Consider the following 113,153-nt stretch of genomic DNA (forward strand, 5'->3'; position numbering starts at 1 on the left):
CCCATCAAACACCCAACCGTGCTACTTCCTGCCCAATATTCTCCCCTCCTTCTCTCTCTCTCTCTCTTTTACTGCGTGTCCCAGCTGGCTGGTGTTTCTTTTTAGATAGGCAGAGTCTCTGTGTGTGTGTGTGTGTGTGTGTGTGTGTGTGTGTGTGTGTGTGTGTGTGTCTGTCTGTCTGTCTGTCTGTCTGTGTGATTTGTATGGAAGAGTGGATGCTTGTGTGTTTGGAGAAAATGAGCATGTGTTTATCAAGGAGCATGATAGAGAGCAAGAAAGGAAGAGTGTGTGTGTGTGTGTGTGTGTGTGTGTGTGTATATGTTTTGGTGTGTCCATAGTGTGTCTGATTGGTGTTCAAGGAAGGTGCTATTCATTCTCTTGAGGTCTGCATGGTGAATCCTTATGTTTCTATAATCTTAGAAAAGATGTCCTTGCCGAAGGCTGAACGGCACAATGGTCTGCTTACTATCAGCAGTCAAAACTCTACAGGGGACAACAAAGTGCCTTCGTATCCTGTTCTGGAAAAAACAACAACAACAACAACAACTATTTCCATAATTTTTTTAGAAAGATAAACTAACTTATGACTGACTGCCTTAAAGGGATAGTTTACTCAAAAATGAAAACCATAATTTACTAACCATTGTGTCACTTCAAAACTGTATGACTTTCTTCTGCAGAACACAAAAGATAATTTGAATAATTTGTATTGTCCATTCAATTAAAGTCAGTGGGGTCACGCCATAAGTAAATTATGACAATTTTCATTTTTGTGTGAACTCTTTAAGAGTAAAACCTTAAACAAAGGGAATTATATTGTGTCCTAGAGCAAAATTTGATTTACAATAAATTTTGAGTTGTCATTTGATAATCTTTCACCTTTTACTTCTTTTAGTTATTTTTGAAGATAAATTTAGGCTAATTCTGTGTTAGGCTTCAAATCTATTAAAAAGTAAAAGCAAAATACTAATTGATAGCAAAGCTTTATCACATCAGAGTGAAACTACAGCCCTCATGGCAGTATTTTCACAAAACATACTACAACATCATAGTATCTCTTTTCCACTGGCCCAAAAAGCCATTAAGAAAGCTGTCAGAAAAGTAGACTTACTGCCCCCTAAAGGAAGGAGTTTGAATTGTTGCAGCATTCAGGTTATTGAAACTTCAATTATAAGGAAAGATCACTCAAAGTAAAACTGGGATCTCTTAGGAATAAATAAACTCTTCTATCTCAAAAAAAACAAAAAACTGTTTATAAACGCTCCATACTGTATACATATGAAAACTACAGAGAAACAATAGGAGGTCCTCTTGAATCTGTGAGTGTATGCGAAGAGAGCTGCAAACTGAATTTCCTCACAAAAGCATTAGCATAATACTCATCAGAAAAGGGCAAAGTAGAAACAACTAAGCGAAAAAGAGAGTAAATGAGAAACTCAGTGACCCAAACATGACTGAGCTTAGACTGTCAGCATGTGTCATCTGTGCCGGGCTCATTCTGTGTGACGGCTACAACATAACTGGGGAGTAGATGTAAACAAAGGTGCTCATCAGCAGTAACCACTTAGCATGTATTCCACCATTATCATTATTCATCTCTGAGGCATAACGTTCATGTGTGGGAGATTTCAGAAGTGATTATCGAGACCGAGTTTGTGCAGTCATTGGTAGACTATTAGTCTTAAGCTCAAGCCGTATCCAGCGCTGGTTTGGCATCAGATCTGCAATAGCTTTTGCTGCCAGCATGTTTTTCTTCAACGTGGGAATCGTCAGACCATAGAGAGTCTGCCTTTGGGTTTATAAGGTTCTTTCATTCAAGCGGCTTGCGCGCAATGCTCATTCCTCTTTTCCCACAGTTGGCCCATCTCTATCTCTAGCTATCTCTTCTAGCGCCGCTGCATCCCTCGTTCCCTCCTCTCCCTCTCAGCCTGTTTTTGCGCGCTCTGTTCGTTATCTAACCAAACCCAACGGATTCTTCTCAGTACTGCTAAGAGAAAATCAGTTTGCTTTTTTCCTTCTCCTCTTTTTCTTGTCTAGGTCCCCACTGCCTCGCTCCGCTGCTCACCAGTTCTCCACCCTCCCTTCCTCCCTCCCCCTCTCCCTGCTTTTGCTGGCTCTGCTTTCATTCTAACCTCCCCCTCCTCTTCCCTCAAGGGAATAAAGGTCATTGCGCAAATGATTACTCAGACCTCGGTAGCCATGGAAACGCGGTCATGTGACAGGGACAGGCATGCATCGAGCACAACAAAGGAGCCGATTAGTAAGCCAGCGATGGAAAGCTAGCGCCTGCCTTTGTGTGCCTGCGTTCTCAGTATTTCGCTCTATCTCTCCCTTTCTCTTCCTACGTGTTCGACTTGCTGGGGGAGGGAGGGAGGGAAGGAGCGGGCAAAAGAAAGCCTAGCATGCTGCTTCTACAAGCGCTTTGTTTAAACTAGCGGTTTGTCTTTGGGTTGTTCATTAGAGATTAACGCTGACATTTCAGTGTGTTTGCACATGTTTAATGCATCCGTTAGACAAAAGAAGTGTGTCCTAAATTTTAGACCTCAATTGAGAAAGCTGCTTCATTGTGAATTAGGTTAATTCATTGTAGAAGGTGACATTATTGATACACTGATGATCATATAACTAGTTTTAATCAAAGTTCCTTTCAAGGAAGGTCAGTTGACTCGGAGGCCATATTTGAAGTGCCGATAAGTGAACAGCTATTTTGGGTACGCAAGACCAACTGCAATCTATTTGAAAGGGGAAATAACTGTTGCCAAACTCACATTTAAATATTGATTAAATATTGATTGACTCTTTTATTTAGAAAATATTACAAGAGCTGCCCTGAGGTTGCCATATTGCGGGTTGTGGTTTCTCCCATTCGTAGCAATTCAAGATCACTGTCTGGGTACCAGCTAAAAGTTTTCGTTATTTCCTCCCTAGTTATAAATTCTGCTAATATGTAGCGATAGAAATAATAAAATAAAAATAGCATAAAAGAAATTAGTTTAAAGACACGTTTGTTTTACATTAGGTAAAATTGTCAAATTTAGCCAAAGCCATACTTCAGTTGCTTGAAGTGAATTCTGTTAACAAAATGTTATTCAGTCCCAATGAGGTAGTAAGTGAAATTACTGCCCCCTAGGTGCAGTTTTTCTTTGTAAGTGGCTCTATAGTAAATTGACAATTAAAAAATTGTCATGTTTACTCATAATGTAAAATGCACAGAAAGTTAATGTACTTCTCTCAGCACACTAACATACAAAAAACTGTTTTAGGGAAAGACAGCAGGGTGCCTTCCCTCAGAGGGGAACGTCAGACTTTTGGTATCATTTCTCATTGTCAGTGGTGGCTTTATTTAAATGAAACTGTCAAGGCTTTGAAACTCACACCAGCTTATCTAATATGAGTTACCTGCAGTTAATGAACTCGAGCCAACGGAAACCAATTAAACATTGAAAATTATTGTGAGCTTCTGGAAGTCCTGTAAGCCTGTAAAAGGCATAAATCAACCCTTTAAAATGCACTTACAATTCACTCTACAAAGTAATCTCACCAATTTCATTCCATTTTCTTCTAATTTAAAAAAAGTCACAAGCACATAACATAGCCTAAAATCTATGTCTCTAAATTTGATGTTTTTATTAGCTTGATGCAAAGTTAGATTTTTCTTATGCTAGCTTTGTATGTGTCTTGTTCCAGTTTCAACACAGGTTCATTTCTGCAAAATATTTTGTTGCTTGTTGCATGTTTTGCAACAAGTGTTTTTAATGTTTTTTTGCTGAAGCAACCATGCTATTTCAGCTTGCTTTCTACAAGTCTTTGAGCTCTTTTACTGTGACTCATGTTTCATGGGACTCGTATCCAAGCGCTCCTCATCGCAAGTGCAGTGCTGTACCAGGTGATCTACTGACCAAGTTTACTTCGTCAGAAAAATCATACATATGGAATTGATTTTGTGATGCTAAATGTCCAACTGTATTAGTTTACAAATCATGCACTATGTGTTTTGAGGTCATATATTGTACAAGGAACTGCTTGAAAATAAGTCTTCATTAATTGATAATCTGTGTGAAAAGTAATAAAAGTGGTTCTTGTTACCACAGTGTTTATTTCAGCTGTAAACTGCACTGAATTGTATGTATAAGTACATGTTTGCAGTCAAAAATGTAGGTAAAGGCACATTTTTACAATGTTCTCCAGTTTGTTATGCACTTTAAACTTTTAATAATTCTAGAATAAAGTGAATTTCTCTTAATTATGTGATTTTAGATTTTGGCAAGATAGAAGAGTGGTATCCTGAACATTTCATCTTAGCACTGTTTGTGCACACTGAATATATATGTGGGCAAGCATGTGCGTGTGACTGTGTCTGCTTGTTTCAGGGGATGGTGTATCAGATTGCCTTTGAAGCAACAAAAAACATGAGTTGAGTCTGGGCACACACTCTGTTATGACTGCACAGCTGTTTCCAAAGCTCAGCAGCAGACAGAGAGGCCTGTGGGTTAGTCCAGGGGGCTGTGGGAGGGGGCTGGTGGGTACGGCTGCAGCCAATGGGCCTGCATGTTTGGCCTTCTCGGTTATTAAGGGCTTCAGCTGGAACCAGACTGTCCAAGGCTGAAGGACTTGATGGACAATCAATGTGGTGTGTTTGAATTTGTCCATAAAAAAAGTATGATAGCTGCAGGTGAACCGTTTGATTGAAAGAGATATTCTAACATGGTACTTGTCAACAAAGAGACCGTGTGTGTGTGTGTGTGTGTGTGTGTGTGTGTGTGTGTGTGTGTGTGTGTGTGTGTGTGTGTGTGTGAGAGAGAGAGAGAGATTCAAATAATTTGCAACAACAACTTGCAAGTAATGTGTCATGTTATGAAAGAATAGTTTGAGCACAACTTTAGTAATCATAGGGAAGACCCTATGACCCTGTTATATAATAATAGCAATGTTGAAAGCTTAATAATAGCACCAGTAATTCTGTGTATTGTGTAAACTACAGTTACTAAACAAAAAATTTGTAAAAAACTAAAAATAGTCAACTAAAATTTGATTGGATGAGCTACTTCTAAGGCCAATGAAAGATTTAACTCCCAGTGACTTCAATCTTACTTGTAATTGCAACTTAATAAATGCTACAATGAAAAGGAGGCTGTAAATAGGCTGTTTAAGAGATGTTTGTGTATTTTTCTGGTACTTGTAGATTTTAGTTTTGATATCTGAACATATTGACAGCGTCTAAAGTGTAAGAGTATTTACACACACACACACACACACACACACACACACACACACACACACACACACACACACACACACATATATATATATATAGTTTATACACTACTGTTCAGAAGTTTGCAGTCGGTGAGATTCTAAAAAAATGACCAAGGTTGCATTTATGTGATTTAAAAATACAGTAATATTGTGAAATATTATTGCAATTTAAAATAACTATTTTCTATTTTAACATATTTTAAAACGTAATGTATTCCTGTGATGGCATCGCTGAGTTTTCAGCATCATTACTCCAGTCTTCGTTGTCACATGATCCTTCAGTGCTCAAGAAACATTTCTTCTTATTATCAATGTTGAAAACCATTGTGCTGTTAGCCAGACGGGATTTTAACTTTATCGGCTGAAGACCCAAGTTTGGTTTGAAGACAAAAAACGTACCAAGCACAATGTTCTCTCACCATTTGTGATTTCTAACACGTAGTCACAGCCACGTTCGGCGTGGTCTTGCAGAGCAGAAACAAAAGCTGCTGCTCCCCGTATGTTTTTCCATCATCTCTGGTCGCGTTCATATGTAAATTGTGTGAGCTTATTTTGTTCATTAGATCAAAAGATATGAAAAAGCCTAACTGATTTGGCAAAATGCAGGACACTGTAGTGGTCTCTTTGAGTCAAAACACAGTGAAATGCTGAAGCCCTTCTGTGTGTCTGTTTGTGCCATGAGGCAAAAAGAACAAACAAAACAAAGACAGACAGACAGAAAGAGGCGATTTGGTGTCCCTGGTGGGTTCTCTGATTGACTGAGTGCTGTAGTGACCAGTCTGAGGCTGGGTCCTTTAGGGAGATGGGCAGGGGGATGCTCAGCTGGGATACACTACATGCAAAAGCCAATTTACAAATGAAGTGACTCTAATGGGGGACAACAGTGAGGGCCGGCTCAATTTTGGCTGCTGAGTTTTGGACCCCTGTTCCTTGGTTTGAGATGGGAGTGGTAGGATATCAGAATGAGCCGGCAGTGAAAGGGTAATCTAAGTATGATGGGTAATTGACATTGAGGGCAGGGGTGGGGCCAGATGAGGCTTGGTCTCCTGTCACCTCTGGCTTAGCTGCTGGTTGGTGGGACGCTTGGAGAGGTCATGATACACTCACTTCCATATTCATATGTACAACTTCAACTCTTAGTGGCTTTTTATGACAATTCATATAATAATATTAAAAAAACAGCAATAGTTGTGTATCTTGTGCAGTATGACACAATCATAAAGAATTTAATAAAAAACAGATGCAACATTAACATAATACATTTTTATAATGTTAGAGAATATTAATTGCAGAAATTAACGCGTTATTTTTGACACCCCTAACACGTATAAGTGTTTGTTTGTTTGTGTGTGTGTGCACGTGTGTGTGCGCGTGTGTGTATGTGTTATATGTATATATGATCTTTCTTATAATCTCTTGGAAAAAGTTAAGAAACAAAGTCTGATAAGCATGCGTGTGTGTGTGTGTGTGTGTGTGTGTGTCTCATATTTGGTGTGTGTATGAAGGTAGAGTGCGTGAGTTGTGCTTGTATGATGCCTGACCAAAGTGGTCAATCAGCGCTGAGAGGTGTGTGTACGAGTGCAGTAGGCCATGGAATGTGGGCTTATTTTGCGAGTGGTTCAGAAGGTGATAGGGGCAAAGGGTTCAGTTCAGTCGGCAAAAATGTTCCATTATGTTCCAATTACCGTTGCAGCCAGCGAGTGTGGTAGCCTCAGACTCCGTTCAGGCGATGGAGAGAAAACGGGGGTGGGCTGGGGCAAGGAGAAAGTATTCATCCACTCTCGTGTCTCATGGGAGCTCTGTCTCTGAGCAGGGACACATAGGGGTCGTCTTGTCCCACAGAAGCGGCTGCAGCGCTCAGCATCAGTCTGTGTGGGGACAGATAAATAAAAAAAGAGAAGAAGTGGTAGTCAAAGTCACTTATTGTCCCAGAAAGAATGAACAACACGCATTTCCAACCTCAAGTTTGCATTTCATGTCCAGTGGATGTTATCAAGGACAGTTTGAGTCACTAGAAGGTTTTGGGATACTCTGTCTTTTAAAGTAAATAAGGGTGTGTTTGTGTCACGCACAGTCAGAGTTAATGCAAGTGTGAGCGAGTGAGGGATTGTGGAAGAATCTGATGAGGAGTGAGGGAACACTTGAGTCAGTGGACGAGTCGTGGATGATGGGCTTGTCATTTCTGCCAGTTTGCGTCACATGACTAGACTGCTCATTAAGACCTGAAATAGATGGATTTGGTCCCGTGGGCTATATTTAGCCCAGTTTAACTGCTGACAAGCTATGGCAGGCCCTGCATTTGACTTTTGGACCTTTCTGTCTCTCCATAAAATCTGCCAAAGTCTATGGGTCGTACACACAGAACGCGTTTTTTTCCATTCCAAAGCACTACTTTTCTACTCTTTTTTTTCTATCTAAACACGGTAGACGGACGTGTTTGACTGTTGCGCTCGCACCTCACGTCTTTTGCAGCATCTCACGTCTTTTGTAGCATCTCGCGAATGACGCAGTGTTCTAAAACCACGGTTAAAAGTTCAAATAAGTTCAACTTTTTTCCGCTCCATTTCCTCTCATCTCGCGTTTTTGACCACACACACACACACAAAAAAAATTCTGTGTGAGTGGCCCTTTAGACAATATTAAATGTGGATGGAAAAATGGAAGTTTAGTCCAGGTTTAAAACATTCGCTTAAGTTCATGTTGTAACTCATTTTAAAAGGTCAATAAAACTAGCTAAGAAAATATCACAGAGTGGGATTTTATAGCATTGACCAGTTAAGGCAGTGGAAAGATCAAAGAGTGTGAGCAATGGAGGGGAATAGAGTGAGAGAGAAAGATTAAAACAAAAGAGAAAAAAAAGAGAAAAGGAAGGGAGTGAAAAAGAGGAAAAATATTGGGTCCTGAAAAGTCCACCCACAGCTGCCTCTTTAAAAAAAAGGAAAAAGAAAAAACTTCATTCTGCTTTTTGACCTGTGTGTGTGTGCGCGAGCATGTATGTGTGTGTGTAAGAGAGAGAGTTTGTGTGTGTGTGTGTGTGTGTGTGTGTGTGTGAGAGAGAGAGAGAGAGAGAGAGTGTGTGTGTGTGTGTGTGTGTGTGTGTGTGTGTGTGTGTGTGTGCGCGCGCATGTATGTGTGTGTGAGTGTGTGTGTGTAAGAGAGAGTGTGTGTGTGTGTGTGTGTGTGTGTGTGTGTGTGTGTGTGTGGCTCTGTCGGCTTTGTCCCTCAAAGAGCTTTTTTTTCTTCCTTTGCTTTTTTTCCCCCTCTCTCTTTTTTTTTTTCCTGGAGAGAGAGGCTGGCGCCAGCAGTCTGGAACAGGGCTGACAGGATTTGAATTATAGAAGCTGAACGGGGAGGGGGGTGGATGGAAGAGAGAGAACGAGCAAGAAATAGGGAGAGAGGGAGAGCAGGCAAGCTGGGGAAAGAGAGAGATTCGGTGGTGTGTGTGTATGTGTGTGGGTGATTGAGTGTAGCAGAAAAAGGGTTGTTATTTCAAAAGCGACAGGCGAAGCGGGCGGAGGTGTTGGGTGTATGCTAAGCTAGTATCTCGCTTTGTGGCCGGCATTAAAAATTAATAAATAAGTAAACGAAGCAGGCGATTGTAGTTTTGATCGCTGATGAAGCTGACACAATTGCACTATGCTTAACGTCATTGAGAATTTAGCTTACCCAGTTTAATTTCAGTTTTACTTTAGATGGAGCTGCTTTTTTTTATAAAGCTTTATGCCCACTACTCTGCACACACAGATTTTATCTAGTTACTTTTAAAGGGGCAGTTCACCTAAAAATGAAAATACTTTCATCATTTACTCACTCTTATGTTGCTTAAAACCCGTATGCCTATTTATTCTGTGGAACACAAAAGAAGATATTTTGAAGAATTTTTACTGGTCATTTTTTTTTTCATGCAATTACAGTTAATGTGGGCTGTGTAAACATTGTGTAAACATTCTAATCTGTTTTGAATTCATTCAAATGTAAATGTAAAAAGGAATGACTGAATCATTTAAAAGATGTGTTCAGCCCAAAACGATTTGTTCACAAATTGGGCATTGCTACTTCTCTCATGAAGGTTTCAAGCGGAGCAAGAGCAAGATTTTTATTGAATAATGTCTTGTATTTCTGTCAGCTATCGAATGGCTTTAGAGACTTGTAGAGCACAGACTTGTATGAATAACTTTCATGGTTCTTTTGCAGGGTTTTTTAAGCTTGAAAGCTCCAGTCCCCATTCATTGTAATTGCACTTAAATCGCACTGCATGTGTGCGGACTGAATTCCCATTTTAGGTGAATTATTCTTTTAATATTAATATAAGTAATCATTTTAATTTAAATAAGACAGTGTTGTTATTGTTAACTAAAACTATTAAAACCATTTTTGACAATAAAATAAAAATATTGATAAATATTGAAGCATATGCCAAGACAACATGTAATTTGGGTATTAAATAGCTAAATTTATATAGCTAAAATTAAAACAAAAATAATTTAAAGATATATATATATATATATATATATATATATATATATATATATATATATATATATATATGTATATATGTATATGTATGTATGTATATATATATATATATATATATATATGAACAAAATCTAATAAAAATGACAAAAGCACATAACTATTTAAATGAAAATGTAAATTCAAAATGTAAAAATAAAATCTAATTTAAAAAAAATAATATAAAAAAAAATACTGTAAATGAATACTAAAATAACACTTGAGCAAAGCATCTATGTTTAATCTTGCAACACAAACATATAGGCTTTACTGAACGTATACATCGAGCATATATCACGCATTCCTCCTCGTTCGCCCTCTCAGGCCGTTCGTTCCTCTCCACCCTAAAATTGTTTCAGGCTGCGGAAGACATTCCAGACCCAAGCATCTGCTTTCCCCCCTGTTCATTTCATCACCCACAGTGTGCCGAGGCCTGATGGAGCAAACATGAACAGAGTGAACCCTCACTGCACAGCAGAGTCACATCGCTGTAAACCTCCTGCTTCTCACTTCTCTGTACTGACTGCACTAGAAACAAACATGCAATCTAGTTTAGTGAGGCTGTTGTGTGGGCAACATAAACAGAGCGCTGTGTGCTTGTGTGGATGTGAGAGACAGAGAGTAGCGAGGGAGGGAAATGGAGTGAGAGAGAACAGCCTGTTCTGGTGAGAAAAGGAGTGTTTCAGAGTGAAACGCCCCGGACCAGAAGTGGTTCCAAATGTTGGGCTCAGACTGAATTCAACCAAAGGAAAACAGAAAAACAGCAAAGCGAAAAGTCCCACACACACATACAAACACACACACACAGAAATTGACATAATAAAAGTGGAATGATACACAAAAACACACACTTTTCTATTTGATATTTTTCTTGTTTATTTTATTTTATGTGCAATAAATACATGTATTTGAATCCCATATAGTTCTTCTCTCTTCATTGCCACACGCGTGGTGCGGTGACTGTGTGACAGATATATTGAAATAGAGAGGAATAGACTGAGGAAAAGAGAAGTAAATGGCCTCCTGGATAAAAAAAGGAAAAAGGAAAATAAAGAAAGGGAGAGAAGAGGAAAGAAAGAGAGAAAATAGATAAAGAATTGAAGAAAGCATGACGAGAGGAAGTATAATAGAACACTGGTGTGTCTCGTCTAATGAGACAATAAGTGGTCACCTGAGAGACTGCTGTCCAGACTGGGTTAAGATCAAAGCATCACCATTATTGGTGTGAAACAGGGTCAATTCTGGATTCTCACAGATTCACTTCTGTTCGGTTCAGTTTTCTCTTTTTTTGAGATTCAGGTGCTTAATAGCTGCTATTAAGTTTTGTCATGTAGCTAATTGGGTCGATCTTAACCTGGCCATTATATATTAAGGAGAGCAAGCTGCAGCTGAAGCAGTTGAAGTTCACATAAAGAGCCGATTTCTTGGATAAGCAAAAAGACCTATAACTGATTTGACTAAAATGATTTGCCAAAACTAAATCTGATTTAAATCCGCCAGGCACACCAACACTCCATCCCAACCATTAGAGACAAATGCCGAGAAACTGCTTTCACTCCACTCTGGGTTTTCCATCCCCAACGCACTTGTAGATTCTGAGTCATTTGAAATATGTAAATGAATGACTGACCAGTCATTTTTGATAGAAGACCATAATTAAGGTTATGTCCACACTAGTGCGTTTTCGTTTTAAAACGGCGGTTTAAAATGAAAACGCTCCTCGTCCATACTGGCGATTCCACTTTATTTCAGAAAAGATCTCTGTCGAGACACTACAAGACCTAAAACACATGTCACATGACCATTCATGCACTGGGCATGCGCGAAGTGTAAACCGTTGCCGATTGCTCTAATAATAGCTTGTAGCCATGTAGGCAGCTGCAGTATTATACAATGCAGAGTTGAACTGCACAATAGCTGCTAAAAAGGACAACAAATTCAGAAAAGCTTGCAGTTCCTTGTCCAAGTTATTGTTTATACAGTTGTCGAGGCTGGCCTGTTATTGTCGTGTTCCAGAAGCATAATGGTCATATGATAGGAGCTTGACAAATCAGGGAAGGATTGATCCAGAAGACCCAGTCAGGGAGCGAATGATGCCTTTTTTTCCAAAAGTCTCCGTTTTGGTCTGTCTACACTGAAACACAACCCTGGAGTTTCCGAACTAAAACAAAGTCTGTAGCGTTTCCAAAAGTCTCCGTTTTCCAGGGTCGAAAATTCAAAAAGTTATGCGTTTTAAAACAAAAAAACAATAGTGTAAACAGGGCTTTAGAAAATGCCTGTCCACATTGTTCATTTTGACATGCTTATATATTTTAGTTCAACATTTTATTATAGTTTCAATAGATAATACTATCTTGATTGATGATAATTTTTTCTTTTCTGCCAATTTAAATGATGAAAATACAAGGGATAAAAATACTGGCCTTTTTCTATGAGAAACAGTACAATAGCCCATGTAGTGAAAGGTTAGATTAGATCATCTCTTAAATCTTAGGAGGTGCTTCATGTAATTCATTTCAGTCAGAGTGATATCAGCTGAAAAAACATCTTGGGAATCCCTCCTCTGTACTGCATTACATTTATATGCATTTATTATTTTCTGTTATTTTATACTTGTACTGTTTGTTGTCTTTCGTTGTATTGCAGAATGTCTGAGTCTGCTGTCATTTTTAGTTAAAAAAATGTTAGTCATCTCCCTTGTGACATATCACACTGTGCTTCTATTTGATCTTGTTTTATACTTACTATAATGAGAAGACAAACCTGACTCACATGACAAACAAAGTTCAAATCTATGATAATTCTATTTCAGCTAAACCGCATCAATTCAAGAAAGAAAAAAAAATAGATGGCTGTTCAAAATTTGGGCTAGGTAAATTAGGGCTTTTTATGTTTTTAAAGAAGTCTCTTATGCTCATCAATGCTACGTTTATTTGATGAAAAATACAGTAAAAACACATATATTGTGAAATACATTTCATTACATATTAATATATTAAAGGGATACTTCACTTTAAAATGAAAATTCTGTCATCATTTACTCACCCTCAAGTTGTTTCAAACCTGTATGAATTTCTTTCTTCTGCTGAACACAAAGGAACATATTTTGAAGAATGTCAGTAACCAAACAGTTGACTGGAACCATTGACTTCCATAGTAGGAAAAAAAAGTACTATGGAAGTCAATGGTTCCAGTCAACTGTTTGGTTACTGACATTCTTCAAAATATCTTCTTTTGTGTTCAGCAGAAGAAAGAAATTCATACAGGTTTGAAACAACTTGAGGGTGAGTAAATGATGACAGAATTTTCATTTTAAAGTGAAGTATCCCTTTCATTTTAATATATTTTAAAATCTAATTTATTTCTGTTGATGGAAAAGCTGAATATTCAGCAGACATGATATTATTATATTACTTCAGAAATTATTATAATATGCTGATTTGGTGGTCAAACCACATTTCTATTATCACAGTTGAAAATCTGTTGTCCAACTTAATATTTTTGTTGAAACCTTGATAAAAAATTTTCAGGTTTCTTTTTTAACTACAATGACAATTCTGACAAAATAACTACAGAGGAAAGATTTACATTTCCAATATGTCCTGATGTTCTGTTGATTATCATTAAAGACATGACTGGTAGGATGAAAGCTATATTTCCCGTCTCTATATTCTCTGCTGTCTGTGGGGTTAAAAATTCCTCATATTGGTGGATCTGAATCAAAAGGGTACCCATAACCCCTGCTGCCACTAACAGTCCCCCACATGCACACAGTTGGAATGTGAGGATAAAAAAAACATAGGAGTAAAACACGCATATATACACTGTGGAGATCCAGATACTCTAATCTGCAACCACAATCCTTTTTGTAATGCCATAATCCAAAACCTGCTGTTTAAAAAAAAAAAAAAAAAAGTCTGTTTATCTGGAATGTTGCTAGATCAACAACAAACCATTTAAACAAATCACACTGTCCAAGGGCACACCAACATCTTGTAAAGGTTATGAACCAACAGCCATTAAAAACAGACACACATAAATGACAAATTAGCAATTAAGCTGAATACATGGAGTATCTTTGATGCATTTTGATTGTGGCAATACTACCGGTCAAAACTTTGTGGTCAGTAATTATTATTATTTTTGTAAGATTTTTTTTTTTAGCTGTGATGCATTGAATTAATCAAAAGTTGCAGTAAAGACGTTTATAATGTTGCCATTTTGATTTCAAATAAATGCTGTTCATTTAAACTTTCTATTCCTCAAATAATTCTGAAAAAAATGTATCAGTTGCACAAAAAGCACAACTGTTTTCAACACTGATAATAAGAATAAATGTTTCTTGAGCACCAAATCAGCATATTAGACTGATTTCTGAAGGATCATGTGACACTGAAGACTGGAGTAATGATGCTGGAAATTCAGAAAATATTTTTAAAATATATTAAAATAGAAAAAAGTTATTTTAAATTGTAAATAATATTTATCAACTGTTTTTAATGTATTTTTGATCAAATAAATGCAGTCTTGGTGAGCAGAGGCATCTCTCAAAAACATACAAAAACGTACCAACCCCAAACTTTTATACAATAATGTACATCACACAACAGCTACACTCAGTGTGCAAACAAGATGCAATGGCTATTATTCTCCATCACATCGGAGAAAAATATGTGGGGCAGGTGTTAGACCTTTTCCTTTTTGGACACCACTGGGTCCATCATTGATCGTCTTTAATGACCGCCTGTGCCGGCCTCCGGGCCCGTGTCTTTAATTGCTGCCGGTGCATCAGAATGGGTTTTGAAGAAGAAAAGGCAGGTCAAACAAAGTACCTTGACTGCACGCAGAAAAACGGTCTCACCAAGGGCACAGCCATCATCCCCTAATGATTGTGTTGAATGAAAAGATGCTTGAAGGACAGTGTGCAGAGTCAGCGACACTACAGACATTGATAGGACTATTAGACATGTTTGGATTCCACCACATCTTGTATATCCATTCAATTTATTTATTTATTTAATTTTTATTATATGTTTACTCTTTTAATAAAAGATTTGTATCGAATAAATGAATAGCTTGAAAATAATCTGTAGAGTAAAGTGTTAGGGTATGGGCAAAATAATTTATCCAAATCTATCCAAAAATATACTTGAGTTTCTTTTTTTAAGTACTAGGAGATATTCTTGCTCAAGACTTTTGCACCAGGCTTACTAAAAAATACTGTTGGTTGTATTAGCTTAAAGGGTTAGTTCACCCAAAAATGAAAATTCTGTCGGTAATTACTCGCCCTCATGTTGTTCCAACCCCGTAAGACTTTCGTTTATCTTCGGATCACAAATTAAGATATTTTTGATGAAATCTGAGAGCTGGCTCACTCCTTCATAGGCTGCTAGGTAATTGATATCTGCCAACCCAGAAAAGTTAGTAAAGACATCGTTATAATAGTCCAAGTGACTACAGGGGTTGGAATAACATGAGGGTGAGTAATTACTGACAGAATTTTCATTTTTGGGTGAACTAACCCTTTAAATCGGCAGCATACTTTAGTTTATTCTGTCCAAGAACTGTCCATTCAGATATGAAGGTGTGTCTAACTGTCATGTTAAAGCACCAGTCACATTTCATCTGGTTTTATGTGACATTTCGTGGTGACCAACATAAACACATCATATGTGGTAGTTTGGCAAAAACACAAAATAAATTCTTAAATAACACAAATTATTATTGACTATTATTATAAAATTATTGTTGATTTAACTTAAAGTAAGTAAGTAACCTGGTTGCCATTTGAAAAAATGTGTTCATACAAAAAAGGAGATTGAAACTCAAAATATTATGTTATCTGAACCATATTAATTATCTAAGTTGATTTGACCAAAGAAAAAAAGTTGTATTTTTACAGTTTAATTTTATTTGTTTACAGTGTAGCCTACTCAAACTCAATCTACTGTAGCAATATAGTTTGTGCATAAGTTCATTTGTGCTTTCAATATTTGTATGTGTGTCTTTCCCGTTTTCATCACTGTGTATGTGTGTGTGCTTGTTTTTCTATCCCGGTCGGGACTTCAACTTGAATGCACACTCACTCATGGGGACTCATGTCACCGTGGGGACCTAAATTGAGGTCCTCATGAGGAAACAAGCTTATAAATAGTTTTTTTTTGTTGTTGAAAAATGTTAGGGGTAGAGTTAGTGTAAGGGGACTGAATATACAGTTTGTACAGTATAAAAACCATTACGTCTATGGAAAGTCCCTATAAAACATGGAAACCCAATGTGTGTGTGTTTGCTCGCGTGCTCTCTGTGCTGTCCTGTGTGGAGTGGAGGGCAGAGGCTCTGGGAAAAGGAGGAAGTCATACAGAGAGCAGAAGGAGAGAGCATTCTTTCCCGCTGAAGTCACCCTGTCTAAGGCGATGGGAGAGCAATGCTGTCCACACGCACACACAGCCGCCTCTGTGTGTCAGTGTCGGTGCGAGTGGGTGGGAGTACACCACTGCAGGGGTTTTGGGTTGAGATAGAACGAAAGAGAGAGAGTGGAAAGAGAGAAGGATGGGTAGAGAGAGACACACAAATAAGAGAGAAATGAGAGATTGTGGTAGAGAGAGAGAGGGTAAAACAAGTGCAGGTGAGAAGACTGAAAATAGAGGTGGACGAGAAAGGGAGCTACAGTAAGGCCAGACAGAAAGTGGAAGAAAGAGAGAGTTTTTTACAACCAGAGAGAACTGTGGGTAAGGCAGACTACATAAATGAGGGTGATAAATAGTATGGAGGTATGTTTGATATACTGTCTATGACATATTTCTTTCATTACTGACACAAGGATATTTTGTATGTTTAAAGACCAAGACAGATCATTTTTGTACAGAACCAATTCTTATTTTTAAAGAATAGTTTTATTTTTTACCCAAGAATGAAAATTCTGTTATCATTTACTCACCCTCGTTTGTTTCAAGCCTGACTTTCTTCTGTGGAATACGAAGATATTTTGAAGAATGTCTCAGTGTCTTTTGAACATAATGAAAGTCCAAAGCAACTAGACCAAACAACATCAGACTTTCATCATAGGGACAAACGCTGATCACAAACATCTTTCAAAATATTTTCTTGTATGTTCCCCAGAAGATTTAATATCATAGGTTTGGAATGACATAAGAGTGATGAATTTTCATTTAGGGTGAACTGTACATTTAACAGTTCTGGTTTACATTCATCCACAAATGCAGAACACTAATATAATAAAAATATAAGCATCAAACCCATTTTCATGGCTATCAGCACAGTTGCTACAATAAATGGGAACTGTTTTTCTCCTAGAAAATGTTATACAATTTAGTTCTGATTTGTTAATGTTCTGTTTAAATCTGAAATTATCTCATAAATTCACAGCAGGCTTATTATGCAGTTAGAATTGTTTTCCAAATATTGTCTGTTCTTTCTTTCACAAAAGTACTCATACAATCATTAACAGAACTATCAAGGAACAAAAATGTTAATTGGAAGCAGAATTGTTACATTCCTTTAATTCCCATCTGAGGAATGATATATCTTTATGTTGGTGCTGAGCTCTCAATCTCACAAAATCATCCGAAAACCTGAAAACATTGGGTGAAAACTTAGACTTGATGCAGGCTGTATAGCCATGGTTGATCACTTGGGCATTCTCAGTGATATTTTTTAGTATGAAAATTTGCTCAATTTTGACTTTATAAGAGCAAAAATATAATTTTGCTCTGTCAATCTAGGAAGAGATACACATTAACCTTGAGAAATGTATAAATTGAGTGATCTTCAAATTTTCTTTTGTATCTGTAATTAAGAGGTGATCTTTCTGAAGCTCCATAATGCATACAAATCGTAGATGCCCCATAATGAGATGCTCATGATTAAATATTTATGTTACTTTTCTCAATCTCACAGCTTCATATTTAGATTCAAAAGCCCTCCTCCATCTCTGTACTGCAGGGAATTTCCAATTCCATCATGTGAAACTTCTCTTTTCAGCCTCTAGCACAAACCTGAAGATGTAGGCCCGGCCAAGGAGAGCCGGTTCAGTGAAGCCTTTATATCTTTCACCTCTTCATCCTCATTTCTCCCGGACTCCATAAGAGTGTCCTGATTTTCCAAGTAGAAGATGAGCATTAAGAGGTGAGATGAACAATAAGAGGTGTTCTTCCAACCATTTAAGCAAATGAAATGTTTGGATGGTAAGGCCTTCCAGTAAACCTCCTCCCTCCCCTCTTCTTACTGTCCGCTGCCAGGACAGTCCCAGGGCCCTCAAACATCAGGCCGCGGCAAGGCGCTCAAGCGCTGTCTGTAATTGCTTCGGTCTAGACACTGTCTGGTATGGGAAACAGACACGCACAATGAGCATAAGAGGAGGGGGAGGGGGATAGAGAGAGAATGCAATGGGATTAAAACGAGTTACAAACGGCCTGGATCCCTCCGGTGAAATAAAGGATGTCAGAGCCTGATTGCAGTGGGTGGATGATTTACAGTATGAGAGCTGCATTCGATGGACGTGTTTCGTTCAGCTTCAGTTCTCATACGGTCTATGGAGGTGATCAAATGAGTTCTCCTGGCTTGGTGACCTCAAACCAGATTTGTTTTCACTCTGATAAAGTTGGTGTCTTAGAACAATGGTCCATGATTAGTCTACACATCTACAGCATTATTTTGTGTAGCTCTGTGCTGCGTCTTTGCATTTGTCATGGAAACCCTCATCAATTAGAATATGACCCTCTTTTGAGTTCCAATTGTTACATTTTATGTATGAATACCTTACAAAACAAACAAAAACAAAACAAACCAAAGACAATCAAGATACTTCATTTTGTTAATGAAAACGCTATTATTCATGTCTCGATTTCATTTACTCTTAACATGACTTAACATTGTTTTCAAGCTTTTACTTTGTGTTTTCTGTACCAGAAATGGTGGTTTTACACTGATGAGCCAAAACATTATGACCAGTCACAGGTGAAGTGATATCGTTGATCATCTCCTAACAAGGCCATGTATTAAGGTGTGGGTAAGATTAGATGGTCAGCAAACAATCAGATCTCATAATCAGCATGTTGGATGCAGAAGTAATGGGCAGGAATAAAGATGTGAGCTACTTTGATGTGACTGGGTCAGAGTATCTCTGAAACGGCAAGGCTTGTGTGTGGCTCCTGGTCAGCAGTGGTGAGAATTTACCAACAGTGGTCTGAGGAGGGGACAAACCACAAACCGGCGACAGGGATTTGGGTGCCCAAAGCTCATCGATTCACAAGGGCAATGAAGACTATCTCGTCTGGTCTAAGCCAGCAGAAGGTCTACTGTGGCACAAGTCACACAAAATTGTAATGATTATTACATTATGAGAGGAATGTGCCACAACACACAGTGTGTGTGGCCACGGACCAATCAGAGTGCCTATGATGACCTTGTCCACCGTCAAAAGTGCCTACAATGGACACACAAGCGTTAGGCTTGCTGCGGTAGTCAGTGTTACACGGGGTTTCGGCCATACACCGATTGCATTACTTGCCCACTGTCGTTTTGCTGTTTTATCAAAATAAAAACCATTTAGTTCAGCTTGACATTGGATAATAATTTTAAAATGAAAGCCTCTGCTCTGCTTCATACAGCATGAGCAGTCGCAGCAGGAGTAAGATTTCACTTATCATGTGACGAGAGTTAGGAGAGATGACTGGCAAGACGACGGCGGAGGCACCTGATCCTGAGCGTCATCGACAGATACCTTATCTTGTAAAATGTGAGGTCAGTACCGTCGCTCCATATACACAGAGTATGATCGCAAATTCGCAGGTGAAAGTGAAAAGCTTGCGTCCATAAAGCGATTTCAATACCCCACGTACCCTCACATGATGTGATTATATACAATATCCCCCTACCCCCTGGAGTTATCAGTAATACCGGTGTTGTTGCAAGTTTATTTACTGGTGTGAAAATGTTCTCACTGTGGCACCTCTAAGGAGCATGGAGCATTGGAAAAAGGTCACCTGGGGAAGTGATATCACCAGGATGCACTGTGGGATGATGACAAGCCAGTGGAGGGAGTGTGATGCTCTGGGCAATGTTCTTCTGGGAAACCCTGGGTCCTGTCATTCATGTGGATGTAAATTTGACGCATGCCACCTACCTAAACTGTTTTGCAGACTAGGTACAACCCTTGACATAACAATGGTGTTCCCTAGGGCGGTGGCCTCTTTCAGAAGGATAATGCACACCGCACACATTGTTCAGGGATGGTTTGAGGAAAATGATGGGCTCACTCAAAAGTTTGGGCTCAGTTTAAAGAAAAAAAAATAAAGAAAAATAAAAGTATATATATATGGTTTCTGTGTATATGGAGCGACGGTACTGACCTATATATATATATATATATAATTTTAAAAAAAGAGTAAATATAATTAAAATAATTAATTCAGCAAGGACTTATTAAAATGATCAAAAGTGAGTAAAGGCATTTATACTGTTACAAAAGATTTCTATTTCAAATAAATGCCATTCTTTTAAACTTTCCATCAATCAAAAAATCCCCCCAAAAAAGAATCACTGTTTCCACAATAATTTTAAGCAGCACAAATGTTTTCATCATTGATAATAATAGGAAATGTTTCTTGAGCAGCGAAACAGCATATTAGAATGATTTCTGAAAGATCTTGTTCTGCTGACGACTGGAGTAATGATGCTGGAAATTCAGACAATAACTTTAAAAGTTCAGATTCATGCAAAAGCTGTATAAGTTATGTCTATGGAAAGTCCCCATAAACCGTGTGTGTGTGTGTGTGTGTGTGTGTGTGTGTGAGAGAGAGAGTGTTTGTGTGAAAGAATGAGTAAGGGACACAGAGAAAATGAAGTTTACTGGGGGAAAAGATTGTATGAGAGTGTACAGGAGTCTTGTGGACGATGCATGCCTTGCCTGTGCTGTGCTAAACTGTAGTAACCTCTCAGTGTGTGGCTGCAGTACTAGAGCTCAAACAGACATGAAAAGGATTTGGGGGACAATAATTTAGCTTTTCCTCTGCTTCTCGTTCAAACTCTTTCCATCTCTCTTTATAGGGATTTTAAAACCTGGGCAGAAAGGCAGAATGGAGTATTGTTCAAATAGACTATCCATTCAATTTTAAATTTAAATTGTTTGCACTGACACTTCAGGCCCCCATGAGTATACCGTTTATTTTTGGTTGTGCAAGTCGTTTGCAGGTTTGCCAGTCCTGCTAGAATTTAGCAGTGTTTTTGCGCTTGAAATACTGAGTGAGTAGGAGTGGGAAGGGTGTGGTGGAGTCCATTCCTAGCAGTGTGCAGTATGCCTGGCTTTCTAAATGTCATCACTACCATCATTAGTGCTGGTCTATTTTGTCACAGATGCCGATTACGTAAAAGAAGGACATGCACATATCAGAGCATATCCACAAATAAGTATCATTCTAGCCAAGAAAGCCTCTAATGTAGAGGGTAAGTCAAGTCTCAAGTCTTTTGTCATGATGATTTGAGTCAAGTCTCAAATCCTTTTGGAAATTCCTTTTCTATAAATACTCGTTCAATACGAATTTCTCGTTTTAATCTCAGATTCAAGTTTCTATATGTGGGCTGAGAACCACATACATAGGCAATTTTTTCATACTTAGACAGCCTGAACAACATGTAAAGCGACAAATCACAATTTAGTTTCTTTTTATGTGCCCCTTAGGGGCATATCATATTCATCATAAAATAGTTATTTCTAAATTATAGACCAGCACAGGACAAAAATAATTCAAAATATGTTGTGGCAGTCTGCAAAAAAAAAAAGAGAAAAAAAGGAGTTAGCAGAAATATGTGTAGACTTCAGATTGGAATTTCTGTCCATTCAAAAATTTTGAATAAAAATAACATATTTTCATACAATAAAAAAGAAAATTGATTCCAAACAACATTGGACCCCATTTGCTTTCATTGTATTTAAAATATATATATATATACTCTTGTCTTCCACAACAGGAAAAAAAAACTGGAGGTTTGGTGAGTAAATTATTACATTTTTGAGGTATACATTTTTAGGCCTGTTTGCAACAACAAGAATTTTCGCCACGAAAAATGGCCAGATTTTCGCATGCTGTTCAGACCAATGCAGAAAAAGAAAAAAACTGCCAATGCAAATTCTCTCTCTGACTGTTGGTGGAAATTCTGAAAAGTCTATTGCACAACTTTCCGTTTTTGTCACTGCGAAGAAAGGAAGTCAAACAGTATTTAAATGTTCTCAAACAGCCAGGTTTTTGTAATCTCAGTAGTGTTTATCAAATAACACTGAATACACAGACTGATCTCATGAAATGGCGTATGTATGACACGCCAATTCGTATTTCCATTTTTGGCGTGTTATCAACACGCATAATCGATTTTCAGCGTGTTTATCAACGCCGGTGACTTAACGTTACATTACTGTATATATAAATATATATGACCTACCCCAACAGCGTCCCTAAACCTACCCGTCACTGGGGTTAATACCATTTATGAGTGTTCCCCTACCATCCTAGGAAAAAAAATATTGCTCCACAGATGTAGATATACATTTTGCTCAGTTTCGCTCGGACATTTAACGGCGTACACATACACGCGGAATCACTCTGACGTTTAACGGCGTAGACATACACGCGGAAGATGACGGTTCGTTTCGGCGTGGACATACACGCGGATAGCTCAAAATGCGTATAAATAACACGCCACTTGACTTGAAAGTGGCGTGTATGTTTACGCAAAGTCATGATGTCATGTTGGAATACAAGAGTACAGAGACAACATAGATGTTCCGGATTCTTCCTCTGCTATTCACTATCGCTTCGCAAAATAGTCTGTTTGTGAGTGCCACCATGCCATAGTTTTATGTAACAGCAGCAGCTCTGGTCATGTGACCAAAAGCGCAAATCTCATTGGGTTGGTCAGTTTTCTTCGCAGTGTGATGGTACCGAGATTTGAAAACCTTTCCTTTAAAAAATGCTGTCTGACAGACGCATTAACAGCTGTTCATTCAAATTAAAATGTTTATCACACCAAACATTTGTCTTGGTGTGAACGGGCCTCTATGCCTAACTGAGGCGTTTAACTCACTAAATGACTTTACAGCAACCACTTCCTATCTCCATCGGTTTCTCTCTGTCTTTCTATGAAGATAATGACAAGGATGTTTGTTTCCATTATGTATCTACAACACATAAACCAATACAACTACAGCTCCATTCCCATAACCAATCAACCTCCTGCCTCTCACACAAACACATACATGAACACCTATACATCGACTTCAGATAGGCCAGGCTTAGACAACCTCCCATGGCCCTCAGCTAGCCTCCCAGAAAGCCTTTTCATTTCACAGACGCATGGATGGGAGAAAAAGGAGGGAAAAATGAAGCTTTAGGAAGAGGAGGGGGCCATTGCGGGGGAGGGACCGAAAGGGGAGTGTGTGTGGGGGTGGGGGTGGGGGGGTGTTAGGCAGCATTGTAATGATGGAGAGCAACTCGATACTCTTGCATGCTGAATATTCCCCTGGAGGGCTTTTTCCATTACCCGAGCACAGCAGAATGGTAGAGTCGTTTAGTTTAGCCCAAGCTGCCTAACGCTCTCTCAGGCTCCCCCTCCCCTTCTCTGTTCCCCTGCTGCCCCTCCCCTCTCTCTTTCTCCCTCTCTTGTGTTCTCTCCCCGCTCTGTGTTTTTCCATAGGCACATTGTGCAAATGTAACCTTTCAGTAAGCCCCTCCCCTCCAGGAAGTTGGCTGGCCCCTTTGCTGCCAGGAAATATGAAAAACTGGCAGGATGCCCATTTAATCTCCAATCAGAGAGAGGGAGGGCGAAAGAGAGAGAAACGGCAAAGCAGTTGAGATGGAGAAGTAAATGTTACAGTTTGACTCAACAGAAGGGAGAAGGGAGGGGGAGAAAGGACAGTTTTACTTTAGTGAGTCACATTAGCTATAGCGCTCTGAAAAAGTGTCTGATTTTCTGTTTTGCTTATACTTAATGTCATAAGTTCTTCAGGGAGACTGTTGTAACATAGGTTGACTTGCTTGACTTGCTTGCTGCGACGGCAGTCATATTGCGCCAGAACGCCCACCACACACCAGCTTACTGGTGGAGGAGATACAGAGTGATGAAGCCAATCAGTATATATGGTGATGATTAGGAGGCCATGATGGACAGAAGCCAATGGGCAAATTTGGCCAGGTTAAACCCCTACTTTTCCCCCAAAAAATCCTGGGATTTTTAATGACCACTGAGAGTCAGGACCTCGGTTTAACCTTGGTTTAACGTCAGTTTAACCACTTAGAAATTAGGCAAGAATGCAATCTCTATGATACATGAGCAGCATCTTCCAGATTCCCTTCTCTGTTTGTAAATAATATGGATGCATAGGACAAAAAAACTATTTTGATGTAGAAAAATCAACATTCCACTTCAGTGTTACAATTTGACTTGCAATCAGGTTAATGGATGTTAAATAAGAGAACTGGTATTTTCTAAATTAGGTCCTCCTGTTTAATTTGATATAGCACTTACTCTAAACTTTCTCCTAAATCTAAGTAATAGAAATATAATTCCTAAATGTAAAAATTAAATATAATGTCTAAGTAGGCAAGGAGGGTTACAGCATTACTTTTCACGTTTACTTATACTGAAGTAGTTTCGAACATTGAACAAAATGGGGCAGTGTATAACATTTGACATCTGTGAAGTTTATTAAAATGCACACACATTTTTTCATCTTTAGCCAATTTTTTATGAATTCTTCCAACCTTTTTTCCTTACTTTGTTGCTGTTGTAGGATAAAGATGGATATAGATCAAGTATATAGAGTTGGAGGTTGGTATAAATTTTTTTTTGTTTGATGATAATTATTTGTTACATTTATATAGCGCTTTTCTAGGTACTCAAAGCGCTTTACATATGGAAGGGGGAATCTCCTCAACCACCACCACCAGTGTACAGCATCCACCTGGATGATGCGACGGCAGTCATTGCGCCAGAACGCCCACCACACCAACTTACTGGTGGAGGAGAGACAGAGTGATGAAGCCAATCAGTATATGGGGATGATTAGGGGGCCATGATGGACAAATTTGACCAGGTTAAACCCCTACTTTTTTTCCCGAAGGACATCCTTGGATTTTTAATGACCACAGAGAGTCAGGACCTCGGTTTAACGTCTCATCCGAAGAACAAGTCATCTCCTCAACAAAATCATCTCCATAACTTTCTTCAATAAACACATATTGGGCCCTATTTTAACGATCTGAAACGCAAGTGTCAAGCGCAAAGCGCAAGTAACTTTGTGGGCGGGTCTTGGGCGCTGTTGCTATTTTCCCGGCGGGATAAATGCCTCTTGCGCCCGGCGCAAATCTAAAATGGGTTGGTCTGAAGTAGCTTCATTATTCATAGGTGTGGTTTGGGTGTAACGTGAAATAAACCAATCAGAGCGACATCTCACATTCCCTTTAAGAGCAGGCGCGCTTGTTCTAAAGCGGATTCCTATTATAACGGCGGATTTGCCAGGCGCGCGCCAGGAGCGGTTCACAGCCGAGGAGACCGACGTTCTCGTCAGGGACGTTGGGGATGGAGAAACCCACCCAAATTAACTTCGGTTAAACAGGCGTATGATAATTTGGGTAAATGTGTAAGCTAGATGTATGCTTTTATAATAAATTGTCTATCTATCTATCTATCGTAATAATGTATGATTTGCAAAAATGAAAACTGCTGCTTCTGTGTAGATGAAAGAATCAAAGTGCGTGTTGTGCACACGCTACATTGATTATGGCCAAGCATGCACCCTTAAAATAGCATATGAAAAACATGCGCAATGCGCCACTGACTTTAAACTATTTTTTCCTGGTTAGTGGCGCAATTGTTGTCTAAACCTGCAAAATAGCATGAAGGAACGTTTGCTTTGAACCGCCCTGGGGAGCGCAAGTGTATTTCCTAACTTACCGATGTGCGTCTGTGGAGGGAAAAGTCCGCTTTGCGCGGGTGTAAAATAGGAATGATACATGCGTCGGTGTACAAAGTCAATTGCGCTGGGTGCAAGATAGGGCCCATTGTGTTTAAAGCCAACTGCAAACTGTATGGTTTTTATAGTCCTTTACGATTGATGCTTCTCAAACGGTATCCATGTGGATCTTATTAATATCAAACTGCACGACTGCAGCACAACATTTGGATGTAAGCGGCGCAATGCGACACAAAAGTCAATAGAACCCATTATAATAAGTGATACTGTCTACATGTGGCATGATGCAACAAATCCCCATCAGTAAACTCAAGCCACGTTCTATTTCTGACGTACTCCACTTACCTGCGCTGCTTCTGACATGAAGGACAAATGGATTTACAATGGTCACTTTGTTGTGTCCAGTGTAGACAGCCTCAAACTGTTTTGGAATGGCATGACACGATACAACAACAATTCCAAACACGCTATATTTGGATATTATGACCTTTTTCATCATTGTTCAGCCAATGTTTTATGTATTTGTTCAATCATTTCATATTTCTTCTTTTTTTCTTTTTAAACTTTGTTAAATTGAATAGCTCAAAATGAAATTGGGTAGAGTTGGAGGTACACAAATCATTTAAAATTTGTAGCCTATAAATGTGGAAAATGATATCAACATCCGGTGTAGACGGTGTAAAATTTACAACTTTTCCAAACAGTCTCCATTCAGACATTATGTGATCATGGTTCTTCTGAGCCCTAGAGCCTTATAAATAGTGCTGTATTTTTTTCCATGCTGATAAGCAACTTTTTTTCATTCTTTTGGTGTAAGATACACCTGACTTCCCAAACGCAGTACTGTCAAATTCACTCTGACTGTAAGGGCAAATGTCTTATTTAAATTGGGCAGGGCCATCTTAAATAAACACTGCTCATAAAACAGCCAATCAAAATGATCCGTAGTTTGGCCACGACATTCTGGGGGCAAAAACACCAAAGAAATGAACGATGAGATCTGTGTACAACCACAATCTGGCCACATACAGTGTTAAAAAAAGAGCACAAACACAGTTATTAGTTAATTAACAGTTAGTTAATTATAATTAAAATGAGATTACTAAATCAAAAGTAACATTTGGGATTAAATGACCTGCAGCCAGTACACAAAACATGTGAACAAACACAAACCTGCCTTGCCACACCCTGAAGAGTCATTCAACCTATTTAGCACGTCACACACCCAACACAGAAGGTGATATTATTTCTTGGTGTGGTGTAGCCTAGTTAACATTCAACGAACTGGTTTTAAAGATTGTTCCATACCACTTTTTGTGAAAGGCAGACTCAATCTTATGTAATGTCCTACGTCATTCTCTTCCCGGTAAACAAGAGCTGCACTGCTCTGGAGCTGAAAAGGGTTTAAAGCTCACATTAAACCTATAACTTTGACAGAGACAGTTTTGCCTACAGTACACAACCATCCAGCTCTTCTTTATGCCTCCATGCAAAAGCACATGGAAAGTGTGGTAGAAGAACATTGTTATATGATGAGCTGGCAAAACAAAAAAATTTATATAATATGCTTGAACCCTGTTGAGGTTTCAGTAGTTGAGTAGCTTCAAATATGTATAGCGACTTTGAAACTTTTTGGAACCGTTAAAAGGCCCTTTACATTTTATAAGATGTTCGTTTAAACCAAATTAATTTAGGTTAAATTGAACCACTTGTCCTCGTTCCCAAAACTGTGGAATTTTATTGTTAGTGCGTAAACGGGAACAACTTTGATTTTTCGTCAACAAAGTGAGGCGGTGAATGTATTGCTGATCTGCTTGCTGATAAAAGCATGAGTAGGCTCAAGAGTCCTGCTGAGGCAGATGAGGTTGACTCACCTCCGCTCCCTGCCCTATCTCCTCTGTGATTTCCAGTCATTGAACTCAGCCCCATGTACTTTTTTTGGGCCAAATAGTCCACTTCATCTCTTCCTGTGCTAGCAGCACTGAGTAGCTTGCAAGTGCTGGGTCAAGAATACTGGGAAGTGCCCTAACTAACAGTGCCACCTGATGGCTAATGGTTGCTACTACGCTAATCACATGACCGTGGATAGGAACTAGAGCACCACCACAGGCTAATTGCCACAACTGCACAGCTGAGATTTCAACAGCCTTAACCTATTTGTCATAGCACTACTTTGATTTTTAGAAATGAGTTTCCGCTATTTAAGAATTTTCAGACTCAGACCTAAATATTTGTATTCAAATTTTTATTTATTTATTTATTTATTGCACATTTTGATGAAACAAATAAGCAAAAGAAAGGATTGCCATTTCTTCACCATATTCATATCCGCCCTCTTTATTTTGTGCTTTTGCTCCGTTTCCTGGAAGTACTTCCTTTAGTTATGACGCACTTCCTGTCTGTTTCTGTGCAATAAGGGGAAATGGTGGGTGGAGGAGAGAACTCATGGAAGGAGATGACTGTTTTCCTGGCTCACATTTTCAGACTGCATCAATATTATGTGGAAGGAGAAAGATTAATCTCAGAACAATACGTGACATGAAGAACAGAAGATGATCCTTATGGTGACTCCAGCTCAGTTGGACATATGACATTATATGTATATTTATTGAAAAAGATTCTGACCTTCCTTTTTTTAATTATTGTGCTAAAAATGTTTTAGCACATTTTCAAGACACCTTGATTTAAAGGGATAGTCCACCAAAAAAAAATGAAAAAATTCTGTCATAATTTACCCTCATGTTATTCCTAACCTGTTTGACTAACACAAAAGAGGATGTTTTGAAGTAACGGTTCCCATTGACTTCCATTGTATGGTCAAAAATATAATGGAAGTCAATGGGGACCAAATCTATTAGGTTACCAACATTCTTTAAAATATCTTTATGTTCCACAGAAGAAAGAAAGTCATACATGTTTGATTGACACGAGGATGAGTAAATGTTTTTCGCTTTTGGGTGAACTGTCCATTTAACATTCTAAAAACCGCAAAGGTTCGCAAGCACAGTACAAAATCACACATCAAGACCAGCAAATTGATTTCACCATTGATATATTTGCACTATGAATGGCTGCTATTCCTGTATTGTAGAAAACCCTGTCTTTTATTGAATTCTGGAGGTCATTTCTCACATGGAAGAGAGCTCTCGTTTCCATAGATCACCAATCATCTCATCTGTTGAGAAGGACAAATACCATTTCTCTCATAAAACAGAGAGGTAATTCCTCCAGGAGGTGCTCACAAGCCATTTGTTTTATAGAGTTGCATGTGTTACGGTTAATCTTTACTCTTGGTTAGCCATGAGACCAGCTCCCCTCTCTGGAACGTGGGTTATTGGACTACCATACTAGAATTTAGAGGTCTAATGGACTTTACACCTAGCACACACACACACACATACATGCATACACAAAAAGAGGCTAAACCAGAGCCAGGTGATATGTGGTAGGTTCCAGGAAGCACTTTTTTTCCATTTGAGAGAGCAAGTGGGGGATCCCAATAAAGTAAACATTCCTTTCACCTCACAATCTTGCTCTCGCGATGACCCTAATACACCCTCCCTGCCACATCCCACAACCATGCACGGCATGAAGACCCTTATCGTACCACACTCCCCCCGAAGCCAAGCTGTACAGCTACCCCCGCGCTGCAGAGCCCTGACAGGCGCATGAAAAGGCGGGGGCTGGGAGGCATTTGGGCAGGGGGTGCAGAGGGGGTTCGAATGGAGGAGGGGGAGGATGATGGGTTCCATTTAAATTCCTGCTTTGTTCCCGTGTTCTCCACCAACCCCCTTTACTATTCCCGTTCCTTAGTTTTCTCCTCCTGGAGCTCTGTTTCCCAGCCTAGTGAGATCAGAAGAGAGCAAGAGCGTACGGAGCGCTAAGAGCGGGAGGGCTGTGGGTTAATTGAGCTGAGGTTACTGCTTCCTGTTTGACTACAAAATATAACTTCTGCTTCAGTAGTTTCTTGGTAAAATTGTAAAGCTGTCAGCGTTAGCAAAAACGAAATGAAAACATTTTTGTTAATGGAATAAAACTAAACACTAATTGAAACATTTTCATGATGTCAAAACCCTTGCAACTAAAATAAAAAAAAAACTAAAAGCCATAGGGTGAAATAAATAAACTGAAAACGAAAAAATAAGTTCTAAATGATAATAACCCTGAAAACGGTTTAGGGGTCACAATTAAACAGGAAGAAGATAATTAGAAGTTAAATCTATTTCTTAGATGTAAAATTTTCCTTTCATTTGTGCAGCCTAAATCTGAACCCTGACAAACGTGAACAGACAACTGGTTTCCCAGAGAACTGTGGTTTTGGAAGCCAAATGGCAGCAGCAGGATAAATGAGCCAACAACATTGTTGCCAAGCACAGAATCTTCCTCGTTCCCTGACTGAATCACTTAAGTGTACATGTCAGTTCATTTTTGTTGTCCAATTGTAATTTGAGCACAAATCATTGACACTTCAATTAATGGCCCAATCAGAGGCCAAGTTCTTTTCAAGCTGCCTTCCTGGTGGCGTCTACTTGAAATGAGAAAGCAATGCAGCCTGGGAACTTGAGTCAGAAACTTTACCCTGACCTGTTAAAGCTACCTTAAGAATGTCAGTTCAATGTTCTCTCCACATGTTAATGCTCATGTGACCGAAGGAATGAAATTAAGTAATGTGGGGGCCTCTCTTTGTCCTACTAAAGGAAGGAAAGAAAATTAAAACGAGAAACAGAAACAGAAGACAATAAAGCTTCAGAGCAATAACATAGTGCCACAAAACTTTCTCTAAAGCTGTTTTATGTGATTGTTGTTTTTTGTGTGAACCTGCACATGTAAATATAATGTGTGTGAATGTTCCTTGTGTGTGAATGTAACACTTTGGCATGATCACATTATTGGTATTACTCAAGAGTCGGTCCATTCTGTTCTAGAAAATGAAGGAAGGAGTCCCAGATCTTGTGTTTTGTTGAATTGAATAATTCTTTACATTGCTATACAAGAAAACAATTATTTGATCCAGAATGATAAAGATGAACCATAAATACTTTTCCAGTGTATGGCAATCAGGCGTTTCGTTTGCAATAAACACAGGTTTACAAACTTCTGTTTGTGTATTTTCAAAGATAAGGCAGGTGCAGACCACAGATTTTGGGGCAAACCGATTTCTTTACTAATCCTTTTAGATATTAAACTACTTCTTTCCAAAAGGACTGTAGTGCTCACATTGCCAAATAATGAAATATGTTCCCTTATGAGTTGTACATTTCCACAGATATCCAGAATATTTTTATTAAATTAATTTATTCAACTTTTCAATAAAGTCATTATCCATTTATATTGGAATTGATTGATGATGTTTGCGCTTGAATGCAATTTTTTTCCATTCACTTTCTGTAACTTCCATTTGAAGATCATCAATCCAAGCCAATCTTTTATGATTTGATGAGTCTTTGGCTGCATTAACAAATTTGCTGTACATCACAGAGATTTTACACTTAGCACTGGGATTTTATATTTTTAGACTCTTTGAAGGTAGCCTATAGTTTTCATTAATGAACAAACTGTCTTAAACTTGTATTAATGGTATGTTAGACACAAGTCAGAATGTGTTGTATAACTTGTGTACAATTTAAAGATGAGTTGACTGCTCTTTAACATGTTTTTATCTAGCATACTTTGCTATGCACCTCAATATGCTGATAATATGATTCCATAACTCAGGAGACACAAAGAAATTACATTAACTGCAGCGGATAAATCCAGGCACTGCTCAGGAGGAAGGTCAGAAGCTTGAATAGCACTCGTACAGACTCTATTTAAGCTTTGTTTTGTAGATGATATAAGCCTTAGATTTGTGTTTTTTGTAAATGTTATACTTTTAGAAAATTGGATATTTTCAAACTTGAATCTTGAATATGGAGATTATGTAGACATGCATATGTTGATTATTTATGTTTATTGGTCAGTATATCCAAGGAAGACCAATTACAATTCTTTTTGCGAGAAATAATTGTAAGGCGTAAGAACAATGTAAGAAATGCTTCTTTCAAAAACGTTATAAAAATCTTATGACTGCAAAAATTTGAACAATATTGTATATGCAACTCTGCATACAGAATTATAATTGGTCTTCCTTTCTTGCATCTGTTTGATGATTTATAGCCACTTTGGCACTGTTTCTTTACATATTAATGCGTACAGTATATACAGCTGACAGAACACAATGCACACACTGAGTGTCATGACAACAGCATCTCATTTACACAGAACCAAAGTCTTGACTAAAACTTAAACTCACCTTTAGGTTTAACATTATTTTTTGCTGCATTGCAATTGCAATAATCATATTTTTTAGCTACACATAATTCTTGATCATACATTAGTCACAATGGCATCATGTGTTTCTGCTTGTAGTTGTTGTGTGTGCTAATATGTGAATGCATATTTTGTTTTGTGTGTAAATATGTCTATTTTCTAGGATTATGGCGTAACCATTATGACACATTCTTAATTTCCTTTCCCCTCACTGCACCAATTACATCTGCATTTATCCCTCAGCTCTGTCTCTCTCCATTTCTCTCTCTCTTTCTCGCTCTCTTTCCTTTAAATTATAACTAGTGTGTGCCACTGACTGCAGAATTGATGCAGCTGAGAGAAAGGAGGCGAAGACGAGAAATAAAAAGAGAGCAATGGAAAAGAAAGTCAGTCGTGGATGAGAAAAGAACAACAAGGGAGAACGATAGCACGACAAGGTTGACGGAAGGCAGTGGATGGGAAAGAAAACAGAATTACAAAGAATGATAGGTAGGCAAAGAGATAGGAGAAGTTATGGTATAAGAAGAGAGAGAGACATCGGCAGAAGGTTAACCAATCAGAGAGCCACTGACGAGAGAGAGAGAACTGATCAAAACCACGGAAGGCTGGTTCTAGGCAACAAAGGACCGAAAACGTAAAACACGAATGTGTGTATGGAACGAAAAAAGGGTGTCTGCTGAAAGAGAGAGCCGGGGAACGAATGAGGAAGAGGGGAACAAATGAAAAAGAGTAGGAATCAGCAGAAGAGGCTTTTGCGGTCCCAAAGCGGAGGGGGAGGAGGAGGGCAAGAGAGAGGCAGGTTGGGGATGGGAAGGCAAGATCAATAACTAATTTCAGTGGCGAGCCTCAGTCGGACTGTTTTCCAATAAGCCCTGGACATAACGAGTTAGCTTGAATAGCTGTGCTGCTGCTATTGCTGCTCTCTCTCTCTCTCTCTTCATCCATCCCCCTCTCGCTCTACCCGCCTCATGTCTCTCAGGGCCCTGGTGCTAGCGATGGCTGGATCGATCCTCTGCACGCACACAAACACACACATACTTAGACACACAGGCCTGAGTTCTGCAACAGGATCTCAAGACATGTCACTGCTACTGCTGCAGCCTTGCATGCTGTTTGAATGCGTGTGATTGTGCGTTATAATTATTTCCATCATTATGAATCGTCTCATATGCAAGTATGGTGAGCAGATTTCCATGATAAAAAAAATAAATGTTGAAGATTTTATCTGGAAAAAAACAACTTGCCAGCAATGAAGCAAATCTTCTTTGCAAGTGCAGCTTGTGAATGACAGTATAACAAATCAAAAATCTGTTTCTTCAAACTTGAATCTATTAAATAAATAAATTAAAATGCAGGTAGACCCTTTTTACTGGGGCTCAAGTTCTATTTAAATACTTCTGTGCCCCAGTTAAATATTAGTAATGATAAATGCTTGTTTGACAATGAATTTGACCAAATACCCTCCTGAGATTTTTTTTTTCCTAATAATATTTCCGCAATCATGTCACGTGTGTGTTTTCTTATCAGCTGTTTCGAATCGGAACTAGAATCACTCTTTTGAACGAATGGTCCTGAAATAGTTTCCAATTCAGTTTGATTCCTTCAGAACGTTCACTCGCACACTGAAGCGTCTGCAGTGGTTTCTCACAACCATAACTGGATTTATTTATAAGACAGAAAACAAAAAGAGCACTGGATGACGTGGATATTAACCTACAATGTTGAAAAAACAGAACATGCGATGAAGCAGCTTGTTATTGTGCAAGCAGACTGTAAAAGACTCTATACTGCAAGTAAAGACGATTTATGTATACATCCATAACAGTATTTTTAAAAAGAGTAGCCTATAAAAAAAATGGGGACTTTTTTTCTTCTTTTTTTTCAGTCCTGATGAAAGTCTAGAGACACTCCTGGTCTGAACTGAAAGTGATTGCAAAGAAATCCTGGAAAATCCTTTATGAAATAAATAAGACAATAAAGAGACAACATGTCCTTATATTGTGTTATTACTGCTTGCCCACGGCAACAAACACTGCAGCCAGTTTGTTCCCATGAGTTATCAGTTTAATTCAGTCTAATAATCTCTCACTGAATCAGTCAAAATGGTTGTTGATTTACTCACTGAGCAATTTCATCATGTCCGACTCAAAATGAGTTTACAAGTTAAATTGTTTGTTGTCCTAGAACTGCACAAAATGATCTCTTTGTGTAATTGTTCTTGTGTGTCTTTGCAAATATGAGTGTAAAGGTGCTTTTGCAATGCAAAATAAAACAAACTATCCATGAGCACAACAGTTACTTGTGTCATTTTCAACACATTATCTTTTGTACCAATGCCATTCTTCAAACTTGTTCCTTCCTTGTTCACACATGTGAACTTACAATTAAAGACAATTTCATTCAATCATTTCTAAAACAAAATATGACAACATAAACAATGAAATGTAATTCCACAAATCACTCTTGTGTGACGCTGTCCAAATATGATCTGTAATGCTTTTTTCACCTTTGATGGCTGACAGAAAATTCAGGTTTACAGTGACAGCAAAACACTTCACTTGCATACATTCTAGAATGAAAGTATCAGCAAATCAACTTGTAATGGCAAAGAAACAGCCCCGGAGAAACACAAACTATACCAGAGATGGTGAGGAGGACATCGAAGATCATTTTAATGTGTCTAGCAGTTGAAACCAGGTCACATTAACATTTTTAAAGAATTGTTACAATTCTTTTTCCCATAGGCGTCACCAAGCGTACTTGGTTGTAGAGAAATTGATCATGGTTTTAATAAAAAATTTGCACTATAAACACATGTCTTTCCTAGCTGAGTGGGGGGGAAAATAAGAACAAAGGGCCGGTCAGACACTGGCTCACAAAATAGTTGTTTGTATGGCTTGTATCACTAAAATTACAGGACATAATACATTTTGCTGAAGAAATGCAGAATGCCAGAGATGAAATGTCAGTGGTTAATGCTTTAAACGTTTAATTATGCTTTGATTATGCTGCTTCAATACAGTAGCCTATGTAAGTTTACTAATTTTGTGGATATATACACCACCATTCAAAAGTTTGGTGTTTTCTGATGTTTCTTAAACAACAAATCAGATCATATTAGAATGATTTCTGAAGGATCATGTAACACTGAAGACTGGAGTAATGATGCTGAAAATTCAGCTTTACCATCAAGGGAATAAATTACAGTTATTGCTGTTTTTACTGTAATTTTTATCAAATAAATGCAGCCTTGGTGAGCAAAAGATTCTTCTTTCAAAACGTAAAAAAACAAAACAATCTTACCAATCACAATCATAAAATTAAGTCCTTTTAAATGGTGGGGTTGATGTCTTTTATTCTTCCTAAATACAGTTTGGCCATACTACCACTAGATGGTGTTACTCTACACTATAGCCTTACAGTGGTTATTGAAACTGATTCACTTCAATGCAAAGAGAAAATATACTTGGTTATGGAAAAAAAACCCACTTCTGCTGTACTGTCACAAGAGTTGGTCATTTACTTGATACGTACTCATATTGTTGCATAAGTGAGAAGCACAATTCACAATTTATGTTAAATAAACAGTTTCATTAAACATTTGAGCTTTAAATCCTCCAAAACATTCTTATGTATACATAGTCTTGCTTGCTTGACATGATTCTACATAGAAATGGTTTAATAACAATAGTCTGGTTACACTGGAAAACAGGGTTCCATCCTATTTTCTTTTTATTCACCACGTTCCCCTCCCTTTCTTCTTCTCTTTTATACTCTTTTAGTCTCTCACTTTCTTTCTCTCCCTCTCTTCCCTTCTCTCTGTACTGCTTGCATGGTTACAGCTGCACTGGTGATAGGGAGCTTACTTGTGTGAAATATTAATAAGAAAATGGCTTATGCATTTTTAACTATGTGCCAGGCAGACGTAGTCTCGCAGAGGAATAGGAGTGTAAATTCTCTTCCAGACCAGGTGTGGAGCTCCTGTTCAACTAACTAGTTTAGTAACTTATAACCTGGATAATTCACATCTTACAAAGTAGGCCTACATCTTTCATGGTATATGTGACGCTTGACCACAAAACCACGCTGGGCCATTACATTTTTTGAAATTGAGATTTATACATCACATGAAAGCTGAATAAATAAGCTTTCCATTGATGTATGGTTTGTTAGGATAGGACAGTATTTGGCCAAGAAAATCTGGAATCTGAAGGTGCAAAAAAAATCTAAACATTGAGAAAATCGCCTTTAAAGTTCTCCATTTATGTTCGCGATTTTGCTGCATTCACTCACAAAAATAAATGTTTTATATATTTACGGTCGGAAATTTCCAAAATATCTTCATGGAACATGATCTTTACTTGATATCCTAATGATTTTTGGCATAAAAGAAAAATCGATAATTTTGAATATATTGTTGGCTATTGCCACAAATATACCCATGCGACTTATGACTGGTTTTGTGATCCAGGGTCACATATTTTGTCTTAAATTCAGAACATTTATTCATTACACTCATCTTTCCCATGTGAGTTCAATACTAGCCTTATCTATGATTATAGTTATGAATCTTAAATGTCCCCAAATGGAAGCTTTTGTCAGACTTAGCTCACTTGTAGGGGTTTGTCCCCATATCGTAGCTAAGTAAAGCCACCCACACAAGACACTTTTATCCTCTCAGTAACCTTTTAGTTTTCTCTCTCTCTCTCTGTTTCTAGGTCAGGGGAGGCAGTAGTGAGCGTGTGCTCTGCACCGCTGTCCACTTCAATCTACCCAGCCACGGCTGATCTCAGAAATATATACACAGAGAGAGTTGTTGGCGGTGATGGGGGTGTCAGAGGCTCACATGGGGGAAAACAGAGACAGAGGAAAAATCAGTGGAGAAAAGGCAGAAAGAGAGAAGGAAGTTAGCATGGCAAGCATAGCATGGACTTAAAGGCATGGGTTGTGTAACATTCTATCCTGTTTTGTTCCATAAACGCACACGTAACATTCCAGCACACACACACACACACACACTCGCACAGCCTCTGTTCTCAATATGCAAGGCACTGCTGCACTGTGAAACAAGAAACCACATCAGACCTCGGACCTTCAAAGACAGAACTAATCCTGCTCTCACCCAAACCTGATTGTAATTCAGTCATTACGCATTCAGCTCGACGCACTGCAGAGCTCTGGCTTCGATTAAGAGCCTGGTGTTGACTGCTTGAAGTTTGCTGCTGATATACTGCTGCATTTGACTATAATGATGCACCTATATATAAAATTACACAAATACTGATAAATACTAATTGTATATAAATAATACTAAAATAACACTGCTTTTATTTTAAACATTTTATTTATAAACATTATTACATGAATCATATCATACAATCTGTCATCTGTCTGTTTAGTTCATGCATTCCCTCAGAATCAAACCCATATTATTAATATACTATATTTTTTATATTATTATTATTAATATAATGTTTAAAAATAAAATTTGTTTGTGTTATTTAAGTACTATATATATTATTGTAGTATTTAATAAGATTTTGATTTAGCTGTTATTTTTATATTTAAATTTTATAATCTTTTAGCTGTATTTTATTTTTGTTTTAGTTAGTTAGTTGTTAAGTTATATGAACATTAGACATGAATTCATAAATTTTGAATGCAGTCTTTCAGAAATATTTGATATAATATATGCCATGAATGATCAGAATCAAGTATTCCAGATAGCTGTGTATATAATAGCTACCTCCTGATGGTTACTTCCAAACAAACATTATACTGAAATCGTACAGGGACATTCAGTACTAATTTAAAGGTACAAACACACATTCACGCCTATACATACACAGATTTGCATAAACTTTACACTCTTCAGGGGTATGTCTGAAAACAAGCATGTCTTATTGTTTTCTTCTTTTTCAGGAGAGACCTCAGTCCAGCCCCTCTTTTCATCTGTGTATTTTACCTTGTTTTCTCTATCATAATACAGGTGCTCCCATCCAAACTACCATGATGTAATCCGACTGTAATCCCAAACATCAAAGAACCACATGTGTCACAAACACACATACACACACACCCTTCAAAGTCTTTTGCAATGTTTGTTTGGCTAAAACGTGCTTCTGATTTATTTTTGAGGTAAAATGTCATTGGTTTTAAACACTGTTAGTGATTTTTCACTTTTTGTTAACATTAAGTTAGTTAGTTAGTTGTTTGTTTTTGCCTTTTGGCTCTGACAGACATTCAGGCCATATGGTTCCGCTTGAATAAGGCATACAACCTCCTGACCCTTCTGTGTGTAGAAACACAAACATTTGTTTACACATATGCACAAGCACAACCATATGAATGTGTAGCAAATGGCAGACAGGAATGTAACTGTCTGTCTCATATTTATCTGTAATTAAGTACATAAACGGACAAATTCAAGAAACAGACACATATCCGCTCACAACCTTGTATCATGGTAACAAAGCTATCATACGCACTATGTACACATATTTTATAGTTAATTATTATAGCAAATCTTTGTTATTGTATTTTAGCATGCATTGTAAATTTATATATAATTACATAAAAATAGCCATTTGCTGAATAAAATGGCTTTAAGCTATACAGCTTTGCATTTTAAAGTTATATAGATATGTTATTTTATTTCATATTAAAGTTAAATGCTATTTTAACTGTCAGGTTTAGCATGAGTCCTCACAGTTATCTATAAGAACTGTGGAGTAAGTGGATCAGAAGCATTCTCACTCAGTCATAATTCCAATATCTTGAGCACAATTTCCAAGGGTACCTACAGAATATCTACTTTAAATTAAGTGTTAATATTTTAACAATTACATTAATTTTAATTTTGTACAACTCTATGGTTGTCTTCAATAAAACATTTACTTCAGGGTAGTAGGGGAAATAGGGCAACACATATCTGAAATTCCACTGTTAGCTGTTGTCACCCACTGTGATCTGAGCTCTGACCACTATGGGGCATTGTGTTTATTGCTTGAGCGAACTACAGATTCTCTGGTGACTGTCTGAGTGAATGAGGGAATGATTTTAACCTCAAGCTGTCCCACTGAGCTTGCATACAGTACAACAGTGCCATCACGTGGCGACTGGAATTAATGCGCAAGTGTTTTGAACACTTATTCAGGGGAATGTTTATATTACAGTTATCATTCACATTTGTACAGTCAAATACTTATTATTGTAATAACAACTTAAGAATATATCATTATTTTGTGCCACTTTTGTATTCATATGAATTGTAATCACAATAATATGACACAAACCAAGATTGTCCTACAAATGACCTAAGCAGACTTCAAAGGTAGGGCAGGCAATTTTTTGTTCACGTTTCACGCTTTTCTCTGGCAACACTATCAACGGCTAAATCAATCTGCAGCAGTCAGGTGGTACAATTCAGTATTCTGTAAGTTGTTTACATTCATTATTATTGTAATGTGTTGTGCTTTGAGACGTGGTAATTTAACGGCGTCTCTCGTGCGTGTCCTTGTGTTTTGAAGAAGGTGTGGCTTTGGAGACACTCTGAAGGGAGCTAACTTGCTATTGCTAGCCACTCCAAAATTGTCTACCCTACCTTAAAGGAAACTTCTGTAGGAGACATTGTTTGGTTCATCTGCTTAACAAGTAGCACAAGATGTATCATGTCATTTTTTTTGGTAGCTTATACATGTAACAATGTTCAAACAGTAGTGAGTTTAACACTCACTTTGAGTGCAATTCATTACATACTGTGTTTGGTTGCAGTGCACATGTTCATAAGTGCCCTTATACTGTCCATTTCTTTTTTCCAGGGATGCCTATGTCCTTATTTGCGTGAATGAACTGAACTCCTTGAATGCACAAGGCGGAGTTCGCTCTAATATGTGTAAGTACAGTAGATTTATTGACTGAAGCATGTGTCCTTGTGTCTAAGTCAGGGTCTACATGTGAATAGAATGAGATAAGAACTACTTTGTGACCTCCACCCTATGCAAGACACTTCTCCTCACCTTTCCCTTCAACCACCCTCCACATCCAAGAGATACAAAAGGATAGATGTTTCTTTTCTAAATACTTACATTGCTATTTTAATCAACAACTACTATTAGTATTGCTGATATTGACTAGATTCTAGTACTGTTGTCAATGTTGTGTAACTGATAGCCATAGCCAGTCTGTAGCCGTTTAATTTAGTTACAAGACAGCATCAAATATCTCTATAAAATAAAGTACAAATATTAGAAGTACTAAAATTATTCAAACTAAAATTTAAATAACAATAAATATAGAAATAATAGAAATAAATTCATTACAAAAAATAATACATAAATTAATAGAAACAATAAAAAACAACAACATTACTAAAACTTAAAATAAAATTTAACTGAAAATATTCAAATAAAGGCTAATTCAAATATCAACAAATACTATAAAATAAATAAATATTACTAAAATAACACTGATACATTAAAAATGTTTATTTTGACATTTGATTATTAATATTTAAACTCTTCAAAAAAGTCTAGAATGAGTCAAAACTAGGTGACTATACTGTCAAACATATTTAGCCGTGGAAAAGAGGTTAATCTAAAAGGAGAAACGTGAGGAGGGCACACGCACGCGCGCACACACACACACACACACACACACACACACACAAACAAACAGAGAGAGAGAGAAAGAGAGAGAGAGAACCCATAGGCGGAGACAGGTAAGGAGAAGAGCCGGCCAGCATTGCTGACTCAGGACATTTCAAAAGTGTTGATTTCCGCTCCATTTCTCCAGCCTCTTTGTAATTCTAATGAGAATGTAAAAGGTGTCAGGAGCCAGAGAGGGAGTAGACAGAAGAAGATAGGGTGAAAGAGAGCAGATCAGATTAAATATCGACTGACTTCAGGCTGTCCGATGCAGACAGGCAGTGTACTGAGTCATCATATGTATACCCTGCCAGCTCGGCTGAGAACGAGAGACAGAAAAAGGATGAGCAGACAGAGCCGGGAGGGAGAAAGAGAAAGAGAGGAGTAGCCCAGGGGAGTGAGAGGAGAGCAGTGAAACGTTGGGCTTGTGGGGGAGGAGAGACGAGCATAAATAGTCGAGACAGAAAGCATGCTGTCATGTAATAAGGGGAGTGAAAATAAGAGATGGGATGAGAAGAAAGAAATGGCAACAGTGGAAAACAAGAGGCTGGACAGAATACAAAATAAATACAAGATCGTTAGGATGAACTTACAGTTCAGATAAACATTTATTAGAAAGACATGGGAAATGAGAGTGAAAGGATGTTTATAAGAGTAAACCAAATACAATATTAAGATGAAAATGTGATGAATAGTGAAAATAAAATACCTACTTAAAGACCAACCCTAGGAAAAGAAACACCTACTAACTCCCATTGCTCTGGTGTCAAAGAAGGGATGCAAACATGCCTAAAATATAAGAAAGTTGTGCTTTTAGTGTCTAGGACAAAACACTGCTATACTACTTAAAGTGTAGTCCTTTACCGTTACTTAAAGTGTATACCTTTAAAGTGTATACCTCTACCTTTTTTCTATAATGCTGCTTTAGGTCTCTGGAACACTTTCATTTTCATATATATGCAGAATTTCTTACATTTATTGAGGGAATGCATTTAGCCTCCTCATAAAGGGGCCAGGACCCATAGGGGCCTCAATAAACTTATTCAAATGAATATATTATTAACAATAAATTACTGTCAATACAATTAAAATTACATAGAACATAATTAAAATTCTAAAAACAGCACATAAAATAATGTACTACACACACATAGACTTTTAGCCTACATACTGCAACTATTGTTTCTGTTTTTCCCTCCAAGTTTTAGTTTATATATATATATAAAAAAAAAAGATTAAAAGCAAGCAGATTTAGCATAATTTTAGCAGAAATACTGGAGGAAATATCTTACCTTAAATCTAAGAATGGCCTTTGAGTCAAAAAGGGTGAGAACTACTCTATGCAGCCTTAACCCTGTGTAAAAACACAATTTCTCAAAAAAAAAAAACATAACATTTTTGATCATTTAAAATAATAATGAAACACATTTAATAGAAGAAATGACAGTTTATTAGCCATGTTCGCAAGTTTACATGCGGCCACAAGATGGAGACAAATGAAAAACAATTCGCTGAGGGGAAACACGTTGGTCAAATAAGGAAATGACGTACGGTGTTCAGCATTTCTGCTTTGGGAAGCCAGGGGAGCTAGGAAAGCTTTCATGGGGCAGTTCTGCTACAGTTGTTCAGTAGTGACATGAACGATTGTAAGAAACGACAGTCAGCGGCAGCGAGGGCACGAAAGCAAAGGTACGGTAGTGTTTACTGTCTGAATTACTGTTAAGACAGAAACAGCTCAGAAAGACCAGTTGGAAGCATGAATAAGTACATACCTGTGATTTAGAGCTGGTCGTGTGTCAACACGTGTAACTATTTGTCACTCCTAAATATAGCAAAAGGAAAAGACGCGTTTAACGACAGCACGATAGCAGGGCCACATGTATGATCTTTTTTTGTCCAAGTAAACCCAGTAAGTAACTTAATGAGACTGTAATAGTAACACTACTTTTTTCTTCAATTACTATTTATTACTTAGTAAATATGCCAATTTTTTAGTCTTTAGACTACACATACTTAGTGGGTATTGGTATGTTCTGTGGGTCCTCTGTATGTATTTATTCATGCTTCCATTTTTGTTAGGAGATTATATCTTATTTGACCAGTCATGTGTCTGTCAGTCTACGGTGAAGTGATGCTTCCTGACAGCTGAGTTCAGACAGCAGAGACACATTTGGATTCAGGTGTCTAAATCTGACAGCTTCAGCACTCTCATCAGGGGCTTCCCTAAGGGGGAGAAGTTAGGACGATTCTATGGGCCCACGCACATTTGGGGCCCCCCAGAGATCAATTTTATTAGTAGTAACAGTAAGTTACTAGTTGTAATGTAATAGGGGGCCCAAGTTACCTCATATTCTTTCATAGGCCCAAAATTGCTAGTGCCACCTCTGGGTCTCATTACAGGCTAACGAATTGGCTCTTTACCATTTAATTGAAATTATAATTAATAATTTCATAAACTAACAACTCAAACATTATCTTACTGACAGTGAATGCATGACTAGGTTTACTTACTATGAATAATATTTGACATTTGTGTATATTTATTGTAAAATGTAGCTTGCCGTATGAGAATGGTTCTGCCCAAGGTTCTGCCCAAGGTTTTCCCCTTGTCACATTCGCCTTTCTCATTGGGGCATCAATAAATATTTTCTGTATTGTGAAAGCACTATACAAAAAACTTGGCGAATCGCAATAGAGTATAACAGTTTTATAAGAATGGCGTTTGCAACCAATTCATTTATGCATTTAGATACTAATGCAATTTTACACTGCACAGAAGCTTCATCTGAAGCAGTAAGACTGATTTTCATGCAGCATATGATTTTACACAGAAACTATAATTGCTATGAAATTGATTTAAATATGAAATAATGAATATAGGAACATGAAATAATTCAATTTATTTTAATTGTGTACTTGTAAACTTCTAATTGAATATATACATCTATACAAATTCATAAGATGAAAGTTCAATATAAAATGCTGAAGAAGAACTCTGACTGGTAAAACTACTTTCTTTTGATCTCTGTGGTCAGGAGTTGCACAAAGATGGAAGACTGCTTGATAGAAGACCAGACAACCTTTTACTCGAAGGCAGAACATTACTGGAAGGATGTCCCGCCCACTGTGGATGGAATGCTGGGAGGTTATGGCAGCATTTCCAGCATTGACATTAATGGCTCCAAAAAGTTTCTTCAAAAATTCCTTGGGGTGAGTAATTCTACATTTTAATACACTACAATTCAGAGGTTTAGGGTCATATATATATATGTATGTATAGACTGGAAGGATATATATATATATATATATATATATATATATATATATATATATATATATATATATATATATATAAAAGCAACCTTGGTTAACATATTGAGAGTTATTTCAAAAACATAAAGAAATAGTAGTGTAAGTTGTTAGTGTAAATCTTTGACATTCTACAACTCCAAATTTTAGTTCACTGCTAGGAAAATGGAGCAAGACAGTAATCTTGCCCACAGTTACTAAGCTCCATCAACCTTAAATGAAAGTCCATGAGAAACACACTATCGTCTGGTTTCCTTTTACTCAAAGGAAGGCCAGGGTAAGACTGGGACAGGCTGTTCTCTGGACTGTGGTGCTGGAATTGGCCGTATCACCAAGCGGCTGCTCCTGCCGCTCTTCCGTACAGTGGACCTAGTAGACGTGACGCAGGAGTTCCTGGATAAAGCTCGTACATACCTGGGTGAGGAGGGCAAGCGGGTGGAGAACTACTTCTGCTGTGGCCTGCAAGATTTTCAGCCCCAGCCAGAACGTTATGATGTCATATGGATTCAGTGGGTGATTGGTAAATGGATTTATTTGGCTACACCATCTATCATAAGTTAATATAACCAGATGAATCTTCCATTATGTTTTGCAAACACAATAAAGCCCAATTGCTCCATGTATCTGTAGGTCACTTAACCGACGACCACCTGGTGGAATTCCTGAGGCGTTGCCAGAGCGGTCTGCGTCCGAATGGCCTGATTGTGGTGAAGGATAATGTTGCGTTTGAGGGTATAATACCTGATGATGTAGACAGCAGTGTGTGTCGGGACCTGAATCTACTACGTCACCTAGTAGCCAAGGCTGGACTCAGCATCATCTGTGAGGAGCAACAGCAGAACTTCCCTGAGGAGATTTATCAGGTCCACACTCTAGCGCTCAGATAGCTGCAAGCATTGCACGAGCATGTTTTTATGTGTTTGTTCTGAAGCCAATAACGTGAAAGGAAATTAGGATCAATGTTAGCTACACAAGAAGCTACGCGTTACTGTCAGTGTGATCACCGTTTTTTGAAAAAAGGCACAAGACTTGAAGGTGATATTAGGAGCTTGGGATTTTACTTCTAGAGCTTGTAATATGACAGCTAGGACTCGGTGGGTGTACTAAATACTTGAAGGGATAGTTCACACCAAAACAAAAATTTTCATAATTTACTCACCTGTATGACTGACATTCTTCTGATGAACATAATATATATTTATGTAACTTTTTTTTGTCATACATTGGAGGTCAATGGTCCCCCAAACTGTTTTGGGAATGTTGTCAAAATGTTGTATTTTGTGTTATACAGTCATACAGGTTTGGAAACACATGATGATGCGTGAATGGAGAGAACTATCCCTTCAAGACTATTTAATCAGAGTTTATGGCACCGTGACCGGCGTGTGTAAAACCTTTTAATAACTTATGAGAATTTGAATGTTCCATTTTAGTATATGTGAATTTACAGCTGTTGACAGAAAACTCTTAACTGAACCATATGTTGTATTTTGCGTTGAATAAACGAATATTTTGAAGTAGTCCTTGAATGACACTGTTATTGTGTGTAACAGTGGTCTTAGCCTTTTTGACTCCAATACCATAATCACCTTCCCCCATCACTGCTAAGATATTTATTGTCTATATGCTGTAATAGTTAAAACATATTTATTGATTTTTATTTATACATTTAATTAATGTGGTCGGTAAATTTAATATATTGAATTAACCACAATTCATTTTGTGATTCCAGAAGTTATGGTCTGCATTTTATGTTCCTCAATAACAACAATAGTTAAAACCTAACAATTACAAAAGCATACAGCGCCACAGGAAAATATGTTCACTTTTTTATTTTTCCATTTTTTAGCCCCCGGTTGAGAATCACTAATGTAGAAAATACCAGTGTGAGTTGGATTTTGCATTGTTGAAATATCTATATTTTTTTCTAAATGATCCATACAAAATTTTGATTGGTGTCATTTTGATGCTTCAATGTAAAATTAAACAAGAATCAGTTCTTATATTTCAGTCATGATTTATTTTAAGAAATTAAAAGAATAGAAGTATTTCGGACTATTAACATATTTTCCAAGTCTTTATTACTTTGTCCTTCAATAAATCAAATCCATACAATAAAAATGAAAGCAGTAACACCAGCCTAGATTACAGCTAACATCAAATCAAATTCATGGTCTGGTAGTGTGTGTTGTTTGTAACGTCAGCTAAGCTTATAAGTCCCAGTTACATTGTCAAAGGCAGTGGGGAACTTGTGAGAAGAAAGTGGCTGGACCACAACTGAGGTTTGGAATCAGAGCACTATATAACAACATTTAATCTCAGTTCAACTCACTTTTCACACTTGAGGCTGTTTTTTGTTTATTAAGGCTATGGATTTAATGGAGAGATCAGGACCAGGTTTCACTTTGAAAGCGTCCAGTTTTCTCCATGGCATCCAGCATCTCGTTTGCCTGGTTTTCAGAAATCCCACCCTCTTTCTGGAATACTTCTTTCAGTGCGTCACATACACTTGTGGGCATCTGCTTGGCATTTCTGGATGAAAATGGAAAAATGGTAGCTCATTTCTGTCCTGCTCCTCATATAGGCTGTAATATTGCTCTATAACCAACCATACATACAGTATGGGGTATAACATTCCATTAAAATGTTAATGTTCAACACTATTTTGTTGAATGTCTTAACTTGATGTTAAATAAGACTTACCCTGCTATGTAAAAGAACGCATTCTTCTTTGCTATCAGATCCCATAAAAGTTTGCTTTGTTCCTTTACGCGATGCTGAACGTAGATTTTATCCTCCTGTAAATGAATCATATTCAAATTTACCTAATTATATCCCACAGCCTATAAAAGGAAATATTTCCAGGCAACAATTATTGCAAAAACAATCAAATGAACACGGTAATTATAATGTTTCAATTATAAATGTCCTTAATTACAAAAAATTACATTAACATAGATTGATGTGCCTTCTTTTACAGTAAAAACATTCCAGTATGGAACACATTTGATTTCAAAAGTCACATTACCATAACCTGCATTATACTACTGACTATGACAAAAGACAATAGGTGTGTACGACTTCATGCAGCGCTGTGCAGACATGCAGTTGGGGGCAGAATTGAAAACGGAGCCGTCAAGTCGGACACTTTCTGCTTCCTGTAGTGACGCTCGCTCACACTGTGTTTGCGTACTTTATCACAGACGAAGTGGATTAGATGTGATATTTGTCAAATACACAGAAGTTTCAGACAATTTCATCAAGCAACATAAACACTTTTCATGCTATGCTTAATGCAGCGCCATTTGTACAAGAATAAAGTTCAACATAAGCCTATACTATTTAAATACCAACAAAGTGGGTCTATATATGTCTTAGTGTTATTTTGATAAACAGTACAACCTTATGGTTCCATTTTATTGTTATGAAAACATTGCTTTGAGAGCATTAGCGGAACTGAAGGTGTCAGAATAAACACAAAACACGTCATTGTCATCGGTGAATCCGGCCAATCGTTGAACAGCAGTGTCGTCATCTGAGCTTGTGCAGCCGCTGCTCTCGCGATATGTTGATTGATGCCTTGCATCACCGTGACGCTGTCTCAAGTCGGACAAAATATATTAATGGCATTCACTGCTTCAAGTCAGACGTTGATCGGTCTGTGCAGCGCCGCATGAAGTTGAACACACCTTATTTTTTTAAGTTGTTCCTGGGTCCTCCCCTCTCTTATTTAGATACACCTGTGCAGTGCTCTTATGGTAAGAGCTAAATAACACTCATCTGACCTGATCTCTGGAGAAGGCTGTGACAAGGATCATGTGGCCCCTCTGCACCTTCTCCTCCCATTCTGATCGACAGTAGAAGTCTTTTGATTCAGAGCGACAGCCAAAAAATAGCACATTAGCTGAAACAGGAGATGAGACTTTAGTTAGAATGTCTCTCACAATACATTTTATTAGCAAAATACATGTTTGACCATCACTTTTTATCTTTTTCACTTCTGAATAACTACCAAATCCAACAAACTCACCCATCTTCCCAAGAGCAGCCCTCTCCTGTATGGCAGATCTGAAGGGAGCCACACCAGTCCCTGGTCCCACCATTATCACAGGGGATTCTGGGTCGTGAGGGAATCTCAAACTCCCCTTCTTCACCCACAGCGGTACGTAAACATCTCCTAAACAGTGTTTTGGACACGATTTATTCGTGCAGATTTCATTATTTGTCTGACTGCATTATTGGCAGTTTTTGACTTTACTTTAATTCTTTCAGGTCGATCAGACCAACCTTTCGAGGGCTCCAGAGATGCCAGCCAGGAAGAGCAGAGGCCTTTGCGTGGCTTCAAAAGCAGGGTTTTATATTTCACCACAGCAAGCAAGATCTGAATTCGGTCAGGGTGTTGCTGTGGAATCAGAAACAAATATTTATATAAATATTATACATTTACAATACCGTTCAAAAGTTTGGGGTCGGTAAGATTTTTATTTCTAATATGCTGATTTGGTGCTCAAGAAACATTTCTTATTATTATCAAACAGTGCTGCTTAATATTTTTGTGGAAACCATGATACATTTTTGAGGATTATTTGATGAATAGAATTTTTTTTCTATTTATTTGAAATAGAAATATTTTATAACATTATAGAGATAGTTCACCCAAACAATTCTGTCATGAATTACTCACCCTCATGTCGTTCCAAACCCGTAAGACATTTGTTCATCTTCGGAGCACCAAAAAAAAAAAAAAAAAAATTGTATTTCTGATAAAATCTAAGAGCTTTCTGTCCCCCATAGACAGCTACGCAACTGACATTTTGACGCCTCAAAAAGAGATTGTAAAACTAGTCCATTTTAATTGAGAGGTTTAGTCCAAAATTTCTGAAGAGACGATCACTTTATATGCTTAACAGATTGAATGTATGCTTTTAATCACATATAAACATTCATCAACTCACACATCAGTTGTGGTAAACAGAAGCCCAAGCATGTTCGCATGATGTGCAAGAACCAATGAGGTTCATTCTCTTGTGTTACACAACACTTTGAGCTACAGCAAGAACCAATGAGGTTCATTCTCTTGTGTTACACAGCACTGTGAGCTACAGCAAGAGGTTTGTTCTCACACATCAAGCAGGTTCAGTTGAGCTTCAGTTTATGTTCTCTGATCAATGTTTATATGTGAGTAAAAGCCTAAATTCAATCCGTTCATAAAGTGATAGTCTCTTCTGACAATTTGGACTAAACCACTCAATTCATATGGATTAGTTTTACGATCTCTTCATGAACTTTTTGAAGCGTCAAAGTGTCAGTTGCATAGCTGTCTATGGAGGGACAGAAAGCTCTCTGATTTCATCAAAAATATCTTAATTTGTGTTCCAAAGATGAACGAAAGGTCTTGCGGGGTTGGAACAACATGAGGGTGAGTAATTACTGACAGAATTTTCAATTTTGGGTGAACTAACCCTTTATATGTTTTTTATTGTTACTTTTGATCAATTTAAAGGTATAGCGGAGGATGTTTTACTTCCTGGTGGGTAACCTATACTATTGGTCCTCCTAATTGTCAATCATTCTGGTGAATCAATCAAACTTTTCAAAAAGTGGAGAGGGCGGGTCTTATCTAAAATTTGGAAAGATCCTCCGCTATACCTTTAATGCATCCTTACTGAATAAAAATATACATTTTTCCCAAAAATATTTAGATAAATAAATACATTAAAAATGACTTACCAAGAGAGAAGAGGCAATGGAGAAGGAGCGAGGCTGAATTTCTGGAAAAAGATCCAACAAGTAGTCAATGCTTAACTCAGCTGTGGTGTGAGGGAAGTCTGTCAGTACCTGATCAACAAGAGTATAAAGGTTAAATAACATCTGCCCAGAGATCACAAAACCTGTTCAAATCTCACTTGCACTAGCTTACAAATGCAGTAGATATTTCACTTCCTTTGTGTAATGTTAACATTAGAAAGTGACAACACTACTTGTTCACTAGTTACAGATTTTAACAACCACATAAAAAACTTTGCAGGCCACAAAATATTTAAACAAGCACACAGTTCTCGCATACTCCGAATGACAACAGAAGACAGTGTACAAAATGAGTCTGCAGACATCATAAAATAGTTGTATCATTTCACATCAACAGTCAACGTGACCTCTGACCTCCAGGGCTGTTCGGCGGGGTCGGTTGCAGTAAGAGTGAAGAGAATCCTGACCCTGAGCAGAGCTAAACTCCACAAGTTTTTCAAGCTCCAGCTCATTAGTGGCAAAAGTGGCCAACACCTCAAAGAAGGAACGACGTGGAACAGCAGAAATGTCCAGGAACTGTTCCACCAGAAAGCGAACGGAGCAGTGCTGAGGAAGACGCGCGGGGACTGCTGCTACAGAGAGGAGGGGAACACAGACTTTTTCAAACTTTAAAAGGTAAGGCTTTTCATATGTGGAACACAAATGGAGATGTTTTAGCACGTTTAGTGTGTTTTAAGTATCACCTGTGCTGCTGTCAGTGGAAGTTAGTGTAAAGTAGCGCTCCGGGTCAAGCTTCAATAGTTGGCAGAACTGCTCCACATCCTCTACAGCATTACAGGGTCTCATCATTACAACGTCCCCTGCATTGTACCTGTCAGAGATAGACACAATCTTTTAATATCATATTGTGATAACATCTCTATATTTTATTTGAAATGTTTCGCACTGCTCACTGGATGTTGGAGCCTGTGATGTCAAACTCGATATGCCTGACATCCTGGAAGTGTGAGGGATGAGTCACTCTCTGATTGAACACGACTCGAGCTGGAAAAGGCTGCAGCGAGGTGGGAAGGGCCTTATTATCAGGTGTCTGGAGATGCTCAATCTGCTTATCTGGGACTTCATCTAGGAAGTGGAAAACGTATCGGGGTGGAAGTCTGAAAAATCAGAACATTTTACTTTAAATATATTAACTTAAATATTTCAATTAAGTAATCAAAGTGTTTGGAAGCTATGAGTGTTAGATTATGTGAAAAACATACTTTTCTTCCTCACGGATTGGAGCGAGGCCAGCAGGAGGAGGGTAGACAGACAGGGTTTTCTGCCAGAACGAAAGCAACCAGGGGTCAATCACACCATCAGGCCTGAGGAGTAATAAAGGAAATATCAGCTGTACAGAATGCAAACTTCACAAACACTGTATTCACCTTATTTTGCAATGTGAAGGTAAGCTATTTGCTAATATAAAACAAGTGTAGTAAACAGTAAAACTATTCGCACTACAAGCCAATGTGCCTATGATTACAATAATATCAAGCAGCTTATATATATATATATATATATATATATATATATATATATATATATATATATGTACAAAAACATATATAACATTTATTATATAACTTATATTTGTGTGTGAGGACCTCTGCTCACCCCAGATCATGTTGATCATCAGCCAGTCCAACAGGCTGCAGCATATTAGCACCAAGCTGAAGCAAACGCTTATAGAGCTTCTTCGCAACAAAGTTGAACCTAGAAAGTGGACCGAAAAGGTCTCAGTGTTGTATCATCAATCATAATATGCAGCCTGAAAACATATATGTCCTCAGTTCTTTAAAAAAAAAAATGACCCTTTCAAATTCATTTCAAATATGCAGTGAAGAAAAACAATACATATGAAAGCATAATGAAGGCTTTGTAAGCAGAACATCTGTCATCTTACTTTGGATACGAGGAGTCTCCAAGGCCCAGCACAGCACAGTCAAGTCGACAAAGAGAATCAGCAGGCAATGACTTCCTGAACAGGAATCTCCAGAATTTCTATATGAAGAAAATATTCAAATATTTAACATTTAAATATATGTAATGCATTAGAGTTTATAGACTAAATTCTGTTATGTATATACCGACTGACCTTCATATTGTCTGGAGGGTCCCCCTGTCCTGTGGTGGAGCAGACAAACACTACCAGAGACTCTGAGATCAGGTTGGCCTAATGAGGGGAGACGTGATAACATAAAGCAAAGAGATCATATTAACTAATTAACTTATAACCCCAACTCAATGCAAAGCTTCGCATGTCTGACTGCAGACGTGCACTGACCACATTGTAAGTGTCCAGGGCTTCGGCTCTGAATCTCATCCGCCTCCTCTGCGCCTGACGGCCGATCCGCTCTGCCGTGTCCTGCGCTGTTCCCGTCTGACTCCCGTACAGAACCAGGAGAGTGGGGATGCTCATCTTTATACTGGAATCAGAGAAGCAAATAAGTGCAGTAACGAATGTTAACCTTTGTTGTGGTTTTTGAGCAATCGGCATCAGAAATTCTATTCAATACCACCGGAACTTTTAATAATGAGATCAAAAGGGTGGGTTTGTTGTAAATCGAGGCAGGTCAATAACAGCTTCCAGTCATCCACCATCTAACGTTACGTGACATTTCTCATGCATCCCCTGCAACTTTTCGAGATCTACATTTAAGAACATATTCCATTGTGTAAGATCGCGTGGCTTACCTAAAAATGCAAGCACCTTAAGTGATGCTCTCTGTCACTATCGTCAGCACATAACCTTTCTTATACTGTCTATGCATATAACGTTACTGACAGAAAAGACTGACTGTGTAAAACAGACTTCCAGCATATGATTGTCATGGAGCGCTTTACGGCAGAATTCTGTCATTTTACGACAATTGCCCAATTCATTCACGCCGCATGTAACTTATGTTTTGTCAAACCTGAGCTAAAACTGGCGATAAAAGTTGAAAGTTTTCCGCAAACATACCTGAATGGTATTAATTCGTCTCTCTTCTTTTTGCCTCTTGACAGCTCCGGCACAGTCAGACCATAGACTGTAAAAAATAAGAGTCAGACAGAACAAGCCCTGGCATTCCAATGGAAACAGACCAATAGAAATACGTCCTGCGTTCTCTCTCCAAGTCGTTCAGTCGTTTTTTTATGTAATATTGAAAGTAGAAAAATTTGAAAACAGTTCCTTTTTTGTTTGTTAATTTTTTCCCAAAAAAACGACAAACAAGAATTCATCTTGATTTTTCGTTTTTCGTTTTGAGGTAGAAAAATAAATAAACAGCTTGAATATTAGATTTCTACATGTGGGCGGGAATGAAACGCCCCTTTCCTCTGATTTGTCAGCCGAGGATCAAACATTTCCGTCATCAGTTCTTCCTCAGTTCCGCAAAAAATAAATAAAAAGGATGTGATAATGACAAGATTAAGGCATACAACACTAAATCAAAGTTTATATAAAATAGGTAAACTGGTAATTGCGATAAATATCCAGAAACAGTAAATCATATATTACTAGAAGAATGTACAGCAGCATACAATAGAGAAATAGGATACACTAAAGGGGGTGTAAGCAATTATTCACTTAAGGAAATATTAGGAGAAGGAACACATTATATAATACATGAGGAATTCTTAAAAAAAAAAATGAAATGATACAGGACTGGTAAAAAAAGTCCAGTTTTTTAAAAAAAAGTTTTTTTTTTGTTTTGTTTTTTAACCATGTGTTTTTAACCAAGTAGTGCTCCATACTCCAATCCAGTAGGTGGCGGACAATGCGCCTTTTAGTTGGTTTGCCAACCCCCATTTAAACAACAGAAGAAGAAGAAGAAAAGCGGTTTTAAAGATGGCGTCTAGGAAGAGATGTATGTTTACTGTTATTAATGCGATTATTACAGCTCTTATCATAGAAAGTCAGTGTCGACTCCATCATCTCATACTTAAGGTATGTGAGTGATGTGCTTCCAATGTTTTTATAAGATATTCGTACAGTCACTGTATTGTCATCACTGTTATTTAATGCCAACAGATGCTGTCTTAAGTGTGAATCATATTAAGATTTATCAATCATAATCGTTTTGTTGTGACAATGCAAAAACCTTTAACAAATAATTCAAAAGGATCTCAGCAGCTAAATGCCCGTGCGCCACTAAACACTCTTGTTCTGTTTTAGGACGACATCCGTCAGCGGGTTCATCTGAACACATTCGGCTTATATAAAGATGGTTACATGAGTATAAGCATGAACAGCCTCAGCTTCACTGATGGAAATACGGACAACATTGACAGCTCCACGGTCAGACTCGCTCTGCTGTCTGACAGATTACCGACTTTCAGATTCATACAGTGCACTTTAATGATATGATAAAATAACACAGTATATAAAAAAATGTCTCGCACATTATTAATGGAACTTTTTAATCTCACCTTCTACAAGTCATCATTTCAGAAAATAGAAATCATCTGTCACATAGAGAAATAAAATATCTTTGTCATATATTATTTTGCAGATTGGTTTTAGCCTAGATCGTGCAAACAATAATGGCTTCTCCACATATCTGGTCAGTATGTGTCTTTGAATGTCTATTTTTGATTCATATATAGGCCTAATATAACATTAGATTAAAGTTAATATTACATTCAGGCATTCTTTTTATGATCTTTCGGTCAAACTGATTCAGATAATTGAAATTCTCTCTTATGAACACGCAGGATGAGGGTCTGGATTATTGTCCTCTGAAAAAGGATCCAAGTAGTAATTTTGCTGGGGTACTTCTATTGCTGGACTTCAAAAATAACCTGTGAGTTTTATTTTTGTACTTTGTAACTTTTTTTATTTATACAATTAGAATGAATTTGGAAGTATTATGTAGTTTTTGAATGTTCTGCCATGACTTCATTGACTTGCGATATCCTCAGAGTGAGGAAGAAGACTTCAGCGGTGGCTGGTGTTTTTCCCAACATCATACCTGTGTTGCCCAAAAGCATTGCAGAGGACCTGCAAGCTGACAATGGGCCAGATGATGGATCTCAGTCTAAGAGTAAGTCTTTTCTTTTTATCTTGGACTATAAATCATAACACGTGGTACACTACTGTTCAAAAGTTTGGAGTCAGGTTTACATTTTTTTTTATTATTATTTAAATTTTTTTTTTTTTTATCAAAAGCCACAGTAAAAAAAAAAAATTCTATTAAAAATGATTTCCATTTCAAATAAATTATGTTCTTTTGAACTTCGTTCATTAAATAATTCTTCAGTTTACACAAAAAAATGTTAAGCGGAGCAACTACTTTAAACGTTGATAATAATGAGAAAAATATTTGAGCACCAAATCATCATATTAGAATTTCTGAAGGATCATGGGACACTGAAGACTGGAGTAATGATGCTAAAATACCATCACAGGAATAAATTACATTGGATTACAATGTATTCAAATAGAAATTTGTTATTTTAAATTGAAATAATATTTTTTAATAATAATATTTCTAAATACTTTATTTTCCTCATTCGTTTAAAATAAAATTACATTACATAATAATAAACTGTAGGCTGTATACAATTATTTTATTATTGAATTGTTTATCAATTAAATGATAAATTATTTGGTAAGCTAAGCATCATGTTTGTGATTTAAAAAAATAAATAATCTATGATAGACTCTGAGAATTAAAACAAAAATCAGGCTTGTGAATTTATGACATCAATTACTGCTTTATTTGTTTATAAACGGAAGTAACTTAAAATGTAATTTGTGTGTTGTACTTTTCATATTTTTAGTATAGTACAGCAAAACTACAGAGCTTCCAGTAGGCTATTTTATGGAGCTGTCAACACTGGAAACTCTGGCAGGCCTTCAGTTGACGAACACCCCATGCATATATAAAACTGTGTGTTATTAAATTGTATATATCAATTTTTTTTATTTACAAGTTTTACGGCACCTCGCATTGTTGCCTGTTGTGATCGCATTCGCAGATGGCAGGCAGAAATGTGCTAACTTTTGAACAATAGTGTTTATCTGTTCTCATCTTCTTTGTATTGTAAACGAAAGCCTTTTAATTAAGGACATTTTTATGTTGGGTACGCATTCCTATATTTTTGTATCAGTCTACCTTTCAATTATTGTTTTGTGTTTTATTTCTCTCTTATTTATTTGCAGTGGGTTCTAAATCCAGGCGAGATGTTGAGGTGAGATCTGCCTAAACATTTTTTAGGACTGCTTATTGTCTTAAAAATATGTTAATTCTGCATTAAATGATTTTGATTGTATTACTCCCACAGAGCAAGGCAGAAGATACATATCCTCTTCAGAGCAAAGACAAAATCTACTCCTTTGAGGTAGGATATGCATGAAAGGGTATTGCTGAGAGCTCATGAGATTCTGAAGCGCATCAAGCTTGTTCTGAGCTGAAGTAATATCTGTCCATTTTTAGGTTTACTTTTTAAAATATTTTGTGCATCCCACTGACTCTCCTGCTCTTGTTTTAGTTTTACTTCAACATCACAACGGATGAGCAACAAGGCCTTTATAACTTTTATTTCTACAACTGCTACTCCATGCCAATAAACCAGGACAGCTCTGCGCCTGACATGCTGCCTTTCAACATTGATGTGAGTGTTTATCTGAGTTCTAAAATACAGTGTCTATTAATATATTGAAGTCATGCAGTTCATATACTCGGGCAATACATATAATTTCAGATCAACATCAAAGAGAAGAATCCAGAAAGCTTCCTCTCAGCGGGAGAGATTCCTTTACCTAAGCTTTACATCTGTATGTCCATGTTCTTCTTCCTCATCGGCACACTGTGGGTTCATGTTTTGCGTACCCATAGGTAAGTGCTACAATAACAGACCTTATGTACAGTTTCATAGATTTTACAAGAAATGACCAGTAGAGAGCAGCAAATCATATTTCAGATAAAATAGTAGAGCATATTATGGGATCACTGTGTAATTCTCTTTTTTTTTATTAGTGCTGATGTTTACAAGATTCATTGGCTGATGGCTGCTCTTCCATTTACAAAGTCACTTTCCCTTATTTTCCATGCAGTGAGTTTTTTCCTCTTTGTTTATATGGGAACCTTTGAAGGAAATGCTTATATTTGATGTAAATATCATTAAATTTCAAAAACATTATCTAAATCATATGCAATAAATGATCAAACCATGATAGGTCCACCAAAACCTTGCAATTTAGGGAAAGTGCATTTGAAATGCAATTCCATTTTACGCTAGATACCCAAGACAAACAGCAGCATTACATTGCCTTTGTTTTAACATTTATATTCCTTTTTTACAGATTGACTACTACTATATTTCCAATCAGGGCTTTCCTATTGAAGGCTGGGCTGTGGTCTATTACATAACTCACCTGTAAGTTCACCAACATAAACTGGATAATACAGGAATAGGGTGAAGTACTGTCATATTAGAAAAAAAAAACAGATAGATATTTATGTAATGTTTTTGCTCTTAAGCCTGTAACACACTACACAACCATTCAAATCATACACTTGCTGACTTTGAAAATGGTTACAGGGGAAAACTGGGCATCATGCATCATAAACGACTGAAGATCACACACTACCAGACTTTCAAGTCATTCTGAACACACAATCTGCAGACTAGCTCTGACTTTCAGCAAACTGGAAATCTGAGAATACAATAGTTGTTTAGTGTATTCCAGCCTTTTAAAAAGTTCCTTAGGTTGTTTTAGGTGGGTAGTGAACTTGTATTTTGAATGAAAACCACTGTGCTGTTGTCTTGATAACTGTAAAGAGTGTCAAAGAGTCTAAATGTTTGACTTCTCTGAATGTTTTACTTTGTGCAGGCTGAAGGGGGCGCTATTGTTCATCACTATAGCATTAATAGGAACTGGCTGGGCCTTTGTCAAGCATATCCTCTCAGATAAAGACAAAAAGATTTTCATGATCGTCATTCCCCTGCAGGTATTGGTTCCCCCCACTTGAAAATAGCATCCGTCCTCATAGTAGTTTCTACTAGTGTTTCTGCAAAGTGTTGTGTATGAATATGCATGTAAAATCCACAGTTTTTTAAACAATTTAGAGGTCACAAAACACTAAAACATATTTTTCAAGACGTTAATAGTACACTGTTGCACGACATTGAAGATGTCAGCACATTATTTTTGAAATACAAGGTTGTTAATGGGATTTTAAACTAAACTACTGCTATCCTATGATACTTACAGTTATAATTGTGATTTCAGGTTCTGGCCAATGTGGCATACATCATTATTGAGTCCACAGAGGAGGGCTCCAGCGAATATGGCCTGTGGATGGAGATCCTGTTTCTAGTCGATCTCCTATGCTGCGGGGCTATTCTCTTCCCAGTCGTCTGGTAAGTGCTCTTCTGGTTTGTCCTTTTGATGTGGCCCAGATTTAATTTTCTGTACCATAAATGATATCATTTGTAGACTAATAGACCAAAGTCTGATGTCTGTCTTATATAAGTAAATGGCAGGCTGTTTTGGCTTTTTATCTTTAGTCTAGTTAGTCTGAAAGCAATTGTTTTTGTTTGGTAGGTCCATAAGACATTTACAAGAGGCATCAGCAACAGATGGCAAAGGTATGTCGAAGTAACTTTGTCAGAGCACTTTGTGGTCAACAGTTCAGTGAAGTTTTGATATAAAACTTGATAATCACATCTACTATTTGGAGTGTAATTTTTTTATGACCACTTGTAAAAGACGTCAGCCCTGTCACAATGTTGAAGCCATTTTAAATGAAATATTGTGGAAAGTGTGTATTTTTAATCTTTCCAAATGCTTTGCTTGGTTGATTGAGCTGTACTCCTTCACATTTGGCTGTTCTCTACATGCTATTTAAAAGACTTGGTCTTTACAGCATGAAATTGAAGAGTGCTGTCTTCCAGAGTGCTGCAGTTCTAGGCATGCTGCTCTACACATAACCAAAATAGTATAAATGCTCTTACTAACAGTGGTAGTCTATGGATTATTAAGAGTTGTTTTAAGACATTAATACTTTCAGCAATATTATTTGTTTTTACTGTATTTTTGATCAAATAAATGCATCTTTGGTGAGCACAAGAGATTTCTTTCAAAAACATTAAAAAAAATCTTACCAACCTCAAACTTTTGAACAGTAGTGTATCTTGTGAATTTTTTTGTTTAAAATCCATTCCAATGATTTGCTTATTATGAGCAATTATTATTGGTGGTGTTGGTTTTGTGGTGTTATGATAAATCATAAATCAGATGAATTGACACTAAGCTGAAAACACTAATGGATTCAATCATCTTTATAAACACTGACCACAGTGGTCATGAATGTTTGGTCAGTTGTTAGTTTCCCATTCCCTTGAACAAACAGTACATGTGTCATCCCTGATTCATCTCTTCTGCAAGCTGTGTTACTAACATCAAACAACACACATAGTATGGGACATACTATGTGTGTTGTTTGATGTTAGTAACACTAACACATTGTGGCTTGATAGTTTTAGGGTGGAAGAATGGATCCTGCTAGAGATGCTCTCTCTGGCATGTGCTCTGCCACTGTGCACTGTTGCCTGTTGTGACAGCAGATGCCAGGCAGCTTGTAAATGTCATAGCTCAGAGAAACCAGACTGTGCTATGACTTTATCTAACCCACAAATCCAGGGAATGGATAGAGATTTATGCTTTTATTGATTTATTATCCTATGATAGAGATAGGATCAATGCAAATTCCATAACCTCATTACTGTTTGTTTTTTTTATTTCATTGAGCTTTATTGTAAAATACAATTAATAATGTTTATTTATATTATTCTGTATCCTCCTGTATTTCATATATGTTGAAGAAATTTTTTTCTGTATTACACTGTTCAGAAATCAGGGTTAGTAAGTTTTTTTGTTGTTGTTGTTGACAGAAATATCAAGCAACTCGACTGTTTTCTACATTGATCATAATAGTAATTTGTTTCTTGAGCACCGTTACATCCAGTGCCATATTTATTGAAATATTTCACACTATTACTGTTTTTGCTGTATTTGATTAAATACATCCTTGGTGAGCATTAGAGACTTATTTCAAAAACGTTAACTTACAAAAATCTTACAGGCCCCAAACATTTTAATAGTAATGCATCTAGACCTTATTAAACTTAATACTTTTAATGTTTCACCAAAATGTAATTTTAGTCACATCCACACACATATAGTATAACATACACTTTTTAGGTTTATATATCTGTGGTTATGCATATCTGCAGAAATTCGCCATAGCATTCAGCCTGTCCTTTCCGATTGACTGACTTTTTTTTCTTCTCCAAGTTGTATTTGTAAAGCTTACATACAACATGCATTTAGTCAGATCTACAATAATCTAATTGTATGTGTTTTAACTAGTAGGCTAACGTACATGAAAGTACACGTACACTATCACAAGTCCTTGTATCTATTAACTGTATTTTTTTGTGTGTGTGTATGTTTTGCTTAAAGGGCTTTAAGGGTTCTTATTTATTAAAATATGCAGAAATAATCAGTTAATTTCTTTAAATCTTACATATAAAATGAACCTACTGCTAAAAAAAGTGCTTAATGAAGAGAGGTGTGCGGGTCTTGATGACTACGTCCTGCTGTGCCTTTAGCTTCTGTGATAGAGATGTTTGCTGAATTATGCTATTTCGGTCATCCCTGAGGATGCCTGTTTCCAACAATCTAACATGCTTACAGTTACTTTTTTTCCACCAATATTTAAGGCTGAATGAACAACAGCAGGTGTGTGTGTGTGAGGGAGATCAGCACAAAATGAAGCAGGTTATTCCCTTAGCCCCAATGTCTGTGTCCCAATTCTTTCCACTGCAGAAATATGACTCCTCTCATAAGTTCCATAAGTGGCAATATTTAAGCACAATGTGAGATACATATACTGTAGCACAACTATAGGTTGCTTGGTGGATTATGACTTCGTATAATCCTATATTGGGGAAAAAAAAATCTCTTCACACAATCAATACTCTTTTTTTTTTTTTTTTTTTTTTTTCTCTTAAATAATCATTGTTTCATTGCTGCCTATCATATTTTTTCCTGCTTTCATCTTCTGCCTTTCCCTCACAGGGCACAAAGATATAAACTTAAATTGCCTTCTGATTTTGACAATTTTCACAGTAGGAGTGAGAACCACAGTAATTGAAGCATGCAAGTTAAAAGGAAAGCTCATCCCCTCTCTCACTCTGTTTTAATCGTAACGTTTGGCTTTCTCATTCCCTTTGTAGCTGCCATCAATCTGGCTCAACTGAAACTTTTTAGGCACTATTATGTGATGGTATGTATTCACCTCACTGTCATTCTCACTTGCATTCAGACACAGTGCTTTTAAAAGGACATGTACCTGGTGCTCAGTTCGGTGCGGGACTGACTGTCTGTTATGGCACGAGACTTGTTAGACTTATTAGTTTTGCTTTATTTTTACAGTCATTGTCTCTATAATTGCATTTATTTATGAAGCTCTGTGTATGAATACATTGCATTCACTGTTTTTATACATAGATTTTTCACTGGATTTTTGTTTTGTCTCCAGCCAGTCTGAGCCAAAAGCATTCTATTTGGCATTTTTTAAATTTAATTAATTCATTTGTCAGAAAAGACGCTTATATTGTTCAGTACTTCAATAGAAACAAGAACATCTGACCGTGAGGAGTTCACATGATCAATGTCACATTTTCTCATTCGATTAGTGACCTAATTAGTCCAAAATTTCTTTATATTGGCATTCTTTTTTATCTCATCAAAATCAGACTAGAAATCTTTTAGATAAGTGTATCTCTGTCCTGTCTCTCTCTCTCTTTTTATTCTCTTCTCACTGACTCTTTCTCTGTCACAGATTGTATGCTATATTTATTTCACCCGCATCATTGCCAGTCTCATCAAGGTCATTGTCCCTTACCAATGGAAGTGGCTCTACCAGGTGAGTGACGGCAGCTTCCTCAAACATCAGTATAGTAAAAGTGCACTAAAGACTTTCACATTAAACTTAAACTTCCCTATCCTTTCACACAGACATTCATATGTGTAATATTTTAGCAATATTTAGTGTATTACATTAAAGCTAGTTAAGTCATTCTTCAGCATCCCCAAGATAACAAATGGTATGTGGAGGCCTTTGCTGTGTTAATTCTCTGTTTGGTTTGACTGTAAAAGACCAATTTTCCAATGCCATGAGGGGTCACATGATTGTTTTACTTAGCAGTGTACATAGGGTGGCCACATGGTTATTGCTCTGTTGCAGGACAGTAGATGGGATTTTGTGGGACAGTGCGATACATTTACTGCTATTATACTATGTAAATATTGATTTACATTAGTTGGGAAGCTTATTTTAACGTTTTAAATATACAGTTAAGCTTAGTTAATTGTGACCAGCTTTGTGACTGGTGACAATGTATTTCACTTTAAAGGACCTATTCCGTATGGACATTTTTATATATTATTATTATTATTATTATTATTATAACTGAATAACAGGCTAGTAGTAGTAAGAAAAAATCACATTTCCTTAAGTAGCGGCAAACTTATTTTCCTTTATTAGACTATGCAAAGAATAAATGCATTTTACTGGATTTAGTGCATCTTTAGTGCAACTATCCAGTGACCTTTTGTGGAAGTAGTGCACTTCACAGATAATGTTTTGAGCTGACCTCAGTGACTTTAAGTTTTATGTCTGTTGCTTAGATTCTATAAGATAACACTGTTGGGTTACAAATACTTATTTAGAACCATTTGAATCTCAGATTTGATAAAATGCATGAAAAGAAGATATCATATTGGGTTAACAATTGAAAGAAAATCCACAAATACATACATGCAACCATTCAAAGTTTTATTGCTTTTTCAAGTTTTATAAGTGTATTTTATTCCTAATTCATAGTTGCTGGATGAGCTGGCCACTTTGACCTTCTTCTTTTTAACCGGACACAAGTTCCGACCGGCCTCCTACAACCCCTACCTACTGCTGTCTGTGGAGGAAGAAGACATGGAGATGGATGATGTGTAAGAAATCATACTTAAATACACAGCTACTGGTGAATATCCACTTTATTTTTAATGTAAGAGCAGGTGTTGCCAATGTTCTTCTTGGCAATATTCTTCTATTTATTTACATATAGAGACTAATGAATCAGAAGTCTTGCACAGGAAATAGCTTATTTCCGCTTTGAAAAATAAGGTGGATGTCAAGTTACAGACACAATGAACGCTAAACATTCACTGTCTTTCATGATATATTTTCATAGTGCGTCATTCTTTTATTTCAAAAGATCAAGGGCAATTTGATTCCTCAAGATGGTATGACTCACTCACAGCAGAGAGAAAGTGATGTCGGAGGACCATAACCACACACAAGGGATGATATAAGACTGTCTCAATTTAAAGGGATAGTTCACCCAAAAATAAAAATTCTGTTGAACACAAAAGAAGATCTTTTGAAGAATATGGGTAACCAAACAGTTGATGGGCCCCATTTACTTTTCCCCCCCATATTATAGAAGTCAATGGGGCCCATCAACTGTTTGGTTACCTAAATTCTTCAAAATAACTTCTTTTGTTTTCAGCAGAAGAAAGAAATTCATACAGGTTTGGACACTTGACAGTGAGTAAATGATGACAATTAAATTTTTCAGGTGAACTATCCCTTTAAAAGCTCATTACTCTCATTTTTGTTTTTTTTACAATTCTAAGAACATGTGTACGCGCAGCTCTTCTACATACCCATGACCCTGTTGCGCTCCATTACCAGCTGCGACCTGGTCACACGGACAGGCCTACAATGATCCAGCCACCTGTCATGGCTCTAGATAGAAGAAGCCCAGAGGGGTTCCTTCTGATTGGAGGACCTGGTAGCCATCCTCATTACATGCCCTAGCTGAATGCACCTGTCATACCCTGTTTATTTACATACGCACTCCCAAACTTTCATGCTGGTCATTTCCTGCTTATTTTAAAGCCATGCCATGTACTTACTCCAGACGGCCTCATCAGGTCAGACGATTCTTTGTTTTAATTTCTTTATCTTGCTTCATCTCTACTGGCTTTGGTGGGGTGTTTTTTTTTTCTTCTTTTTTCGCCATCCTCGTGATTTTCTCGCTAAGGTCTCAGTGGATTGCGTTTCTCTCCACTACCTGATGTCCAAGTCTTGTTCTGTTCCATGACAACCCCCATCCTCCCCTCCTTCACCCAAGTTCCCATCTCCCATTCACCCCGCATTGAGCATCCCCTCAGGCGGCGTGTGCTCTATCCCCCCCCACCCCAGCACTTCCCAAAATAGCCCTGTGACTCCGTATGTCCTTGTTCCTTGCTTGCACTTTCCCCCTCTTCTTCTTCTTCTCCTCCTTCTCCTCCCGACAGCCTGCCACACACAGGACATTTTGCTTTACTCTGTGTTGTTTTTGGGTTTTTTGTGGCCTATTTTCCCAAAACTTTTTTGGGTGACTTGGGGTGCGGCCTGATTCAGCTGTCCTCATTGAGTCTTGCAAAGAACACAGAAAAGATGGATGACGGTAACCACAAAAATAGAGGGCATTGCTCTCATGAGCATTCAGAGTTTAGGTCCACACTGCCCTTTCTGCTTTTATTATTATTATTTAATTGAAAAAAAAAGTATCTCCATTTTATCTTTTTTAATAGAGTGCAACAGTTTAACAATTTTCCATTCATTTTCTCCATTGAAAAATAATTTTCGTTTAGGGACAGTAATTTGTCATGGTTATTTCAACTTCCTTTTAAAGGTGAAGAACTATAGTATCCATGAATCCTGAAGGGATCGCCCACCTACTTAATATATTTGTGGAAACTGTGATACATTTATTTTTTCAGGATTCTTTAAATAGAAATATCAACAGAGCAGCAATTATTTGAAATATAAATCTTTTGTAGCATTATAAATGTCTTTACTGTCACTTTTGATCAATTTAATACATCCTTGCTGGATAAAAGACAAAAAAAAACCTTTAAATATATCGCAAAATATACATATTCACTACTGTAAAGTATATTTTAAATGTGAAAAATCTGTGACAGTAAATAAATCTTTTTTATATATATTTTTAAATCAACTATCCTTAATGGGATTGTAGTTCATTGCCTCATAAAAGTAAACATTTGTAATGTTGTGATTGATCTTGGGGCTGTTTTTTTGTTTGTTTTTTTAATGGCACTGAAAAAGTGGATGGTCACAGTTGCCCTCTTTTGTAAAGTATTACATCAAATCAGCTTTAACTATTAATGTGCTATAAATTGGGCCTTCTCTTCTGGAATCAAAGGTACATATCTCATAGCATTCTAGCTGTTTAGGGCACCTGTTAATTTTTAGTTAATTAGTTTTTATTTTAGGATTTGTGTCTCAGTAGTCTGAGGTTGCTGCTGAGGAGAGACAGTGACTGGTGCTGTGGTCTCTAGCCGTGTGGTGAGTGTCTTTGAAAACCTTGAAGTTGATCCGTGCGGGGATCCTGTTTTGAGCGGTAGTTATGTATTGCGTTTAAATTGCTAAAGTTATCATTGTATATCTCAACATTCAGTGACATGTTGGCACCCGATTTGAAATAGTATATTGCACTCATGTTTTCTTCTCCATTAATATAATAAAATATAATAAAAGTGGACCTCAAATGGGTAAATCTGGTTGCTTCAACAACAGTAGATGTGTAGTGCATCTGAGCCGTGAAAAGTATGCTGATACTAGTGTGGCCATATGCAGTCCAATCTGTGCTCAGAGAATGAAAGAGAGTTTATGCGTGTGTTGCTCTCACTTGGTCTCAGTTTTTGCTCTGAACACTCTGTCCACATTCAAATCTAATACAGAATGCTTGCCCAGTCATGCTTGGTCACATTTGATTAGAAATGCTTGTATATACTGTAAATAAGATGAATGCAAATGTTGATCTTGGTTTAGGTGATTCAAACATTTGTGGCTCAGTGGGAGAAGATTCAGAAAGAACAATAGACACTAAACTTCATGCCAAATGTAAATGCTCATTTTAGTTGCACATTTGTTGCAATCTTAGAAAACTACAGTGACCAGAAGGGGACATGTTCGGTGATTTAGTTTTGTTGTGGCCACGACATATTGACTCTTGGGAATGTGATATGTTGTGGCCTCAAGATCGTATGTTGAGTGAATGATATATTTTTCTAGTGGCCACAACTTCTATCTTTTGAGGGAAGGACATCTATTTCTCAAGGCCACAAGTTAAATGCATAAACAACCTGCAATTTTCAGAAATGGATAATATTTTATTTTTATTAAGAAAAAGTGCGGAATTAAGAAATTAATGTATTACATAATATGTAAGTTTATATGTCCTGGCCACGACAAAACTAAGTGAACCAAACATGTCCCCTCGGGATCACCGTGGAAAACTAAGAGAAGGATTGTTTTGTTTTATGAATTAAACATCAGTTGTATGCATGCAAGATCGCTGAAGGGCTTTCCTCAGAAAATTGGGACAGTCTGAAATTATTTAAGGACCTGTTTTTATTTAGCTATTACTGATCCAGATTCTGTCCACACTGATATTCACAAGAAGCGCGAAACCAAATCTAATGTAGAAACATTTTTATCTCTTGAATGTATTTAAGCGTGTTTGGCTTCAAATGACAAATCATCCCTGTTGTTGTGTTTCAGAGTGCATAATGCTACACAATAGAGCTTGTTTTTGTTGTTAATGATACTCTTTTCTTTAATTTCAGGGTAACTACCTCAACAGCCAGGGGAGAGGGTGTTAAGAAGGTGAAGAAACTGTCAAACGGACCATCAGAGGAGAGGGAGAGCATGGCATGATGGGAGATACAATTCTCTGTTGGTTCTGTGTGCCTCTGGACTTTGTGGCCAGCTACTGACATGTGAGACATTCTTAAAAAGCTTAACAGCTTTATGTCCAGAATTCCCAGTGGACCATCTCCCATGATCACATGTGAAGACATCACATTCCATATCCACATATATGGCTATCTCTGTAAATGTTGCACAGACAGTATGGAGAATTCACAGTACGCAGCTCCATGATTCCTTCAGCCACTGTAAGTTTTAATTGAAATGCTAGGTGCTGTGCATTATTTTCATTTTACCTTGATGATTGTGTGTGGTTTTTTTAGTTTATTTATTAATGACCTTCCTACGCATTGCTTGATCTCAGACACGCTGTGGCACTTTAACAGGTACACTCCAGTCGAGTGAACGCGTATGTGAGGTCACTGGAAATCTGTAGAAAACTGCAGTGCCTGTGACGTCTCTTTCAGCGATTATTTAAATGATTATTTCCTGCTCTGAGTTCTCAGAATGAATCATTTTTATGTAAATATCCAGGCCCTTAAAACATACGTAACCCAGATTAATGTTGCAAAGAATTAACTGTACAGTTCTCAAGCTTAGTCAGGATTTGATGACAGCTGCTTAGTATTTTCTCAGTATTTGTGGGTTATTGTATGGATGATGAGGATGGACTTTCATGAAATAGATCCAGGGTGTCCAGAAACGTGTTTCAAATGTATCAAACGTGGATTAAAATGATTTCAGGGATCTTGTAATTTGCGTTTATTAGTAATGCAATGGAGGATTTTATTTTGATGTTTAATATTTCGCTTATTTTTGGATATCTTTGAGCAAGCTTTATGAAATTGTGTTTCAGTATTAAATTGTGCAATGGTTTCATTTGCTTTTGTCTTTTATATTTGGTTAAAATTGTTTATATAAATCATGTGAAGTTGCATGGCGATCTATATGATAAAGAACCCATCAGAAATCAACCCTCAAATTCTTATCAGCGTTTTTAATGATTTTGTTTTTGTTTTGAAACATACAGAAGGACAACATTTTCCACACCTTTTCATGTTTACCAGAAACGATCATAGCAAATAAGACCAATGCTAAAGCAGTGTCTTATGCTGGGACACAGTAAACATTCGACAGCACTGAAGCAAACGGCTCACTTATAATTAATTCACAAGTCTCGAGTCCTGTACTCACTTCTGCTCAAGTGCCATTAAGAGCATCTGATATTGACAAAATGTCAGAAAGGGAAAGTCAGAAAAAAATGAACAAATCTTTGGCTGCTAAGGACGGGATAATTGCAAATGCTAATTCTATTTCCCTTCTGCCTGATTAGAAAATAAAGCATGAGAAATGTTTTAAATTAATTTCCTATCCATTATCCCTTAATAATAATAATGAGGACAGATGCAAGCTTCAGTAATGCAGTTGGGAAGAGATGTAGTGAGGCGCGAGACGCTGACATGCATTGGATGAATTTATTCTTGCAAATTTCATTCCTTATTTGGAATCCGTAATAATCAGTTACCAGAAAAACTATGATTCTGTGCTACTTGATTACTTCGTTCATCAGTTTTTTGTGTCAATCTTGATTAGAGAATCTTATGTCACTTGGATGGTCTATTTATAACCAGACTGCATGGTTATAAGGAAGTTTTAGTAAGTATTTGCTTAAACTAGCTAATAGATGTTCATTATGTCACACTTGGTGTAAAAGAGAGTGAACAGAAGCTGGATTAGATGGCAGTTGACAATATTAGAATGTGCCCAGGGTGTTAAAGATTAGCTGTCTGGCTAAAGCTGTCTGTGCAATAGCATAAGAAATGGTTTGAGGGTTGTTGAAAATCCAGTGTCTTGGAAGAAGCAATGAACATTTAATTTTTCCATTAGCAAAATTAAAAGAAAAGAGTTGAGTTACACAATCACAATTTTCTGGATGTAAGTGGCAAACTCTGTTTATATTTTAAAAATGCCTCTAGTTCTTTTAAATATAAAAAGGAACATTTAATTTTAAATAGAATTCATAAAAGATTATATTGTAAATATCGTATATCAACGTATCGTATTGTATATTTATAATTAAATAGTAAATATCGTTCCTTGTGGACCTCGAATTTGATTGGCTGAGCGGCCTTCATGTGATACTTTCTTTAGGCTACATTGTTACGCCTTATGGCACAAAGTAACTATCACTGAAATTAGTCGTTTACTCATTCAATCAACCATTTCTTTATAAACATTGATTCATTTATTAAAGCAAGAAGTGCACTAACTTTGTGGAGGATGCATTGAATCATTCACTCAAGTGATTTGTTCAAACACCACTACTGTGTGTCGCATGTTTTCATTGGCGGAGCAAAGCGTGTCTAAAATTACTTAATACTTAATATTATTTTCTTGTTTATTTAACTGTTAAAAGCATTGTCACACTGACAAAATCACATTTGCAAAGTCTAAAAAGTGGCAAGTTCACTGAAAATGATCTGAGATGAAACACCTGCCACATGTATTATCTGGCTGTTTGTATTGAATATGTACAATGACTAAGAAGAAAAGCAGTCCTAAATAACTCTCACAACATTAAATCGCATATCCTCTGTGTGCATTGGTGGTCTGTGGTCTCATTGTCAGTGGTGCGGATACTTTGATTAAATTATAGGCCTACTCCACTGAGTTATTTGTATTCTGGGCCAGAGAAACTTCACTAGAAAAAGGCTCCCATAACCTCTTGTTAAAAGAAAAGCATCTAACATAAAAGTCTCTTTTGAGGTACCGGCAGATTGTATAAATGTTACCAAATATAGCATAGGCCTATTACTGCATCATTTTTCAAGTAGTGCTTGCCAAGCCAAATGCTTGGCACAACATGTCATTTTTTTGTTAAAAAACTAAAAGAATTCTACCTGACGTTTACAAAATATGCTGCTCAAAAGTGCCTTTCAAACTCCTGGCTACTTTCCAGTCTGTTCTCCTGCTGTGCAATACCCCAATCTGCAAATCGATTCCTTCCTCCCCTTTGCTTAGATGCTATTTATAAATACCTTCCAAAATATTTTGTATCTGTATTTTTTTTATTCCAGAATGGTCCTGATTTAGAACTTTGCTATATTCATGCTCTGATGCAACTAAATGAATCACAATATGTCACAGAGACCAGAGTCTGTTCTTCTCAGTGTATTTCATAGTATGGAGCTCTGAGTTGAAGTAGAGAAAGTGTAGATGCTTTTACAAAAGGTACTGGTGGCATCATGGTATCTAATGGTAATAATGTGGTTCTTTGATATGTACTATGGAACTGAATGATTACCATATCCATATCTCATGGTATTTACATTGTAATCTAATGTATATAAAACTACCATGGTGCACAACAAATATATGTTGAATCAGTTCCCTAAAACTGAATTGTCTACAACATACTTTTAAAATCTACAAGATAGTTATTCAACTAGACATGATGGCACAAATGTCTACTATAGTTCAGGAAGTGTTCTAGCAGGTGATGCTGTTGGCAATGGCCGCTGGGTGTTTATGGAGCAGCATGAAGCTGACTCAGCGTCCTCGTCTTCTGTTTCTGCCTTCTTCATTTAGAGGCAAAAATCAAACACTCGCCTTTCTCTCTTTCTGACGCTTTACAGCTCTGCACAAACTAAACCTCCCATGAGGAGTGAATTGGCCTGGACTTAACCTGGGCCAGCAGATTATAGCCGTGGCTTCGTCACAATATGACAGAGTATGAGCCTTTACTCTGAACAGCTGCACTATAATCTCAACTGTAATCCTATTTTGGGATTATTCTTATGAATGTACATGAATATTAATTTATATTCAATCCTTAGATGTTTTAGCCTTTGCCTTTGTTATATATACATAATTGGAAAATTATAAATATATAATGTATATATAATGTTTAGATGTTTAACCTTATGTTTAGATGTAGGCTACTGTATGTATTTACATTTATAGTTTTCATTTTTTTAATTTCCATTTTATTAAAATTCCATTTGGATTACACCATTTTAACAAAAGCAAATTATTATATATTTCTCATATTTGCCAGTTAAACATAAATGATGTAAAAATAGATTTATGTAATAAAAACCCCAATGTGTTTTACATACACAGTGACCAGTTTTATATATTTATCATCACAATTAAATATGTAAATTTTACATATCACAGGGATATATTTTTTCATTCTGTAGGACCGAGAGCACTAGGGGAGTGGCTTCTGTTGTCAAGGACAACAGCATCAACACACAGCGTGGTGACAACACACGCCCGCACCCTCCCACACACACATACACACAGAGAGGGAGCCAACAAATGCGTCTGCATGTCTGACTCAGTTAGTGAATCGATTCCTCTTCCAGGTGGACCGAGCCAGACAGCAGCGATCACCCAACTGAAGAGTGCCTCTCCAGGGCTCGAGGAAACCGCAGACACTGGCAGGAGGACTGGAGGAAAGGGAGGGACGCCGGTTGACAGATTAAAGCCCTCTCTGTTTCTCTCTCTCTCTTTCATTCTCTCCGAGTGAGGAGAGACAACTCTAGGCATTGCATGCTGTAGTCACATTGCTTCTGTGTAATTTGCTCCTCTCAATTACTTGTCCTTCCTCCTCTTCTTTTCTACACTGCTGCGGTCTGGAGGAAAGGCACGATTCAAAAGGACTTTTGCTCCCCTCTCTCTCTCTCTCTCTCTCTCTCTCTCTCTCTCTCTCTCTCTCTCTCTCTCCCTCCCCTTCTTCTTTCTTTCTCTCTTTAAATGTAAGTGGACGGTGGGATTGGGGGGAGTGAATTAGGGAGTGGGGATAAACCGTTGTGACCAGCTGGAGAGATGGGCAAATCCAACAGTAAACTAAAGCCTGAGGTAGTGGAAGAGCTGTGCAGAAAGACCTACTGTGAGTACTGCTATTTAGTCCTTTCCTTCATGTCTAGTGCCATTTTGTGCTGGTTAATTGCATGTTATTTCTACTTTTTACTCTGCCTTTTTTCCATCTCTAATTTTAAGTGGAAACTACCTTGTTTTTGTTTTTACTTTGAAACCATCTATTTAAAAAATATAGCCTAGGTATTGGTGGATCTGATGAAGTTGCATTTGGCTGAAGTAACGTACAAGCTTAATATAACTAAGCTGTATTCTGATACTGCACTATTGATGCTTGTGTGTGTGTGTGTGTGTGTGTGTGTGTGTGTGTGTGTGTGTGTGTGTGTGTGTGTGTGTGTGTGTGTTTTGTGTGCATGTATGTCCTACCTGCCTACTTATGAGCTATTATGTTCATGTCTCTACAAATCGAACGGGATCATCATTTCATCTCTGGGGTCATTGATTTTGCTCTGTCACTAATCATATAATCATTAAGCATGTTTTGACTGGCTTGCACCTCTGTTGTGAGAAGATAAGGTGCCTACATGAACAGCTGGCAGCAACTCTCACGTCGAGTCAATAAGGTGTTGGGCTAACTAATAATTGCATTGCAACAATCCTTTCCTGAGGTGGAGAAAACATATTAGCATTGTCATTATCACATCAACTGTCTTTGACTTGATTTAGATTACTGAAATGAGATGAGGCTTTTAGACCTCGCTAATGCTGCATATTAATCATAGTGTAAAATAGGTGAAGCAAATTTTAGAGGGGAAGGTATAACAGCGATGGCAATTATGACATAATAAATCTACATGACTGGATTACCAAAAACTGTTTTTGTTTTGTTTTAGTGTAAAGTCACAGTTACACTAGACCTTGTGTTCAATTCATTTGCATTCATACACATACGAACAGAGAAGAGCGGAAACACAAGCACATGTGAAGAGGTTTTGTTTAGTCTCGTCACACTACTGAGTGAACAGGATATTTTGTCGCGCACTAGGTCACATGTTTTTTGTTTGCCACAAATAATACATTTCAGATGTCAAAATATATTCCACTTTCTTGCAAACCTTTAGCTTTGATGGTTTTAATCTTTAAGTTCAGCCATTCAGCCTTGAACTTAAATGTTTATGAATGGAAGTCAATGAAGCTTGATGGATTTTTATCTGTGACCGCAAAAAGTTCAAGTCTGGTGAATTCCCATAGCGCAAAGACATTTGACCAGTAGAGAATCTAAATGTCACAGACTGACCTCCTGGCTCGATACAAATTTCATAGCTGCATGCTTTGCATTGTTACTGGAAAGTGTAGTAGATATTTTATTATGTATATTATAATTTATTAAAACAGATTCCCTATAGTGTCCTCATATCCATATTTGTTCTTAATTTACTTGGCTTAAAGGGATAGTTCACTCAAAAATGAAAATGTTATCATCATTTACTCACATGTCATTCCATATTATCTTCTGTGGAACATAAAATATATTTTGAGATTTTTGTTTTTTGGTCAATAGAATGGTATTTGCTCATTAAAGTCAGTTAATTTGGCTACAAAAAATATTTTTTTATCAAACAAAAACCTTTTGTGTTCAGCAGAAGAAAGAAAATCATACAGATTTAGGGTGTGTAAATTATGACAAAATTTTCACTTTGGAGGGTTATCTGAGTTGAATTATGCATGTAATTAAATGTAACAAACCTATTTTCCCTCTTAATACAGCAATACCAGTTATGTAATTATTAGCAGTTAGTATGAAACAGTGGTGCTGAAGAAATGAATGACTTAATGTTTAACATTTTTATTTTCCTAGGAAATTGTCAAAGATCCACTTGGTACAGGTAGCCTATCTTGGTTAACTTGTATGGAATTTAAGTACATTCCCAGCGGTAGTGAACCATGTTTAATGAGCATCTTCAGAGGTTGGTTTTGTGCGCAACGGGGGGTAAAGCAGGGCTGTCAGGAAATAATTTCCTGCTCCTTCGCTGCAGGGTTAGATCAGTGTGGGAGCAGTGCACAAATCTAACAGGCTTTCAATGAGACCATGTCTGGAATTTCAGAAGCCAAGCATCAAAGACTCATGTCAGTCACTATTCAGACAACAAGTGTTTAATGCAGCAAGTGACCTGAAGATGTTTTTTTTCCAGCATAATTTCTTTGAAATTGGTAAGGTTTATTACTAAGAGCGAATGATTGAAAGCACCCTGGTCTGGCTGAGATCCATTCCAACCCTCTTTTTTTTCTGTTCTGTGGGCTAGTGTGGTCACTGTTTGAGAATTTTTTAAAAATCAGCATAAATGTTTTAAAGACTTTCATTTTATGGATGTCACCCTAATATCACATCAAAGAATTCAAAGTGTGCTGAGGAAGATCTGGGTTGGAGTACTTCTTTTTGTGGTCTTTTTCCAGTTTCCAGTGTTCATGGGCAGCTCCCCCTCTGTGCCTCAGCCAGGCTTTTATAATGAGCCGCTGAACAGGATGACCTATAATCAAAGTCAATTCAATGTGAATTGATGTCTACATCTTATTTTCCTTCCTTAATCTAAGATGACGAATTTTATTAATACAGCAGGATATAGGGTGGGACTTGATTTTGGAATTGATTGGATGGTAAAAGGGGGCTGTTAAATACAAGAATTTGCCAGATCATTTGCTAAAACAATGGCTTAAATGCCATTTGGCTATCTGGGAATATTATCCAGTAACCGGCCTTGCCTAAGTCATGTCAAGCAGAAAAGAAAAGTTGTAATTTTTTACATTTTGTTTAAAGATAACAAGGAAAAAACAATTAGGTTCTGTAAAAAAAAAGAAAGAAAAAAAAGTGCTCTGATGATTTGCTTCCAATGAGTAATCCCAGGAATATGCAATAAAATGTTTTTAAAGTAAAAGAGTTTAAACTCAGTATGAAATGGAATTGGATCTAAATGCATGTTATTGATGTTGTTGTTAAGGATTCATCCTAGATATGTTTATTTATTGTTTTGTCATGACTCGATTTTTACGGTGAATCGGCAGAATTCTCTGTTCTCTGATGTATGCTGGACTTCTCCAATCATTTACTTTGTCTCACCCTTTCTCAAGCAATGTCTGTGAATGTATTGGCAGTAGCAAGTCTCGGTACTTGCTCCGCAGCAGCAGCGTAGCAAATCTTTTCCGCCAAGGCCAAATACATTAACATTGCCATATCCATGCCTATTATCATGCCAATCTCTCCAAGAGTTGTCATGGCAGAATACCAGTTATTTGAGTATTAAGTGTGCATGAAGCATTTCAATATTTGCTTTGCACAGTAACAGCTTTATGTACATGCACAAAAACAAACAAGCAAGCTATAATCAACCATTAGTCTTGTATCCTCTCTCTTCTCTCTCTCCTTCTCTTCTCACATTGTTTTTCAGTTTTTCTCCACTGCAGTCCTCTCTCGTCTTTTCTCTTTCAGCCTGGTTGCAGCTTGTCTCTTCTTGTTCTCTTTGCCTATAGTGTCTACAGTACTGTCTATTCCACTCACCTCTCAATCTTTGTGTCTTTACCACTGGTTTCACATCAGCTATGTTCAGCTTCTCTCATCCAGAAATGTAACCTTTGGGTTCTCTTGATTGATTCACTTATCTATTAGCGGACCGACAGCTGCCTGTTTCGCTTAACACATCCGCAAGCTCTGTGTAATATCATAATGTTTTACTCTGATTGTTTGTGTGTCATTAATTCACACACATTCTTTTTTTTTATTCTGTTCTAGTTCATTTTCTACAGTCACCATGACAATGAGCTGAATCCATTGTTCCATTTTAAAGAGTGCTAGTACATCTTCCGGAGCGATAAGTAAATAGGATGATAAGGATAAGAAAGGCAGGGGATGATATAGATTTACCCTCCTTGCTAGACTCGGGATTATTTCCACCTGCTCTGCAAATGATCAAGCATTGTTTCCATTGGACTACATAAATTGACTTCTATGAGCCACTGATTCAGAGTACTTTTCACAGATAGGCTGCACATTGTCCCATTATGTTTTTAGCATTAAGGCCTTTTCACAATAAGTTAATATTTAAGTGTGCTATAAGACATATAAGAATATAAGACAAATATTTAGTGTGAAAATTCAGTGCAATAAACATTTTAGTTGGAAAGGTAATCCTTTTCGCAAGCTGTCGGTATGACAGGTTTTTCCACAAAATGGTCCTAGTCGCTTTACCATCGTTCTGTGAAGAAAACTGACCAACCAATACGATTTCTGCTTTTATTACATGTCAGAGCTGCTGCTGTTACATAAAAATATGACTTGGTGGCACTCATGGACGGACTATTGTACTAAGTGACAGTGATTAGAAGAGGAAATATCCAGACAAATATCCAACAGTCTCTGTACTCTTTTATTTGGTGTTGTTTAATAAACGTTAAAGTTATTGTGTGCACATCCCACCTTCTGGCAGGTGCTGGACAAAAAAGAGTACTAAACTGAAAAGATTATAATGTCCGCAACACTGCTACTTACTCCCATAGTTTAATAAAAAAGCAACGTTTCGACCCTACTGGGTCTTCTTCAGGCAATTGTTTAATAAACACCATAGAGAATACAATAATCTGAACTGCTGTTTGAAAACATTTAAATACTTTTTGACTTCCTTGAAAATCGTGTGTCAAGAATGAAAAGTTGCACAGCAATTGGAATTGGTGTATTGGAGGAGTACCAGGGTATTTCTGCTTTTCTATCTATTTTTCAATGTGGAAGTAAGGTGTTTTCGGTGAATGTGCGAGACTTCCGATTTATTAGCCGCTTTAGCGAAATAATGAGAATAATATATCAAAGTGCAGTATAATTAAGACAATACATTAAAGTTTGCAATATCAAGCAGCATAACAAGCTGTTTTGTACAGCTAAAAATAACTGGAAGCGAATGACACTGGAATCCAGACACAGTCAATGGCTGCTCCCATGCTTACCTAAAAAATAAGGTGGATAAGCTCCACCTATTGTCAGGGAGTAAATTTGCATTCAGCCAATCTTCTGGGGTTTTTTTTACACATTGACCTGAACAGACAAATCAAGTGCAAAAATGTGACCAAATTGTCATGCCAAACATTTGTGTTGGTGTGAACCTGGCCTTTTAGTGGCACATATATGTCAGATGATTCCTTCATTGCCCCATGCTGTGTCCTCTGTACATTGTGTACATGTGTATATTTGTGCATCAAGAGAAGGCATCTGAAGATCCAGAAAGAGACAGACAGGATAACCCAGCAGTGGTGATGCCGGTCAGTCTCCTTCCCTGCCTTCACATTGAGTTTATGTCCACAAATAGGCTTAATCAAATATAACAGTGGGTGGCCCAGGAGAGGCAATACAGCAGGCGTTATGTGGAGGGACATTTACCTAGTCTGCTTCACAGAGGCAGCCTTAACCCCTTATTCCTTGTGCACTCTTTTGTTAGGAACCGGTGTTGCATCGATGAGAGGAATGCTGCTGTTGTTTTATGGCAGTCTGTTTTGAAGGTATTATTGTGTTCATGATCTTTTGCAACTTGGGATTTTGTTGGCCTGTTTAACTTTGACCCGGTACTGATTGGGTCTCTTCGGTGGGCTTGTAGCAGTTTGAAAGCTGTAGCAAAGGTTGGGTATTTTCTTTTATTTTTTACAAGTGACTGCAGGTGGAGCAGTCATCTTCTAAGAACTTCCATGGCATATAGGAGTGGAAAAAATGCCCATGACCAGAAGCTGTACGATCATGTTAGGACTGAATTGTTGTTGTTTTGTGTTTCTGCTTTTCCATAGGAGTGGGACATTTTTTTTATTCATTTTAAAAAGTTATTAATTAATTTGCTTTATGGTGTATCTGGGGCTGTATGTCAGAAGTGAGAAGGTAGGAATTTAAAGAGGAAATTAGTGAAGATTTCTCAGCCTTGAGCCTCAACTAATAAGGAGGATGTTGCAGATGTAACAGCCAGCGTGACTATATGTAACTGTGCCACTCCAAATTTAATGGGTTGGAGATCCTGACAAAATAATATAATAAAATATGTACAACAAAAATGATTTTACAACAAAAGAACCATTTACTAAGAGCTGATGAGAGCAACAAATTATGAAAATAAATGGACTGATTGAATCCAGTGGTATTCTGGTTGTAGAGTTACAGTAGATTTTCTATTGTTTTTGAAAGAAGTCTCTTATGCTCACCAAGGCTGCATTTATTTGATAAAAATACAGTAAAAACAGTAATATTGTGAAATATTATTACAATTTAAAATAACTGTTTTCCATTTCAATGTTTTAGAGGTTACACTTTGCGCATTGTACTTACTCATGTAAGTACTGAGTAATACTAATTAACTACATGTAAATGTTACAGAGTTAGGGTTTGGTTAGGGTTAGTTACTTGATGCATCATTTACTGTTATTACTATTTTAAGTACATGTAGTAACGTGTAACTGTGCCACCTTAAAATAAAGTGTTACCTTTTTAAAATGTAATTTTAAAAAGCGCTGATGTGTTGGCAAAGCTTATTTTTTAGCAGCCATTACTAAAGAAAAAAAATAGTTATAAAATAATAGAAAAAGTTATAAAAGTCTCTACTGTCACTTTTGAACAAATAAAATGCATCCTTGCTGAGTAAATTCATTCATTTCTTTGACCCAAAAATTTTAAACGGTATTAAATGAAAAGGAAATATCAGTAAGCAAAAACTAAAAGATGCGTGCTGCTTTACCGTCCGTAATAGTCCATGTTAGCAGAATTATACAGTTTATGTTCAGAATTGGGAATGGTGTTTTGAAAATTGATTTCGTTTATGGCTCCTCTCAAGGTATATATGAACAAAAAAACACCTCCGAGTCAGTATCTTACATGCTGGTGTGTCTTGCAATCATTTGAGTTGACATATGAGACCTATAAATGGCTCTGACAGTGCATTGGCTCCCAAGGCACCGGATTGTTCATTATTCTTTGCCTGTCTCTGTCTTTTACTCTTGTCTTGCTCTTTACTGGTCTTAATTTGCTGCCATGGCCCATGATAGCTGACAGTGAGGGGGAGAGGCATTGTAGAATGAGTAGAATTGCCCTTCAGCGTGACGGGCAGATTAGATGAGATGTTTTGTCGTTTGTTATGGGCTGGGTTATTATGGTTTGTGAGGTTGCAGAGTATCTTATATTGAGTATCTTATTAATGACATTTTTGATGGAGAAGGATGTTTTCTTCTGTTTTCTCTCTCTCTCTGTTGTTCTTTGTTGTAGCAGATGCATTGGATGTATTGGATGGAGTCATGTTGGGTCATGAGCGCTGATGAGACACACCTGTGTTACCAAGTGCCCTCTGCCCTCTCCTCTCCCTGCTCAGACATCTTTTTGTCATACCCACTGGTTACATTTATCCTTTAGTAATGTAAATATTTCATTCCTTTATACATTTATTATAATATTTCGGCTAGTGCTCTCACTCCTCAAGGCCTGGTTGTGTCATATACTTTTTTCAACAATTCTCTTTCTCCTCATCCATAATCAAAGAAATGCTGATCCAATCTTAAATATCTTCATACAATTGATTTAATTCTCCATTTCTTTTTTTCCCCATCTCAACCTTTCACTCCACATTGATGCACATCACTAATCTTGGTAATGACTACACTCCTGCCCCAGACAATGAGGTGTGTGTGTGTGTGTGTGTGTGTGTGTAGACAGTTGCACACAGTATACTCAAGAGTATTAAGATGTAAACAGTAAACTTACACAAACAATGACCATCTGAGCCAATGACATATTGATATTATATTAGGTCAGTAAATGCAAAAGTTTTGCATCATCCTCTAGTCTAGTGTATCATCTTACTGGGGCATCTCGAGGCACGTTGTTCAAAGTTTTAAACAAAATAACTATGTGCTTATTATGCAAGTTGCTTTAGATACAGCGAGATGCAAATGCCAAACACACCCGTCTAGTCTAGCGTGTGTGTACAAAAAAGTTCAGATGGAATGCAACAATGTTTAAACGGCCTCTAAATTCACCTGATAAAAGTGCTAAACGAATAAATTATGATGCATAACTATATTTTACATTTCATTTATTGGTCTACTTACTGTAGCAGTGGATCTTGAAGTGTATGTCTGCTTATGCGTATGCATGACGAATCAATCTTTGTGAAAAAGCTCTCTGTGCAATGGCTGAGGGGCTGTCAAATGTAGTGACAGTGCAGTGACAGGCCTGATGTTAGTTGGCATGGCAGTCTGCCTCTAAGCTGTGAGAGACAGATATAGCAGTTCTCCTGTCAGGTCTCCACGTTTCCCTGTCTCCATTCAGCTACTCCGCAGCAATATGTTATCTACTAGAAATGCAATGCCAGTAATTCACTCATTCCATGATCTGTCTGTTTGTCTTTAAAGAAATGAATACTTTTATGTATAGGATGCGTTAAATTGATCAAAAGTGACATTTAAGACATTTACATTACAAATTATTTCTATTTCAAATGCTGTTCTTTGAACTTTCTATTTATAAAAAAAAAAAAAAAAGTATGACCGGCGGTTTCATAAAAATGTTAAGCTACACAACAGTTTTTTGTTTGTTTTTTACATTGATAAGGATAAGATATCTTATCTTAGTTAAACACCAAATCCGCATTGCTATCACAGGAATAAAATATATTAAGATAGAAAAGTTATTTTAAATTATAATAATATTTCTCAATACTACTATTTTTTACTGTATTTTTGATCAAATAAATGCCTTGGTGAGCATAACAGATTTATTTTAAAAACATTTAAAAAATCATGCATACCCCAAACTTTTGAACAGTAGTATATACATAGTTCAGTCATGAAACTCTAATCAAGTGCTGGTTGGTTCTTTTAAAGCTGTGGCATTAGCCAACCACAGGTACTGTTTAATCCACGTAACTATATATTTTGTACCATAGCCTGCGATCGCCCTGCTGTGCGATTATGAAAACTTCTGTTTAAACCCTCCTCTTCCCCAGCACCACCTGTAGAGATCTGCCACGGGGTTTTTTATGTTCTTTCAGCAGCATGTCCTTTATGTATGTTGTTTTAACTAAGCTGAACAAATTCTTTAATTTTCTCAGCAGCAGCAGCGTAGCAGATCTCGTCTGCCAGAATCAAGCTTGTGTAATTCCATGCCCCATGCCAATAAATGCTGGTTAAATAATTCACTCCGGGAGTTATTTATGAATTATTAAAGGCTTCACACCTCAAGACTTTTTTTTTTTTTTTTTTTTTTTACTTTCAAAATTAGGATTTGCCAAACCATTCAAAGTTTGTCTTGACAAACGTTCTTTTTCTTGTAAAAAAATAAACGAATTCAGCATTGTGTTACTTACCTCATTTCAAATTTAATTCTCCATTCAACCCTTAGTGGTTACATTGGTCCATCACCTAGACCAGCACCAAACCAGCATTTCCCAGCACAAACCAGTCTAGACTAGCATGGAAAGTTTTCACACACTTTCATCTAGTTTCTGTAGTTTGAACAAAATCTTACTGTCTTCTGTACTCTGTCTTGTTTTGCAGTCACGGAGAAGGAAGTTCAGCAGTGGTAAGTGTGCTCTGTATGTCCTCTTTCTGTAAACATTCCTCTCTCGCACCTGTCCTCATCATGAGTTCAACTGAGAGATAAACAGGAAATCAATCAATCATTTCAAATCTCAACAAAGATGTTATTATCAAAATGTTTAAAGAATGTAACTTTCCATCCTCCTCCATTACTACCAATAGTGCACGGTATTGTTTTCTCATCTATACTGAGTGCATAGTTCTGACATGGGCAGAAAATACTGTAGAGAGCATCTGCTTTAGTAGATTAATATGAATTCATGTGTTGTGGTTTCTTTGGACAGACTGCTTATTTTGCTTGTTATGGGGTTCAATGACAAATAAGTGTCCATGATAAAGTATTTTATGTAAATACAATGTAAGTATTTTTATAAGTATATTTATAAGTATAATAAGTATTTTAATTTCACCTTGAATTTTCTTTCCATGTATTAATGATTAATTTATTTATTTTTATGTATTCATTATTTATTCATAGATGTCATTGTTTTGGGGGATTTGCACCACATGGCTGGTCATTAAAAGGTCACTTATCTTATATTTTATAAGACTTATTGACCTTATTCATACCTAATTTGCCATGTATGAATTGCAAGTGTAATTCTGACAAAATGTTAATAGATTGGGGAAAATAAACGGCACACATCAATGACCCATGGGGCACTTTCTGACAGCAAACAATATCTGTACCTCTCTTTACTACGCTGACTGGCTCATCTTGAAAATGTCTGCCACCAAGGAAGGGGATGTTGTCAAGTACCACATCATTGTAGATATTCAGTGCCTTTTCAGAGCACAAATTCCCCATAAATTCTTAACTTCACATGCCAACATCCATATGGCTGCTCTATGCCTCTCATGGCAGATGGGAAACGGTTGACTCTAGGCAGGGTGCCCAGTAGGGAAAGAGAGAAGGATGAAGAGAGAGAGTGAAAGAGCAAGAAAAGAGAACTAAAATCGTGGAACAAAGAAGTGAGACTAACAATCCATATAAAGGCAGTCAACGATACGTAGAGTATTGGAAAATAGTTTTGATGACATTTACAAAGGTGGGCCAATCTTCTGTGACTGTTCAAAAAGCCTTGTATTTTTATGTGTTTGTCTGTTAGAGCAAGCCAATAGACAACCTACCTTTACTTCTTGTTTGATTCTTATACTCACAGATGATGCACTGCACTGTACTTCACTGGCATTTCACTGGGGACAGCTCTGTTAAAGACAGGCACTATGTTCTTGTGTTGAAAGCGGAGCGCCTTGGAGCTCAGTCTAGTGCTGATCAGATCGCAAAGCAGCAAGCCATGCACACACACACACACACACACACACACACACACACACACACACACACACACACACACACACACACACACACAGCTCAAGGTGCGCATCACTTTCTACTTCCATTTCTCTGATGATATAGAAGTATGTTTGTTGATACCAGAAGTAGACTTCCCTTTGAGCTATCTGTTTTGAGTCCTCAGAGGATCAGTAGATGAAGCCTTACAAAGACAATTTCAGACACACAATTTTTCTGTTCCCTTGTTTAGCAATACATGTACTGTACTGCAGATTAAAGTTAAACTTTTTACAGTTTCTTAAGCAAAGTGGCTGAATTGTGCTTTTGAAAATCAAAACTAGGAGTTGCTGTCACATGGAGAGTTTTGTGGATTATAGCTGCATTGTTGATTTTGTGTCTTTCCAATTAAATTAAAAGTAGATATTTGAATCTAGGGAGGAATATTCAGGAAAAATGTGAGTTAATTAGGTTTGGGAATTGAAAATGGATGCCAAATCTGGAATCGGATACTTAAACTCAGGAATTGGATACTTGTTATAAGTATACTTGTTATTTGATTACTCTTATCTTATCGACACATCCAAACCGCAAACACAGAAAAAGTGATTTTATACCATTCAAGAGCAAGAAGACTTGTCCAAAACGTGCGCACAATAAGCCCCCTCTCAAAACTGTATAGTGCGCGATACTGAGTTCTCTTCCACGTCTTTTTGCACTTGAATGGACAAATACACACAAAATATGTCCAAATATTCTCAGAACATAAAACAGTTGACAAAGAAAACACATGTGTAACAGTCAGTACATTGGATCCGTGCAGCTCTTAAAGTGACAGCAACCTAATATTCCTGCTGCCGTCTCTATAATAACACTAATCAAACAACAAAAGACAGAGAAAATCAACTAACTCTTCTTGACTGAATAACTTGTGTAACTATATATACTTGTAATGTATATTTAATTTATAAATTACAGTGTTATTTTACAATTGTTCCTGTATCTGAAAATCTTAAAACACTGTTTATTTCAATAGTATCTTTGTTCAGTTTATTGTGTGATTTAAAAAAAAAAAATTTAAATCTTTTTTAATTACTGGGTATTTACTTGTCTTTAATAATGCTTGAAATTTATATTAGGCCAGTTACCTATTAAACCATATAGGCATAAGTTCCTTGTGTAAGTGTTCTTTTGCCTGCTGATTTTTGTTCATGGTCTTCAGCTACAATTAAATGTTTTGCAATAAGAATAAATGTGAATGATACCCAGGTTTTTATTTATTTATTTTTTACCTTTTTGGAATAGATAAGAATCCGAATCATTTAAAACTTTAATCGGAATGTAAACGATACCAAACCCTAGTTATAATGTACTGTCATTCATCCTGAAGACATTTATTTTATGATAATGACTGACTAACTTAACTGCACATTATCCCACTTATTTAATGGGTAGCAAGTAAATCAGTGTACATTAAATAGTGATTTGAGTTTAGATTATTATCATGTGAAAGGAAAGAAAGTGTGGAGGGAGACATATTGTGTAAGAGATTGGTTGCAGAAGCAACGGTCAAATATGCAATTTAGTGGTCATTATACAAAAACATTTCACCAGACAATGCTGCAGTTGACCAATCAGAATCAAGTACTACAGACAGCTGGTCAGTAAACGTAATAATTAGGCCTGAAACGTTTATGTGACTGTATAACAGTGGTATGATGGCATATATCCCCATCTGAAACACAATTTAAAAGATTTTCTTGAGATATTTAGTTTTGATCATTTAAAGCACTCGTTACTTGTGCTGCATGCTGCACGTATGTTGTGACAGGATTCTGTCATCAAGCTACTATAAATTAGCATAATGTGAAAAATGTCTCTTTGAAAGCCCCTCTGAGGAGGTAATGAACAATTAGCTAATGAAGTGTTTTAACCGCAACATATGCTGGAGATTTTTATAATGATTGTGAGGGCCATTTTGTTCAATGACTTAAATTGGCATGCAATGAAAAGAAAATGTCCTGGATGTTCCTGGAAATTAATTTGCAATTGAAGACTGACATGCACTGTAATATCCTGGGCAACAGTTTCACCCTTTGCCCCAAATTGCTCGGAAATTACCCCTAATGATAGTCCTCGGATTTTTCAGGGATCAATTAGCGTACAGGAAATAAACTGCGCTGAAGTGTTGTTTCTGAAAATTACAGGATAGAGTGACAGAGGTTCAATTTGTCTTGAAATGCCCTGACCACATGTTCTGTAACACTGCCAGCACTCTGTAACACTGCTATCAGTTTATCTTCACAGGGGGGGGGGGAGATGTCTGATATTTTGTCTTTGGGTTCATCCTTGCATAATGAAAGTCTCTCTTTTTTTCTTCTTTCTCTTTTCCTTCCTCCCCACTCTTCCTATCCTGTTTCATTTTTCCTGTCCGTTTGGCAGGTATAAGGGTTTTATTAAAGACTGCCCCAGTGGTCAGTTGGACGCAGCTGGCTTTCAGAAGATCTACAAGCAGTTCTTCCCCTTCGGCGACCCCACCAAGTTTGCCACCTTTGTCTTCAACGTCTTTGACGAGAACAAGGTAACTGAAAAAAGGAAACATCAATAAAAGAAAAGCACTGTTATATTAGCATACTGGGGCTTTTTAAAGTTGCAGTTTAACAATAAATGTTTTGATATGCACTGTTTTGATTTGTTATCTTCTTTACTGAGTCTAGTGGCGAAAACTATCGCCACTAGAATCTCTCCCTGAAGAGATGTTTGACTGAACAGCTAAATAAAGTGTGTAAACACTCCATTCACTTTCATTTACTCAGCGACAGGGACATTTATGCATTTCCATTTTAGTTGCAGAAATGCAGCTTCAACAGATTTGCAGAATTGAGTTTTTTTTTTTTTTTGTGGTAGAACAATTTGCTGTCTGAGTCTGAACAAAATGATGATGCATTTGGGAGCTTTAGAGAATATTACACACATTAAACAATGTGTGACAGACAGACAGACAATGCCCCTGTAGAGTATTCTCAGATGTTTCTATATTCTGAGTGGGACTGTGTGCTACAATCTTTAGACACACTTCAGAATCACTGTCAAAATGACATTTCCAATATGTATAACCTTTTGTAAGCTAGTACTGAACACAGGGAACGTAACAGCCTTCCCTGCTGCTTCTGTATTTAACTGCAGTTTTTGCTGTGTCACTCTGCAGTTGTTTGTCATCTTTGGTGTCTCTTTCATCTCAGGTGTGAGTCTGTAACAAAGCTGTATAAAATCAAACCTTTTTTTCAGCCCTTTAGGCTCCTTTTTACATTTCACCTATCAGCTACCATGCTGTCTTTCTGTTGTGTATCTACAGGATGGACGCATTGAGTTCTCAGAGTTTATTCAAGCTCTGTCTGTCACATCTAGAGGGACACTGGATGAAAAACTCAGATGTAAGACCAGAATTTCTTTATAAATCTCATAATGTCATCAGAACCTCAATGCTTTCTTGTTTCTGCACCAGAGATGTGTTTATTTATCTGCAGAAGACTGTCTGAAGACTGAGTAACATTTCAGTGTTATATATTAAGACGGCTCTTACCCACACTGAATCCACTACTAGATCTGAACAAGTCTCCCAGTCCATTTTAATTTATCATCTTGTCTAATGAAAAGATGATCATGTCGAATAATCAATAGAAAAGTCTAACATTAGTTTACTAATGAGAAGCTACACTGTTGTTCTCAGCTCTTTTGAAGATGTTAGAGAGCTAGAGAGAGAGAGTTTTCTTAATCTGCTTGATTGTTATTGCTATCACAGGGGCCTTTAAACTTTACGATCTTGATAATGATGGCTACATAACCCGAGATGAGATGCTGAACATCGTAGATGCCATTTACCAGATGGTGGTGAGTCATATGCTTCTCACTGAACCGTAACTTTCTATTTCAACTGAGTAAATGAAAGTGCTTTCTTGGAAGGCCAACATGGTGTTTATTGTAAAGCCTAAACTCAAAAAATCGATTATGAGCATCTGATTGATAAAGAGACTGCAATGACTACCTTCGCAAATACTAGCTTCCAGGAAGCTTAATAGCATTGTGTGCTTTTTTGATCACAAGATGTTTTCATGCTGTTCTGATCATATACAATTGGCAAAGAGGCCCAATCACCTGTGCTGTAAAACGAATCCCAGTTATTACAGTTACCATTCATTTCAATGAGGACATATGAAGATGAGATATTTTCAGTAGATTTGTTTTTTTGAAAGTAAAAACAATTTTCTATCAATTGAATGTATATATCAGTGGGGTGCAGTGGTGTTCTGAAATGAGGTCCTCACATTTTTATTATGTTTATATACTGTATGTATGCATGTATATATTATACATACAGTATATAGTATATATAAAATGAACTAAAAAAAAAGATCTGAGGGCTTAAATACACAGGGAGAGTAATCAATGTAAAACAGAACGGGTGTGGGAACTAATTAACAACCAGGGAAACTAACGATAACTGGGAACTCAGGCAAAACATAACATAACAGAATATACATGCTACAACAATATGGTTTTTCAGATGATCTAATAATTAACAGTCCTTTTAAAAAATGTATTAAGTAGTATTTTCATAAATTACCATTAGTAAATAAAAATATCTTGTTCATTGATAGTTCATTATATCAAATACATAAAATAATGTTATTGAACCTTATTGTAAATTTCCATTTTTGGACATTGACATAATTCGCCATATTTTAACTGCTGAAATCGCTTACATTGTTTTTTTCCCCCTTCAGCTCGATCTAATACATGCAGTTAGCTTATTTTTATTGCCGTGTTCTTTTTGTTCAGTTGGCTGGCAAAAAGTTTTTTATATATCTATATAAACAAATATATGGTAGAATTCTCATTATTTTCCACATAAAGAGATGAATGGGTAACATGTTTCTGACTAAGGTGGTTTCTTATCCTGCTGTGAAAGGCCAGGTGTCCTAGGAGTTCACATCTTGTTTATGTCTTGCAGGGGAACACAGTGGAGTTACCTGAGGAGGAAAACACACCAGAGAAAAGAGTCGACCGCATCTTTTCTATGATGGATAAGGTTAATGCTGTATATTATTGTCTTCCACCTCCTTATTTCTCCCATGCACAACATTACTTGTAGAAATAGTTGTCTATTTAAAAAGCAAACATGGAAAATGTACCATTTATAGTGAATTGCACTCTATGATCATTTTCAGTCATTGTATTCATAGCTATAGGTTCAATACAATGGCTTATTTTTGCTGTGATTGTCAGGAGAGCTGTCCTTTGTCAGGCACTAGAAACACAGAAGGCACACCACATGAAAGACGCAAAATTGAAGCTCTAGAGGCTCTTAAAAAGCTTCGATAAAAGAACCTTTGAAAGAACACGGAGCTCTTGAGAGAAAAAAGAGATTTGAATACATTATTTAAAAAATTTCTCTACCTGATTCCCTGCATATGTTCTGCCACCAACTGTAAGCATTTAAAGGGATACTCCTCTTTTTTTGGAAATAGGCTCATTTTACAACTCCCCCAGGGTTAAACAGTTGAGTTTTACCGTTTTCGAATCCATTCAGCCGATCTCCGGGTCTGGCGGTACCACTTTTAGCATAGCTTAGCATAGATCATTGAATCGGACAGGACCATTAGCATCTCTCTCAAAAAAATGACCAAAGAGTTTCGATATTTTTCCTATTTAAAACTTGACTCTTCTGTAGTTACATCTGTACTAAGACCGACGGAAAATGAAAAGTTGCGATTTTCTAGACTGATATGGCTAGGAACTATACTCTCATTCCTGCGTAATAATCAAGAAACTTTGCTGCCGTACCATGGGTGCAGCAGGCGTAATGATATGACGCAGCGCCTGAAAATAGGTCTAATAGGTTAGACAAACTTAGTCCCGGTCACATTGGAAGTCTGGGGACTATTTTCAGGCGCTGCGTCATATCAGTACGCATATCATATCAAATATCGAAACTCTTTGGTCATTTTTTTGAGAGAGATGCTAATGGTCCTGTCCGATTCAATGATCTATGCTAAGCTATGCTAAAAGTGGTACCGCCAGACCCGGAGTTCGGCTGAATGGATTCGAAAACGGTAAGACTCAACTGTTTAACTCTGGGGGAGTTGTAAAATGAGCCTATTTCCCCAAAAAGTGGAGTATCCCTTTAATACCTAGTATTTGTGGTTGAAAACAATGATGTGACTTAAGACTAACTTTCTTTCTTTTGTCAACAGAATGCAGATGGGATGCTGACTCTGCAGGAGTTTCAGGAGGGCTCCAAGGGGGACCCCTCTATTGTACAGGCACTCTCCCTTTATGACGGCCTGGTGTAGGCGCATCTCAAAGTGGCGTTCAGTGAGTCCCATTTCACATTTTCCCAAATGCTGATAACAGCAATGTACCAGCCTCTGTTCATAAAAGTTCATAAATGAACACAGTGTTATTTTAACCCACAGAACCGCTTGCGGGAAAGTTATGAAATTCGGCACACTGATAGAGGACAGTCTGAACTGTCACCATAGCAAATTGGGAGTCTCCAACTCAATCCTCTAGCGCCACCAACTGCCCAAAGTTTCACTCATGTTTATGCTAATATTTTTTTAACCGTAAGGGCTACAAACAAAACTCTTCCCCCCTCTGATTCCCTAGCTCAAGCCGATTCAATTACATCCTATGACATCATTTTCTGGCATGAAAATTTTCCAGCCATTTAGAATTTTCCGAAAAACCTAACATTTTCACTCAAATTGAACCAGATAATTTTCAGACCATGCCGACAAAAAGTTATGGAATTCAAGATGATTTGTCAAACCGTTCTCGAATACCGCACAAACGAATTTTACATAGCGCTTGCAAAAACAGACGTAAGGCTGTGTCTCTGCAACGCTTTATTGTATTCAGACCAAACTTGGTACGTCATCACAAGCAGTGCCTCCTACTGGTCCGGAGATAAGAAAAATTTATATTTTTGTTTATAACAAAATAGAAAGATATTAAATAGTCCCATATTGGCCATTTTGAATTTTGTACTAAAATGCTGTATTTAATGAACCCATGAACGTATCGTTAAAAAACTTGGTATGGGTCATCGACACGATGCTCTGAAAGAGTGATGAGAAGTTTATTTTTTTTATAAAAAAATATATATTATTATAACTTTGGATGTAATTGACTTATTTTCACGGGAGTCATCTCCTTACATTCCTGAATCCTAGCCGAGTCCAATGATACCAAACATGGTTTTGCATTATGGTTAGTGCAACGTTGTGATTTAGTGCTTAAAAAACTTTTTCGAATATCTTCAAAACTATTAGGTCGCTGGCTATACATCAATGCCCAAATGTCAAAATTTTGATAGTAAGTGGTAAATAAATCCAATGAAAGTCAGTTGTGTGTAATTTTGTGTGTGTTCATACATATAAATGTCTATAACTCCTAAACGAAATGAGATATGTTCACTAAATTTCACAAGCTTATGTGTATGGGCTCACTCTCTGAGGACACGCAAAAACGGTGGAACTGTAATAGAACAAAACATGGAAATTGCCTTTAATTACAATATAATATCATGATATTAAATGCTACACTTTACGAATGCATTGGTGTACCGTTACGAAACTCTGCATGTGTCTTCGGCACCATGCCCTGAAAGTACTCAAAATGTTTTGGGGCAGCGCCACCTTTTGGTCAAAAGTTATAATGAATTTTCCAAAAATGCTAATAAATTATGAATAAATTAGCCTATTGCAATGAAACTGGTCTTAATAGATCTCTTGGGTCACGCCCAAGAACACAGATACCAAGTTTGCCATATTTGGCCGAACTTCCTGTCCGCCATCTTGATTTTCATTCAATACCTACTTTTTCAAACTCCTCCTAGACCGTTTCTCCTCCTAGACTGTTTTCACCAAAATCGAATCGTATCATCTCCAGACCGTGCCGACAAAAAGTTATGGATTTTGTGTTGATAGACTAAACTGTTTTCATATAAGTTCCTATAGCGTTTTCATATAGCAAAGTTGAGGTATGATGCCAAAATGACTACTCAGGCTTTATCTCTGCAATGCATTGACATATTGACACCAAACTTTGTATGTGTCATTGTCACCTCACTCTGACCACGTCACATCAATTTCGTAACAGTGAAAGGGATAGTGATAAACCATTCAATCATATTATTAGTTACTGTATGTATGATTTTTAAGCCATTTTGCCTAAAATCATCTTTAAATGTCTTTAATTGCTCAATGTTGCAAGTTGGTCTGATACTCCCAGCCATGTTGGCATGTCTTATAATTTTCTTTGCGCTTGGCCCCGATAATTGCTGCTTGCAGTTGTATTTTACTATAGTATTTATTCATGTTTTAATTAACTTTTTTTTACATTTATTTTTATTTAAAAATAGTTTAGTTTGTCATTTTTATGTGCTTTTTTTTTTACTTTTTATATATTTATATACCGCTTTAATATCTTAGTTTTAGTTGTAATAATTTTAGTACTTCAACATATTTCAGTTAGTTGCCAAGACAACTTTTCCAATTTTTGTTGTTTTTTTTGTTTCATTTTTTCATTCTATACTTATTTTATTTTATTTCAGCTTTATTTAAATTACTGAAAATGATTTCTAATAGATGTAGTTTTAGCTGAAAATAACAACATTGGCACTCTCTTACTCGTCAGTGCAAACTGAAACAAATATACTTAGCAAAGGGAAAAATTGTATTGTAGAATATTAAGCCTTATAGACTCTCTGCCTTTTTTCATATTTTGATGGAACGACGTCAAGGCCTTTGACCATTGCAACAACTTGAAAGCACTAATTAAATTAATGGTAATTATTGCAATTTATAAATCATTTACCCACTCTGTGTAAATGTAAAGTTTCTGTCTTTCATTCCTATCTAGATAATCAATACAATACATTTATATCATTCTGCTGGCACTGTGGAGGAAAGCTGACCTATCACCAAGCTCTTTGGCCTGCCAACCCGAAGGTGCATTGTGGGTGCTGCTCTTGAGAGAGGATCAGACCAAAAGCCGCTCAAGACAATGTGAACCCTTCCAGAACTCATTTGGGAAGAATGATGTACAGTAAAAGAACCTATGAGGTCTGATGGGTTCAGTGCCCTTTTTGTAAAGAAAAAGAGACACTCATATGGAGAGTGACTTTGAGGGTGTCCACATCAGTGTTATTAAATGTATAACTCAAATATCCTTAACACCAATGAATGAATTCCTTATATTGCTGTGGTCTTTGTCATAAGTGATAGGATGGACCTAGCTGGATTTTAGTCTAGCCTTCACTACTACATGAAGAACGAAGATGAAGTTGCTCCACAGAACTTCAGCCAGCACTGACAATGAATCACATGCTTTCAGCCGTATTTATTTATAAGACCTGTCTATGTAAATCAGCAAACTTCAACAATAAACAAAATCTGATCATCAGTCCTTATGAAACTCTGACAGCCTTATGAAATTCTGACAGCCATGATGAACCTGTATTGAACCTGTATCTACTGCCATGCTTGACCCACAGGAAGTCTCACTGTACACCTTGTGATGTAGAATGCAACTTTTCTACAGTATTGCATATGTGATGGTGTGGGCATACATGCGATGCATTCAACACAGGCAAACGTGCTCTTTTCAGACAGCTTAGCTTGTTTGAAAGAATGAGATTTATGTTGTACAATAGCATGTATAGCATTCAGCAGCACTACACATGCACATACACAGTTTTTGGAGGTCTGTACAGTGTTGGTATAATTAGATTTGAGGTAATGTTGAAATGAACAATGAAATAAACAACACTCATGTATTTTTTTTAAAGCTTAACATTTCATCTTTCTAATATGGTCATCTGGAAATGTTACAAGGTCCGTCTTCTCTCCACTTACAAAATGCACCGATGAGTTTGTTGTAATGTCACACAGACACTGCAGTAGATGAAATATTATGGTTATATATAGAGTAATGTTAATGAAATCTAATGTTAATGGGGTCTCTTTAAATAAATATTTTTAAGAAAATATCTTGCTCTACAGGAAGTTATTTCACCTAAATATTGCATGTTGGATAATAATCACAACAACGTCATGTTTTAAAATGATAGTGTTTGTTTATCTTTAACTCATTTTCAACTCCAATGTCTCTATTATTGTTCTGTCAAAAAGACTTCAATTTATCCCTCACTCCACCATCCAATCAAAACTGCTTTAATAGACATGCAGTATGAAAAGATTCCAGACTAAAAGGACCAAAAATGGAGATGGAAAGGTTCAAGTTGGCAGAGCCTCACTGCTTGCATTTCACAAATGGAACACTTGGCATTGTTCAATAATCATTTAAACCAACCAGATGTTAATCATGGAAAATATCAGTCCCATGATTAATGGAAGCTGGTTCAGAAAACGAAAGGCACTAGAAAAAAGAAAATATATTAGGCCTTTTCATATTTGGCTTAACTTCTGTACTGTTATATTCATTAGAGTTCAATTAAATCTGCCGTATGTTACAAAACAATGATCTCATTATTAACACATGGTCAAACGTATATGGTTAACCAGGATTTCATTAAATACATCCCTGTTAATAATAATATTACTAAATATCATTATCATTACTCAGTGCAAACACTACTCCCAGTCAAAGTTCCTCTTGCCCATATGAGAACTTTGCTGACTGATTATACCAGATATCTACACTTTCTTGCTATCTGGGCTCAGCCTCACCTGACAGCGCATTAATTTTAACGGGCTGCTTGGGCTCAGATACCCTCAGCCCTTGGAATGTAGGGTCACCTCACTTCTGTCATGTCATGCCTTGGTGGACATGTTGTTAACAGCAGTTGGTAGGTATCAGTATGGCAGGGTGGGACTGTTTTGTGTTTACATGCAGCAGAGACACTATCTCTTCAACAGATGCACAGCCATTCAACTAAAACTCCTCCCTGAATCTTGTCACTTGATTGCGATGCTACCATATGTCCCACGTAGGCTATACATTTAAAAAATAAAAGGGTTATTGCCTTATTGGGCTTCACAGCAACAGGAAATAGAAATGAACAAAAAAATGTGCCTAGTGCCAAGCTTACACAAGACTGAAGGTGGACGTGCGCTCACGAGTAGAGCGGCTGTGGAGTTTTTTTTTTTTTTTGTGGCTGCGGACCCTATGCACGCACGTATGGAAGGCATTTTCTGCCAAATTTAAATAAATAAATTAAATGATTAAAATTAAAATTAAAACCAGATTAACGATTTCATTACAGAAAACAGTACGCAAAATATGTGACAAAATTGAGAATGAAATTAAATGATTTCATTTTCACAGCATTATCCCTGTCAAATTGAAAAATAAAATGCAATTGGTGATTTCACATTTCATTTTCACTACAGTCTCGAGGCAAGACTGCCAATATTAAAATGAAAAGCCAAACGTGAAAAAGAAACTACAAATACAGTTTGTACAAAGCTATAATTGTTGTAGAAATTGTGTTACTAAGACTTCTGTACACCCAAATAGTTGAATTTCCAAAACAGCCTAATACATGAATGAACCTCATCGTCGATTATGGTCTAGTCTGAGTCTAACATCATAACTAACATGGTCAGGCTGGTTGTTTCCACGTTCTAATGCTGCGGCAGCTTCCCGCAAAAGCTCACTAACAGATTTCGCCATATCTCGTCGTCTCGATTACAATATAATCACATTTAAATAATTTCGTTTCACACATTCAAATCATGCACACGGGACGTCGACGACTTCGCTTTACAGAAGGCGTGTCTCAGCGCCGTTACTAGAATAAGCCACGCCCACTCATTAACATAGAATTTGCATGCAGGTTGTCTTTGAAAATGAAAACTGTGAAATAAAAGAGGAATTAAAATGAAAACGAAAATGTACATTTGTATTTGAATTGTGTCACTATTATTGCGTGAGCGTTACTAAAGAGCTTTGTACAAACTGTATTTGTAGTTTCCTTTTCACGTTTGGCTTTTCATTTTAATATTGGCAGTCTTGCCTCGAGACTGTAGTGAAAATGAAATGTGAAATCACCAATTGCATTTTATTTTTCAATTTGACAGGGATAATGCTGTGAAAATGAAATCATTGAATTTCATTCTCAATTTTGTCACATTTTTTGCATACAGTTTTCTGTAATGAAATCATTAATCTGGTTATAATTTTCATTTTAATCATTTAATTTATTTATAGCGTAGCCAGAAAAGAGACTCTGGGTGTGCATCTGAAAATCTGGGTGTGCCACTTTTATTGTCAGATTACTGTGCAAAATTATTAACCATAACCATATAACCATGGCCCACATAACCATAAAACTATATAAAATATAACTATACATTACACTCAGGATTATATGCGCGGCAAACATCTCTGGGGAGCTGCTGGGGGTCACAGTCAGCTGCTGTTTGCTGATTGGTTGGCAGTCCGAATGTCGGCAGATATTTTTTTAACGAAAATAATTTAAACTGTAAATCACATTTTAACATTTTGAGCGTTATGGCACCATAATTATATTGGATTCTTATTTCTGTGCCCCTGAGAGTATGAGTTAGAATGTTCTGTGACGTCACAGAACTGCCAGATTCAAACTGCTTTCGCGCTTTGGCTGGCGCTGAGCCAGAGACGGACTCTTGTCATTATATCACAACTAATATGCAGTGTTTTCAACCACATAATGTTTATTTTATGTTTCAGACATTTAAATACACATAAGTACTAGTAAAACAATACATTTGTTGTTTGTAAAATACACAGTAATGTCTATGGAAGCAGCTGAAACAATCTATTCGAATGTAATTTGCCGACATGTTTTATTCATATGTCAGACACACATAGCGGAACTATAAAGTTTAACAGTTACTCTATTCTTCTCCCAGTTCAACAGCCACTTACTTTCATGTATTTCGGGAGAAACTGTGGAGTTCAGGTGCTGTAAATCCAGCTGACAGGACTCTCTGAACTGCAGCGCTCATCTCGTTATAGATCAAGATAATTTATAAAGGTTTTTAAACGAAGAATCGGAATATCAGATAGTTTACATGGTAAGCAAGTTTGTAAATATTTTTAATAAAAAAGGAAAAACGAATAGCGATACGTCTGTTAGTTATTGTGGCTGCGGTGTGTCACGTGACAATCATGACGCGTCGCCATGGAAACAAGGGGTCAGTTCAAATATTTTTAACTTGCGCGTGTAAGGGTTGATTTAAAAATATATATATTCTAAATAAACAACAATAGCCCAAGTTTAGTAAAACATTTTTTATTGAGACTATAAAAAATAATTCTGCATCCATTTTTAGGTGTGCCAGCTACCACTGTGGGTGGCACCGGCACACCCTGGCACACCCGTGGCTACGACAATATGACGTAACACTCTGTGCGTATGTTTTAATAAACATCATTTAACATAATAACTAACAACACAAATGTGCGTTGCATTTACAATCCTGTGAAAACAGGGGTGCTGGCTGCACCCCACTTCCCGCGCCCCTGGTAAAAACAAAACATTTAATTTCAAATAAATACTGTTCTTTTAAACTTTATAGTAACGTTACTCAAGAAAAAAAATATATGTAATATATTTTATATCATATATTTAATATTTATAAAAAAATATTAAGCGGCACTGTTTGATAATAATAATCAATATTTTTGAGCAGCAAATCGGCATATTAGAATGATTTATGAAAGATCATTTGACACTGAAGACGGAGTAATGATGCTGAAGTTATATTTTACATATATTAAAATAGAAAACAGTTCAAAATATTTCACAATATTACTGTTTTATTGTAGCCTAGCTATTATGTCAGATAAGAGAATACATTTAAAACACATAAAAAAACCGACCCCGAACTTTTGAATGGTAGCCCATAATAATATACAACGAGTAACGTTAGCTATATGTAATGTATATAATATACGAATTACAACGAGTAATTTGAGTTTGCTAAAAACAGTAATATTGGACGTACACTAAATTTCTCTGTTTGTTGCTATGGTTTGTTTGTTGGCATAGTGTGCCCCCTGTTTACCACGCGGTGAATGACCGGCCACAAACACCATCTGTGTGACTTTAACTCGATTAAGATATTTTAGCTACAGCATCATATTATGCTTTTGCATATGACTCACATAATTTTTGCACACAGTATTTAAGGAATGCAAACTCATTCAAAGTCATGGTTTGAAAAAGTGACAGGCGGACACTCCTCCTGACTTCCTCCCGCTCGTGTCAAATTGCTCATCCTGCAACTTCCTGTCGCTATAATTCCTCATTGCTAACGGAGGCTTCCTATCTTAGCCTATCCAGCTAACTCCACAAACAGAAAAAAACACAACAATAATGTGCATTAAATTAACGTATGATATTACGTTCCGGAATAACACAGCCGTTGAAATGTGAACGAACAGAGATCGAATAAATTTAAAGTCAAAGCGTTTCCGTTAGATTCACACTGTATTGTATGTTATAATGCTAGCTCAGGACTCCAGAGATTTGTTTGATGTCAGCTAGCTTGGAGTTTCTCTTTTTCTTTGTTCGTCGCTAAAAATAAATGTTAGGCCAGACTGTGACTCAACCGCAAAAACGAAAAGTTTATCTTTTGTAGAGCGATATCGATTTGTGTTGACACCTGTTAGCTAGCGCGGCTAGCTAGCGCTCTCCACAGACTGATTCTACTGGAAATGGTGATTATTTCTGGCTTACTCTATTTTATATTCACCGTTAAGCTTGTGTTTATAAGATGTATTCTCTTTGAATATCTGCAGGCCATGTTATTGAGATTAAGTTGGTCAACAAAAATGTATAGCCTATACCGGTATGTGTGTGTGTTTAATAAAGTCTCTGGCCTGCTAGCTAGCGACTTTTTGTCAAATGTTTTTGGAATCCAGAAAGCTGCATTCCAATTACATGACAGCCTGTCAGGTTCTGTTAACATGACAGTCAAGTAATCATGGAGATCTCATCTTTTTTCTCAGTCTTGTTTTACCGTTATATCTGTTCCCCGTTTCCCCTTAGGTTACTGGTAGGGTTAGGTTTAGGGTTTGACAGTCCATATGAAGCATAGGAGGAACACAGACTTCGAAACAACACCGTCATGGTTTGTTCTTCAAATAAATGAGTACCTTCAACATCATGTTTTATATTGATGACATTTACATTATTCAAAGGTTGCTTCAGAGTGGAAAGTGTTTGTTTTCTCTGATAGACCTCCATTATGTAATCCGAAGGTGTTTTTTCTTTCCTTTCTCTTGTTAGTTGTTATAGTCTTATTTTTACTCTGTATATAAATGGCACTGCTTAATTGCATATCATTGTTTGTTATATGCAATGCAAAAAGTATGTTTCTGATATGTTAACCTGCTGTTATCTGTCAACAGGTAGACGCCCTCATGTGCCCATGGAGAAGGCGGCTTTCGAGAGGTGGCTGGAGTCGGTTTCCACCTCCTTCCTGGCGCTAAGCGACCAGCAGCGCAACCAATCGCTGGACCACCTCATCTCACTGAGCGGCGCTGCCCAGCTGCGACACCTGTCCAACGGGCTGGAAGCGCTGCTGAAGCGGGATTTCCTGCGTCTGTTGCCGTTAGAGCTGGCTTTTTACCTGCTCCGTTGGCTGGACCCCCAGACCCTGCTCACCTGCTGTCTGGTGTGCAAGCAGTGGAATAAGGTCATCAATACCTGTACAGAAGTGTGGCAGAGCGTGTGTCGAGACCTCGGCTGGCGCATCGACGAGTCCATCCAGGATGCGGGGCACTGGAAGGGTGTTTATCTGAAGGCCAAACTGCGCATGAAGCAGCTGAATGAGGAGGATGCGTTTGAGACGAGCTCTCTGATTGGACACAGTGCTCGGGTATATGCTCTCTACTACCGGGATGGGCTTCTCTGCACAGGTACGTTACCTTTTAATAGAGGTTGTTTTTTTTCCTGGTCATGTGGTGAAAAGGAGATCCAGTCCGCATGGAAATTCACCCTAAATTCATCTAATTTATAAGTGCATCTTATTGATCAAATTATTTTTTTTAATCAAATTTTTTGTCATCAAATTGTCAATTTGACTTCCCTCTGGTGTAATGTTTACCAGACTTCTCCAATCATTTAGACCCCATCCCTTTTTTAAATTCATCCTCAAGTTTGCATTCAGATCTGTCTTTGTCAAATAGAAGCAAGTAGCCACTCCACAATTGATGTTTCTATAATCCATTCAAAAAACGTAGAAAAGATTGCTACTTCTGTTACATTGCGACATTTATGTGCTAATTTTCTCTTTCGTAAGTTCAGTTTTTCAATTTCCAGTGTGGAAGAGAATGAGTTATTGTGCTTCTTATGGATTCTTGTTAAATCCTAGGGTCAGTAAAAATGATAGGACATGTTAATCTGAAGTGCATTAAATGGTTGGTTTAAGTCTTTTCATAGATTGAACTCAATCAGGCTGTAATTTTATTTTTACCTAGCCATATCTGCTCTATCGCACTAAACCAACACTGTTCTTTGAATCCACATAATCAAATTCATTTATTTTGAATTTAAATATGAATGGGTGGTGGTTTACTGATGAAGCATGGAGTTATTGCTTGTTTTAAATGAAGATCACGTTTAGTGGCTCGCTGATTGTAGACGTCCTTCCACTTAGGTTCCGATGACCTGTCAGCCAAACTATGGGATGTTCGCACAGGTCAGTGCGTCTATGGCATTCAGACCCACACTTGTGCCACTGTCAAATTTGATGAGCAGAAACTGGTAACAGGATCTTTTGACAACACCATTGCATGCTGGGAATGGAGCACTGGTGCCAAAATCCAGCAATTCCGAGGACATACTGGGGCAGGTTGGTGTCAAGCTTTGTCGGCTAATAGCACAAAGAAGATCAATGATTAAAGATTTTGCTTATGATTTCGGTTTTGTCACTGCTGACCTTTATGGTAATGTCACGGCAGCAAGACATTGCATATGCATAAAAAAACAGTTTTACTGTTGTTGCAGTATTCAGCATAGACTACAACGATGAGTTGGACACCCTGGTCAGCGGCTCAGCAGACTTTACTGTAAAAGTCTGGTCCCTGTCTGCAGGAACCTGTGTCAACACTCTTACTGGACACACAGAGTGGGTCACTAAGGTAAGACTTATTTTGACCAGATCTGATTGTGGTATGAAGCATTGTAGTTTATTATTATTTAGATGTACTCTGTACATCTGCTCTGGTTTAGGTGCACCTTCAAAAAAGCCAAGTGGAGTCCATGATGCACAGTCCTGGTGACTACATACTACTGAGTGTTGATAAGTATGAAATAAAGGTAATGTAAATCACTTGTGCAAGTATTTTTCAAGCTCTATTAATGTTTTTCAAATTGCTGTTCAGTGTGAAGTTTGATGTCTAAAACAATTAGATTGTGATTTTTAAATGTAAAGTTGTTTTTAAATGTAAAGTTGCAGTTAAATGATTCTATTGTTGCATTTAGGCCTGTCATTAGTAGTAAAAAAAAAAATACTCTCAGTAAATTTAATCTTGAACTTTGTATTGTGTTTTCTCTTTTTTTTCCCCTAATGAATCACATTCAAAACATGAGTATAAGGATGTGGCAAGAGAGCTTGTAACCTTAACTACAAAAAAAAGCATACAAAAAGAACTTTCAGTTGAGCCAATATTTTTATGTGATATTCTAACTTCATATGCGCAGTATTTATCTGTTCTGCCTCTGTTTCTCCATAGGTGTGGCCTATAGGGTGTGAGATCAACTGTAAGTGCTTAAAGACCCTATCCGTGTCAGAAGACCGCAGTGTCTGCTTGCAGCCACGATTACAGTTCGACGGCCGGTACATTGTCTGTTGTTCAGACCTGGGGATATATCAGTGGGACTTTGCAAGTTTTGATGTCATCAGGTACATTCATTTCAGCCCCTCAATTGTTTAACCAAGCTGCTAATAACCCTGTTGAATCAAATGTCCTTTTTAAGGTATAGTTCACCCAAAAAATGAAAAATTTGTCATCATTTTCTCACCCTCATTTTGTTCCAAACCTGTATGAGTTTCTTTCTTCTGTTGAACACAAAAGAAGATTATTTTAAATAATATTGGTAATCATACAGTTGACGGTAGACATTGACATCCATACTATTTTTTTCCTACTATGGAAATCAATGACTACCGTCAACTTTTCACTTTTGGGTGAACTATCCCTTTAAGTTTGAATATTTTTATATTAGAGAGTGAACTGTAATGTTTTTTAAATGTTTTTTTCTTCTTCATTTATTCTTGTCAAACAGCATGCTGGTACAGAATTTGAATAATCAAAACTGCATTGTCTTCACTGTATAAATTAAATATAATTAATCTTTGTTAAAGCTGCAAAAGTGATTTTCTCTTTGTATTTTGTTGTTTTATTAACATTAATGACAGACAGCAGCAGGAATTTTAGGCTACTGTCACTTTAAGACCAAATGCACAGATCCATTATACTGATACACATCTGTTTTAGTTGTTTACAGTCTCTTAAGACATAAGCGACTGTGTTTACGACGATACTCACCGAAACAGGCGTAACAAACGTAATTGTACATGTTTGTGTCCGTTCAAGCACAAATAGACGTAAAAGAGAACTGAATTCTGTGTTCGCGTGCTTTCTGTGCTGCTCTGTGTGTGTGTTCACAGAAAACAGCTCACGAGTTTCGAAGTGAGTTCTCTCTCACGTCGTCTTGTGCTTGAATGGTTTCAAATCTCTTGAATTTTTAAACTGACATAACCAAAAACACATGCAAATGATAAAATGATACACACATATCGATGCTAAAACGATATGGCTTGATTTAATAGAAATCGCTTAGATTAAGCCGGGATTAGGCTCTAGTTCAGTTAGGGCATTTAAATAGCTTTTATAAAGGTGCCTTAGAAAAGAACATTACTGGTGTGCATCTTGAGACAAAACAATGGCACTGATATATTTTAAGATATGCTAGTGTAAGTTGCTTTCAGTTAAACCAGCTCAAACATGCATTCTAGTCTGGGACTAGCTTAAACCTTGTCTGTAAAACCAGGGGTATGTCGTGCAGCCCTAGTTTAAATGTTATGCACTTTTTTTTCTTTTTTTTTTTTGCAGACAGTCATCTTATTTAATTGCTTTGAATAAACAATTGAATACAGTGCATTCATATTTTGCTCATTGCGCCCAGTTGTGGCCGTTTTAATAAAATGCTGTTTTAATAAAAGGCAGCTTGTGCTTATTATTTACTGATTTTTTCATATTTACAGAGTCATCAAACCACAGCAGGAACCCTCCAGCCTCTCTCTGCTTGGTTTCGGTGATATCTTCGCTCTGCTTTTTGATAACCACCACCTCTATGTTATGGACTTGAGGACTGAGGTCACCGTGGGCCGTTGGCCACTGCCAGCCTACCGCAAATCCAAACGTGGCTCTAGTTTCTTACCGGGCGTCACCTCCTGGCTCAACGGACTGGACGGCAAGAACGATTCGGGCCTGGTGTTCGCCACCAGCATGCCCGACCATAGCATTCATCTGGTTCTTTGGAGAGAGAACGGCTAGAAACACAGAGGTGGTGAATACTAGCCCTGTGCTCTGAAATCAGGCAAAACTTTTATGAACACAACAAAAAGAAGAAAAAAGGGTGCTCTCAATTTGAAAAAAGAAATGATAGCCAACCAAGTTAGATAATGCATGGACCAAAGTGTTTTCACCCCTCTTTGCATTTGTTTCCATTCAGATTAGGAATTTACTCTTGCTTCACTCTTTCTTATTCACTTGCAAACCACGCATTCTACTCGTTGCAATTTATAGAAAAGGAGACATCTGAAGATTTGTATTACAGACCATAACTTCTCTCCATGATGTGAACAATCCAAGGCTTTTGTTTGTTGAAGATTTAAGAGAGTTCCGACTGACATTCAGATTTCAGCTCCTTTTGCTTTCACACCAGTGAGAGGTAGTGAAATGCTCCAGCACCATCTGAGCACAGATCTTCACAGCAAGCATGAGCAGTAGAGCTGGCTTGTTTTTTTTCTAGCACAATCACCAAGATTGACAATGAAGTGTTTTTTTTGTTTTGAGTGCTACCTTTTCAACAAATTTGCTTTATTTACAACATCAGGAATTTTCCTGTAGATAGAGAAATGTTGCCTTAAATCTACGATTTCCTTTTGAAGAATTTGAATTTGCAGACCTCTGCGTCTCTAAGCGCTGGCTTGCACCCCAAACATCTGTGTTGGTCATTTTGCTGAGTTTTTGAAAATACTCTGATAAAATGCAGTCTGAAATGGGTTTCATATGAAGGTCATTCAGAGGTGGCTTCTTGCTGTTACTGACCCGTGGTTTTATTTTTCATTCAGTTAATTAGTCGTGCATTTATTTTAACACTTAACCCTTTGCATTTACAGTGTCACATTCTGAAAACCAATGTTACAATCCTCCCTCAATGAGAGAAAAATGTTTTATGCTTATTTTTTTAACCTAATGTAATCGACACTGTAAGAGTTAGTCTTACCACTATTTAGTCAGACTAGATTGCACAAAAATGTTTCTTGTGAATCTCATTGAATGTTCATTTTTAATCTTTATTTTTAAAGACTGATCTTATTTTTAGCATAATCCAGGGCTAACCCGCCTTTGTCACTTTATATATCTGCTTCTGTAGTTCTGTATATCCTACTGGAACATTAGAACAATGAAACTTTTTATTTTCCCAAACCATCAAAACAAATGAATAAGTTTTTTGGGGGGGTTGATAGTTTAATGTTTTCTCACCATGTTGCTCACATATTTCAGTGGACAGATACTGGGTAAAAATATGATTATCCGAAAATGTCATTGGGGAGTTACAACGTCTGTATGCACTGGTCATGTGTTACTTCACTGTAATGCTAACTTCACAGACAGTAATGGCATCCATCCATCATTAGCAGAATTCAGGTCTGTTGTTTGTATAACAAAATAACATGCTGTCTTACAAATAAATGACAGTAGCTAATGATAGAAGTTGACTTTCTTTTGACTCATGATGTTTACTGTTTTTCCTGATGTGGAACATCTAGTTATGTTCTCTTGCATGTGATGTATCAAGTTAATCCAGCTCTGCGTCAACAGAACCTCCAGGTCGCTGAACCACAATGCAAGTGACAATCGTATTATAAGTTATAACCAGAATTACAGGGGCCTTTCTCAAACATTCTTTTAATCTGTTTGCACACTAGAGGGCGATGCTGCAACACATATAATGTGGTAAAAGAAGGAAGAACTGTATTGGATGTATGCACGTCATTGCACTACAGGCTGCAGCGAGGACATCGTGTGGCAATAAGAGTTAACAAAATATATATTGTTTTTTATTAAACTTTGTGAGAGTAAGTGAATGATGAATTTTCCTTTTTGGGTGACGGCCCCTTGACTCAATGTAGAAGTGTAACGAAATAACTTAGAGCTTGTGTAAATGTAAGTGTCGTTCCCACAGTTCGACGCCATATTTGCGTACACTCGGTCTGATCTCAGTTTTCCCTCTTCTTGCTCAATTGTCTCTCAGCTAATTTATATTCCCCGTCGTCTTCCTTTCTTCGCCTTCTTTTTCTTCCCCCAAGCTCCCCCTCGCGCTCCTCCCTTTACCCCCTCCAAAGGTCAATGGAAGAAGTTAAAGGCAGAAGAATAACATGGCATATCTCTCTTATTACCTGTCTCTCCCTCTCAATCTCAGTGCAGAATTCATAGGCTGTTTGGGCTAAGCATTAATATTGCGTAATCCCAAAACTTTCAATTACATCACAGTTTACACAAGCAGTCCCAATTACTCATTAATTTGACCATACAAAATACCTTTTCTGTCCTTATGAGCAAACAGAAAAAATGCTTGAAAAAATGGTTTATGAAGGATCGAATTAAACTCCATTTTATTATCCACTTACCTTGAGAACTGCTTTCTCATAGTAGATATTTAGTCAAAGATTGGTTATATCCATTGTTATTATTGCTGGGAGAGGGACATGAACTATAGCTGAAAGTAATTTTGGTAACACTACAATATCAGGTTTAATTAGTTAAACTTTAGTTAACATAAACTAGAATGAACAATACTTCTTCAGCATTTGTCAATCTTAGTTAATGTTAAATCAAAATCAAAAATTGTATTTGTTAACATTAGTTAATGCACAGTGAACTAACATGAACAAACAATGAGCTGTATAACTAACATTAACAAAGACTAATACTGTAACAAATGTATTGATCATTGTTAGTTCATGTTAGTTAATACATTAACTAATGTTAACAATGAGACATTATTGTAAAGTGTTATCATAATTTTGAATGCTAACATTTAATGGCACAGTACAAAATTCTTGAAGTTTTGAACTTAGTTGTGTATCCATATTTTATACAGTTTAAGTAAATTATAAACTGAATTATTATGAATTCTTATTATTTCAGAAATGTTCCTTATGTTCCAACAGTATTGGTGGGAAATGTTGCTTGAATGCTGATATTTAGTCAAATTAATGTTTTTTTCTTCTTCTTTTTTCTAAGTGTTTGCTCAATGACATTCCAGTACTGGAAGGATCAGGGAAAGCTGTTACCCACCCCAAACAGTGAATTATTCAAATGTAACAATGAAGATGAATTTGAAATGCTTAGCATAGAACATAAAACAACATACAATATTTTACTGTCTTTACACTAAGACAGTAAAATCCCATTCCTAAGACCACCCACATAAAAAGATTTATATCAGTATGCTTTGGAACCACAAGCAATTACAATGCAAAGGACCACTGATGAACTCCATATGCTTAAAATCACAAATATCATTGACAAGCACAGCATATTAAGTCTTGATGAGATACGTTTCTTCTAATCCTTTTAATGATTTAAACATGTTCAATTATGAGTGCTCTAAACATATTGAAAAGGCATGTCTGCACTGTTTCTATTATGGGATGAGAGAACACCACACACACTGGTGTTTATTTTCACCCTGTCCGCAGACCAAACATGATTACAAGTTGTACAGTCAATATTTAGATATTGTGGTTAGGCCCTCAGCCATATTCTCTATTCTCCTCCCCTCAGTGTGTGCATGTCATCAGACAGGACATTCCCACTTTTACTGCACTCATCTCAGTAGGCCTACTGTGTTCGGCTGGAGCAATCATTGTAATGATTAAAATACATAATATGTTCTATGGAACTGCAATATAGTTGTCAGTTTATGTGCTCTGAGATGTTATGCTGCAGTGCTCACGCAGGAAATGCAAATTAGACTTACATAATTTCTCAATCTCATTATCTTTATCATTCCAGTCCTATCTATACATTACATTTTTTTCTCAAATTCAAAAGTAATGTCCCAGTGCCCATGCTGCCCTGTCATTTTGGATCTTTTATGTTATTGTATATCAGTAACGATACAAATGTGCATATAAGTATCTTAGAGTAGCAATACATAGTCAATATTCGTTTTTTGCAGCAAAAACAGTTTCTAAAAGAACCATTTTACTTCTTATAGGTACACTATGTAACTTTTGGCGCTCTAGCAACAGCATGCGTCTTGCGGAAGAACAATGAAGTCGGAGCTACTTCTCTCTGTTTATGTATATGACGAGTCACGCAGGTAAAGCACTTATTATAGGCGTACTGTAGTGATTCATGATAATACAAAACTACGATTTGGAAGATGGATTCATGATGTACTCGCTCATTATACATTTTGAACCAAAAAAACCATAGTGTAGCCTATACCTTTAAAAATCGGAATAACTTTATTCCAGTATAAAGAATCTTTTGTGCAATGGACAATTTCCATGAATATTAAATGTTCTTCATGACCATTGATACCAATAAAGAACCTTAATTTTTAAGAGTGTATCACCCTTTTAGGGGTGAATATGAAAGTTGTCTCTATAGGGTTCTGCCCCATTGACAAAATGTTGTACCCCTAATGGTAATTTTTTTCTGAGAGTTTAAGGGGCTCCTCAAAATGGTTTACATCAGCTTGTCTAACTGTGTGTGTGAGACTTAATTCCAAATGCACAACCCAAGTGGGCATATGGGAATTGAAGTCAATGTGAGGAAAACTTATGTCTGTAGACGTATACATCGATTTATTACTGCTAGTGATGACATTCATTTAACCATGGTATGCTGATGTCAACATGAAACAGAGGAGAAAGGCCATTGAGGATACAGGTGGTAGAAAGATTTTGGAATTCGCTGTAACTTGCTAAAAACCAAAAAAAAATAATTATATATATATATATATATATATATATATATATATATATATATATATATATATATATAGTATATATATATATAGGTTTTTAGCAAGTTACAGCGAATTCCCAAATTGTTCTATAGATAGATAGATAGATAGATAGATAGATAGATAGATAGATAGATAGATAGATAGATAGATAGATAGATAGATAGATATGGATATATAGGGTTAGGGTTAGTCTGAACATTATTCAGTTCTCTGAAATCGTTGTCCAAAATCAACTTTTTTGATTTCTATCTCCTGCTAATTCCTTTGAAGAATTGTTTTTCTAAAATTTTAGATTCAGCAGTCTTTCAAACCCATTCTCTTGCAATTTTGTAATGATCGGACCAAGAACTAACACAGATGCAATAAAGGTTACATAAAAATCTCTGAGTTTTGTTTATACTCTTTTACTTATTCAGAAACTCACTGTGTCATCTGTTGATAGTGGTGAACTCAAGGCCCAAACAATTCCACTCTCCTCCCCTCTCTCCAGCTCTCCATGGACAGACAATGGATCATTCACACTGCCCTGCCTTCATGCCATTTGATTGGCTTATGGTAAAAAAACATTCAGGCCTTGTGGGAACTTTCCAGCCGAGATGATAATTAGAAGGGGGAGGAAAGGGAGAGGGACAGATACAGGATACAATAGGCAACAGAGGCCTTATTTACATCTCATATCCCCTCCCTAAACAAATCAACAAAAACATGGGGCTAATGAGAGGGACAGAGCTGGTGTCATTACACTCGCTACTGATGTTAACTGCTTTACTTTGGCATTGGTACACATGTGATATACACTTAATCATCAATGCAGTTCATGGTATAAAATGTTTACACTTGTATTCAGTGTTGTAGTGAGTGTACTTGATGAGAAGGTGAAAACCAAAACTTGATGTTGATAACTATAGTGACCAACAGCTGCATGTCAGTTTCCCAAAATATGTTACAGTATAGATTATAAATTGTACACGAATGTAAAATGATCTACAATGAGAGAATAAAAGCTCTGCTCAGGACCACCATGATTTATCTTTTAATCATCAAACATGAGGCTTAATTGGTCGAACTGTCTTGGGACATGAGAGCTATGATGTCCCACATGGAACAAATTTCATCTGTTCTTTGATGAAAAATGGTTAACACATTGCAGAAAGGTTATGTATAACCAATATTAGCATTACCTGACACAACAGCTAGCTGAAATAGCATTTAAAAAAATATATATATATGGCACTCAATATGACAGATGAATATTGATAGAGTAATGCTTTAAATTTCACAACAGCAATAAGTAATTCACCAGTTTCTTTTTAAAGTCACCATAAAATCACAATAGATTATAAAAAAAAAATGTAAATGCTGATTTTATTGTGAATGATTTATCCACACATTATTATTACTATTATTATTAGTTTAAACATATGCCCTTTTGATCAAAAACATTAACAATGCGACTATCTGCTCTGATGTCATGTAGCCTACACTGTTAGAAAAATCTGTAGAAATTACAGTATTACTGGCAGCTACTTGCCAGTAACTTACTGTAGATTTAAATTGATGTTATTTACTGGCAACAATTTGTTCAAAATTAAATGAACATTAAACATTAACAAGTCTTTATCTTTACAGAATAAAACTAAAATAACAGCCTCATGCAAAGCATTCTGGGAACCAAAATCTAAAGGAAAAAAAACAGAAAAAGGTTGATGAAGATTTCTGGTTCCCAGAATGCTTTGCATTAGATTTTTATTTTATAATTTTATTCTGTAAAGACAAAGACTTGTTCATGTTTAATGTTCATTTAACTTTGAACAAACTGTTGCCAGTAAATAACATAAATTTAAATCTACAGTAAGTTACTGGCAAACAGCTGCATAACTACAGCAAATTTTTTACAGTGTACTCACATGAGGGCAGGGCGATAAGGTTGTCCAATGGCCAGACAAGTTTCAATCCCTCCCCTCCAGAAACCTCTCACTCATACATTTAGTTTGCAATGCCACCTTCCAATCAATTACTGGACAAAATCAAGTCCCATTCTGCATTCTGTCTTGGTTGATGTGCTGCTTCACTCTGATACGTCACAACAAAGAAGAAATATCAGTTGCAATTTCCATTTAATGCCGAATTTAATGTTGAAACTGTGTTCTGACAAACTGAAATATCATTAATAAGTAATACAAAAAATTGCAAGGAGTGTAACTTGTAAAACAACCAATATGTGAGGATTTGACGCAGGCTACACCCAAGAGCAGTGCAGATTAGGAGATGAACGACTTCAGATTTTTTAAATCGACTAGTCGATGATGACGTCATTAATGAACAAATAAACTGGAGCTGAGACTCGCATACGGGTTGCCTTGTGCACAATGGCATATGACACAGCCTGCCCACAAGGCTATTGCTCCTATAGAGCTTATTTTTGATCAGTTCTTTTGTCTTTTGGTCATACATTTCTCACAGATTTCTGCTCTTTCTAAATCTGATACAAATAAAGATAGCCAATAAAGACTTTGAATTTATTGAGAGAGTGATTGTGTGTGAATTCATTCTACCTGACAGCGTCTCTCTAATTATATTGAGCCAGTGAGTTTTAATTACTAAGAAATGCTAGAACTTTTCAGTTTCTAATCTATTTTATTGATATATCACAGATCAGTGTTGATAATACATTTCTGCACTACTGAATGTTTCTGTGTGCGCACGACCTGCACGTGATGTGCGAGTTACTGTTTGTGTGTGCGTAATGCAGCATTAGTTTAGAACAGCGATTAACTTACATGTACAATAAACTGTTTAAAACGTGCATTCTCCAGATCAATTTTGAGCATCCAGATGGTATAATCAAACAAATTTTGTGGAGCGCTCTCTGAGTGAGTATGCATTTATTTGTCGTTTTAACTGTGGGAAATGGAGCGTAAAAGTAGACTTAAAAATATTTATTCTCCTGTTGCGGCCATGATCACCGACTACTCAACTTCAAGCTCAAAGCATTATGGCAGAGCATTAAAGTCAACTAGTCGACTAGTCTGTGCCACCACCCCCAAGATGTATAACAGTTTGGAGATTACAATTTTCAATGTAAAAAAAAGATTTTGGCTATTCTTGTAAAGTCATCTGGGTATAGTGTAGCAGCCTATAGTGCATAGTTTTGATTGAAACTAGAGTCTGTAGTCAATTTTATTCAGCATAATGCCCATCTCAATACAAATGAGCGGGTGAAAAAAAAGATTTAGCATGATTAGGGCCTTCTATTTAGATCTGTTATAAACCATATTGTGGGCAGCACAAAACCAAACATCTAGAGATGATTGTTTCAAAGTTGTCATGTGATAAAAAATGTGGCACATTTTTAATGATTTGAAATTCTGATTAAGATATTAGCTTTACCACTGTGTCAACAGCCCTCAGTTCTGTTCTATTCATTTCACAAATGCTTTGTAACTATGACCGTGCTGTTTAAATATGACCAAATTCCACATACAAGTATGTGCTCAGTTGAACAGATGGTACTTATATAAAACGCTTTAGAGTGGGTCTTCCCCCCCAAAAAAAATAAAAAAATAAAAAAGCCCAGGAAATGGCTGCATCAGGTCATTCAGAAACATTTGCTTGAGTTATGAAAAAGAAAGCAGACGGTTAAAAAAACATAGACCAGTGAAAGTAACAGAGAGACAGTAAACAGCTGTTTCCATTAAATCAGAAAGAAAAGACTGGTGGAGCCGGGCCGTTTTTGGCAACAAACTAATATCATAGTGTGCAATCGCTGTGCCTCTGAGAGCTTCTTGATGAAGGAGGTCCTGATGAATATGTTTTTGGCAATGAGACTTGAGTGTGTGTAATCATTTGTGACAGTGGTGGAGACGTGAAGACTGAGACTTCTGGAGTGCTGAGAAAGCCAATTATCTTCTTTCCAAAAAAAAACCCTTAGCATTCCTATTCTAGAGTTGTTATGACTTATTGTCACTGTGGGCAACAGTGCAAAACAGGAAAAAGGAAATTGAGTGTTATTTTTATTTATTTATTCATTATTGAAATTTTCAACAAAACCATTACAACAAAACAGAAAACATTGAGCAGCTCAGGCAAGCTTAAAACAAATATAAGATACAGTATTCATAAATGATTGAAGAATTATATAGTGAATGAATGAATGAACACTCATTTAGAAAATACAATTAAAGAATTAACTATAAATAAACTGGAAATAACACATTGAATTAAACATGACATTTTGAAGTAGAAAAAACAAGATAGTTTTCCTGCATATACTCCAGTAATCTTTGTTTCATTTAAAACTTCGAAAAATCGTATTTTTTTTCATATTTTTTTTACAATGTAGTTTATATCTGTAAAAGTACGGAACTGGTTAAAGTTAAGAAGGACAGATCTGTCCGTTCATGCCTCAGAATTCATCTGAGCGAGAGAAGATTTGGCTCGCTTCATTTCTGGTCTGCGTCCAACACTGACATGATTCACACCGGATTCCAGCAGCATGCGTGTATTAAAAGAGATAGAACTTTTCTAGAACTCAAATTAGACAAATAATTAGACAAATCTCTGATCCAGGTTTTTCCACTGAAAGTTCTTCTTTAGTTTTTCCCTTGATCGCAAAGTCTGGGCTACTTTACAGCAAATAATGATAAACAGGTCTGACAGCTTGGCAAGAGGGAACAACCGACTCCTCAGAGAGATTCTGAATACATTTCACAGCAGTTCTCTCTATAAGAAAAGGAAATGCCAACATCTTGCAGTAATAGTCTCACCAGATCGAACAATTTCATCCTTTGTGAGGAGTGAAGCCTTGAATTCTGGAGTTGCTCTGAGTTCTCTGTGTGCGAATGAAATGTACAGGGCTCATATTCTGTTTTCTCACTGTGTTGGGAAAGCAGTTTCATTGCTTGTTGTGTTATAGTTTTGGGATTTTAGTGTGATGTGATATTTATTATTTAAAATATATCCATCTGAATAAATACATATTAGATAACTACAGCACTTTTCTCATTACCATTCAAAACAACATTGTGAATCTCACGGTATAGCTATATGTCATCAGTTCATTTCTTCACTTCGACAAAAACATGCTTGTGAGAAATGGATGTTCTGTATTACAGTTTTACAGTGGAATGTCAGAGAATTTACATGAGACTGTTTGCTGTTTTCCTTCCAAATAGGCCATCTAATCTCTCTAATTGGGAAAAGGAGAAAATGCTGAAAAGTGGGGGTATAGGGATAGGGGGCATTTTTGGCCAGCTGCCCAAGCTTTGTGGTTTGAGTGCAGAAGTGTGATAGGGTCAATGTAGCATGGATAACACAGTCCGCTCTGTTCTCCAAAAGCTGCTCCTTCTCTTTCTGCAGATCTAGGCCAAGTGATGATCATAATCAGTCATTTAGAGATGGAAAGCACAGGAGTGTTTTTTTCTTTCTTTTTTTACATGAATGTGTTCATGAGCTAGGAAGTCAATTTAGTATAGTTCATCTCAACTTCTCAAAATGCAAACCTGCTACTATTTGGATGTTGAACATTTTCAAGCCAGGGCTTTTGTATAAATGCTGTGGAGGATGGGGAAGTTTTGGTGTGAGAACAGAAGAAAAAAAGTTGTAACTTGTAACAGCTGTTATTTTGCTCCAAACCGACCAGAAAGGATCAAAGGATTGTTCATGCAATCCTGACCGTTATTGCAGACCAAATGGACTGTTCCGAGGAAGTTGTCACAGAAAACACCTTGAACTGTCTACAAGTGTTTGTAATGGTAATTCTCCTTAGCAAAATAAACAACTGTCAGCAAAATGCTGTCTGTTAAATTCATTATGGATTGTGTATAAACATGAGACTTGAAGAGTCATAAACCAATGTAAAATCTCTGTTATTTCCTTTAAAATCTTTGGTTTGATGTTTTCTTAAATAATGGACATTCAAAACAAACTTGACCTGATCATTTTACCTGGAAAATGTCAATTTCCTTCTTTGCGAGAAATGGAAGTAATGGATCAAGATATTTCCCGGAGAAACCAAAGTATTATAAGGTTATTCTATTTTAAATCAAACAAAATAACATATTGGCTGTATTTTATCAAATGGTATTAAATGATAAATGGTGTTTTGTAGTATTAACCTTATATTCAAAAGTTGTCCCTTTCCTTTTTTTTCTAGAGTAGGTTAATATGCTACTTTATGGATAGGACTATATATATTAAAACAATTCTCAAGACATGCTAAGGTCTGTCGAGCTAAATAAGTGGCTTCAAGTTAAATGAATAATTGCACAATTAGAAATGAAAGTGCTGTTTGGGTGCTGAGGGTTGGGCAGAGACATCGGATGAGATGTGCAATGCACATTGACAGCCAAAATATTTTAGCACTGTGTCAGGGACCAGGGCCGGCGCTAGCCATTTGGGTGCCCTAAGCACAAATGCTTGGTGGTGCCCCCCCCCACCCACCCACCAAGGGAATAACAACCATTCAGAATTTCTTAGTTAGGTTCTCTTTACTTCCAAAATAACTGCTGCAAATAAATAATTTTACATTAACAATGGCACCAAACATGAA

At 37.0% G+C, this 113,153-nt stretch overlaps 5 protein-coding genes across 9 annotated transcripts; 4 read left to right on the forward strand and 1 right to left on the reverse strand.

Moving 5' to 3' along the window:
• The first annotated feature begins 42,250 nt into the window (after positions 1-42,250).
• Positions 42,251-45,536, forward strand: ntmt1 (N-terminal Xaa-Pro-Lys N-methyltransferase 1). Its single transcript, XM_082170604.1, has 4 exons — positions 42,251-42,396; positions 43,743-43,917; positions 44,284-44,536; positions 44,647-45,536. Exons 1-4 carry the CDS (start codon positions 42,344-42,346, stop codon positions 44,901-44,903), a joined length of 738 nt encoding a protein of 245 aa, XP_082026730.1. The 5' UTR covers positions 42,251-42,343; the 3' UTR covers positions 44,904-45,536.
• Positions 45,537-46,013: 477 nt separating this feature from the next.
• ndor1 (NADPH dependent diflavin oxidoreductase 1) lies at positions 46,014-53,060 on the reverse strand. Of its 3 annotated transcripts, none has more exons than XM_082170597.1 (15): positions 52,769-53,060; positions 52,091-52,232; positions 51,902-51,979; positions 51,710-51,807; positions 51,421-51,519; positions 51,027-51,128; positions 50,718-50,921; positions 50,508-50,635; positions 50,179-50,393; positions 49,747-49,854; positions 48,304-48,418; positions 48,047-48,193; positions 47,802-47,920; positions 46,720-46,814; positions 46,014-46,548 (listed from the first exon to the last, which is right to left on the reverse strand). In XM_082170597.1, exons 2-15 carry the CDS (start codon positions 52,223-52,225, stop codon positions 46,404-46,406), a joined length of 1,788 nt encoding a protein of 595 aa, XP_082026723.1. In that variant the 5' UTR covers positions 52,226-52,232; positions 52,769-53,060; the 3' UTR covers positions 46,014-46,403. The 3 variants fall into 3 exon arrangements, with proteins under 3 accessions (XP_082026723.1, XP_082026721.1, XP_082026722.1); XM_082170595.1 differs by having other exon boundaries at positions 50,179-50,396; positions 52,769-53,059; XM_082170596.1 differs by lacking the exon at positions 52,769-53,060 and adding an exon at positions 52,501-52,671 and having other exon boundaries at positions 50,179-50,396.
• A 520-nt stretch (positions 53,061-53,580) lies between these two features.
• gpr107 (G protein-coupled receptor 107) lies at positions 53,581-67,558 on the forward strand. Of its 2 annotated transcripts, none has more exons than XM_082169376.1 (18): positions 53,581-53,734; positions 53,963-54,085; positions 54,300-54,350; positions 54,502-54,590; positions 54,709-54,830; positions 55,952-55,980; positions 56,074-56,130; positions 56,281-56,403; positions 56,494-56,627; positions 56,769-56,844; positions 57,095-57,168; positions 57,626-57,743; positions 58,025-58,155; positions 58,340-58,383; positions 61,036-61,085; positions 61,644-61,727; positions 62,688-62,841; positions 66,503-67,558. In XM_082169376.1, exons 1-17 carry the CDS (start codon positions 53,636-53,638, stop codon positions 62,811-62,813), a joined length of 1,530 nt encoding a protein of 509 aa, XP_082025502.1. In that variant the 5' UTR covers positions 53,581-53,635; the 3' UTR covers positions 62,814-62,841; positions 66,503-67,558. The 2 variants fall into 2 exon arrangements, with proteins under 2 accessions (XP_082025502.1, XP_082025501.1); XM_082169375.1 differs by having other exon boundaries at positions 62,688-62,809.
• Positions 67,559-70,866: 3,308 nt separating this feature from the next.
• On the forward strand, positions 70,867-92,359 carry ncs1a (neuronal calcium sensor 1a). The gene is made up of 8 exons (XM_082170610.1): positions 70,867-71,481; positions 80,970-80,994; positions 84,748-84,886; positions 85,661-85,739; positions 86,108-86,196; positions 87,317-87,394; positions 88,560-88,680; positions 91,231-92,359. The coding sequence occupies exons 1-7, from the start codon at positions 71,418-71,420 to the stop codon at positions 88,656-88,658; spliced, it is 573 nt and encodes a 190-aa protein (XP_082026736.1). The 5' UTR covers positions 70,867-71,417; the 3' UTR covers positions 88,659-88,680; positions 91,231-92,359.
• Positions 92,360-96,592: 4,233 nt separating this feature from the next.
• On the forward strand, positions 96,593-103,332 carry fbxw2 (F-box and WD repeat domain containing 2). Of its 2 annotated transcripts, XM_082170583.1 has the most exons (8): positions 96,593-97,038; positions 97,370-97,451; positions 97,732-98,241; positions 98,982-99,176; positions 99,332-99,465; positions 99,557-99,643; positions 100,060-100,229; positions 101,595-103,332. In XM_082170583.1, the coding sequence occupies exons 3-8, from the start codon at positions 97,752-97,754 to the stop codon at positions 101,884-101,886; spliced, it is 1,368 nt and encodes a 455-aa protein (XP_082026709.1). In that variant the 5' UTR covers positions 96,593-97,038; positions 97,370-97,451; positions 97,732-97,751; the 3' UTR covers positions 101,887-103,332. The 2 variants fall into 2 exon arrangements, with proteins under 2 accessions (XP_082026709.1, XP_082026708.1); XM_082170582.1 differs by lacking the exon at positions 97,370-97,451 and having other exon boundaries at positions 96,594-97,038.
• The last annotated feature ends 9,821 nt before the right edge of the window (positions 103,333-113,153 follow it).

Source organism: Leuciscus leuciscus (genome assembly GCF_965113295.1).
Source record: "Leuciscus leuciscus genome assembly, chromosome: 5".
Taxonomy (NCBI): domain Eukaryota; kingdom Metazoa; phylum Chordata; class Actinopteri; order Cypriniformes; family Leuciscidae; genus Leuciscus; species Leuciscus leuciscus.

Bases quoted from the DNA above. Each gene is read 5' to 3' on its own strand.
- ncs1a (XM_082170610.1), top strand. From the start codon at position 71,418: ATGGGCAAATCCAACAGTAAACTAAAGCCTGAGGTAGTGGAAGAGCTG. The intron at 80,995-84,747 runs GTAAGTGTGCTC...TCCGTTTGGCAG, and splicing joins GAGAAGGAAGTTCAGCAGTG to GTATAAGGGTTTTATTAAAG. The intron at 86,197-87,316 runs GTGAGTCATATG...TATGTCTTGCAG, and splicing joins ATGCCATTTACCAGATGGTG to GGGAACACAGTGGAGTTACC.
- gpr107 (XM_082169375.1), top strand. From the start codon at position 53,636: ATGGCGTCTAGGAAGAGATGTATGTTTACTGTTATTAATGCGATTATT. The intron at 56,628-56,768 runs GTAAGTGCTACA...TTTTTTTATTAG, and splicing joins CATGTTTTGCGTACCCATAG to TGCTGATGTTTACAAGATTC. The intron at 58,156-58,339 runs GTAAGTGCTCTT...TTTGTTTGGTAG, and splicing joins ATTCTCTTCCCAGTCGTCTG to GTCCATAAGACATTTACAAG.
- ndor1 (XM_082170595.1), bottom strand. From the start codon at position 52,225: ATGAGCATCCCCACTCTCCTGGTTCTGTACGGGAGTCAGACGGGAACA. The intron at 51,808-51,901 runs GTCAGTCGGTAT...TTCTTCATATAG, and splicing joins ACCCTCCAGACAATATGAAG to AAATTCTGGAGATTCCTGTT. The intron at 48,419-49,746 runs GTAAGTCATTTT...CTGATTCCACAG, and splicing joins CCATTGCCTCTTCTCTCTTG to CAACACCCTGACCGAATTCA.
- fbxw2 (XM_082170583.1), top strand. From the start codon at position 97,752: ATGGAGAAGGCGGCTTTCGAGAGGTGGCTGGAGTCGGTTTCCACCTCC. The intron at 99,177-99,331 runs GTTGGTGTCAAG...CTGTTGTTGCAG, and splicing joins CCGAGGACATACTGGGGCAG to TATTCAGCATAGACTACAAC. The intron at 99,466-99,556 runs GTAAGACTTATT...GCTCTGGTTTAG, and splicing joins ACACAGAGTGGGTCACTAAG to GTGCACCTTCAAAAAAGCCA.
- ntmt1 (XM_082170604.1), top strand. From the start codon at position 42,344: ATGAACGATTGTAAGAAACGACAGTCAGCGGCAGCGAGGGCACGAAAG. The intron at 42,397-43,742 runs GTACGGTAGTGT...CTCTGTGGTCAG, and splicing joins GCGAGGGCACGAAAGCAAAG to GAGTTGCACAAAGATGGAAG. The intron at 44,537-44,646 runs GTAAATGGATTT...ATGTATCTGTAG, and splicing joins ATGGATTCAGTGGGTGATTG to GTCACTTAACCGACGACCAC.